This window comes from Condylostylus longicornis, unplaced genomic scaffold (genome assembly GCF_029603195.1).
Source record: "Condylostylus longicornis isolate FDR11 unplaced genomic scaffold, ASM2960319v2 ptg000040l, whole genome shotgun sequence".
Lineage (NCBI taxonomy): Eukaryota > Metazoa > Arthropoda > Insecta > Diptera > Dolichopodidae > Condylostylus > Condylostylus longicornis.
Window position 1 is genome coordinate 3,484,534 of NW_026578009.1, and position 144,179 is coordinate 3,628,712.

General features: G+C 26.3%; 1 protein-coding gene across 3 annotated transcripts; it reads left to right on the plus strand.

The window, feature by feature from the left end:
• Positions 1–60,105: 60,105 nt before the first annotated feature.
• Positions 60,106–119,509, plus strand: LOC129609634 (uncharacterized). 3 transcript variants are annotated; one of them, XM_055521688.1, is made up of 10 exons: positions 91,093–91,160; positions 91,713–91,907; positions 94,529–94,989; positions 97,403–97,589; positions 112,050–112,154; positions 113,274–113,408; positions 113,504–113,632; positions 116,850–117,018; positions 117,831–117,973; positions 118,660–119,509. In XM_055521688.1, the coding sequence occupies exons 3-10, from the start codon at positions 94,565–94,567 to the stop codon at positions 118,780–118,782; spliced, it is 1,416 nt and encodes a 471-aa protein (XP_055377663.1). In that variant the 5' UTR covers positions 91,093–91,160; positions 91,713–91,907; positions 94,529–94,564; the 3' UTR covers positions 118,783–119,509. The 3 variants fall into 3 exon arrangements, with proteins under 3 accessions (XP_055377661.1, XP_055377662.1, XP_055377663.1); XM_055521686.1 differs by lacking the exons at positions 91,093–91,160; positions 91,713–91,907 and adding an exon at positions 60,106–60,302; XM_055521687.1 differs by lacking the exon at positions 91,713–91,907 and having other exon boundaries at positions 91,083–91,160.
• The last annotated feature ends 24,670 nt before the right edge of the window (positions 119,510–144,179 follow it).

Sequence of the window (144,179 nt, forward strand, 5' to 3'; positions counted from 1 at the left end):
GTTGAAGTGAGAAATGAACTCATGACAAGTTATTTTGAAAAAATAAACAAACAAACAAATAAAAAAAAATGAGTATTAAAAATAATTTGTTTATTGTTTCGTTTTTTTATTAGGAAGACGCTTGATTCATTTGGGATTCAAAATAAGAATTTTATGAATTTTAGATGGAAACAATTATATAAGCTGATTTTTAATTAAATATAGACACGAGAGTTTAATTTAGAAATAAAATCAATTATATTCATATGGCATATCTAGTCAAATTGAAAAAAAAACACAAATAAAAAGCATCTCTTTATTGGACGACAGCTAATGTAGATTCTTATTTATATAAAGAGCAAATGATTAATAATTTTTCGAAGAAAATTTAAGTTCTAATATATGAGATGAATATTTAGGAGTCTATATAGGAATGTGATATTATTAGATGTGTAAAATAATTGCTTAATTTAAGTACTACTATAGTTAGAGGCGAAAATTAAATTTGCTAATACTTTTCTAAAAAAAACAAAAACCCATTGAAGCACGGTCTTTGTTACGACAACATTTTTATAATTATAATTGAGTAGTACATTATTCTTGAGTAAATTATATTGTTATATTTAATTTACTGAAAATAATTTGATAAAATGATAAGATTCAAGTGAGTATTTTAGGAGCTTATTAAAATTTCGGCAGTAAATTTTTGTTTTAATTAATTTTTTTGTGATGAAATTTAATGAAACTTGTGTTCTGAGAGTGACCCGCTCCGATGCGGAGGAGGAGACGTATTTTGGGCATTTCGAAGAAATGAGAAACTCTCAGAGGCGAAATTAAGTTATCTACTTAAGTTTTTCAAGGGAATTCAATGGATTTAACGGGAAGAGATGTGTAGTGGAAGGATACTGATGGGCCTTCTATTGGCATAGTACTGGGTGCCGCCACGTATCTTTAGCTAAGTAAATAATGCAACTGGGCTCCTTTGTTCTCTAAATAATTTATTTTATACATTAGATTTTTAACAATGAATTTAAAATCAATTTCGCCTTTTTCTATTTTAAAAAAAAATGTAGAGAAATAATGAAAAAATGTAATTACTTTAAATGTAGCGGACCGATTTTAATCACATGAAATAGTTATGTTTGTAAAAAGTAAATGAAATAATTTGTAGATTTCAAATATTTTAAATACCAAATACGTCACGACCATGTTTTTACTTATAAAATGGTAATGATTTGGTTACAAAAAAAAATTTCTATAAAATAAATTCTTTGTTCCAGTTGTTATTTCCCAAATTATCTATATATTTCTGCAAATTTGAATACCAAAATTTAATTAGTTCCGAATTTACGGATAAAAATATATAAAATAATTTTAATATAATTTTAATAGAATAATTAAAGCACTTTTGTTTCTTATTCGTTCGGGTAAACACTCTATTGTTATTGTACATTCAATCTCTAATCTTTCAGGCCTTTGAAAAAGTAATTTATTTGAAGATCCAAAGCCTTAGTTTATCTAAGACATATTTCAATTCTTTGATTTGTATAAAATTTTATTGTGAAAATTGAGCCAGAAAGCCCCAAAACATTTGAAAAAGAATTTTTAAAAATCTTCCACTCTTCCGTTCTAAGGTAAAAATATTGGAACGAAAAAAGTTTCAGGGTAATCGTTGAACTCTTCTTTATTATTCTCCTTTACTGAAATTATGAGATGTATAGTGCGTCAAGTACATTAAATTAGGGAAAAAAATCCGAAAAGGAGGAACTTCCATATAATTAAAATTTTTTTCATTATTCATTCCTCCTCTCCTTTTATTTTTAGTTGTTGATCTCAATATACCGTCATAATAATGCCATTATTCGGTTTCAACATTATTAGAACAATTCACAATATTGTTTTAAATATAAATAGAAAATTTCTTCCTTCTTATTTATGTTATGAACTTGACATCCATGTCAATACTTAGGTACTTTATTCAAGTAAAATGAAATTCTTTTGTTTGGAAAACAAAAAAAAAAAATTTTCCACATAAAGAAAATCTTTTTTGAAAACTTTTATATAAACCTCTTAATATTATGTGATACAAATTGATAAAGAAACTTTTTTAACCTCATATATGTAAGGAAACGAGTTTAATCTAAAATCTTAACCATAAAATGTCTAAGTATTCCATACATTTTATAGTTCGCAATTTATTAATGTTATAGTTTTGTAAGTTTTTCTAACAGTTAACTATGAATGCACTCTTAATAAATGAAAATAAATAAAATTGCATTCAAGACCACAAAATTAAAGTAAAATTTCAAATTACCAATATTAAATGCAACAATTCTAATTAAATATTTGCCATAATTTTAAATTTATAAAGCAAGAATATTTCAAACGTAACCCATAATTATTTATTTAAAAAAGAGAAAAGTTATAAGTAAAATAAAATAACAAAGAAAAAGCTTTTCTTTTCTTTGAAAAAGAAAATTTCCCAAAAACAAGAAAAGATTAGATTTATTGCGGTATATTGTAGAAAATTTTCAACTTTATAAAGAAAATTTATTATTTTTAAAAAAATTTTTCCTTTAAATACAGAGAATACAGTAAAATCTCTTTATTTGATCATCTTGGAATGATTTATTGGAAATCGAAATTATAAGGTAAATTAGACTGTTACTTAATAAAAGAATAATAAATTTAAAAGAAAAATTTAAGTTGATCAGATAGTTGATCAGATAGAACATTGTGTTTATTTAAATAGAATAATGTTAAATTAAAATTACGCCTGCCGATATGCAATTTTATTGTGAATGTAAATTTTTTTTGCCTAATAAATAATATGAATGTTTTTTTAATAAAAATTTAAAGAATATAAAAGAGGCAGAGCGAATTCGAAAAATTTCGACCATGAAATCTTTTATATCCAGAATTATTCGAATCTTCAAATCTCATCGAATGAGACAAAATAATTTTTTGAATTTTAGACTAAATTTTCTAATAAAATTAAAAATAACATATTCTGGCCATTTTATTATCATCTCGATGTGCACGAAATTGCAATATAAATTACGGTGATTGTATATACAAGTTTTTGCCATCTCAGATTTCTATTTCAATTCAGAAAATTCACACAATAACTATTTACATTTGTTTTATTGCTATTAACAGTCAACAATAAGATGCAATACATACTTTATCAGATAAAATTCAGATAGCTTATAATATTATTTCTATCGCAAATCATCGCTTTTTATTTCAACTTACAATTTATATATAGGGTACTGGATTTATTAATTTGAAACTAAACCAAAAAATCTTTTAAAACCATAATGCAAAATTTCGGATTATAAATAGATCATAATTAGAAAAGAAATGTATAAGTACGTTAAACACTGAAAAAAAAATAATCAAATATAAAATGAGTGCTCCTAAAATTTATTGCTTACGCAGAACTAACTGTTAAAATTGGAGAAAAGAAAAATAAATTTATCAGTACTTAAGATTCTATACAATATATAGAAAATTTTAAATAAAAGTTACACCTACAATCATGCAATGTAGCTGCTGGTGCCTCTCTTTAAGAAATTCAAAAAAAAAAATGGAAGTAAAAACCCAATGCATTGTTTCTTTTCGAGGTTTTTTCTCTCTTTTATTATTATTTTTATAATTTTTCTTAAGAAAATCCTTTTTACTCTTGAAAATTTCCTTTTTTTATTTTTGCAATTCTATGGTAGATTTTTGTATTTGTTTTTCTTTTGTAAATTTTACTTATAAAAAGTGTATAATATTGTGAAATTTTAAAATTTTATTTAAGCATAGGAAAAATTCATTTTATTATTTTCAGAAAAAGTAATGGCAACAACAACAGAAAAAAAAAACGATAAAATTCCTTTTATTTTTCAATTTCATTCCCGAATAGTTTATAAAATATTTTCATTTTTTTTTTTATTTATTTTAATTCTTAAGTACATAAGTATGGCACGTTTAGTAGCGAAACTTTCATAATGTGGCGGAAAATTTTATAAATGGAAAAACTTAAATATAAAAAATAGTAACTTATTTTCTTTATACAATAAGTAAATGGCATTTTATACAATATTTTATACTCTAATGCGAAAATTTATTTTATATTTACTATGGCGGGGCGGCAAAATAATGTTAAGTAAAAATTACTGAGTAGAAAGAGAAAAAAAAAAACCTTTAAAAAATGAGTATAATTTTTATTATTTACATGATGTGAATACTTTTACTTACTTACTCACTTACTTACTTGCACATCAATTATAAATTTCAAAATAAATTTGAACAGTTTAAGTACGAAAAAAAGTAAATAGAATAATGTTAAATTAAAATTACGCCGGCGGATATGCAATTTTATTATAAATATAAAACTTTTTGCTTAATGAATAATATTAAGAGGAGTTCTGTTTGAACTTTGATTGGAGAAGGTTGACCTAGTCAGAGTAATTAAAATTTAAAAAACAAAAATTCAAATATTTTATTTTATAATAAATATTTTAAAATAAAATTATTTTAAAATACAAAATATCTATTTAAAAACAACACGGTAGTTGGGTTGATTGCATCGTGCAAGGATTGCGGTCATGGGTGATGAAGAGGAGTCATCTATAGATCCTAATCTAAAACAAAATATAAACTCAATTATTGCTGGCCTCACCAATAATAAAAACATTACCTGCACTGAATTGAAACGAAGTGTAATGACGAAATCCAGAAATAATGATGAAATTACGGCATTAAAAAGACAACTAGCCAAGCTCACAAAAGATAACCAAAAGTTGAGGGCTCAAATTGAAAAACAAAACACGTCATCAAATAAACCACGTGTCTCAGAAAATTTTTATAGTGCCTTAATGGATATAACGGAAGAATCTGATGATCCACAGGTAGATAGTGCACAGCCAAATCGTTCCGAGAATAATGATCTTCAAAATGATGATCTTGAATTGGAAATCAAAATACAGGAACTTGCTAAAAAAACAAAAGAAAAAAAAGCAAAAGAAATAAAAAAAAAAATGAAATTACCAACAAAAAAACTAACGCTGAAGATGAAATACTTATGAAGAAAACTCCCAGCGGTACCAGAAACTCCAGCAGCAGCAAAAGAATGCCTCCTATCAATTTCGGTAAGACAGATGTTAAATTATTGAAACAACTTCTTAGCAGTGACCTAAAAATAAAAGACTTTCTGATCAAACAAATCAACGAAAATAATAACGTGCTATTTACATATAATATAGATGACTTCAAAAAAGCTCGTGGTGTTTTAGAAAAATCTGGTATAAATTACTATACATTCACACCAAAAGCAGAAAAAAGGTTGTCGCTGGTTCTGAAAGGACTGAACAGCTCTTATTCCTGTGATGAGGTGCTAGAGAGTCTAAAAAAGCATCAAAATGAAAATATAAAATTTGAAAAAGTTACAAGACTTACCACAAAGCATTCAACATCACAAGGTAGAATATTACCATTTTTCATTGTTCAAGCCGCACCACGAAGTTCACTAAGCGATATTATGAAAATAAAAGCAATTGACCATCTGATAATCCACTGGGAACGTATTAATAAGCCCAATATTATGCAGTGCACACGTTGCCAGCGATTTGGTCATCATTCGTCAAACTGCAATATGGATTATAGATGCGTAAAATGTGGCGAAAATCACTTACCTGGAAATTGTAATATTAAGCCGGAGGACCCAAAGGAAAAACTATTTTGCACACTTTGTAAAAATCATGGTCACCCAGCCTCATATCGGAACTGCCCAGAGTTCAAGGCAAAACTCTCTAAACGTTTGGAAGCAGCGGAAGTGACGAAACAAAAAATCCAAAACAAACACATTGCCTTTAGCATTACTCGACCTAATACGTATGCTAGTATTGTAAGTAATAATAATATTAATAAAATTAATACCGATAATAGTATTAGTAACAATACTAACAATATCTTGATTGAAATAAGAAATTGCATCCAAGAAATGCAAAAAAAATTTATTAACATTGAAAAAAATATAAATACTAACACTGATAGAATAAACATACTATTTGACTGTATGAGTATTGAAACTAACCACCAATATGATTAGATTTGACAATGACATACGATATAATCTGATTTCGATTAATGTCAACTCATTAATCTCGTATAATAAAAAATTCTCTTTTATGCATTTTCTGGAGAACTATAAGCCTGACATTGTTTGTATGTGTGAGACAAAACTTAAATCAACTGACCACCTCGTGGTAAATAATTACAAAATAATCAGGCGAGATCGTAAAAATGGTCTCGAAGGCGGAGGTGTTGCCATAGGAATTAAAAGACATTTCCAGTTTAGCATTGTAAATAATGACATTTTTAATGACTTTCAATGCATTGAACCGATCATTATAGCACTACAATTAAAACAAGGAAAACAATTATATATAGTTTCTATGTATGCAACAAATAGAAACTCACATATGTTTTTAACAGAAATGGAAAAAATATTCGAAGTATTGAATCTGAGCGGCCTGAACAATTACTACATTTTAGCAGGTGATTTTAACGCTAAACACACTTCATGGCTAAATTTGACAAATAATGCTAGGGGAACGCAATTACATAAATGGTTACAAGAAAATAATATAAAATACAGGTGCAATTTACTGCTAACAGACGCGCCAACTTTACCTCGTGCCAATTCCTACATTGACCTGGCGATAGTGGATGTCAGACTCAAAATAACTTTTTCACAGACTTATAACAAAATTTCCACGCTTCCTTATGACAGTGACCACAACGCTATACTCGTACCGTTCACAATTAATAACAACGACCTTCAAATCCAACACGAAGTGCTGGCTGATAATAATAATTTCAACTTTCTAAAAGCAAACTGGAAAACATTTCAAACTAAACTCGACCGTAACTATACTAACAAATACATAGCTGACAGTAACAAGATAGTGGATAGTAGTAACATTTCGACTGAAAATATAGACTACCACCTTAGACAACTGAATGAAATAATATTAGAAACGATGCACGAAACCATACCAAAAAATAAAAGAAATCATAATAATTTACAAAAATTTTATTCCTCAAAATTGAAGATACTTCTAAAAAAAAAAAGTAGTTTATTAAAAGACATTCACAAAATCAACAGACAAAGGTACAACCTTCCTACTTACAACTTACGACTGCTTAAAAGCCTGTTAAATAATATCAAGACTTTGATTAAGCAACAAATCGCCGTTGAAATTGACAAATACTGGCAACGACGTCTGCAAAAAATCGAACAAAATAACAATATGTTCCCACAGCTAAACAAGTTATTCAAAAAAAATAAACTTAACAAAATACAAAGCATACACATTGAACCGAATGACGTACAATTACTTATACATAATAATATTGACATCACAACATTAAAGCAAACAAACACAAATAAATACATATTAGAAGATGAAAAACAAATTCCTAATGTGCTTGGTACTTACTTACAAAATACACATAAAATTCGGCTACCCACCACCAGTAGAATACATAACAAAATAACAGAGAAAATAAATCAATTCAGACACAACTTAAACCAAATACACACTAACAACAAGACACTTTGTAACTTCACTAACTCAAACAAATCAACGGAACAGTATGGTGAAAATAGCCAATTCACGAACCAAACTGAACTTGAAACTAAATTTAGGACATTAACCAACAAGACATCTTCTGGTATAGATGGGATCCCAAACCTGGTGTTGAAAAACTTAACTAGGCTAGTGATTTCGAAATATGTTATACTTTTTAATAATGCAATTAACAATTTGTATTTTCCTAAAATATGGAAGATATCTAAAACAGTATTGCTAAAAAAACCAGGCAAAGACCCGTATAATCCAAATAATTATAGACCAATAAGTTTGATGCCTAACATCAGCAAGGTTTTCGAAACACTTATAAATGACCGAATTACTAAATATACAATAGCAAAAGACATAATACCACAAAATCAATTTGGTTTTAAATTCAGACATAGTACTGTTCATGCTGTAACTAAACTGACTTCTGACATCTGCTGGTTTGTCAACAAGGACTTTGGTGTGGGTGCCTGTTTAATAGACCTTGAAAAGGCCTTTAATTCGGTCTGGTTGGATGGACTAGTTTATAAGCTATTGCATGAATACAAATTTCCTCGTCATTTAACTGCACTGATATGTAGTATGTTGTATGGGAATGAATTTATGATACAGATGTCGCAGGATTGCCAAAGTGGAAATTTCGTAATTGAGAATGGATTGCAACAGGGAACGGTTAATGCGCCGATCCTTTTTTCAATCTACGTTTCTGAATTGCTGAAATTGTTGGATCGTGTAAAAGGTAATTCATACTGCCTCGCCTTTGCAGATGATCTGATAGTATATGCCGCAGATAATACTGTATCCAGCATACAGCACAAAGTTCAAAAAATGTTTAATATCATTTTGGACTACTGCAAAGTATGGATATTGAAAGTGAACTACAATAAATGTGAGACCGTGCTATTTCGTAACACGGTTGACAAAGTAAGTTCTGACATAAAAAAAAACTGGAAAAGCTTCATTATAAAGACTCCTGAAAACACACCTCTTGCCAACAAAAAACTTGTTAAATATCTTGGAATATTTTTACATCGCAACTTAAACTATTCCGAGCATATCAAATATACAATATCTAAAGGTAACAAACTCTTTATGATGGCAAAAAAAATTTTTTACAATAAAAACATTAGTAACAGAGTGAAAATAATTTGCTACCAATCATTAATAAGGCCTACACTTGCATATGGTGCACCAATATGGTACAACATAAGTGCAAGTTTAATGGAAAAACTACGAAAGTTTGAGAGAAAATGCATAAGAGTCTGCACCGGAATATATAGAAAATCAGAAACCGGTTATAAACATTACTATTCTAACAAACACTTGTACAAAGAAGCAAACATAATCAGAATCGACAATTTTCTAGTAAAATTGATTCGAAATCATTATGATAAAGCACAAAACACCCCCGAAAATGGTCTGATATCACATATATTCTACCACAATGGGGAGTACATTAGAAAGACGTTGCTCACAGGATTCATAGCCCCTGAGCATTTTGTCTTTTTAGATCAACATGGTTATATTCAGGGCCAAGGGCACGTCCCCCTGTTATATCACTATAATAGACGGGCTACGTGCAAGGCCATTGAATATAACCCAGATGACATAAACAGGGAAAATTTAAAATATGAAATGTCAACTTCAGATAGGGACAAATGTATACATAAAAAATATTGGTGGTTGGACAATAGTTAGTGATAAGCAAGTACTGTGTAGTAGTACAAATAGTTTTAATTAGGATGTAAGTTAGGTTAGGGTAGGTTAAGTTTTATTTTTCTTTACGAAATAATTATTGGTTTTTTATTCCCGGATTTTCCAATAAAGTCATTTGAACAAAAAAAAAATAAAAAATTAATACCAAAATAGCGTAATAAAAATAGGATTACCATAAGTACATCAACATAAAAATTTAGTTTTCAATTTAGATGTTGTTAAAAAAAAATACAAGCTATAGAGCCGTTTTTGTAAACTTTTCTAGGCTAAGTCAAGTATAATTGTTTTAAGGATAAAATAAAGTTTAAAATAAAAAAAAAAAAAAAAAAAAAAAAAAAATGAATAATATTAATTTTCCCTTTGAGAGAGCATTAATATTATTCATTAATATTACAAGAGTGTGAATAACGTAAAACTTTAAATTATTAAATTTTTAAATAAGAGAAAAATAAATTAAGTTACGAATGTTCATTTTATTTATTCCACAAATTTAGTTCTTTTATAGAATCTCCAAATGCTACCTCGCTTTCTAGACTCAAGATATACATAAAATTTCTAACCAAATTCTTATTGTACCCTCCTGAAAAAATTATTCGCTTAGAAAACAGTGCAATTATCGTCTTCTTTTCTAAAGCTCACTACGACCAATCATTTCCGGTTATATGAAATTTTTAAAAAATGCTTAACAATCATAATACATAATGCTTTCAATACAAATTATAAGAAATGAAATTTTAAATTCAATTAAATTCTATTCATATTCACACAAACACATACAATACAACATTATTCAATAATAATTAATTTTGTTTAAATATTTCTATGCAAGTACTTGTTTAAGATCTAACAGGGAAGAACTAGGATTACATTAATTAACTTTTTAACTAATAATAATTCTACATAAAACCTAGATTTTCTATACAATAATAATTTTTCTAATTGTTTCAATTTTCTGTAGTTATGTTATGAAAATGCCAAATTATAATCCTAAATGAGATAATTACATAATCTTTAAGAAACATTGTTAATATATACATTGAAGAATATGCAATTATAATGAAAATTTAAGTTTTTCCACAATGTTAAGCAATTTTTTATTGAATGAAAAGTTCTACATTTGTTGCACACAATTATAACAAGTAACAATGTAAAAATTATTTTATAAAAGAATGTAATTATAGGTATAAGAGATTTACAATGAAATTTATGTGTGATTCCTTTAAACATTCTCACATTAATATATTATTTATGTATATATGTATGTTGCTAAGGCATAGAATTGACACATAATAATAGAATTTTATCCAAAAATATCTTAATTGGAGAAAATTTTACAAATTTTAGGAAATTATGTACATATACACGTACATTTTTGCAAATAGATAAATTTTACATGTATAGGGTATGTAAATATATGTTTATAGACCCAAATACGAAATATATACTTATCTATACACATAAATATTTTACAATGTAAACACAAAGTTTGTTCCCTGATTTTACTAGGAAATTATTTTTGTATGAATACAAAGATTTTTTAATTAGAGCCCTTAATTGTAGCTTTTATTATATATAATTGCTGTTATCTGAATTAATATACTTAAGAAGAAATAGTAAAATGAAATATTAATTATTTTATGAATACATAGATATTTTTGATACCATGTTTAATAGAAAGAAACCAGGTTTAATAGAAAAAAAACCAGGTTCAGTTATTCAAAATTAAAGTCATAAATTATAAAAGTAAAATTTCGAAAGCTGTTTATGTTGCAATATATACAAAATTAGTAAACTTTTCCCTTATTAGTCACCTACTTGAATGAAAAGTAGACATTTTTCTTTGAAAAAAAAGTACAAGTGCACGTACATTTGTATTTTTTTTAATATTGCTTAAATAATTTTGCTAATAACCCCTGCACTATTACCAACCGCATTGCAATAAGAGAACTTTTGTGATGGCATCAAATTCCTCATGTCGTGTTTTCAGCGGAAATTCACTTCTCCCTGGTAAAGCGTAAATAATTTATTTGTCTGCCTGGTAGGGAAGCGTAAAGAGATGTCTGTCGGTCTTTCTGTAAGTCAGTCTATCTGTGTGTCAGTATGTCTGTGCATATCAGTGTCTCAAGGTCGGTGGGCCGATTTTTACGAAAATTATATCTGAGTTTTTATCGAGAATGGAACAATTTGATCAACATTATTGTTATATCAGGTCTTTGGAACTAAATATTTATTACGGGCCGATTTAACGTTTTTGACTGTATCTAAGGAAATTATCAGCATATTTTCCCGAAATTTTATATATAAGCTTCGCCTGACAGTATGAAAAACCAATTAACTTTTACAAGAAATCAGATGCCAGCAACTGGACGTTTACTACCAACCAAATTTCCATTTTGGCGTATATAAATGTAAGTAATAAACCGATTTTTTTTTTAAATTTTACGTATGAAGTAAAGGTTTTGAAACAATGAGAGTGTAAAATTAATGGGAAAAGCAGGGGCCGATTTTACATTTATCATATCTAAAGATTTGATTGACGCAATTTCTTAAATTTTAATATTTGAGTTCAGTTTGCTACCGGAAACAAATGACATACTTCAGAAATTTCGAATGATATAAAGTGAAACTCTTCTAAGAGCCAAATCCACATTTTTATAAATATGTAAACTAAAAATTCTTTGGGATTTATTTATACATCACTGTCCTGATTGGGAATTTATTTTATACATCACTGTCCTAATTTTATTGATATCTTTTTAAAAAATCCGAATTATATGCAGGCAATCTTGAAAAAATATTGAAAAAAAATTATGCCAATGTAAATTATATCTTAACTTCAAGAATACAAGACAGCATCGGCCAATTATCGAATTATTAAATCACAGTATATCCGTTTTTACATATTATGCCTACTATGCAAAATAAAAATTTTTGAGAAAATCAATAGGAATATGAAAATATTGCAAATTTTCAATAAATTAATAAAACCAAATTCAATTGCATATTAATATTTTTTTATAAGAAAATATAAATTTTTAAATAAAATTAAAATATTTTCCAAGAAACTGACAAGCACCTAAACTAAAATCAATTCTTTTCTATATAATCGCATTCAATATTTATGTTACAATGTATTACAAACCTACACACATTATTATAACGTCTGATTACATATAATATTTATTTATAAAAAAATTTGAAACAGTAATGTGTCTGAAATAATTTTCGTATAAGAATGTGTTGAATATCAAACAGAGGCGTTATCTAGCTATACTCGTGTACACTATACACAAATACACATTTATTTTTATAAAAAATATTTTCGGTTTTGAATGAAAATAATTTAAAATATTACAAAACCATCCTAGCTCAATCATATTATACTTAATAGTAAAAATCATAATGAAAGCAATCAGATACACCTAATTAAATAATATTAATATTAAATTACAAAGAATATATTATTGGGGAGCTTAGAACTCAATTTACACCCACAAATTACATAAAAAATAAGGTAGGAGAAAATTCTTAAAAATATTTTGCTAAAATATTAAATAAGGATGGGCACAAATAATTTTTCCATGAAAAACCAAAGATTTTATGAAATTTTGTAACCAAAATTTTTAAGAAATTATAAGAATTTTCTTGTATGTATTTATAAGGATGAAAGTTGTTTCAATGAAATTTTCATTAATGAAACTATACAAATATTAATTTTACTCAAAAAAAAATTTGTTTCAGCCAATAAATGTACCTGTTATCATCATAAATGAAGATACGATTTTCTCTATTAGCCCTTCTCGCATTTACAGATTAAATTAATATACCTTGGTACACAATTGAAATCTCTGTAGTCAAGTCAAAAAATAAATTAAATTAATGCAGTAAGATTTCGAATAGAACTTACTATGTTTCAAATAATACTTAAAATAAACTTATAACTATCATCAAATATACTTATAAAACTGTATGAGCATTTACTTGAAATCGACAAGAATTTGTAAATATACTGAAATTTTAATACTAGTTACCGTAAATTTTAACCCTCCTTACGTTATATCGTATATCACAAAACCATTTTATTTTCATGATACGTTCTTAAAATTTTTCTTAAATTACTCATTATATTAATTAATTAATTAATAGGAAATAAAAGAAAATTAAATTGTATCCTAATATTTCCCAAAAATTGATCAATTCGTGCCATAGTCGAAGTGCGTTCCCACTAAAAACTTGATACGCAAATTTTATTGCCATCACATCATCTCCCTTATTGTATGCAATTGCGGTTGGTAAAAACAAGATACACGATTAAGCTGTAAATTTCTAATATTACTCAACAGCAAAAGAAAGACAATTCTACCCTTTATATAGCTTTTCTCCTATAGACACATTTACCGAATGATGTTCAGGATTTACCGATTTAATGAATGATGTACAGGGACTTTTATTATGTTGAAAATTTGTGAATGTTGCCAGCACTATTTAAATTATATTAAATACAAATTTGCAAACTGTTATTGCCAGATTCCTCATTTGATTGTTGAATTCACAAATACAAATATATAATTTTATACTTTCTTATTTTGTTGTTCATATAAGTATTGTACTATAAGTAAAGAAAATATAAATCAAATTTTGACAGAACCTCCGATAAAATAAAATACCCTATAACAAATCGAAAAGTAAGTTAAAATAAAGAACTATCAAAAACAAATTTAAGTATACAAAGTACCTGTCACAGAATTTGTGCTTTCTTAACCGATTTCATCTACATTAATACTATTTACAATACTTATACGTAAAACCTATTTCACGGTTATGAACTCTTGTAGTGGAAGTCATCATAAATTTGGAACATTTCCATAATTTACAACGTTTTTTATATTTGATAAGCGTGGGTAATTAATCTACACTTGCCTGCCTAATTCTAATTAAATTTTAATTAATTAAAAATTTCCTAATATTAAAACTTATAATTTCAATATAATTTGAAAGACAAATCAATTTATTAAAGAAGACAAAATAACAAAAAAAAGAATCTTCTATATCTAAAAAGAAAATATTACAAAAACATAAAAATTTACTTAATTTTTAAAACAAGAAATTAAAAGTTATTGAGGAACGGATTTTTTATTAATCAGACACTGAAAATAGCAGAGCTTTGCGGTAAACAAACATTGTAGTACCATTTATGCTCTGTACTACAACCATCTGTTTTCAATTAACAAAAACATTTTCGTGACGTAAATAATTATCACAATCACAATATCAGCTATGCTTACATAATTCTATTTTCACATTTTTGAAAAGACGTTCTATTTATCTATTTGATTTTTTGTTTATATTTATTACTGGAACTTCATGGCAGGAAGTCAAAAACACTTTAAGAATTTTAATTTTATTTTTCTTATTAAAGCAAAAAAAAAAATATCAAAAGTTTTTTATTTCATTACTTAAAATGCAATTTACAAAGAATTTGAAAAAAAAAATAAAAATATTTTTAATACCATATCAATTTTCCATAGAACAATTATTAGAATCAACAAATTACAAGTTCCAAAAATTTTCCTTACAACATTATTAGTTTTTTGCGCTCTGTCTAATAAAAATATATTCAATTTTTGCTTGCAATATTCGACTTGAAAAGTTAGTAAAATTCTAAAGCCTATCAAAATCATGAACTCATCTTTCTTATAAAATTCATTTTCACTTAATCTTTTCCAATTCGGAAATCTAGGTGAGAAACCTTTTTTTTTTTGAGAATGTCGTCTGCGGTACTATTTACAAAACTCCTACACCCTTTAAAATAGACAGATGAACTAGATCTTTGCTAGAAACTTTTATTCGTAGAAGGAAATTTTTCCCTATCTCCACTCTCTAAAAGCTATAGCTAACCAGAGTCTTTTAAATGTAATTTTTCGGATATTTGATTATTTATTTAAAACTAGCGGTTTGCTTCTTCTACCGCGAAATTGGAAGCTTTTCCAAATTTCTATAAATTTGAATGGCTAATTCGAATTGTTATCAGGTCCATCATTAGTGGCAGCTTTAAAACCAACCTCAAACGCATCTGGGTGAATAGCTTCGTGAAACTAGTCAAATTGAGTAATCAGTTTTGTTTTATCGTTCTTTTGGGTCTACACTATGTGAAGAAATGCGAGGAAGCGCTGTTAGTTCAGCAGTTTTAGCTCAAACAAAATAACTCATTTGGTTTAATCTTTTTACTCTAACCCTATCTTCTATAATTTGAAATTCATTTTTTTTTTTTTCACAATTACATTGCCTATTCCTAGCAAATAATATACGTATAATATGAGCTAATTCAACCTAGTAGTAACTTACCATTTTCTAGGCAGCCCCACTAACAGGACTGCAGAAAAATGAAGAAATCATCAGCAAATTATTTTTATCTTCATTAATGTAAGTGCAACTTACAGTGTGGTCACAATGTAATTGCCTAATTTTTAAATATTGCTTTTAAATTAAAATATTATTTTTTAGTATTCCGAAATCACAACATTTTTAAGGTATTTAAATTTAAAATATTTCAGGTATTATTGTAAATATATGTACAGAAAAAACATTAAATTTAAAAAAAAATTTTAAAACACATTTGCAAAAATTTGTTTTTTGTTATTTTCAAAAAAATTTCAACACGTAAATTTTATTTAAAATACCAGAAATAAACGTTAAAAACATAGGTAACAGTAGTCTTTATACATATAAAAATTACATTTAGATACATGGGTAGATAGTCAATAAATAGCTATAGTCTTCTTTAAATAACATAAAGTGATTTTTCTCAAAAAAATTTTATAAAATATCTAAACCAAATATTTGTGCTTGTAGTGCTAGAAATATGTGCATTAAGTATATTTTAGTAGACGTATGCATGAATATTGAATAATATTTGTGAATAACAACTATACCAAAGCCAAAAATAATTTGTTTATAAATCTGTTATATTTTTTTTGGAAGTAAATCTTGTTATTTTTTACTTCTTAGCTTATAACTTCAGTCAACTGTATAAACCATTTTCCAACCATATTTTCTTAAATTCTATTAAATATGCTTGGTGTATTCAATAAAAATATTATGCTAAAGGGATTTGATATGTTGTTTTTGAACATAAATAAAGTTGGATCAAACCAATTGTTTATAAAGAAGCACTTTTGACTTAAAAAAGTGAAAATAGTACTTTTAAAAACAGTCTACTACGACATTATTTAATTAAATTTTATTCATATACTAAAATATATTAATTTATTGCATACATGTAGGATGAACAAAAGATAAAATTTGAAAGAAGTGTTAATTCAACCATCATGAGTTAGAAGTTAAGTTAGTGAGTTAAGATAAAGAACTATGGTTTTTATTGCGGAAACATTTTCTTTCAAAATAAAAAAAAAATTCATTAGTTAGAGAGCGTTGCACGACAAGTAGTACAACATTTGGCCCTTAAAAGAGTTCGTTGGAGATGGTTTGTTCCCTATGCTCCCAAGGGGAGTACAGCAGCAATAAAACAAAAATTTTATAAATTTAAATTTTTATAAAAAGTTTTACAAACTGGCAGACAGAGTGAAATTAATAAGCATTTTCTTTTCAATTTTTTTTTGAAAAAATGATAAAAAAAAAAACTATAAATCTTATTTAGGACTATTTATCTACTACTAACTTATTGAAATATTGGGAAAACAATAATATTCTTTACTGAATCTCTTCAATAATCAAAGAATTTAAGTTTTAACTCACACATATTTTTATAGTTATTATTTATGTTAAATTTATCGTCATAATTGAGACTGATATTTTTGTAATAAATTTTTATGGACGATTTATTCTTTTTATTATGCAATAAACTAAGTGATTCATAAATAATAAACGATTAAGAAAGAAAAAACAAAAACAAAAACATCTTATTTATACCATCAAAAATTTTCATACTCATGAAATATGATTGCTACCTATGGGTAATTTTTGAATATTCAATATACTTTAGTTCAATACTCTTTCAATTTAATTAAGTCAAATTAGTTAAGTATACACTAAGTCGTCGGTTAAGTCAAATTAATTAAGTATACACTAGAGCGAACTCAATTATTATTGGCTTTGATCATAATTTTTGTCTATTCCGGAAATTTTATTAATTTGTACAGTAAATCAGATTGCGGGCATAAATAAATAACATTCGCTTCAAAAAGCTTGCTCAAGATTCTTTAATATGTGCATTATAATACGTGTATATGTAGACAAAACTTATGATATATACTATCTGAGTCGGATAATAGCAAAACTGAAATACAAAAAAATTATTGCAGCTAAACAGTTTTTCCAATGCAATTCGGACGCGAATAAATTTAAAATTTTTGGATAGAAAGTAGTTATAAAAAAAAAATAGAAAATGTTCTAATTTGAGGCAACTCCTCATCTACTATTAGGATCAGTTCAGCTCACAATTAATCATAGTAGCACACTTGTTAATAAATTGAATACTTTAAAATATATTAGTACATACTTTGAACTAAAGTTGGAGAAATGAGAAAGAATATCAAATAATTTTAAAGAAAAATCTAATTCCAAAAATCCAGATCACATAATTTGATTGCTTTACTCCCATTTTCTTCTGCTTCAAACTAAGAAAATTTTTCTTTTTCAATGCTTTAAATTTCAATATTAACATTTTATTTATAAAGGTATAAAATTTGCGACTCAATTGCCTAAATTTTGAATTATTATCCTTACTTACAAAGAAAAAAAATCCAAATTTAAAAATGAATAAAAAAAGAAAATATGTGTGTTTGTGTGTTACCACCCACATTTGCAAATGTATAAATAGAGTTTTTTTTTTGCTAAAATCATCAAATAAATCTTTACGGAGAAAATAACAAAAATGCGAAAAAAAAACAAAAATCATTTAAACGGTGGTTTGAAAAAAAAAGGATTTTTATAAGGATTTGTAAATTATTATTGTAAAAAAAAATTCCCTAAATGTTTTCCGTCGTGAAGGATATGCTTAAGCAACCAGAAAAAATGATCATATAATAACGAACATAATATTATCGAAAATGGATATCATATTGTGTGTACACACACATATATATATACTATACAAACTTACACATTATATGAGGCAAAAAATTATGTAGGTGCACAAGCTGTGATAATAGAGATATTTGTTATAATTTATGTATATATCTTCATATAGATGAGTATGTAAATATACGTGTACATTTGAAATTTTAAATGTTGTACATAAAAATTTGTTTCTCACTTTGTACCGCATATGTAAAATAAATAAAGCTGGGTCAAACCAATGGTTTGTATTGTAGCACTTTTCCCTTTAACAAGTTAAAATACTGCTTTTAAAAACAATCTGTGTATATCACTACACTACTAAATTTATTTTCTTTCATATACGAAACTATTTCTAGGATTGCATATATTTAGGATGATGCATATATGCAGTCTTTGAAATAAAGCGATTTTAAGGGTTAATTGCGTGAGTTAAGGAAAATAATTATTTTTTTTAATGTTATGGAATGTACCGTTAGCTTTTTGCGTTTATAGAAATTAAAAAAAGCTTGCGGTTTTAGAAGTATAAGGTACCAAATATTCAATTTTCACAAATTCGAGAGGCGATAACTGGAGAGGGGGCGGAAGTGGAAAAAAATTTTCTTCTAACGAAATAAACTATTTATTAATGTCTGAAAGCTGTTGTAAAAGTCTGAAAATTTCAGACTTTTACAACCTGGGGTTTAGGAGAAAAACAACATCAAAAATTTGGAAAAAACGTATTTTAGATAATGTTAAATTATATCAGCCATTTTGCTTTTTTATAGTTCAATTGTTGTATGCCACAATAAAAGAACCAACCCACTGTTTTTCTATGTTTGCAAAATTTGAAAAATGCATATGGTTCAACTACAGTAAACAGTTAATAAATGGCATTTTTAGGGTTTTTAGGGGGTATAACTTTTAGAGAGACGGAGGTAGGTAAAAATTATGTTCCACGAAAATTAGTTTTTAGTAAAGACTTATGTACATACAAAATTTCAGCTTTCTATCTTCAAGGTTATAGGAGTTTTGTAAACATGTCCGTGGACAGACGAACAGACGGACAGACAGAATAAAACTAATAAGCACTTTTTTCAAAAATTTTTTTGAAAAGTGCTAATAAAAACTCATTATATGTCATTTAACATTTACATATAAGAACAAATGTTAAACTAACCCCAACTATAACTAAATTTATTATAAGTATGTATAATAATAACAATAATAGGGTCCTAGCAAAAACCATTTTGTCAAAATCATGTTTATTTTAAATTTTACAAAAACTTTTTATAAAAACATTTTTGAATAACAAAAATTTTTTTAAATTTTGTTTTAGTTTCTGATTTGAAAGGGTTTTCATAACTAAATTCCACAACATATTATTTTGGATAAGTTTTAACTAAAATATTTATTTTCTACAAATACTTACTTATTGGGTATGGTTTTTGGGTAATATTATTAAAAAAATTTTACTGTAGTTATCGAAATTTTTCCTCATAATTTTTGTATTTTAAAGTAATTGAATAAAATCCATATAATATGACGTATTGCAAAAATACAAGTACAACAATAATATTGTATATGGACCAGCCATGTTAAACCCTAATAGGATTATGGGCCAGAAAGATGGTGGGAGCCGAAGCACATAAATGCGTTTTAAATAATTTTGAAAGAATTTAGAAAAATATAAGTGTGAGATTTTAAATTTGAAATTTCATAAATAATGTAATTACAATACTGTTTTTTTTTATGAAAGTTTGAAATTGATTCAAAATAAATTTGAGTACCCCATTGTAGCTTCAAGATTACTTCTATTCAACATTGGAAATTATATTCGGTTTACAGAAGACTGTACATAGATTGAATGTTGTTTTAAAAATCAAATAACAACTAAACGTATGTTGCACATACATACGTGAAATAAATAATTATCATTATTTACTGGATAATGCAATGAGTTGAATTTTATTAAAAAAAAATCTGACGTAATCAGCACATTAATCAACGTTAAATGTGACAATGCATCCTGTCATATTTAACAAAAAAATTTCAAACGATTACAAAAATGTCTTTTAAACACTTCCTTTAAATTTTAAAGACCCTAGTAAACTTTTAATTGCCTGGAAAAATGTAAATTTGGCTCATAGTAGAGTTTCTGTTTCTTACCTCCGATTTTCCTGAAAAGCTTGTCATTTAGTTTCGGTGACAATCAGAACTTAAATATTAAATTTCAACTTTCATCAATTAGTTCCTCAACCATGGTACAAAATGTAAAATCGGCCCTTAATTTGATTTGCGAACCCTGAACTTCTTATGAAATTAACAAGTTCATTGTTTTAACAATTTGAATTTATATATTAGATTGAAATAATAGAAAAAAATTGATTGACTAAGTCATATTCCTTTGACATTAACATTTGATAGCCAAAATAAGCTAATCATAATAAAATTTCATGAAAATCGTTTCAGTCGTACATGAGATACGTGAGTTTGCATATAGATCGACAGACCGACATGTCTCTAAAATAATTTGTTTACGCTTCTCTCTTTGAAACTTGATATCCAAAATTTGTTGCCATCACATAACCTTGCTTATTGCATTCAATGCGGTCGGTAAAAGTGATGAAAACTTACGATAGAATGTAATATGGTAATAACCATGTTTATATTATATACAAATGCATATTTAATTTCATGAAATTGTTTAACTAAAAGTGAATGATTGGATGACATATTTTATAACATGATTTTTTTAAGGATAAACGATTTGAATGCTTAGACATCGTAATCTTAATAATGTAATAAAATAATATAGTAATTTAATTTTAAATATTAAATGTAATATTTAATATATTTCAATTTCCTGTTATATACAGGTAATTCAGTGCAAAATTTTTATACGATTAATGACGGTGCTAAATTTTATAAAAATTTAATCATGATGCTGCTGCAAAGTAAGTTATCAATAATTAATCAAATATAAATAGGGTTTCGATATTTTACTAAATCATTTTTGCTAAATTTGGTAAGCTTAGCTCAATTATTTTTTGAGTTATCGTTGGACGGACGGGCAGACAGACAGACGGAGAGACATGGATAGAATGACTAAAAATTCGACGCTGATCAAAAACATACGCTTATATGTTTACATCCCAGACTAATTATTTCTTAGCGTCACAAACGATTACGTTAATTTAGTATACCGTTTAGTATATACGTACGTACGTATTAAACTGCATTAGCTCATTCTATTATTGTAGTTTCACGAAGAAATTATACGTTTTGAAAGAACGATATATTTTAAATTTCCGGTATTTTTGAAATTTCATAATTTCATGATCGCCCGTATCGGTCGATTTAAGGCTCCTCCACGATAAGGTTATGCATAAGATTTCAAGATTGACTTAATAGCTTTCTGCCTCCGGATCTCGCTACCTACTGGTATATGTGAACATTATTTCTACAGCGAAATTATTTCACTCATTTTGAAGTAGTAGTGCAGTTAGAAAGCTAACATCCTATATATATTTTGAAGTTATTGGGGCTTAAAATCAATTTCGACTGATTTTACTTTTTGAAATTTTAAGTATAACTACGTGTCTCTGCAAGACTTGTGCATTATTAAATAAGACTTGGAAATTTCAGAATAAAGGCTTTCTTGTGAATATCCACATTAGTTATAATGTTTTCGGGTTTCAGAATCGGATGACTTTAAATTTCGAAAAATTTTAAATTTGAACTTTTAATTTTTAAAAACGTTAATTTTCTAGGTGACGTATCAAAGCGGCGTCTCTCCAATTTTAGCATAGATGGCAACCTTATCAACTGAAGTTCAATTTGGTTCATGAGTTATTATGCTACCTGATCTACTTCAGGAGTTATTGAGAAAAATAGGGTGATTCAAAATGTTGTCTCTAGTTCGTATCGTATGCAAATGTTCAACTTTATTTTTTCATTAACATTTGGTAAAATAAATGGCCCCGAAGAATATTATATGGTTTTGCCCGTTGATACAGCCCTGTAAGCCAGTTTTGATTTCAATAATCTTTTGTATAAGATTTTATCAATACCATTCGGAAAAAAAAATATTTATAGAATAACCCGAAAATAAGCAGAAAATATTTATTTTTATTATTAAAACTGTTATTAAATTTATTTTTAAATAATTATTTTAATATGTTTCCGAACGTATAATAATAAAATAAAATATATAGTTATATAAGCGCACATAATAATATTATACATTTCAGGTTCTTAAATATAACTAAAACTCACCAGGTTCCATATTTTTTTCAGCTATTAACATTCTTAATACAAATACGAGAGCATAACAATAATCAAAAGAAAATCTTAACAACGTGATATTAAACGTTTTCTCCTTTTATTTTCTCTGTTTATTTTTAACAACCCCCCCTCCCCCACCCAGCCCGTCAAAACACTCTTTCCATCCCGCCAATCCAGAAACCAAACGTGAAATACTAAAGGCATCAAGTTTATTTCCAACCCCATTCTTAGCAAAAAAAAAAGAAAAAAAAAACAACAACAATAAGATAAGAAGAAAAATCAAGAAAATGTTTAAGAAAAGACAACCCGTTGTGTTGTACTCACATGAGAATAAATTCTTAAATGTGATTAATTTGGAAACATAATTAAGACAATATTTCAAGAGCTAAAAATGTTTATGGCATCATCGCAGTTTCTAAAATTCGATAGGCATATATGCTAATATATATATATATATATAGTTGTATATAAAAAGTATATGAATTAAAAGAATTAATGTAAGTATAAATGGTGTGAATAATTTTTTTAAAATGCCACAATAATTCAAATTAAAAATTAAGTTAATTTTTGAATAATTTATGCGTGTGTGTATTTGGCAGAATTTGGTGTGTGTATAAAATGTGTGACTTGTTCAAAAAATAAAAAATTTAGAGACCATATTAATCAAAATATTGGAAAAATTCTGGCAAGGACAATGAAATTTTTGGAATAGAAAATTAAACAAATATTTTTCTTTACAAATACACTAAAAATGTAAAATCAAGATTCTAGACATATTAAAATCCTTATTCTCCTCCTTTTGCATCCAATCTGAACTGTTATATAATAAGTATAAAGTACATTCAGTACATAAGTATAAATTTTAATTACAACTAATTAAAATTCTTTTCATTTTTTGAACTCACGATGCTTTTTTCTCCGTTTTTCTATTATTCGTTGTTTTTCGCAAAAGGCAATATTTTATTCGAATTAGTTTCTTTAAGTATAAAAAATTAGTATGCAATTTAAGTTCTACTTATAAAAACAGAACTATAATTAGAAAATGTATTTTAATAATTTATGGGTACACTCACACATCATCTCTATGTATGTACGTACATATATGCAATGAGAATTTTTTTGCTTTCCAAAAGGATGTAGATTCTTAAAAAAAATTACAGAAATCTTAAATTTAAAAATCTTAAAATAAATGAGTTTGAAATAAGATATGTTTAATTATTAGAAATTTATAAAATTATTGGAAAATTATTTTTTTTTTAAATAGTATACACCAGACTTTAAAAATGGTAATTAATATTGGGAACATTCGAACACTTGAAGAATTTATCTGATACTTTGATTCTCGAAAGTATTAAGTACCTATTTTATACCTTGCTACCTTCGTAATGGGTAACCTTCGTAAAGGTGTCGCCTACGGTATGGACATGTATATATATTCTTGTTCAGCGTAAAATGCTAAATGTTGATTTAGACATGTCCGTCCGTCCGTCCGATCGCAAGATAACTCAAAAATTAATAAGGCAAATACCACAAAGCTTTCACAAGTTGTTTCTTTTCTGCCTAGGACGGCAGAATTCGGAAAGGACGGCTTTTGCAATTGGAATTATTCGGACAACGGATTCGGGTAGCTGCCATACAACTCAAAAGAGGTTATTTTAAATATTTCAAAAACTAATTAAGTCAGATTCATGAAACTTGACAGTTATATGTCCTATTATAGTTCAAATATTTATGCCTGAAGTTTTGGGTGAAATGGCTTTACAGCGTCGGACACGTCGGTCTAAAAGCTAATCATAATAAAAATTCTCTTCCTCATAACAAAAATTCACTTCTTTGTTTTTAATTTCCAAAAAAAGAGAGTCATTTACCTGTTCTGATAAAACTAAAAATATAACCGGTAATGTCAGAAATATTCGTTCGAAAGGCTGAATATGATATTTTTAATCAGACTAAAAAATTAAGTTAAAAATGAATTTATGAAGTTTCCTATAAAACTAAAAAAGGTTTTTTTGTTCGAATTCAGCAGTAGATTTTCCATCAAGGACGCAAAATCGTGGCAAAAAAGTCAATGACTTCAGATACACATATTTATGGCATGTTAAAGAATTGTGATATGCCAGTTTTTGGTTGCTAATTACATTTGGGGCTTGTAGTTCGAGAAAATTAAGTTTCATAGATTTTGATACGAAAAAGGTGAAATTCTATATATTTTCAAAATTTGGCAATCTTATAGTACTGATCTTAATCAAAAAAACCAAAATAGAAATTTGTTTAAAATAGATTTTTGCAAAATGTTACTTGTCATCGCTTGCTATTTGAGCTTAAGAACGGAAATTATACAAGTAATCTTTGATTAGTACTATTCCGATTTTATCAAACTAGTTAATATTCTATAACCTTTAATCTATAGAATGAAAATTAAATTTTTTATATAGATTTTTGTTAAAATTCTTCAACATATGAAATTATTTTTTACTATACTAAGATCCAAATGTAAATTTTAGCAACAAATATGAACATACAAGCTTAAAGCAGCACTTTATCAAGTTTTTATTAATTACACTTTAATTTTTTTTTAGTTATTGTTCTTTTTATTAATTATTTTTCAATTTTATTATTTTGTATAGGTAATTCTACTACGAAATTCAATTCATTAATGTTAAAAAATGAAAAAAAAATAAAATCATTTCAATAACTATTAAGTTTTATGCATACAGCTGGCCATTTATTTGTTTTGTATTGAATTATTATTTATAAATATTATGAGTGTAGATACTTTAATATTTACGACTGAAAATTTCAATAACAAATACTTAAATTAAGTTATACGAGGGAAGTGAAATAAAATGAAGAAAATGAAATTCAAGTTTTTAATATTTTGAAGTTGACAAATATCTCAGCTAGTGTTCCCATATTGCAAGGAAAGGAAATCTGATTTCTCAGATTTTTTCCCAAAATGTTAGATTTTTTTAAATTTTCTATATTTTTCATTAAAATCAATTTAAATTTCCTATTTTGTGAATTCAAAAATCAATATATAAAAAAATTTATTTGAAATGAATTATATTGACACCTAGGTGACGCTGAAGCTGGATACTTCATTACATTCCTTAATTATAATTATTGAAGCTGGATAATCATTAAAATATATATAAAAGCTGGCTTTTTTACCAGATTTTATGCCAGTTTTTATTTCTATGTTGCTAGATTTTTCAGATTTTTTAGCAAATTTTTCCAGATTTTTTATCAAATCAATATGGTAACCCTGACCGCAATCTCTTTATCTGAAATTAAGCTTTTCTACCTTATACGAGTATAGAAAAATTAAAGAATAATGAATTAAAAATACACCATTTCTCAAGTTAAAATTTTTTTTTATATTTTACAAGAATTTCATTTTAAAGTTGATCTCATTTTAACTATTACTGTAAAGAAATTCTTCTCCTACCACAAGTAAAAATTTAGACACGCTATACCATTTTACACAAAAATAATGAATATGATTATTTATTATTTTTATTTACTTATTAAATAAAATCTATTAAGTTTGTTTAATAATATTACCGAAAAGAACAGAATACACACCGTTCTTAAAATATTAAAATTTATTTATGTGAAATTTCAATAAATTTTTTTTTTTTGATTTCAGTATTAATGTACATATACTTAGTACTTATAGTTGAATAAAACTACGTTTAAAAGATTAAAGAGAAATATTTAAGAGTAATTATATAAGTAAAAAGCTTTTACAAAATTTTAATGATAAATGTTCCATTACAGTTTCATAACTCGAACCTTTATATTTATAAAATAATACACAAATTTGCTTGAATTTCAATAAAGAATTCAGTGACAAAACTGTAAAATCATAATATTCTTAATATGGATTATTATAATGAAAAAAAATTTAAGTTTTTAAATATTGAAAAAATCATTAGAATACTGTCTCTTCGGAATTTTGTCCACTCGAAAACAAAAACACTAAATTCTCCTTAAAATTCTAAGCAAAAACTGCTAATTCATTTACAAATTCTCTATAATACCATCTATTTTCTATTCAATTTTGATCAGTATTCCGGAATTACAATAAATCTTTGCCAGCAACCCTATATTCTTCTATAAGAAAATTTTTATCTACCTCCTTCCGCATCGTAGAAATTAAATTGTGATATTCAGCCGGGTTTTTTTCGGTTAAATTTTTGCATAATTTTTCTCGAAAACGTTAAACTTGTTTCGCCACAATATCGCCTTTCTTTCTAACCAAAATTTTGATTTTCGGCTCCCTATTTTTTAGAAACTTTTAGTTTACCAAAACTTTTATAAAAGCTAATAAACCATTTATCGTAATTAACTAAAACACTGGTCGTATTCAATCTTTATGTTGTTTTTGTTCTTTCCCCAAAAAGTATGCAATATAGAATTTTGAATAATATTAAACTTTTGGTACAATAGTGTGGAAAACATTTAAATAGAAATAGACTACTGTTTTTAGGGATAAAAGTATTTTCATCTGTTTAACAGGAAACGTGCTACTTTACAAACCATTTTTAAACTGAGTTAATTGTAATTGAAATGATCAATGAAAACAAAAAGTTTTACCATGCTTATGCCAGCAACCAAAAGTATAATACACTTTTTTGCTTTCGCATTCGTTTCAGTAAAGTAAAACTACGTGTAAAACTGCGATTATTTCAATCCTCTTTAAAAATATTAAAAACTTCTTATTGCTTTTATTGAAAAAAAATTTGTATTTTTTTTTTTTTAATTTATTTTCAATGTATTTTTGTTGAATTTTACAATCCAATATAAAAATAGCGAAATTAATTAAGTATGCCATTTTAATACTTTCATGTGAGATTTTATTAAAAAGGATTTAATTTTAATTTCGGAAATTACTGTAATAAAAAGTTAATAAATTTCAGAATTTATTTAAGAGTGTGTATGTTCCTTTTAATTTTGCCCGTTAGTAATTTTTCATTAAAATTATATTCAATCGAAAAGAGGAGCTTATAATTTATTTTGTGATTGATTGATTTATCCAATAATTTATCGGATTATAAATCGACAAAAAAGAGTACTTATATCAATGTTCTGGATAATCAGCTTTAAGGTTTCTAAGTGTCTAACTAACGTATGGCAGCAACTCGTTTCTGTCGTTCATATTACTTTAAGATTAATGGGGCAAAGTAATGTACGCAGTTTACAACTAGGAATTTCGTAGCCATTTCGAGTATATAAAATATTATTTATAGTGCAACTAGTTTCTTTCATAACGAATAATTTTATCACAATGCAATACTAAAAAATCTAAAAAAGTCGTTAATTTTGAGATTTTTCAGTATTGCATTTGATTAAATTAAGATTTTCACATTTTTATCAATTCACCCCTAATCGACGGTTGTTTGAAACATATTGCAAATATCCGCTATTTTGTTTGTATTGCTCAGAAATGACAACTTAAGATATAAGATTTAAATTTATGTTTTTTGGTAAGATTGAATTTTGAGACGATTTATTGTCTGTCTTTCCACTCATTCATCCTAGTGATACCTTATAAAATAATAGAACAAAGTTCATCAAATTTCCATAAATGGTTTGCTATAACACATACCAGAACCGTTGTTATATTGGATGTGATAATTGAATCGAGGTAATAATTTGGACACTTCCCTTATGACCGTTAAATACCATGAGATACCATGAGATGGTATGAATTTATTGCAGCTGCCATAAAAGATTCGTGATTAAAGATTCAAATTTACATAATCATATAATATATAAGTAAATATCCAAACTACACACTCCAAAATTGATCACTAATATGAAAACAGTATGTTAATAAAGGCCACTATAATATAATATTATACAATTGCTAAAATCATTGATTGTTACCGGTTATTATTAACAGAGTTAACAAGTGAGTATTAACACAGCTCTAACTATTTTCATTTTTAATGCCAAACGAATCCGAATCAAATTTTTTTTCTAATTATGCTAGATATTATATTCTATGAATAACAAAAATATAAAAAAAAAATTCTTTTGAATCTCTAAATAAATTTCTTAAACAATTTTTCAATTTATTTTAGCAAATCAAAATGGAATTTTGTGAAAATTTCAGCGAAAAGAAAAACAACCAACTGAATTGTTAAAATATTTATTTAGTAGTAATTGCAATAATAAATTAAAAATTGTTCTGCAAATGGAATTTTTAACATTTAATTTCTACTTAACCACATTTTTTTTCCAAATCTACTTTAATAAATCTGGTTTTGAAATTCATGTAGGTCAGAGACCAAAAATTATTTAGTTTTTACTTTATAGTACAGGAAGCTCAATTTTACTTAAAAATTAATTTTTAATTTTATGAAAAGAAAAATTTCCTACATTTTATCCTTTTCTTTTTTTTGCAACTACATGTAGTTAAATAAAATTCTATTTTTACAACTAACAATCCCCATAAGTACTCGAAAATAATTGAATATGTTATTATGATAGCAAGTACTTATAAAGTTTCCTGTCGGAATTCTCAAACAATAGAACTATGTAAAATTTTCAAGTCTCCTCGGTGGCTGATACAAAAAAAAAAATTTTTTTTTTTGAAAAATATTAGTAAATGTAACGCTGCGTTTATAAAAATTTTAATGTACTTTAAAACCCACAATCATAATAATAATAATTATTATCCGGTAATTAATCTTACCTTTAATAACTGTCAGCTGCAAAGATTATGTTATTGTACCTATGGGCATTTTAAAAGAGATTTTAATATTTAACATCTGCCATTAATAATTCATTCTTCAGAAAACAATACTGAACGTGTAATTTTGGGGGTCAAAATATCACAGAAATCAAAATGAATTTTAAAATAAATCGCATAAAATGTATATAGTCGCCATCTATATTTGCATAAAATTGAATTTAAAAACTAAATGGTAACCATTAATTTATTGGTGTAAATCAAAATATGTGAAAAAAACTCATATTTTCATCTAGTAATTAATAAAATCTAGAATTTTTTTTTAATACATACGCGTATAGCTTTAGAGACAAAAATAATAAAAAATCTTCTTCGTAAAATCATGTGTTTTATAACTACATGCAATTTTGCATAAGTTTAGGAGAATTTAAAAAAAAAACAACTGGTTTTACGCTATTGTATTTTGGAACTGTATCTCGAGTTAACAAATTTAGTTAATGCACAAGTTTATACTTTAACACAATAGTACAAATGCAATGAGAATAAGAATTCAATGATTTTTAAATTGTCCTTAGTTTAAAATTTTTCATTTCGAAAAACTTTAAGGAGTAACTTTAAGATTTAAGAAAGAAATGAGTTTCAACATTATATGTGCGTTTTTTAAAATCAATTTGTAATAATTGATGTTATAAACCATCATGTCATCGATGCGATAATAATTAAAATTTTATTTTCTCCAGTCAAATTTCTTTTCAGTTTGTTATACACAATAGTATTTGTATTTTATGTAATGTATGAACTTAGTGTTATTTTAAAGGAACTGTTAAAACAGAATAGGGTTATACACATTATGTTTTAGAATATATTATATGCATTATAAATTATTTGTTATTATTGAAGTGACGCCAATAATATTGCACAGCATTATTTTTATAGCGAATCAAATGATATACGAATACACTTAACTTTATAAATCCTTATACTAAATTACTTAATATAAAAATTAGATTTTTATATTATTCCCAAACCATTCTATCGAAATTGAATTTTTAAAAAATACTTATATGTAGTAAGTAATTCTAATAAATTATTCGAGAGAAAGTCGAAATTATTTGAGTAATAAAACTTGCACATGCATTTTTATTGTTTCCTCTCTTTCTATTCATCTCTCTTCTGTATACAAACATGTGTATAATATAATAATGAAAATTAGAGAAATATAAAAAATTTTATAAGAATTATGTAGAGTTGCAACATAAAAAGTAGTAAAAGTATTAATTTTTTTTTTTTTGTAAAAGGAGGACTGTACAAAAACAGAACTTCTTAAAACACTATTTTCAAAAACTCAAGCTCAATTGAGCTGTGATTCGCAATGATAATTCAGAATGACAATTAAAGTTTTTTGTATTTTGCAGCGCTGCCATCCCTCTTACCATAAACATACGTACTAAAAAGAAATCCCAAAGAAATAAATGTCTACGCAAAATAATGCGAGTCGCATTTGTAAAAGCATTTTTCTCCAAATTATAAGAAAACCTAATTTAAATTGTTTAAAATAAAAACAAATTCACCCGAATAACCCCGAGCAACCACAAAAATTAAGTAGCACTTTAAAGTTAAACGAAAACCCTAGCACTTTCATGACACACTGTTTATACTTTCATATTGCGGCAACACTGATAAAAACGAAGAAAGACACACACTAAAAACACTAACTTAGAAAAGTGATAACCTTTAAAAAGAAAAAAAAAGTAGCAAACTTTAAAACGAGAACACAAAAACAAAAAAAAAAACTGCAATTTCAGTAGATGACAGCATCAAAATGATTAATTTATGTTGAAGATGGTGATGAAGAAGAAGAAGGAAAAGAGAAGAAAGAAGTGGATTGTTTTGTTTATTATTCTCTTTTAACTGTTGTTGTCGTTTCTAGTGATATTGTACCGTTAATATTATTCTTATTATTGTTTTTATTGCTTTCCATATCCCGTTCTTGTATAAAAATTAACTATCTTTAACATTTCACATTTTTAATATTTTCTTTTTTAACTTTATTGTAAAAAGTAAAATAAAAGTTAAAAAAAATTCAGGCGCGGTCCTGGTGTATTCGTCGCCCTAAGCGGTTCCTAAAAAGTGCGCCCCCCCCCCCCCCTTCAACCGTTTCACCTATTTTATTACTGTGAACAAAATTTAATGGGCATTGCACATTGTGCATCATAAAGCACTTTCTTGTAACCTTATTATGCTGAATTATAGAATTAAAGTCTGGAACTAAACTTTCAATTTTTTGTTTTATAAATTCAAAAACAAGGTAATTTATTTAACTGTACGTTTTTTTATGAAGTTATGATCAGATTTATATCAATCATTTAAACTTGATTTTTTGATTTTAACAACCAAAAAATTTACTTTTTGACGTACAAGTGAAACTTATTGTAAAAGGTTCTATGAAAATTATATCAAATGAACTTTTTCAAAGCTTATTTGAATATGATTAAAAGTAAAAATTTATTTTTATTTTTATTCGTAATTTTAAATTTACGAATAAAATTTGGCTTTTTATTTCACAAATCGCCTGAGAAATGAAGCAGCGTATAAAATAAGTTTCGACTTGCATTCAAAAATTTAAGGAAAATCAAAGTTTCGTTCTAAAATTTATGACTTGAAAACTAAGCTTTTTATGAACATTGGTACAAGCTTTTATACTGTTCATTAAATTTTTTAGACTTTATTAAAATAAATGCATTTACTAGTATTTATAGGCTTGTTTTTTTGAAATTTCAGAATGTCGTTTTGCTTAACTGTTTTAATTTTGGAGATAAATGTGTGAAGCAAATTATGCGCCATTTCATTTTACTCTTATTTTTTGGATGACTTATACTACATCAATTCAGCATAAAAATTCTTAACATTCGCTTGATTATTAAACAACATTTTTTCAATTCAATATAAGTAGTAGATTTTATCAATTAAAATTTAATTCTGTGATTGATAACAGTTTTTTCAAAAACGAAAGCAGAACATAGTAGTAGAAATTCATAACGATGAAATTCATTCAAAATTGTTTGTTGTTAAACAAAAACAAAATATTGGTATACACAATCTCAATATCAAGCTATGCTTTCCATCATTTAAGAATATTGCTCTCATTCTCTTTTTCTAATTTCTTTCTATTCTCATTCTTAATTTGTGTTTTTTTGTTTTGTTCTTGTTGTTTACTAATGCAATAGTATACAGAAAACGTAATACATTATAATAATGTGTTTGTTTGTTTGGTGAGTGGGCGCCAACTAAGCAAAAATAAAATTTTGCATGTATGAAACAATTTAAATATAATGTGTACGAACGAGTGTAGCCACTAAGCATAATAAAAACCTTGCTTTGTGATATAATTATATGTGTACGAGCGAGTGCTGATAGGGAGCAATCTCAGCAAAATAAAAATTTTGCTTTATGAGATAATTATATGTGTACGCATGAGTGTTGATCTTATTCATATTAGACAATATAAATTATGTGTACATGTGCATTTTTGAATATTTTTATTTTTTGCGTACATTGCTTCTATATATGTATGTATATTATATGAGACGATTTCACTTATATAATATATGAACGATTGAATGTATACAACTGTGTGGAATAATATTCTGTGTTTATAGGCATATACAAATTCATTTAATAATGTATATAAAAGTAATAATATTAATAATTGTAATCTGATGATTCATATCATTCAAAAAAATATGTTCTGCATTCGTATAAAAAATAAGAATGAAAGAGTAGTGTAGAGTAAAGAAATGTATGAGTAATTTTAATTCTATGAACATTTTTTGTTATATGGTGCGTGTGTAGGAACTATGTGTAGAACAAAATATTATGTTTGCATGTAGGTAGATTTTATTAAGTTAATTTCGCTATAAATTGATGTGTAAAAAAAAACTTGGAATCCTTTTTTTGGGTGAAAATTTTTTTTTTTAAATTTAGGGGTTTTTTAAGTTTTCAATGGCGCCCCTATTTTTTATCGCCCATTGCAAATGCATACTTTGCATGTATGATAAATCCGGGGCTGAAAAAATTTTAATTTTTTTTAATGCTTTCATAAGACTTTGTATTATTTTTTAACAAAAATTTCTAAATTTTATATAAGTAAAAATGTATAACAGATAAAATATAACAAATAGAATGTTTTAAGTATAAATACTTTTAGATGAGAAAAAACAGTAAATTCAACGGAAATTAGTTACGATATGAAATTCTAAGTACATATGTATATAACGTATATACAAAAATCGTGAAAATTTAGAAGAAAAATCAGTTTAATTTTTTGAAAACACTTCCTGCTTTCAACTGTTCTGCATTTGATTTCTATAAAAGAAAAATCTTTATAATAATATTTGTTGACATGTACGCGCACAAACACACCCGCAGATTATTAAATTATTTATTTAGAATTTTATTTTCAAATTTCAAATTGAAATTCGTATATAAGTAATATAAATATCATTTAAAAAGGAAATCCTCCAACAAATATGGTTACCCACAAATGATAGTGATTTACTTACAGAGTCAATAACGTTAATCAATGTATAGAGACTTCTATGCCAGAAACTTGTAATTTTTTTCATTATTACATTATTGAAAATAGTAATTGAAAGAGTAACACCTTGGAATTCAATTTTTAGTTTTATGTACTACCAATTCAATCAAAAATTTCCGGCTTCCTTAATATCTAATTTGTGGAGGTTTATTAAGAAACTTAAAAAGTTATTGATTTATGAAATAAAGTTAGTACTAAAATATCGTTTACATTCATAATTACTAAAACATTAAATTTATGTGAAAAAAGTGTTCAATCCATATTATTGTAGAATTTCATGGGGGAAATGGTAAAACTGAATTTACGTTATAGAATCACATTAAATTTTAATCATTAATTTTGCATTCTGATTTCAATTTGAGACGATTTGGTGACCTTAGTATAGGTAGTAAGTAGTCTAATCGACAGTTTCACTTGATTATTAATTGCTTACTTAATTAAATTTTTATGTAAACGTTATTAACACAGAAATCGTTTAAAAAAAGTCGAAATATTTATTTAAGATATTTTGAAACTTTCTGATCGGTTACGGTTAAATAAAAAATAAGTACTTACTTAATGAAATTTTACTATTTTAGACCGTAAACTCAATGTGTGCAGCATATAGTTAAAATTTGTACAGCGACAGAAAGGCGCTTTTTAGAACTTTTCCAAAAAAAAAAAAAAAAATTTGAAAAGAAGTACTTATTAGTTTCGCACTGTCCGTCAATCATTTTGCCCGTCTGTCCTTGTGCCTATTTACAAAATTTCAACATCCTTTAAAATGTAATCCTTTAAGATAAATTGAAATTTTGTACTTTAATACATTGTGACCCAAAACTTAATTTCGTAGAAGGAAAATCTTTACCTCTCTCACTCGCTCCTTCTAACTATATCCTCTTAAAGTGCTAAAAATGTAATTTTTTGACTACTTTTTGCTGCTTATTGTAGCGAAACATCATACATTTTTTAATTCTGCAAACACAGAAAGGTAGTGGCCAGTTTCTTCTGCCGCTACAAAGCATAGTTAAACTTTAGAAAAACAAAATGGCTGTTAGAATTAACCGTTATCTGAAATCGTTTTTTTTTGTTATCTTTTCGTTTTTCTTCTAGGCGATCACTTGTAGGAGTCTGAAATTTTAGGAGCTGTTAGATACTAACAAATAGTTCATTTCGTTAGAAGAATTTTTTTTTTTAACTTCAATCCACTCAAATTTGAACTGTCGATACCTTATATTCCTAAAAAAACTTGTTACAGAAAAAAGTACTTACAAGCCTTTGCTTTGCCCCAACTTTATGAATTATTGTTCTTTAAAAAATGAAAATATTGTTCTTGATAGTGATCTTGATGTACTAATTATTTCCTTATACATAGATATATGGCAAAATATGTAAAAAAAGATTTAAAGAAAGTTCTGTTCCCGAGCCTTTCCGAAATTTTTATTTATTTATATATTTATTTCATTAAATTTCTCGAAAAATTCTTGAATAGAAATATTTACTGGTTTATTTTTTTTTTTAATAACATTTAGAGTTATACATATCGCAGAAGTTGGTTGATTATTTCTCTGTATAAGAGCCAAAATGTGAATTCGGCCATTTTTTGTGATCTAATATCCTCGAAAGTTGCCGTATTCTCAAACAAACACAACATAGTTATGTAAAATTTTAAGAAAATCTATTTAATATTTTTTAAATATAATTTCACAAAATTTAATGCACTTATAGAGGAATTCCACTTGAAGAGAAATATTTTGTAAGAAAATTCAAGGAGTTGGAAAAATAATTTCATTTAAAGAGGCTTTCCTGTTATACAGGTGCCCCTTATCCAGATTCTACTGTAGTTATTTTACGAAACTTACTAATAATATTGTCAGTCATATTTGTGACAATGTTGTTTGTACACAAATCATGAATTGAGTTTTCTTTTTCTTTCACATTTTTATATTGGATTTTACTGTGTCCTGTTTAAAATATTATATACATAATATAGATTTATACAGAAACAAAATTTAAGGTAAATATTTTAAGAAAAACTATGAAAAGGAAAAGACAAGAAAAATACAATTTTTTATTTTATTTCTTATAAGTACATTTTTATGATAATGTAGGTGAGTATAAGTATATAAAAAAAAATTTTGATTATGAAAGATTTGTTACACATAATTATATACATAAAAACGAGGTAAAATAGAGTTGACCTTGTCAACCCTGTGATACCCGTACAAATTGGTTATCCTATGTGTGAATAAATATGCCATAACTGACTATGGGACAGACTATCAACTTAAGGTGCCTTATTACCATATTAATTTATGCAAAATTTCAGTACTATGTTTTTCTAAATACTGTGTGTGCCAAACTACTATGGAAGTTGTATGGCAGCTCCCAGAAAAAGCAAAACAATTTTAACGAATTTAATCAAACACATCGGCCCTACTAATATATTCGCTTATGTGAACTTTCAATACCATAGCTTTTATGGTTTCTGAGATATAGCCAAATAACTTTTGAAGTTGTATGGCAGCTACCCGAACCAGTACCTCGATAATACCCAATTTAAACAGGATTCTGGCACTTACTACAATAAATCATTTGTGAAAATTTGATGAACTTAGCTCAATTAGTTTTTTTTTTAGTTATCGCTGGGATGGACGGACATATAAAGCTAAATCAACTCAAAATTCGACGCTGATCAAAAACATACACTTGAGTCTATATCTCAAAGCATTATTTCTTAGTGTTACAAACGGTAAGGCAAATTTAGTATACCCTTCGAACGTACGTTCATACGGGTATAAAAAATACTTTCTATATAGTTATACATAAATTATATGTAAGTATATCAATCAAAATCAAAGTTCTACTTAAAAGGACTCATCATAGTCAGGTACATAAGTATATACATAATGTATGTTTGCATTTATTAATGTATGTAGGTATGAACTGGTAAAAAATTTAAAATATATATGTGTATGTAACGTATATTATAGCGGTATTTAAGGATGTAAGTAATTGTCTTAATATTTATATCAAGTTATTTTTTTTTTAAAGCACCCTGTGTACCTTTAGCGCATGATCTTCCTTTTATCTATATGTATATATAATAATATAGAAAAAGCATTGGGAAAAACTCCCGAGGAAAAAATACAAAAGTTTTCCCTTTTTTCTTTTTTTGTTTTCATTTTCACATTTTCTTTATTGTTATTTTATCATTATTTGTTGCTTGCTTTTGATTTTTTGATAAAAAGAAAACAGGAGAAATGATTAACGTACTACATGTACGTTTTAAGAACATTATGTTATACATATAATATCAGTATGTATGTGTATGTATTTATGTTGCGAAATTATATATGAATAATACGATATTAACATCTTATATTATATAATGTTTTATTATATATCTAAATTTAGATATTATAAAGAGTATAAATTATATACCTGTATAAAAATATTTATATACAATCTACATGGGTATATATATAGGGGCTCAGTTAAAATAAATGACTTATGCTAACCATAAAACTCATGTCCATACAAACAAATAATTTTTAATTTTCATTTAATTATAAAAATATCTCAATTATATTTTTTTTCCTTTATGTTTTTTTTTGAACAAATCGTCAAAAACATGTAAAAATATAATACATACAATATATATGTACAATAATAGCGATATTATAAATTAACTCATCCTTTTTTGAATGTATAATAAAATAAATTTAATATAAAATGGTAGGTATACGATAATATACTTGTATAATTATTTCATGATTTTATAAGTGAAAGACTAAATGTTATACCCTTAATATATCAAATTAAAAATTAAAAATTATATTGTTATATTTGTACTTAATTATAATCATCTGTTGATATACAACAGATACTGATGCTTTTATTATAAGTATGTAAAGTATATTATGTAATAATATAATTATAAAACATAATATATTCAGTTGTATAATGAATAAATTTATTATAATATCGTATAATTATTATAAATAATTATAATAATTAATTATACGATATTATAATTAATTATAAAGTTAAACAAGGTATAATTTGTTAATATTAAGTCTTTGTCTAGCGATTACGTTTTAGAACTACTTAGAGGTCAAATTTTTCTTTTTTTTTTACAGTTTAACTACCTAATTAGTCTGACTGCCATGGTATAACTTGATGGTTATTTTCGGAATCACGCAACTTGTTAAATATACGAATTAATTTTTTTCTATTTTTTTTTTTCTAGAATATATTTAGGCTGATAATTTCATAGCTGAAAAATTTCTAATTTAATTTTTCTAATGTTCTTTAAACTTTAAATTAAGTATAGGACTAAAAAAAAAATTTTTATAGCTCTAGATGATACCTAAAATGTGGAAGAGATATGATGAAACAATAATTTGTATATTTACAACTATAAATTCAAACATTTTTAGTATTACTTTAGTTCTTTACAAAAAATTTAAGATCAAAAATTGTAAATTTTTAAGTAAATGTAAATTATATATTTGTTTAAATAAATGTAATTTCTAAGCCAAGTGTGAATAATTTAAAACTTGGTGAAATTTTCTGAAAACATCTTGTTTCTCGGGCTTCCGATTTTATATCTTATTCTTAATCATCTTTAAAGTCTAAATAATTTAGTATAAATACATTTGAACATACGTATACATATATGTATAAATGCATAAGTTTGCAAATTATAAAATTATTTTGAAGTAATAAAAGCCTTAACAACTAAGTATATCCTAATAATGAATAGCATGTCAGCACATAAACGAATATCGGATGGAAGGGGAATAACTAAATACTGTTTTAAGCTTTTTATATACTATTATATTAAATTGTCAGTTACTATGGTTACATGTACATATAAGAATATCATTCTGTCATCACTTAATTTTGAATATTTCACTTTTTTAGAAGATTAGGGCCATAGATTTAAAACAAAAATTAATTGTAACAGTTGAATGGGCACCATATGAAGTAAGGTATCATTCGGACGTATCGGATTCGAAATTTGCCTTGCAAATGAACATGTTAGAACACAAATAATCTTATTTTGATTTACTTACAAAATTTTTAAAACAATTCCCAACATTCACGAGTATTATTTAGAAATTTTTTGGGGGCATAAGTAAAAGCATTTAATTTGAAAAATTTTTTAACTATTTTATGGTTAGGTTATTTTGGTTATTAACCTGGTTTTGATATTTGAATAAACATTTTGGTTTTTAATTATTTTTATAATAAATAAATTCTTTTATATATGTATATGTATGTATGCCTTTGCCACATATGTATACAAAAGTGCTACTAATTGTTACGTACACTTATTTTGTGCCTGTAGCACAAAATGGCAATATTATTAAGCAAAAAACTAGAAGGCTGAAATATTTTAACCACCTGTTTCCAATTGAAATTACATACAGATTTTGTTATACATATATACATACATACATATTTCTCATGTGAAGTGAAAAAAAATCAAAAATCTAAATATAAATTTTTTTTTTGTTGTTCTTCTCTTGTATGCTCGACGAGGAAATGAATTTATTAAATAAAATTAACATTATGCAGTAAGTGCGTGTGTGTATAAAAAAAATTAAAGATATCTGTACGAGCATTTTATGTAATATTCTTAACGAAAATTCAAATAAATATTTAGAGAAAACACTGAATATTTCATATGAAATTTAAAATTACTATAAAAGATAAAAGACAAATTATTTATTATTATTGGTGATTAATGAGCGAAAATAGCTCACAAAACTACTCATGACACGTTTCACCGCAAAGACAGGAAGAAAAAAGAGTGACCGTCGTGTTGATAGCTGCAATAGACATAATCTCTAGCCACTGAAAATACAAAAAAAAATTATTCAAGAAATTGAAACAGAGCCTCCGATATTGACTGATCGACACGGTGAAGAGGAGTCAAAGGGAGTGAAGTATAAAAAAAAAAAATGGGCAAAATTATATTTAATAATTATTTTATAAACAATATGACTAATTTTGAATAGTCTGCTAGTACACATCTTTATTTCTATGTACCTATATATATACTTATTATAGAAAATTTTAAGAATTTAATGTTCCTGATGTTTAATTGTTATACTTCAACAACTTTAATTGAAATTTGCGACAGCTTATTTACAAATAGTTGTCCGAAATTTAATAAGAAGAAAATAAACCGGATTGTAGTTTTTGAACGGAACGCAATTTACATATATACTGGAATATTCTTCAAATTTTTAATTATTAAACCGAGCAATTACCACAGCTTTATCTACAAAAAGAAGCTGATTAAAATTTGATTTATCTATATAATCAGAACTTAGTTAACTACTTTCTATTTTCAGTTTCAATTTAGGCAGACGTATGAAGTCTTTATTACGACAGAATTATAAATTACATTAGTAAACGATATAGTAATAGCAATCATAAGATCATGTTTATTACAAAGTTCAATTAAATAGCACAAATTACAGAATCTATTTTTATTCAACTCATTTATTTAGTAAATTATGACTAATCGGTTACACATAATTATGGTTACACTTCATGATTCTATTAAGTATTTCTTAAATATTTATTTATTCATATATATGTATGTGTATTAGTGGTCACTAAATTGCTGTGAAGAATCTATATACTTACTATCATTTTAATTATCTAAAATATTTAATAAATTTCTTAAAAGACCTATTACTTAGTAATTAATATTAAAAATTAAGGCTCGTAATTATCTAAATAATGGTTTGACTGTTCCGGTAACATATACAAATAATAACATTAATATAATATGTTTGCGTATATATACTTATATGAAATCACAGTATACAGTGTACAGTATATAGAACAATAAATAAAAAGCAATGATTTTTTTATAATAAAAGCTTTCAAGTCAACAATTTAAGGGGCACACTATACTTTGTTTCTACAAGTATGTAATAATTTTGATGTAATACCTACATATATATATATATATATATACATATATATAAGATATAAATAGGTAAATATGCATAGCAACACATTTACTTATTTATGTATATACTGATTGAGTACACTCATTGTATCTGACAGCTAGTTGAAATTTTTATATTAAGTATTATTTTCTATACATACATATAAATTATGTTACATATGTATATGTATATGTAATTTAAGGTATAAAATGGGTAAATGAAATTACTGATTATAAATTTTTGTTTTTTTATACTTACTTACCTTTTTTTAGCTTTTTTCTCCTTTTTTTAACATTTTTGCTTTCTTGTTATAATTTTAATTTTTATTTTTCTTTTATTTTCTTTATTGCAAACTGTCTCCAGCAACGCGATTTGAAAACGAAAAAAAAAAAACAATAATACAAAAAATTATTTACAAAGCAAAACAAAAATAAAGGACGAAAAGAATTTTTGTTTTAAAAAATAACAAAGAAACAAACAATTTTCAATGAAAACAACAACAAAATCTCTTGAAATACAAGGAAACAATCCTTTTTACTCTTTTAATATTGATCTAAATTTTTTTGCGCTCTTTTTCACTCTCAATATTGAAATTTTGAACTCTTTTTGATTTTTTACATAAACATTTTTTTTTTTTTTATTTTCAGAGATTTTTTTCTTTTTTTTTTTTAAATTGATTTCTTATCAGAGTTATCTTTTGTTTTTGTAGTTCCTTAATGCGTATTTACATACATAGAAATTGTTAGAATGTTATTCTACTACTGTTATATTCACACAGCGCAACACTGTTATTATTTCTCTTCTATTTTTCTCTTTTCACAATATACTCAAATTTTCATTCTTTTTCTTTTTTCAATTAAACTTTATTCTTTTTTTTATTATGAAGTTCAGGTGGATAAAAGTTAAATATTACTGTAATTATTAAAAAGACCAAATTTTGTTAATTGCTATATTTCTAGTTTATAAGTAATTACGTTTATCTACTGAACTGAAATTAAGATTAAGTTGTAGTGTAAGCTCATACAGTAATTAAATTGTCTAAAATAGAATGATATTTTCTACACTTTTAATGGGCAAATTTAGCATAAGAAACTGCGGTATCTAAATAAACCTATTGTAAAAGTATTTAGTATTACAGTAGACTAAATCCAAAATATTACATTGACATAGTAAAATATTTATACAAATATAATTGCAGGTCGGAAGTCCTATGAAATTATTTATACCAAAATCTATTGATTTAGAATTCTAAGCTAGTAATTCAATTATATTCGAATCAATTGAATTAGTTTAAAATTAAATTAAAAGCACATGTAAATGTAATTTTTGTAAAAAATTTAAAGACCCTTATTTAACAATTATAATATAGAAAATGCTTGTTACTTCAATTTGACCTCTTTCAAGTGAATTATACGAATTTCAATTTTGATAATTTTAATTTAAGAATTTAATATTGAGAATTGAAACCAACAAGAGTAGCTTAAACAGTTTTACCTTTTTGTTACAGACTTTTTTTTTTTTTTTCAATTTCATTGAAATTTAAGTAACATTTTCTCGTAAATTGAATATTTTGTACACAATTTCAGAAAAGAAATGTCCCGTTTATAAGACAAAATTACTATAATTACAAATCTTAATTCAGCTCTATTTTATTAAATTATTAGAAATGTTTTATGGCAAAATTATATTTTTAATTCGTACCAGTTAAATCATTACAATAGTTATAATAATTTTAACAAATATTCTGATTATTATTTATAGATACAGTATAATAGTTTATTATTAGTAGTATTTCCGAACTAGTTATATAATTTTCAAATTTCTATAACAATAAAATAAAGTAATATCTTATGTTAATGTAATTAATTTTAATAAATTCCAAAATTGATTAGACTATATTTAATAAGGCAAATTTAAATTAATAACATGTCATCTAATTTTAATTCTTCATACCTTAAGTATATCAAATGAAAAATTCATAATTTTATCAAATTTATTTAAAGTATAAAAGTTAGCTCAAACTGCTCATCAAGTTCCATAAGTAAATAATAAAATTCAATATAAATTTTATATATATATATACTTAAGTATACAATGGTAAATATTTATATAATAAATCAAAAACATTCAATTTTGTATATAAGTATACTTCGTTAGGTTTTCATTCTTAAATTAATTTCATAATTATTACTTAATTATCAAAATTTTTTCATAAAAGAATGATTTATTATCAACATTTTTTTTATTACTTAACGAACTTATATACATATAGGTAGGTATACCTATATAATATATTATTTTATTATATAAGTATACACAGAGTTGTATAATTACTTTTTCTAATTTGATTATCTGTACGAAAAATAAAAATACTTATTTAAAATTTATATACGTTTGTATTTTGTATATATATTATTGTATATGTATGCAATGGTATATAAGTAATCCGATCGGTATAATTTATTTTTAAACTTTTAAAGTAATTACATTTTGTATTATAGATATACTATATATTATAAAATATTGTTTTATGATAATAAGTATAAGTAAGTATAAGTACGTGAATAAGTCAAAAATCACTTAGTAATGTGAAAGTAATTTAGTTTGAAATAAGTCAAAGAATACAAATGTTTGTATATGTAGTATATAAGATTCTATTAATATTAGTATAACATATTTGATCTTGATAGCAAAAAATATTATATTTTTCTATATATACACATACATGAACTCGCATATAGAACAGTATGAAGATATTTTCAAATTTTACGAGATCAAAGACAATAATATTATGTTTGTGCGTATATCTATGTGCATATATGTACAATTTACATTTCATTATTTATAACATTTATTTTTTGAGATGATAATTCTGATAATTGTAGCGAATTTCTCTTAATAATTTCTTTTTTAAGAATACATCATTGCTATGTCATACATTTAAATAAAGACCATTACTTACTATAATATTGTTTCATAGGTAATTATTTTGTTTTTATACGAAAATATAAGATTGTTATACTTATTCATTACATTTCGAAAAAAAAAAAAAGAAAATTGTTTAATTTTAAACAAAGCTTTAGTAATGAGTTTAATGAAAATTAAATAGAACATAAAATTTGAATACTGAAATTTGAAAATTTTAATTAAAAAAGTACGAGGAAAATACGGTCAAATTGCTTATGGTTTTAGAGAAGAAATTGGAAATGTGCTTTAAATAAAAATATTAAAAATTTTAATTTAATTTCTCAAAAATTATTTTATTATTATTACACATATAATTTTGTTATTATTATAAAATAATTTTGGTTTCTAATTCGCAGAATATAAGTATATGGACATAGAAAAACTACAAAATTACATTCCCTTTATATAATTAACTAAGTCTATACCTTGTATTTATTTATATAGTTTATGGTCTAAACTAGTGATTTCCAAAGTTGTCTATATTGACCCCCAGGGCTCTATGAAGACCTGCTAGAGTTCTATGAAAAACTATGAATAAGTATAATTAAATTAGCTTTTTATTTAATTTTCTCACATCATCAGTATATCTTGCTATTTTGAGAAATTTACATAATCTATCAAAGAAAAAAGCAGGGGGTCTATTATGAATTGAAGAATACGACAAGGAGTCTACGAGAGAAAAAAGTTTGGGAACCTTTGGTTTAAATTACCCTTAACTGTAGAAATTTGACTAGGAGGTTACTATACAAAAATACTATACCAAATATAAAACCTGAACTTTGTTTATAATTATAGTTCAATAAGTTGGTAACATAATTTATATTTTTGAATAAAAAAACGATATTAAAGTTAAATTTTTGATTCCATAGAATTTTGATTGTCAATGAAATTTTCTTCTACCAAAATTGATAATTCATTGATGCCAACGTGAACTATTGAAACACATCTACAAACTATGTATTGTAATTTTTAAGAACTTGCCGTATACATATAAGAAAAAAATTGCCCTTAAAAAATTATTAAAATCCAGTTTTATATAAAAGTTTATTTGATGGATCGGCAGACAAACGTTTGCTCCCATAGTTTATTTACAAAATTAGTAATTTCTTGACCTTTTTGCGTTTTAAGAATTTAAAAATTGCGTATGGTCTGGAAAAATTTAGTAATTTCCTAAATAAAAAAAAAATTTATAACTTTGAAAACCTAAAATTTAAGTAGAGTTAATACGAAAAAATTTCATTATTGACAATAATAATATACTCTCACTGAAATTAAATTGTTTAGAAAATTTCATCTTACTGCCTCGAACAGTGTACAGCCAGAGAAAGAGAGAGAGAAATAAATTTTTTTAAAATTTTTTTCGAAATGTGCTACAGAAATAAATATGAAACTTTTATTAATGTTTGCATTAAGAACTAATTTTCTACTTAATCTTTTATACATATACATACATACATACCTACGTATTATAATAAAAGCACGTGTATTTCCGTTTTATTACTCTGCCATCATTTCTCTCATATATTCAATATAATGTGTAATATGTAGGTTTTTCAAATAATTTAAATTGTTAATAAATTTTTATAGTAATAATAATGTTCAAACATACAGACATGTGAGAAAATCAAAGAAATTCAAAATACTCTTATATACATATGTACATAATAATGTACTTAGTAAAAATTGTGTTATCATTTTAACAACAATAAAAGTTTAACATGATAAATATATTCAGAAGTTATTTTTATTAACAAATAATAGAAAAAGTATAGCTTTAGATAACTAATCAATCATATTCGAACACACAGTTATATACATACCTATGATATGATGTATGAATGTAAATAATAAATATTTATAGCATTCATAATAGTCATATCTTAGCACTTTATAATAAATTGAAATTTATAAGCAAAATTCATAATATATGCTATGCATGTTTGTATGTTTACCTATATGTATATTAATTATTAAATATATTTTTTAAGATTTGAAACTATAATTTACAAATTATTTTTATTTACTATATTAAATTGAAAAAAATTTTACAAAATACTCAGGTATGTGCCTAGATTATTTGTAATTTTTGAATAGCCATACATATTTTATGAAAAGTTTATAATTTACAATATTTTCATTTTGAATACAAAATTTTAAATTAAAAATAATAAATATACATACTAGATTAATAAATATTATTTATTCAAAAATTTTTAGTTTAAAAACCAATAAATCTATATGTACATACTTATATCGTAAATTCCATTGCCTACTAAGTGAATTTTTATTAAAAATTTTGTAAAAAAAAAATAAAAACCTACATCCGTATTCTATTAGTCACACCACATGATGGTTTGTTATTTAAAAATCTTGAAATTTTTCTTAATAAAATCAATTCCGAAATTCGAAATTCTAAAATATTATAAGCCCAACTGATGCGATTAACAGAATATGACATGGGGAATAATGTTATTCTATTATTTTATACGAGTAGCATTAATACATTTCCAAAATTGCTATTTGCCTCTTTGATTTTTAATATTAAAACTGTATTTGATGCAAATAAGTACATATGTATGTAAGTATACATATATGTTTTCTTTTTGCAAAATTATTAACAAATTGGAATGTAAAATTCAAGAACTTACGTTATTACTATTTCAAATATGAAGATTATATACCGCGTAGTTGTATGAATTAATTTTTTTGTAAATCTCATAATTTTTAAATGACTATAGTTAAAATAAGTATAAATGTTTAATATTAATTAATTATTGTTGATGGCTCTAACTGTTATCTGCATATATGTACATATATAAAGAATTCGTTTATTCACTTATAACAAAAAATTAAACATTTACATAGGTGTGTATTCATATGTGCACAGTACATGGAAAATACATGGAAAGCTTATTAAATGAATGTTTTTCATAAATTGAAAATTTAACAGATTTATGAGAGGAATATATGTAAATGCATACATAACGTATGCATATTTCTTGATATTAATTAATATTTTGTAGAAAAGAATATTAAAAAATTTTCACAATTTTCACCGATTTAATTTTTAAATTGCAATAAATTAATTTTTACATATAAAAACTATAATTTCAGATTTTACCACCTTTTAAATTCACAATAAAATAAAAAATTTTTTTTTTAATATTAAATAAAATATTGAGAAATTCACAAAAACAAAAAATCGAAATTACTTAAATTTTCTGATCTATAATTAAGCACTGAACACAATTTTTAAGTATTTGTGCACATTAAGTTATACAAAATAATATTTACGCACAAATACGAGTCCCAAATTCATAAAATCTAAAAATTTGAACTAAAATGGAATTAATTTTTAAAAATATAAATTAACATATGTAGATATTATACAATTTGGAGTGCATATATTCTATGTAAATTTTCGCAAGTTTTCATTTATTCACGACTTCCTTTTTTTAATTTAAACGAATTAATTTCACTAATTACGTTCAATTTTTAAATTTAAAATATTAATTAAGAAATTTCAATGAAATTTTATTTAAGAGTTGTGAACCGTACCGCACCGCACACGCGATCTATATATGACGATTATTAAAGCATAATACGATAACAGAATATTCTAATTTTTCATTAAATTTTCCGTTTACGAATAATGAATTTTTTTTTTAAATTTATTAAAAATATTTAATTGACATTTGAAATGAAGACTTGATTGAAAATTTTACAAATAATTTTTAAGTTAAAAAATACAAAAAAAAATTTAAGATTTTTTTTTAAGAAAGAAAAAAATTTATAAAAAACATTGCATACGATAATAAATACGCTAATGAATACATACATACAAGTAAGTCTCATAACCATTCTTCGGTTATGAGACTTACTTGCATGTACCTTCGGTTGCATTCTATAGCAAATTGTAATTATTTTCAAAAATCCTTAAATTTGAACATTTGGGAATATTTTACTTATATTTGGCTGCGCTTTAACCAAAATTAATTTGCCTAAACCTACAAAAGTCCAAAGGAATTTGGCATTTGTGGCCTGTATTTATCGCTATATTAGAATAGTTATGGGTGCTCGAATTGCAAGCCTTGCAAGTATTATGTCTGTAGTTTTGAAATTGTGTTCCATTCTGTTTGAGATATTTTTTTTCTTCAAAAACACACTTGTAATATGCATATATGTAGATAAGTTTCTTTTACTATCATAATAAATAATAAGATAAAACTTAAAATAAGTAAAATTCTTAAAAATAATTACAAAGAAGTACATAATTAAACAAATAATTAGTTCCTTTGAGATCTAATATCTTTTAAGTAATTTATTTTAGAACCTCGCATTGATTTATGTCGCATAAAACCGTTAATTACCTTTGGCAATAAGTACTTTAAGCGATTAATTAATATATACGCATAAAATAATTCAATAGCATCAGCAAATTTTCAAATTCTCAAAACTAATTAATCTTGTTTAAGGGAATTATAAATATCTTGTTTGATAACCCCGCTTTCAACCAATTCTGCTTAGACCGATATAAATTTTCTACTACCCAATTTAAATTTTTTTTATATTTATACTCTTAATCTCAGTGAAGGGCATATCTTAATGACACTCGTACAAGTCATCTTTGGTATTGTTTATTATTTGATGTTTATATAAGGCTTACTTAACACAAAATCATGAGTTGATTTAGACATGTCCAACCGTTTCAAAAACACAATCAAACCTTATAAGAAAATTTCATTTTCAGTCAAAGATGACTACAAAATTGTAATTGACTTTGAAAACTATTTATAAAAGTATGGAACAACTCTGGTTCTAAAAGCTGTTGGTCGTACATTGAAAACCTAATATCGTAATATCTTTAAAAATTTTGTGACCATGTATGTATGTATATCAACATCATACAATTATATTATAATTTGCCGCTTGTTTATTTAAGTTATGTCACTGTTACAACAAAAAGACCGAAAATAAATACATTATAATATTATATCTGTATATACAAGTCTAAATTGCATCCTATAGCAATTTTCTAAAATTTTTAATAGCTGGAATAGCTGTTTTGTTGTTAGCTATACCTAACAACTTTAAAAGATAATTTTTAATAGTATTTGAGAGAATAATACAAGTAACTGAATAAAATTTGACATCCTTATAATTTGTAATAATTAAAAATCTTAAAATCTAATTGTAAATATTTCAAAAACTATTTATGGTGACTTTATAGAAACATTTTCATTTCAGGAATTCTTTTAGTTGGATCACTATAAATTCTAGTGGTGTCTACATACATTTACTATAAAGTAAATTTAGAATATAATTTATATACGAGCACTAATAAAAATTTTAATAATAAAAATTTCTTAAAACTTTTTACAAATTACATCAAATTATATTTTTATAATCAGATTGTTTTGTTATACTTAGTGTATGGTACAAATTTTAGTTACTCATATTTGGAACTAATTCAGTTTTTACTCATTTCATTCCCATTACAATAAGTACACTGAAAAAAAATTAAACGTATATAAATTACAATATTTTTTTTTTTAATTTTACTTTCACTCAATCTTCAAGTCAGATTCAAATTTTTTGAATATCTAGGAAAAAAATTTTAATATTTAAATACACAGTTATACATATAGGTAATTAAAATAAAAAATTTTTTTTACATTTTTGTATTTTTGTAAGTATTTGTTGGGCCCTTTAAGATTTTACCTTTATTATTTATGTATTTTTTTTTTCACTTTTTTTCCACTTGAATTTAAAATATTTGATTCGAAATTATAAAAACTTTTTTGTTTTTTTGTAATCACTCAATAAATTTTTAATTATAAATAAGAAACGTTGTTGATAACACAAAATAACTTAAAGATTAGGAAATTTTTTAGCAATAAATTTTTTTCTTATTTTACAAATTATTTGATTTTTTTTTGTATCTTGCGTTTTTTATTTTATTTTTGTTTTCTTATTCTTATTATTATTTTTATTGCTAAGTGGTTGTTATTCCATTCTGAAATATTTTTGTCTTTTTTACTCTGATTTGTTTTTTTTGTATTCCTTATTTTTTTTTTTGTTTTTGTTGTAATCAATGAAATTTTTTTTTTTCAAAAAAATTTCGTGCCTTTTTTTTTCTAAAATTTTTTTCTAAATTTTCACTTATATTTCAAATATTGCACTTGAGAGTCAATCACTTATATTTCTCGAGCAAAAGGTGCATAAATGATAAAAGAAAAGAAAATGAGATAAAAAATTACAATTTTGGCCCGCTTCACTTTTTAATTTTTCCTTTAATTTTCTTATTGATGAATTTTAAAATTTTAGATAAAAGCGGAAATAATTAAAGGTAATAAAATAAAAGATTATTTTTTTTTCTGTATTTGCTACTGATTTTTTTTTTCTGTTTTACACGGTTTAATGTCAACTTTACACTCACTTTACACCTCAACTACAAATATTTTTAGTTACAAAGTTAGTCAAAAAAAAAAAAATAAAAAATTAAAGAAAACTTTGTATTTTGTGTAAATTTTTTTTTTATTATTTTTTTTCTTTTTTAATAAAAAAATTTTTCCCGAAGTCTATGTCTAGTCTTATCAAAAAGATTCTTGTAAGTTGATGTATGTGAAAGCTTTTTCGTACATATTAACTTCAACAATTTTTTTTTTGAAAACGAAAACTTTTCAGAACGAAAAGTATAACAGAGAAATTCACAACACAAACAATACAAACATTGTCGAAAAAAAAAGCAGAATAAGAGAAAAAAAAATTGTTGATAGAAGAGCTTTAAAGTTTAGGTTTGTATAGCGCAGCGCATGCCATTGTAAAGGCACTAAATAATTTCAAACAAATACACACGATACAAAAACAACAATGAGAATAAAATATCAAAAGTAAGTGAATAACAAAAACAAAATCTTATAGGAGAAAAATTGCAAAAAAAAAACAAAAATAGCAAAAAAAAAACAAAAATTTTTTGTTGATTTTTTTTTTCTTTTGCTTTTCTTTTTTTTTCTTTTCTGATAAAACAAAATTTTGTTTTTATTTTGTATTGTTGTTGTTTTCTTTTTAATATTTTTTGCTGTGTGGTCGGTGAGATTCGAAAAACTCATTGAAATAAGAGAGAAAGCTTATGTTTAAAAATTTTTTTTCTCTCGAATCGAATATTTTGCGCATATTAATGTACACATATATTTTATTATAGATAACATAATACTTATATACAAACAATATACATACTTAAAAATTAATATATTTTAGCACCTATTTATGTATATAAATAGTACACATGTATACGTACATAAATAGTATAGAGAATGTTTTTGTTTGATTTTTTGATATACTGTTGATTTTCGGTATTTTGTGTAGTATGCAAATAAAATGAAATTTCACTCAAATTATTATTATTATATTTCACTCAAAATATATACATATAAATTCTACAATATTAATTCATAATAAATATTATGTATGTATGTAGGTATGTTTATTTATTTATATATAAGAAGTATTTGTGAATAAAATAAATTATGTATATGTAAGTATGAATGGGTATGTTGCAAAACTTTATGATATTATAATTAGATACACATTAATATATACATACAATATGTGTGTGTATACATCATATACTTTTATGATTGATGTAAATAATAGAAACAAATATAAATATTATGGAGGTATAAATATTATTATAGTACATTATGTATATGTACTATATTCAAAAATTCCTTTAAAAAATAAATTCGTAAAATAAATTGTCGAATTTCAATTATTTTTGAACAATTCTAATATTAATACCATCAAAAGTAAAAAAACACACCCAGTATCAGATACCAAAAGTTCATTTATTTTTTTTTTTTTTGTAAATGGTTTACCGTTATTTACTCAAAAGTTTTAATCGATAGGCAAAATTTTGTATGGGTACGAAATACCCAATTATTCCCACATTATTTCTTGTAAATTTTTTTGAAGTGACAATTTTTTATAGTTTTTAATATTTGTGGGAAGACAATTTTTCGAGAAGAGGCTGCAGAAAAATAATTCTTACAAAATATTAAGCATTTGCTGATTATACCTTGAATGCAAGAAATTTACTTGAATTTTTGGCAGCATATTTAGATAAAAATATAGATATTATGAAAGTCGGAGAAAATTGTGGTGACAAACTAGAACAAATGTATAAGACGGTATGTTGTCCGTCTTGCACCCGACGGAAAGACTATATGAGAAATCGATCATGTAATGCTAGTAAAAACCAATAAGTCTGGAACGCAGAACTCTATAATTTGCAGAGCTTGTTCTGAAAAATTATACAACACTAAGAAGCCCAAATTTATAGTCTTCGTACAAACTATAGTCATTGATAGTTTGATGGAAGTTTTTGTTTTTTTTTTCTGTTTAATAAAGCCCCATAAAATATTTTTTGAGGATAGAATTTTGCTTTTTGTTTATTCTCATAGTAGGTACATTCTTAATTAAAACATTGTTACATGCCTCTTAGGCAATATTTTTTTTTTTTCAAAATTCTTAAAAAAATTTTTTTTGTATGGGATTTTTCATCATATCCTTGCTTATATTTTTATTAAGTATTGAGTAAAATATTAAGAAAACAATACGGAAACTAATAGAAAATCATAATTTAATTCATAAAATTTCTGTTTGCATTCTAAACTAAGCATAAGCTTTAAAAATTTTATAATAAAACCTTAAAAATATGATATTGAATATGAATATAATTTTTTTAATTTGGAAATCTAAAATTTTTGTATATTACTATAGTTAAGATTTTTGAGAATATTGATAGATTTTTGACCTATTTATAGCACGTGTTAATTTAAAGATAAATTAGATCGAATACAGTTACTATTCGTTCTGTACCATAATTATAATTACATTGTACCCATGTATGACTATTATAGAATATTGTACAACAACAAATATGTCCACTTAATTCTAGCTGTATATAGTTATTAAAAAAGACTGTGCTATAGTTACAACATTGGGAAAAACGGTATTGCATTAGTTTCCCATAAGCGCATAATAAAAACTTTTTTCATTTTCAATATACTCTATATACATATAGTATATAGAGAATATACTATATATGTATATAGAGTATAAAATGTATCAATTTCAAATATACCTATATTTAGATGTTTGAACTGATTGAAAATATATTAATAGAATAGAACGTATTTTCGATAAATTTCGGGAAAATCATAAATTTTAAAACCAAAACTAGATACCTCCATGTCCATACGAATTACAACAATTCTTTTTAACAACTAAGCAACTATTGTGTACGTACAAATAAAGGAACTGCAATTTTTGTAGTTCTTTCTCTACAACTGTAACGTATACATGATTTTCTTATACATATATTAATATCAAATACATATTAAATTTACGATAATAATTATTAAAGAAAGGATAGAAACACATTCATATAAGTATATACACATAAGAAAATAGTAAATATATAAAATTTGCCTTGCAATATGCAATTGAAATTACAATATAAAATACTATTAATGACATTTTTATAAAATTTTATTATATTTTTATTAAATACTACCTACATACTTATATATTTTTAGTCATAATTTCATACTTTCATCACTTTGAATAATATGATATAAACTTATTATATATGAATGAAATATTATTAAATATTTTATAAATATTTTGCCTATAATTAAACTTTAAACTTTTTTTTTAATAAGCACACACTACTTTATTTCAAAATCTAATTGAACCGACAAAAGGACAATAAATATACAATTATATTACAAAAGGTTATATGTATAAGAATTTAAAATTTATGTATATACGAGTACATATGTAAGTAATTGTATAGTAATTCTCATATAATGTATATCTAAAAAAAAATTTTTGTATATTTTCTACATACCGTCCCATAACACCGTTTTCTACTTACTAAACTGATGTTACATTATTGAATATTTCTCTGTTTATGTAAATGAGCAAAACCATTAAGTTTAAAAATGCAAAATAATAAAAACAAAAAATTTTCTTAGCTCTATAAAATATACCGGTTTAGAGAGTTCTATATTTTTATATAATTATGCAATATTACCGTAAATATATACACATACTATATTATATAAAATAAATAGTAGTATTAAATGTATAGTGATTGTACACGCTATAGATGTTAGTGGTTTTTAGTGAGCTCACTTATATCAGTAGGTTTATCTTATCATTATTTTTGTATTAGTATTTTAATCGGAAGTTAATTTCAATAGCGAAACAAAAAAAAAAACAGAACAGAATAAAACAAAAAATAGATTAAGCGAGAGAAAAGCAAAAAAAAACCGTTGGCGTAAATTTGATGATGATTTTTAGTGGAAATTTTTTTTGTTTGTTTTTCTTGCCTCTTGTTTTGTTTTGATAGTTGTCAGTCATTTTGTCACTTTTTAAACATTAAAATTTAATTTTTAATAAGTTTGAAATTTTATTTTTACAATTTTTTTTTATTTCCCTCATCAAATTATTGTGTTTGTTTTTTTTTCTTTTTTTTTTTTACTATTTTTGTAAATATTTTGTAAAAATATCAGAATTTAATGAATTTTAATTAAGCATTAAAAAATAAAATAATCAGCATGGGGCTTGAAATTATTATTTTTAGCTTTCAAATTTTAATTTTAGGTAAAAGAGAATGTTGCTTTTTTTAAAATGAATTTCTTTAAAATGAAGTTTTAAATAAATTTTTTGGGTTTTTGTTTTTAACCAAGCAAATTAGAGAGCACGAAAATGCCACTAAAACAACATTAAATTTAGAATTATGGTAATAGCACAAATATTTTTTAAAATTTTATTCGACTTTCTATACACATCATTCTAGTAGTATTCGGTGACGTTAAAATAATCATAACATTTTATAATTTATTATTTGACAATCAAAATAATCATCCACGATTAATTCCTGTAACAGGGTCGTCCTCGTTTGGTATGATCTAAAATTTATGGTGGTAAGAAGCTTTACTAAATACTCGTACTATATAAAAATGGTATAATGGATTAAAATTCTCAAAGTTTTGCTGATTTTTTTTAAACGAGATACTTATAGTTGTGTTAAAAATTATTTGATCTTAGAAATAATTTCATATGATTTTAATTTTTCGGATTCCATGGTTTTTATTAACGAATTTAATATTAAATCAGTCTGTTTTTTTTTTTTAAATTATTGCTAGAAATAAATGCACATTTGAGCAGTTTTTATATTGCAAAGCAAAAAAAATCAAAAAATAAAAAAGGTTATAATATTCTTCAACTCAAAAATACTTCACTCAATATAGTGTTTAACAAAAATGTTAATTTTTATTTTAATTCTTCATAGTCTAACTTTAAAGAACCCAGTAGATAAAGTTCATACGTACATACATTTGAAGTTTGAACAATCATTCAAACTTATACTAATATCAAGTAATATTATAAAATATTTTAAAATTGCAAATTATAAAAATATTGTATAGCAAAAATGAAATTATTTTTTTGACGTACATTAAATAAATTTTTTTTTTCAAACACAACATCTTTAATTCCAAACTTTAAACAATAGGAATGAATGCAACAAGTGACAGAAGGTTATAATTAAATTTTAATGTTAGTTCTGTAAGGAACACTTAATCGTAATAGATTTATAGGACGATCACACGTTTAATGGATTAAGAAACTGAAATTAATTGTTCAGACAATTTGCAATTTATTCATCTATTAAAATTTTCATAAATTTTAATTTTAAATATTTTTGCATTTGCAAAGATTCTTTGGCATATTTCATCGAATAAACTAAAAAAATTAAAAGCTCCATACGTGCAACCAATAATTTCAAAGCAATTCTTATTCCTGTTAGGTATAACTTCTTGATAATTTGACACTTCTCTTTGTTGCCTTCAAATTCGTTATACGAAGTCGAAAATTTCACATAAAAGTCTTGAGTACATAGGTTGCATATGTATCTATGTATTAAACTAAAAATTTTTTATGATTATCAGTCCTTTAAAGTTTAATAAACGGGAAAACAAAAGAAAAGGAAATGAAAGAGACCGTAAATTATTAAACAAAGTCATTAAAGTCTAAAGTGTAATTTTATGTCCTTTATAACTTTCAAAAATTACTTTAAATTTTTTTTTAATGATGCTCTTTTTTATCCACAGCTTTCGTTTTTTTTTCTTGGTTCTCTCATTTTTTTTAAAATTCACTTTCGTTTTCATTTTTTTTTTGTTTTTATTTTCTTTACTCTGTTGATTAGTTCTCGATTCTACCATTGCCTCTGATGTCCTACTTTTATTATTATTTATTTTACTGGTAAGTTTTATCTAAAAATATAGAGTAAAAAATTTTTGGTATACTATATAATTTTAATATTTATTAAAATATTTATGTAGGTATAAGTATTTAAAAGTGTTTAATACGAATTATGCACACGCAGGCCTAAACAATTTTATTCAATATATACAAGCATAATATAGCTTTTGAATCCTCAGGTAGTTTTATGTAAAAATTATAAAGTGAGTGAAGAAATGAGATTTGAAACAAAAAAATAAAATTGAGTAAAATTTTTTATGAGTTGTAAAATTGACATTTCACTTGTAAAAAAAAATACTATTTTACACTGCATAAAATGTGTGCATTTAAAATGTATTATATTATTAATTAACATGTGTAACAGAGTTATAACTTTAGACAAGACTGCAATATGGATTTGTTAGCTGTACGGAGCTATAATTTAGCTTTCTATATCCAAACATAAAACATTCCTTCTAGTTATTTTCTGTATATTCTCTCTTTTATCGTATTCGATATTGAATTGCTTTTATACAAAATTTTCTGTGACATTTTTACGAGTATATGAGGTCAGGAAATAGGGTAATCATGAATCAACTATTATTCTGAAAGAATTTTCTGAATCACCTAATACTAATTGATTTAATTTAAAAATTTTATTTTTAAAAGTCTTACGTTTTTTCATACCCTCAATAAGAATAATTTTTATTCATTTCTTGGTAGCTTCCAGAACAAATATATGGTCTCTATGAATCCAATATTCATTTGTTTCATTCATTCTCAGTATTTTCATATTTATTCTGACTCCTTTATTGAAAATTTAAATAATCCTTGTAATTTTATTAATTTAAATAAATATTTATTTTTTAAATTTCAAGTAAAATTCTTAAACTAAATACACATTCAAAAAACATAACACGCATAGAATTTTCTAAAGATTTTGTTTAAATTAATTTAAGTTTAGTCTACTATGTTTTATGAACTTTATACGGTACGATATACATTGAAACTATTAAACTAACGTATCAGTTATTTTTCTGCACTATTATCGTACATTGAAAGAACTTTGTACTAAAATAACTAAAATTTTTTTATTAAACAAAAAATATCCAGGATTTGAACCTGAAACTATATACACAACAGCTTTTTAATTTTAAAATTTAATTAAAAAAAATTTTTATTGAATTGGTTTTTGTTCTCAATATGAAAACAAATTTATATCATTTACACAAACGTTTTTCGTACTATATGTTATCGTAATTGTACCATAAAATTTTATTAAATTGCAGAGATTAGAGAGTGTTCATGATAAAAGTTTTTTCGACTTACAAAATATGTATTTAGTACAATGATCGCAATTACGTGGCACGCGTGCCAAAATTGGCTCGCTTCGAAACTTTGCTAGCACGCGTGATTAGTTGATATTTAAGAATACATCTGATATTTTTGTTTTTATTTTTGTTGATTGAATATATTTAAGTTTTTTTTTATATAAATTTATGTTTAAATATAAATAAAAATAAAATAATAAATGAAATAAATAAAAATTATAAAAACGAATATAAGTATTCTGATTTTCAATACTACTTATTTATTGGTTTGAAAAAACACATCTTTTTTGGCACGATACATAAAATCTTATTGCGATCACTGATTGCGATTGTTTATTTTAATAAAAATGGAAATTTACCCATTCCTACTATAATACACAATTTTTACGATAAATAATTAACGTGATCGTAATTTAAATACAGTCAAAACCTGAATTTTAGTGTTTTGTAAAATAACTTTTGGAACAAAACGCTTTTGTTCCACTCAGTAAAGTAAAGTCACTTGACGTGAAGGATTCTTATTAAAAAAAGGTTGTAACCTTCTAAATAAAAACCATTTCGCTATTTGAAATTCTTTGCTGAAAATTAAAATACTCTTTAATAACATTCTTTCATTGCAAGTTATGCGACAAATAGAATACGGAAGATTATCATTGTCATGTCATCATCATACTCGAATTTGAGGTGTAACGGTGTTCCCATTAATATTAGAAATTATTAATTGTATGGGTAGCTTGTCCTGACATAAATGTACTGATGAAAATCTTCCATAAAAAAAAACTTTTTCTCTTTTCCATAAAACTTTTGTAGGTATATTAGGTATGTTAAAATTTAAATTACGTCGAAATCTCAGAATTCATATAGAATGCAAATATTTAAATGGGACTGCTCAAAATAAAATGAAATTACCGCCACCAATTTCACCGTCAGCGCTAAAATGACATTATTTCCTATTTTACCGCTGGTGATTTTTTTTTCACCATCATTTGATTCGATGTGTGTGTGACATTCTATGCAAAATACTGTACAATTTATTTTGCTGTTTCGCTGCTCTTGTTCTGGGTTAAGAACGGAAATCATTTGCCATTGCTGTTCACCGCTTCAGTTTCATTTTTACAATTTCTATGCATTTAAACATTTTTTGTTTTTACGATATTTTTATTTTATGTTTATGTTTACGAATATCTTATATATTTATATACAGATATTTTCTAATTTAAAGAAAATATTGAGTTACCATATGCATTGTTTTTTCTATCTCGTATTCAGTACATTTGTTACTGGGTTAAAAATATCTCAACAATTTTAATTACTTTTTTATTTTTAATTTGAAAATTCTCTTTTTTCTGTTTGGATGTATGTATGTACGTACTATGTACATTCATACATTCTAATGTTCAAACTTGAATGCTTTACTCATTTTCACAGCAATTTCCTAATATAAGCTAATTAAATAAATCAAAATTAAAATATATAAAAAAAAAAATTCTTAAATTTGTTCTAAAGTGTTTCCCAATCTTGATCATAAAATTTGAAAAGGAAATTTTACTACTGTGTACCTAACCTTTTATTCAAGAATATCACAAAAAGGCATCTGATTATTTTATTGAAAATTGATTTCATTAATTTTTTCTTTTAATTTATTTAAATTTTTTCAAAATATAATTCCTTTACACTTTGAATAAAAATTGATCAAAGAACCAACCATTGATCATTGTTCTTTTTTGTTCTTCTTTATTGTTCTTTCATAAGGGACATCTGGTCTCTCTTTAATATGGAATCTCATTAAAAATTTTTTTATTTTACCGGTATTTTTTTTTCTATTTGATTTCTTCAGTATTTAAGCAACAATCAATTTGTTAAGTGTTCTTTTTTTTTTTGCAAATTGTTACGAAGATTTTTGGGTTTTTTGGCATAAAAATCAATTTCTTTTATATTTTTACATGGAATTTTAATTAAAGTGTTAAATAATTTTCAATTATAAAGGTGTTTATACATTTCACTTACAAATTACTTTTGAATAACTAAACTTGGGTGTATAAGTATGTATGTACATACATATGTGCATAGAGATACGTCATAAATGCTACATACATATGTTTACTCATACACACATTTTTTTAATAAGTTTGTTTTTGTAAACAATATGAAATTTTTGTATTGGAAAATCGATTTGTAGTGCAAAAAAATTTTTAACTTGTTTTTGATATTGGGAAAGCCCCATTTTTTGTAATTTTTTTAAAATTTATGAATTATTAAGAACCAATAATAATATGATATAATTGTACAGGCGATGTAATACACATTTTATAGTCACCGATTTATAAAAAAATACTGCAACTCATGTATAATTTGTAATTCAAATAATTGTAAAAAATGTTCAATTTATTGGTGAATTTTAAGTGACAAATTAAGTAAACAATAATATCAATTTCATAATATAAATAAATACTAACCCTGCCAATAGCATTGTTTTTCTTTATGCATAAAAATATTAAACCACCGTTTTTGCCTTACGAATTATAAGTAAATAAAATTACATACATTTGTACATACATACTAATAACTTAATAAATATACTTACATACCAACATACAATAATATACTTTAATAAATCTTGTAAGTTAAAAGTAAAAATAAAGAAGAATGCAAGAAAACGATAACAGCGCTACATTACGTCGTTCTGAAGCAAAACCAAAATATGAAAATTGTGCAACAACAACAACTAATAGTAATGTCAGAAATGATGATGAAGAATTTTGTAATAAAATGGTGAGTACTTAATGTTTACAAAAAATATTCACCTTATTTTTTTTTTTAAAATTCTTCCAAATTCCAATTTATTTTTGCTGTCAAAATTGTTAAGTGAAAGGTGAAAAGTTTTAATATGAAAATTTTTAAAAATTGAAGCTCCATATGATTTTGATTTTTTGAAAAGTTTTCATTTTAATTTTGTTTATAATTTGACCTATAGATGTCTACTTGAGCAAAAGGTTTGAGAACAAGGTGATTATTTTTTGTTAAGATTTTCACCTCATATTTTCACATAATAATATTTTTGGTGGTGAAATAAAATATAGTTGAATTTTAAAAAGAAGAAAAAAAATACAATATTAATGGGAGACAAAAAATTAATTGTGATTCTTTAATATTATGTATGTACTTATTTTCTAGTAAGTAGTAAATTTTACATTTAATAAAAATGTTAAATTAATTCGAGTGCTTAAGAGCCTGACCCGTGTTTCTCGTTATTTTATGCTCATCAAGTGAAAAGGAATTGAGTACCTGTATAATGCAAGTTTCGAGTGAGACGAATTATCCTGTATAGCGAACTTATCCCACTTTTTTTAAAAACGTATTTATTATATAAAATATATTAACTTTATTTTTGAAATTGTCTGACGTTCAGTAGATAATATGAGAAAAAATGCAAAAATTCAATTGGAAGAAGAGTCATTTTTTTAAAAGAAAGAAATGTCAATTAGAAAAACAGGAAATTCTGATTTGAAACGGAATAAAAAGTGAGCTACACGATTAGACTGTAAGTAGTGCGTACATACATACATAAGTGTGTGGGTATTGCCAATGTTAAGTAATTACATAACTGACTTCAAATTCAAAAATGAGCTCAAAATCTTCTGCTTCATCTCTCTTTTTTTAAGTATACATAGACGTTAAAATTTTTCTTATATATTTTAAAAATTTATAAGTAGTTATTATAGTTTTAAAGTTTACATATTTGGTTCATTTAGAAAAGTTTTAATTTATTTATCAACTACATTATCTTATAGTATACAATTATGTAACCGTGAAACAAAAAGTTTTATTTATTGTATATCAGTGTTCTCTTTTGTATTCACATATTTAAAAAAAAAAATTTTTAACAGTTTCACCAACATGAATTCATTAGAGCGATAACTAACATTATTGTTTATGTTTTTGTGAGTTGAGTTACTTCCTTTGTTTTGTATTATGTATTTTATTTCCCGATACAACCAGAGAATATTGCAAACGGGTTAAAAATAATTTGTCGTATATTGCTAGAATTTACAATTTCATTCCTTACAATAAGAAATGATTGTCTGGTGCATAAACTTTTACATAACATAACATATTGGTATTCCTACCCAGGATTTAATTCTTAGTCAGTTTATATAATTAATGTATGAGAATTTGGAATGGTTGAATTATTGAAAAAATTTTTAAAATAGTTACCACCTAATTTTACAAATACATTACACGTAAAAGAGTATAAATAATTCATATAAGAAAGTACTTCTATCTAGCTTATATTTTTTAGAATGTTACAATGCTTTGAATGTTGTCTGTGCATTCTTGTGTTTCAAGTTCACCTAAACCGATTTTGATGGAAATTTATATCTGGGTTTATTTTTGCGACGTGATAGGTTGATTAACTTTTAGTCATGTTAGACCCAAGCAACTAGGTGTTTGATACGAGCCAATTCGTTGCAGAACATTATCTACGAAGTTTTTGTGAATTTCAAGAATCTTTATTTGGGAGCCGATTTTGTACATTTTTTATATATTTATACATTATTATTTATCCCCACCGGAGAGACATTTGATCTGTGATAGGGGTCATAAGAGGCCATTGCCTATTGGCGAACTCGCCAGAAGGATGCGAACGTTCTCTGTAGGATCTGCCGTGATGAGGAGGAGGAGGAGACTGTGGCCCACCTCTTTTGCTCATGTCCGGTTTTGCCTAGGAGGAGGCGGTGATTCCTGTGGTAATTTTTCTTTGGAAGCTAAATGCTAGGGGGCTTAGTCAGTTTCTGAAAAGCTCGGGCTAGTTCTCGTGAGGGCCAGAGATTTTGTGAATCCGGCGGTATTATTACGGGCCTTACTTGGAGTAGCCGCGTCGACCTAACCTAACCTAGAGCGAAGTAAATTGAAGAATTAATAAGAATACGTCCAATTAATAAGAAAAAATCAATCAGAATTTCTTAATATTATTCAGAAAACAAACTTTGCGTACTGTTTAATATATTCATATCAGATTTTTTTCGTTATTTTGATTTTATAAATTAAATTAAGAAGATGGATGTTTAAATGTTAAACAAAAATTTTAGGGTCAACACACATAGATGCTCTGGAAATGTTAAATAGTTCTCTATAAGGTCACGATTTCAAGTGATCGAAACTACTTCCTCTATGCAGTATTTACCCGGGAAAATTATATGTATACATATATTGGAAAACAAAAAGTGCATATTCTGAAAATATTTTGTACTAGAATTTCGTAAAGGATTGATTTGTTTTTAACTTTTTTATACTTAAATAATTTTTTATTTTAAAACTACAACATTAAGGCGTTTTGCCAGTATGTATACATAATGTATAAAATAACACCTACATATAGGTACTGGTTTTAAATTCGTGTGAGCATTAAAAAAAAGTTTTGTCGAAATTTTTTTTGTTTTTTAATATGCTTAGTTAAAAAATGAAAAGCCAAACTATATGACCTTCTAATCTGATGATAATAAAATAACATTTTCGTTTTATAATGTTATGATTGAACTGAACTCTACACTTATACTGTTTTCTTTTATAAAAGGCAATCCATAAATTTCATTTAGCATTGAAAAATTTTATCAAAATTTTTGATATGTGAAAACTTTTATATGTTATGCATGTTAACATACATGAGTTAAAGTATACAGAAAATTTACTATAAATTTAGCGGTCTAAGTTAAGGGAAAGGATATTTAGATTTAATTTTAATAATAAAACACAAACTAACAGAAAACTATATACATATGTATAATAGAGTTAGTAAAGATCTTTTCTAATAAAGTTCCTTATACGAGTATTATTTGAATGATATAAAATTCAATTAAACTTTATTTATAGTGTTATTTTACCTACATTATAGCAAAAAAAAGGTAGAAATTTAAAAGGTAAAGTTTAAAAGTGCATAAATGCATATACATATACATTTGTCTGTTTATGTATATATATATATATATGAATGAGTTGCATAATATAATTTTTATTTATACCTTTTATAACTTTTTCCAAACTTAAATTACTTTATTTTATATAGTCATGGTTTCATTGTTTTTAAGTTGTCATATCAACTTCACTCAGTTGAAGAAAAACTTATAAAATAGTTTTTTATTTAAAAATTCTCTCTATATAGGAAATAATTAATTTTTAACATTAACAATGTGCATAGCTAGTTTGAATTAAATTTATTAAATTTTATATAAAAAGAAAATTTTTTTTGTTAAAAAATTATACAATTATTTAAAATGTCAACCAAAAATTTCTTTTACAATTTTCCGATATAAATAATGGCATAAGATATTAGAGCTATTTCCTTTATTATAAAACTGTATAGGGAACTTGATAAAGTTGTACAGTATTTTATAAAATTAAACTTTAATACTATTTATTACAGAACTCTAAAAATTTATTTTAAGAAATGTCTGTCAAAGAAATTTAAAGTTCTTTAATACATTTATTATATCGTCATCAATAAACACGATATAAAATCAAAGATTTTCAAGCGATTGACTGAAGCACTTGAACACGAAAGTGAAAAATAATATCATTAAAATTTTTAATATAAAATTTTTATAAACTGGGCAGAGCCTTATGATTGTGTTACATTTTGCAAAATAACATAATTTTTAGTTGATTTTCAGATTGCTGCATTTATTGCCTTCTTTTTTCAAAAAAATTATTTTTGGAAAATGAGTAAAATCATTACTAGCGTAGAATAATGTTTGCTACTGACAAAATTATTTTTTTAGCCAAATCGCATAAAATAATGTTAAATTTAGAAATATTATAAAGATTTGCATAAGTGATAATAATACTTTGTACGACACCATAATATACCTGATTTGTCTTTTCTTTTCTTACGCATACAATATTACATAGAAGAAAAACGTTTGTCTGCTACTATTTTGCCTGCCATTGAAATTTTATACGACACTTTTTCTCATTATCACCACAAATCTATTACTTATGTTTTTCCTTTATCACCATTATCAGTACATGTGTATTGCTTGTATATTTGCACTAATGTTTATTTCGTTCTGAAGTATATTGCCAATGATACAAATGTAACGTATTTATTGCGTATCTTATGATTAAGGGAAAATTTAAGAACGTATTGATTATTTTTTAGCATAACACAATTCCTTGTGTTATTTATTTATTTGTCTTTTTACAAGATTTTTGATAACCTTTAGAACGTTTTTGGGTTTTATTGGGCCTTGTTAATTGTTTTATGCTTGTAGATTTGATTTGACAATGTAAAATACCAATTTGCGTTATATTATTTGAGTTATTTTGTGCAATTTCAAAATTTCTATAATACTTGAATTCCGATTTTAAAATTTTTTTCTATTAAAATATTGAATTTTTTAAAATTTTGACTCTTACTTCGACTCTAACAAACAGAATAAATTTAAAAATTAAGACTCTAACTCATTTTTGTGATTCTGAGTCCGTAAAACCTTGTTTAAACTATCATTTTAAGTAGCCTTGATTTCCATATATAATAATAAAAGAAATATTTAATATAATTTCGAAATCAAGCTTTTAATATTATCTCAGTACAAAGTCTAATTTCATAGTTATTATAAATTTATATTGTAATTTTCAACTTTAAAATTCACTCTATATAATTATTATAGCATTCGGTAAGAATTGTTTCTAAGTACTATTTGTTATTTTTAAAAAATGTTTGAAAAAAAAGTGCTTATTAGTTTTATTTTATCCGTTCGTCCGTCCGTCTGTCCGTTTTTCTGTTTACAAAACTTCTACACCCTTGAAGATTGAAAGCTGAAATTTAATACATGCATAGATCTTTACTAGAAACTAAATTTCGTAGAACAAAATTTTTACCTATCCCCCTCTAAAAGTTGTACCCTCAAAACCCTAAAAAGGTCATTTTTCACCTATTTATTGCAGTAGAACCATATGCATATTTCAAATTTTGCAAATGTAGAAAAGCCGTGGGTTGCTTCTTCTATCGTGGCATGCTATTCTTTAAATTAAAAAAAAAAACAAAATGGTCGTTAAAATTTACCGTTATCTAAAATCCGTTTTCTAAAATTTGCGATGTCGTTTTTTTCCTAAATCCCAGGTGGTAATAGTCTGAAATTTTAACAGCTTTCAGACATTATTAAATAATTGATTTCATTACAAGAAATTTTTTTTCCACCACCACCACCTTATTTGCCACCTTATATTTGCGAGACCGGAAGCTTTTTCAAATTTCTATAAACTCAGAAAGCTAACGGCAAATTCCATCTTATTAAAAAATATAATAATTTTTCTTAACTCACACAATTATAACACTTAAGATCGAGCATTATGTTAACCCCTGTTTAAATTAATGTGGTAGGTATATTTAGTTTGCTTTTGAAAGTAGTATTTTCACTTGTTTATGGGAAAGGTGCTACAATACAAACCATTGGTTTGACCCAACTTTATTTTTTATTTATTTACCGTTTTATTTTTATATATACATAAATAAAATACTATAAAAGTGAAGTTTGCTATAAAATTTTAAAGTAAACTATACTTGTGCATTTTTGTTAAGTAAATATTTTGTTAGTTATTTTTATTTTTCACTTTAAATTAAATAAAATAAAAAAAAGGAATTGAGAAAAGCCATTTTATAAATATATACAATAAACCTTAGTATATAATATATATAAGTACATATACATACATAAAAATGCATCCTACTTTAACTTGGTAACATTTTGTACCATGATTGAAAGCTTCAGAGGAAAAAGGATAAGAAAAAAGTATGAAAAAACGAGAAGTAAAAGAGTTGACCGTGTCAACTCTGTGATATACGTACGAATTTGTTATTCTGTGTGCGAGTAAATATACCATAGCTGACTATGGAACAGTCTATGACTTTAAGTTGCCGTATTAACGTATTATTTTAAGCAAAATTTCAGTACTGTGTTTTCAATATTTTCTAAGATATTGCCAAACTATTATTGAAGTTGTATGGCAGCTACCACAATGAGTCAAACACTTTCTATTTCGATTTTTATTTTCACGAAATTTCTATATTATCTCTAATAATTTCTGAAATCATGATAAATAACTTTTGGAATTGCATGGCAACTACTCCAAATACTTATAACATTTCAACAACTTTTAATGAATATAGCCGCCATTTTACTATATTTTGCCATAATAAAATTTCAGTATTGTAGGCTGACCAATTTTTAAAATATAGTCAAATAACTTTTCAAATTGTATGGCAGCTACCACGAGAAATCATTAAATTACAATGACTTTTATTAAACACATTGGCGCTATTAATATATGTGCTTGTGCGAAAATTCAATACTATAGCTTTTATAATTTCTTAGGATATAGTCAAATAAAATAAGTTTTGAAGTTGTATAGCAGCTAGCTAAACCAGCACCTTGATCATATCCAATTTAAATAAGGTTCTGCCACTTACTATAATGAATCATTTGTGAAAATTTTGTAAACTTAGTTTATAATATTAGTTTTTGAGTTATAGTTGGGACGGATGGACGGACAGACCGACGAATAGGCAAAACTAAATCGACTCAGAATTCGACGCTGATCAAAAACATATACTTGAGGCTATATCTCAGACCATTATTTCTTGACGTTAAAAACGGTAAGACAAATTTAGTATATCTTTCGAACATACATACATTCGTACGAGTATAAAAAATATCAAATATAAGGAAAAGTTTTCACTTTTTTTTAAAAAAAAAGTATGAAAGCAAGGAAATGAATGCTAAAAATGATGTTAAAGGCGTGCATTTCTATGTAGAATGCTGCGTGCAAAATATATAACATAAATACAACCATACTATTTAATACATGCTTATGTGTACGAGTTTAAATAGCTATGTATGTATATACATAGTACAACATAATTTCAAAAAAGAGAAATTTATTTTATAATAAAAAAAAAAATTAAATTGTATGGCAAATGGCAAATTGTTCTCTAATTTATAAAGCTATCAGGATCAATAAATTTTCTATATTTTTTTTTTTGCAGAAAATTTTAGAAAAAAACTTTTTTTTTTTAACTTTTTTGTTCCACAACCTTCCCACTCCTCAATAAGTTTTTCTTCCCATAGTTTTAATAACTGTATATGATAAAATTTCAGCTTTATAGAAAAAAAATTAAAAGTTTTTATTATATTTGCAAATTTAAATTTTTTTCTTTATAATTCTAAAAAAAAAAAAATTAAATTTGTATTAGAAAGGACCTTTCATATTTTTAGAGTATAGATAAAATAATAAAAACAAAATTGATTGTATTTTAATTGCAATTTAAAAATATTAAATTAAATAAAATGAATTAAAAAAAAAAAATTGGAAAATAATTGCTTATTGAAATATTTTATATGCCCCTGCAAAGAGAAAAATGGAATTTTAAAAATTTAATTATTGAAATATGTATTTGTTTTATGAAAGAAACCGAATTATTCTTTAATATAACGACGAATCACCAGGAACCTAACCATGAAATGATTAATTTTAGAAGATCTTATACATTGTAATTATAGGGGTTCACTCACAGGCTGGTGCAATTCAATTTTAAATGTCCCCTATTAAAAATATTGATCTTTAGTACATAAATATTCATTTTGATTTTCGTCTCTATTTACAAATATATGCATTAGAAAATATTTTAGAATAAAGGTTCCGTTAAATTAAGCATTCATCTAAACAAAATATCTCTGAATTTTTCATTATGCGTAATACTTAAACGGTATTATAATAGCCATTTCCGAGTTTGTTGTCGAAATACATCGTGGAATATTGATGGAGAGAAAAAAATTGCATTGGACGATTTTCAAAAACCAAAAAAGAATTAGTTCAATTTATTTAAATGCACTCTACCGAAAATGTCGCGCAGCAATCGTAGTGAATTCGAATTTCCAATAGCAAGTGTTTATATATTTCAGTGTAATTTTAATTATCGTGTACCGTATCCATTCAAGGCAAGAACTTATTCCATTTGCGAGATAATCCATTCTCTAAACTATTGATAGAATTAAGCGACTGTTTGACCGCGATTACCTAGAAAGTGATATACACTTGTTTAAACCAGATATTAGTAAAAAAATCAATATCATTCGGTTACAGTTGTTTAGAATTGCATACCGACACATTATATGACGCTTCATTATTTGCATTTCATGAGAGCGCTTCTGATAGCTGCCATAAAACTGTAAAAGTTATTTGGCCATATCTTAGAAATTATTCAGTTTTTAAACTGTTTATTCACAGCTCAAAAACAGCTCAAAAACTCTTGAAATTACAAAAACACTGTATGTCAATAATCTCCGACTTCTAAAATCATTTATTCGCTCGGGTATCAAATAGTTGACATGGTCAACTATATCTATTCTCGTTGAATAATAAATTTTTTTCCAGTTCCAAAATGTTAAAATAATTTTCTCTTTTCTTTGAAATTTAAGGATATTAATGCTTTTCAATTTCAATTAGAAATTAAAACTTCTGAAAAAAAAATCATTAAAAAAATTTCAAATAGGTGTGAAACTTTCCAAAGTAAATTGGGAAAATTTGTTTGAAAATTAAAAATTAATTTCGAATTTTATAGTAAAATTTCTTGATAAAATTTAAATAATAAGTTATGCAATAGTTCGCCTCATAAAAATAAAATAAAGTGGAAAAATTAAGAAAACCTTCTCTAACAGTTACGAAAATGCTTAATTTTTTATCTTTATTTTTAGTTTTTTTATACGCTTAAGGACGTATTATTAAAAATAAACTCATATTATGTAAGAATTTCAGTTTGGCTTTTACGTTTTATAAAATCTTATGCTAGCACATATATATAACAGTTTTATGTGTAACACGCAAAGGTAAGCAGCTCAAATTTAACACACGATTAAGAATTTTCGAATTTCGTATTTTATTTAGTACATAGTTATAATTGGTAGATGTATCTGTGATTCTTACAACAGAACTACGTACTCGTATAAGTTTTCTTGTTCACAGAATATTTTTTAAATAGCTTTTTGATTTAGTCTTTTTAAAGTAACTTCCGTTATACCAGCTCTGTTATCTTGTCACCTCGAGCAAAAAATTTGGAGTACTATTCGATACTATTGACTTCATTTTAACAAAATCGTGTGAAAGCTCAACGTTAACTTGGTGTGGTAGACCGATCATATTGGAGGCATAGAAAACTTAGGAGGGTCGACGAGCTTGCAATTCGTTTCTTTAAGCATTCACAAGTTATTGCCACGTAATACGACAATGGTTTAATTGCAATTACAAGCAGTTGCGATATCATGCAGCACGACTAGAATATTCTGGAAAAGGTTAAAATTTAGTTGCACAATCCTATGATAACTATTTGGCATGGCGGGCATACTAAGAAGATAGTGCACTTGTGATATTTATATCTTCTTTCTTTTGTGTAGCGCTCAAGAGAAAGAGAATTTAAGACCAAGCTTTTTTTTTGTGTGTTACGAACATAGCAATGTTAGGATTTCAATTGATTTTGATCTAGTCCACCCGGGAGGTCAAGAAGTATATACACGGTTAATAGACGCTATTTCTTTTAATTTTAAATTGTATTTTTTTCTCAGATATTCAAAGCATATTCTTTCTTGAGCGCTGCCTTATCATTGCTTCTCTCATTCATTCTACTTAATCGATTCGTTTTTTAAGATTGAGATTCTAATTAGAATATCCCTATAGTTAACAAGTAGTATTACTATTACATAAAATTTTAACAGTATCTTTTTATACCCGTACGAACGTATGTTCGAAGGGCATACAAAATTTTCCTTACCGTTTGTAACGCTAAGAAATAATGCTCTGAGTTATAGACTCAAGTGTATGTTTTTGATTAGTGTCGAATTCTGAGTTGATTTAGCTTTGTCTGTCCGTCCCAGCGATTTACTCAAAAACTAATTGAGCTAAGTTCACCAAATTTTCACAAATGATTTATTGTAGTAAGTGCCAGAACCTTATTTAAATTGGACATGATCGGGGTGCTGGTTTGGGTAGCTGCCAAACAACTTCAAAATTTATTTGCCTATATCTCAAAAATTATAAAAGCTGTGGTATTGAAATTTAACACAAGCGAATATATTAGCAGGGCCGATGTGTTTAATGAAATTCGTTAAAATTGTTTTGCTCTTTCTGATAGGTGCCTTAAAACTTCAATAGTAGTTTGGCACACACAGTATTTTGAAAAACACAGTACTGAAATTTTGCATAAATTAACATGGTAATACGGCAACTTGAAGTCATAGTCTGCCCCATAGTCAGTTATTGCATATTTATTCGCACACAGGATAACAAATTCGTACGGGTATCTCAGAGTTGACAAGGTCAATTCTATTTTCTCTCGTTTATCTTTTTTTTTTATTTCCGGCACTCAATTGATGATGTTTGTATAAGTAAGCGAAAAAAATCTATCGTAATTTTCTTTTTTCCGATTTTGTTCATTATAAAATAAATTATTTAACGGTATTTTGTTTGTTGTTTTTCTTGCAAATAAAAGCAACAACTATGTTTATAGTAGATAAATAACGGTAATTGATAGTATTGAATGTTTTTTTTCTATATTCTATGTATATTGTTCTACATGTGGTAAGCACTTATACATATGTATAAAATTATTTTGATTGTATAATGAGTTACTAAAAATTTTAGCAGCAAAATGGGATAGAAACACGTTTTTACAGACAAGTTTATCACATTTTATTGTTTAAAATTGAAAATAGCAAAAGGACGAACAAAATAGAAAAAAAAGAAAACCTTTTTAAGTTTTTTGTTTAAATGGTTTTTAAAGACGGCGCAGGGCTTTGGTATTTTATTGATTAATCTTGATTTCTACGTTAATTGTGCGAAAAATACAAAAGCTACGAAAAACTTTTTTTAAAAGAAGAGGTAAGATATTTACAAGACGATAGAATCGGATTCAAGAAATTGAAATTAAGGATTCGGAATCATATTTTTGATATTTTTGCAAATAAAAAAGTTGATTTCAGCTTACTCGGATTAAATGGTGTTTGTAATGGATTGACTTCAGCTATTGCCAAGTTCAAAATTGAAATTTTTCATAAAAGACTATAAAAAAATAATTTGGCACAGCTGTTATTATGGGTTCCCACTCATGAAAAAATTAATGGATCTAATTTAAAAAAAAAGTGCTAAATTTAAGTAGTCTAGTTTAAAATTTAATATAAGTTTATTACATAAAATTTGAAGAGAAATTTTTAGTAACAAGTTGTAACAGGTATATGGTAATTTATTGCTGACGTAAAAATTTTTTTCTATGTAACAATATGAAAACCGCAACGTTTTTCATCTTTTTTTGCCTATATTTTTACTAAGTCATCAGTTAAAAGTTATGTATTTTTTGACTCATAAAAGTGGATGAGAAAATTATTGAAACGTTTCAGTTTGAAATGTTATTTAAGTTAAAAATTTTATCCAGATATTCGAACATTGATTAGTAATTCACCTTTGGTGTTGAATGGTTTAAATAGTAATATCAAGAAGCCCCACATTGACTATTTTCATTCAATAATATTGCAACTTTATATTAAAAGGATGACCAACCTACGGCTCACGTCACATGTACATTTTCCAGAAATTATTTGCCTTTTGATAAATGTTTTTCTCTTTTAATTTTCTCTTATTATTCAAAAAAAAAAATGACTGACAATCAAAAATATGGAAATCTAAAAAATTACGGTTCGCAAAAATATTTTAAATTTTAAAAAAGAAGCTTGGTCACCACTGTTATGCTATATATTTAAATGCCTTATTTATTGTAAACGCTATACGCTGTTCAGTGCTGTTCTGTATGCAAAATTCGCTTTAAAATGTTTTTCTGTTTTTCCTTTATACCTACAAAATCAAACATTTAAGACAATAATAAAAAATGTTGGCTGAGAGGCGGGAGAGGAGGGAATTAAAAGAAAAAGTCAATTTAATTTTTAACTATTTGGTATACAAAATTCATTGCATTTTTATTATTTATGTTTTTTTCTCTGAGCTTGATATCTTACTATTACTATTATAATATAGTTTTTCATTTGGTTATACAAGTGATATACATATTTTATATACATTAATAATATGCAGTGGAAATTTTACATAATGCAAATATAAAGATCTATTCATACTATTATACATATAGGTATGTATAATGTGTCTATATATTTCATACATATAATATATGTATGTGTATATTATGTGCCCATTTAAAATTACTATATTGCCTATTTTAATGTTATTTAAATAAGTATGTTTGTATATTTGTTTGGTTATTATATGGAAAAAAAGAAATCATATTATAAAGTGTGTATACGATGAAAAATGATGAAAATTTTTGAGGGAAACACAGGAAATGAAATTTAATAAATCCTCAAAAATTGACGTCATGGAAATGATATTTTTATTTTCATTTATTTTATACTTTTGTTTGTTTGTTTTTCAGCCCTATGGAACGACAATTTTTTTTTTAAGTTATTTTTACGTAATATAATGTCTATTTTGGTTGCTTTTCATAATGCGCGCCGCGTTCTGTAATGTTCCAATTTTTCTATTTTTTTTTTTGCTTTTCATTTTTACTTTTTAAATTAGTTTAAAATTTCAATGGAAATTGAGACTAAATTGGATTGTGAATGATTTTGTTAGTAATGATATTGATTGTGTTAATAATAATGATGATAATGATAATAATTTAAATTGTCGACGATATAAAAATTTTTACTGTATAAATGAGAGAATGGCAAAAAATGAGGGAGAAAAATTTAAAAAGGAAAAAAATGGATGTCAAGTGCGTCATATTGATTGGAAATTTTTTTTTTGTCATGCAAATTAAAATAAAAAAAAATTAAAGGAAAAACAAACACCAAACAAGGGATAAATTGTGTGTTTGTTTGTTTTGTTTTTCAATGATTTTCCAATTTTTTTCTTTTTCGTTTTCTTTTTTTTAAATATTTCGACTTAAATAATGTCATTAAAATCGATTGTAATTAAAATAGAGTAGAATTTATTTTGTTTATCATTCAAAGTGAGAAAATTTATGGTAAAGGTGTTAAAAATTTTCACAAAAAAAGAAAATACATAGATACTTTTTTTTTTATTGACTGACACTTGTTGGTATGATGGTAAAATTAAAAATTAGTTGAATGTATGTAGGTGTCGAAAAGAATTTTTTTTGAAAACGAATGAGCTTAATTATTTTTCTGTAGCTTTTATTGTTTATAATTTGAGAGAAACTTTTTTCATAATGATGTTAAGTTTTTCATAGTTGGGTCCGTTTAGCAGACTCAAAGAAGTATGGGAACGGTAATTATATGAGTATCATATTGCTTATGTTCAGCATAACAAGCAAACAATTGTCACAGTAACTGTTGATTGCATTAAGCTCCTTGATTCAATAGTATATCGTAGATCATTGTTTGGAGTCGTTGAAATATTTTTGAAAATGTAGAATTATATGTATATCAGTTTGACAGTTTCCTCTTTAATGTATAAAAACAAAAAAATGGAGTTGATTTGATAATATATTTTCTGACGCACCTATCTACCTATTTTATTTTTATGCCTGAATTATTATTTAAAAACAATATTGTTAGTCTATTGTCGCGTTTGAGGGATTATGTTTCGTATAAAATTCTAGCTTGTTGCAGAAAGGGCATAACCGAAACTACATATGTAGACGAATTTTTATAAAATGTAGTTATAAATGATCGTATAAAACCTCGTAGCAGATGCCATGCAATGTCAAAAATACGTAACATAGGCAAACGTTGCATAAACTGTTGATAACTCCGTATGACAATCTCAAAAAAGCCGCTCAGCGCATTAGTGGCCCCCTAGCAAAAGTGAAATTTCGATTGAATTTCGATTAACATATTTAAATATTTATTTTTTAAGAAAATTTTTAAAAGCAAAAACAAACTTATGTCAAGATAGAGTGAAAAGAGGGACAAACTAAGTATTTTGAAAATAAAAAATAGCTCTTTAGGTCATTACAGCTCTATTGAACATAATAAGTCATTTGCATAATAATAAATAATGGATAGGCGATTAATGCGCTGAGCGCCTCAAATGGCACAAAAATTTCCAAAGATATACCAAAGCCAAATTTCAAATGTTAGCTATAACATAATAGGAGTTTTGAACAAGTTTCAGTAAAAAAAAAAAAAAAAAAACTGAATTAATTAATCATTAACCTTTATTTGTTTCAATAAATTAAATTCATTTTTTAAGAGGTCCTTGTATAACACCTACACAATAATTTAAAAGTTTCATTGTTTGAATGTATAGTTTCTTTTATTGATTTATGCATTTCAAAAGGTATAAACTTCATATATGCTCTTTATATTTTATTAAGGATACGTGAGAAATTCAAATGAAATTTTCAATTTTTATTTTCTAACGCGATTTTGTGCATTATACAAATTCTTTATTGACACATAAGCGATATTTTATCACAAGCATTGGTATGTATGAATGAATGTACATGTAAATGAGGAAAAAGGATGGATAAACGGTATGCATATCATTGATATTGTTTAAATTATAATATGTATATCCTTGTGTTTGCTTCATTGTAAATCAAGTCTTCATTAATTCGATATACATATATACATAAGCATGTATATGCATGCAGTCTTATTCTTATAGAATACCTTACCAGTTCTTACAGATAAAGTTTTTGAATACAGCAAAAAATTTCAAACTCATTGAATTCATATGAAAAAGAAAAATAATGAATGAGGTGTAATTATAAAAATACAGAACGAGAGATATCTATCTTTTCTTGTATACATTTACATGTGCCTATATATATACATACATATATATTAAAATGTATGTATGGTTGCATGCACATTTAAAAGTTTATTTTGAAATATTATGCATTACTTTGAAACTATATGATGTAAGAGCTCGCAATCCTTATTATTTTAGAAATTCATTTTGCAATAGAACTATATATACACGTATTTAAGTATATTTCAGTTTTAATAATAGTTGATAGCTTTATATTACGTAATGGTATAATGTACATCAATCCTATGTATATACTATATTGGAAAAATTCTTGAAATTCTAATGATTGGGATTGAACAGAGAAAAATAATATTCTCTAATAGAAGTAGGTATAGTAATTTCATTTGGTTATTTTAATTTTTTGGAAGAGAAATTTCTGAAATATTTAAAATATGCAATTTTCGAAATCTTGTATTCTAATTCTGGTTACACCAGAAGAAATTATGTTATAATTAATATATATAATAGTTGTATATAGGCTATATTAAGCCTAGCTCTTGTTTAAACAAATGTTTGTCTACTAAACGCAAAATTAATTTTAGTTAATAAACGTGAAATCGAATTCTCCACCCACGATACTAAAATTTCCATTGACAGTCAAAGCTATGCGTTGCAAATGAATTTCTAAGGTCCTTAAAATCTTAAAATTCAAATTGTTTTTTTACTTTGTCTTCAAAACCATTAAATCTGTTTTTTACGTTTAATAGCTCAAATTAAAACTAAAGCCGCTTAGCAAAATTTTTGGTCCCCCGAAGGGTAAACATAGGCCACCTAGGTCCGTTGTGGTACAGCCGGATCTCTCATTCTCACCCCTCTTGCAAATCAGTCTGAGCCCTTCACATACCGGCTAAGATCTTTAATATTTACATCCGCATCACAACCGAAAAGTAAAACCCAAGAAATTCCTGCCTGGAGTTCGCACCATTACAACATTGATATTCTCTCGTCGACAGCTTTTTCATTGCGTTACACGTTATTGCATTCTTTTGGTGGAGAGCACCAAAATCAGATGAGTTTGGTGCGCTCCACAGCTGCGTTGCGTGGCAGCAGCCTATGGGTGCTCTTTTCTATGAAGAATCCCATGGGTTGTTTCGAAAAGTTCTATAGAAATTATTTTTTCAAAAAATTTCCATGTGAAATTGTTGAGGCTAAGAAATTGATATTTTTCTAAATTTCAAATGCATGTATTTACGAAAAAACATGTAAAACCAAATAACGCATTACATTTTTTTTTAAAGCCCTCTAATATCCCTTCTAAAAATGGTTTATTTGAAGGTCTTATCTTTTTTGGAACGTATTACGCAAAAAACTTTAGTTATTTCAAAATTTCTCCACATTCTGTTAAAATCCATGTAGTTCCGACACAAAAAGTTTAACTCATTTTTGATTGTCTACCCGATGGTATATGGTTTCTAACTTGTTACTTAATCACCTTTTATAATGGCGCAAGCAGTTTAACGAACTTTCATATTGCTGTGAGGTTCTCGTCAACTTTTTTTAAAGTTTTTTTTTAAAAGATTGAGAATATTTTTGAAATTGGGAAGATTATTAAAGTCTTTGTTTTATAAAAAAATTTTAAAAATTTTTTCATTTAAAACTATTGGTGACCACATCTTATCTAAAAATCATGCCAATAACATAATTATTTACCTTATAAAATTAATGCTAGAATGCATAATATCACAACATTCACAATTAAGGGATTACTGAACTGCATGCGAAACTGTCATTAGAAAATTATATGAAAAATCTGCAGCAGTATTTATTTTTGTTTTGTATATTTGTGTGTATATTTATAGATAATTATGAGCATAGATATACACAGATACGTACATTGTTATTGTCGCATATTGTTATCATTGATGGAAGTTTGGTTTTTTTTTTTAAATTAGAAACGCTTTTAGAAATCCTATAATGGTAATTTAATGAATGACAATGAAGAATAATAAATATAGTGCTATAGATTGAAGATTGTAATGATCTATTTCTGTTATTGCAATGATCTATTACTAATAATAGATTAAAGTTAAATTTATAGTTGAATATCGTAGTTTGTTAAAGTTTCAAGGTTTCAAGGCTTAAAATTACATTTTCCGTTTTATTTATTGAATTATTAAAGTTTTCTTTTCAATTACATTTGATTTTTTTATGCATATATATAAGTAAATTGAAGTTTCTAATTTAATGTTATTTTTAAAATCTAATTAAAAATTGTGGTTTTAATTTTGCGTGATTAAAACATGTAATAACAATATGCAATTTATAAAGAAATATTGAGTGTAACATAGTTATTTTGTAACAAAGCTTTATAATTAATAATTAAAATTGCATATTGCAGGGCGTATTTTTAAACTCTCAAATTATACAAAACGCACATTTACAACTAAAAATGGAAATTATAGTCTTGTATAAGAAATCTTTTATAAGTGTGTAGAAATTTGACTTGAATATGGAATTCAAATGTGGTTAAGTTAGTAAGAAAATTATGATAATTAGAAATTCAATTTAAAATGCAAACTTATACGTAAATAACTAGAAAATAACAATTGAAATTTGAATGATACTTTAAAAGCATTTATAAAATTTATTAGCAGGTTCATGGAAAATTTTATTTTCCCTTTACTGTTGCTTTATTTGCCACCCTGTGTATGCATGTGTGAAATATAATTTTCAATTTATGATTTTAAATCGAATTAGAATACGTTAATTGGATTTATTAAAATAACACAAAAATGGAATTATTATTATGGTAATGAAATATTCATGAATGGAACAGCTTTAACACCACCGGAATCTATAATTTTACTAAATAATGAAAAATAGAAATGTATATGTGCTCTGTTTACAAACTAAAATTCAATATAAGTAATACAGAACTTCAGTTTTCCTTTAAATAATAATTAGTATTATTTGCCTTGTTATGCTGCAGGAAATTTATTTTAACCGCCATAGAAATTCGAAATTTATTTTCTTTCTTTAATATTTTGAGTGAATTTCAATATATTGAGTCCGAACCTTTACACATATCATATATTTAAAGCTTTCAAAGTTTGAAAGACAATGGTTTGAAAACATTTTCAAAAATGCATAAATTACAATTACTTTTCAACCAATAAAATTTGGCATACTGTTGCATTTGGGTTGTCATTTTCGATTTATTAAATTTATGTTATACTTAACTTCTTAGAATGGATAATTTTTAATAAAAAATTTTAGCGAAATTCATCACTCACAGATTTTGCATATACTTCGATAGCTGCGCTCCCATAAATATTATGATGATGCTAATCTCGTTGCAATTTTTATAATATGCAAAAAAAAAAAATGCCTACATAATAATGTTATACTGCCTTATTAACTAAAAATAAGAAATAATGAATTCTGGTTAAAATTTATTTTTAAATAATATGCTTTTATTATTTACGATAATCTTGCAAATATTATTCTTCATAATGAAAACGTCCAAATAATTTAAATTAAATTTTTTTTTGCATTTAATACATTTTTTGAAAATTTGTACAATGGAAAACTCTTATATACAAAATTATTATTATACTTAATATAAAAGTAGTAAATTGAATAATAATTAATAGACTCTATTCATAAAATTAATTAAAAATTCCTTGTTTTCATAATGAAATATTTAATAATAATAAGTTCAAAAGATTATATAATAATGGCCAATGTGTGTTGGAAGTAAAATAAAGATAATAAACACTTACTGTAATTTTATTTCCTAAAATTTTATAAACACGTCAAGGATATGAACTTTTTCATTTTAAATCAAGAGCGTCTATAATTAAGAAGGAATATAATTTTTAAATTTTTATTGCGTTATTAGAAGAGATCAATTAGGGACTTAAGTCATACAGGACGTATTAAAAAGAATGTTAAGATTTACTGAAATTTATAATTTTTAGGCTAATAGGGTAATTTATTAATTTCAAGAATGATAGGGTATAAAAAACAAACTTACAAGAGCGATTAATTACACTACATAATTTTCAGATTGAAATTTAGAAATGGCAATACTACCATTCATAAGAAGAAGGTGAGGCTCACAAAACATTATAAGCGTCACAGTCTGTTCCGGTGTGTAAGAGCAATAGTTTATAAGTAGAACTCTATATATGTAAAGTTTTGCAAATAATATTAATAATTTTCAATTCATCTCATTATCTAAGAGCTTATTAAATTTATGTTATTGTTGAAAATTTTAAAATTTTCTCCATTCTGAAAATACAGCTATGCATAAATTTTTACATATAAAAGACGCATTAAAATGGATGCAAATACTTGTAACTTGCGTATACATTATTATTATTTGAATATGCATGTGTGCATGTTGACTTAAATCAGTACAATATATATTATTATCTATATGGAATTATCTATCAATTGGATTTCTATGACCACATATTCATTCAAATACAAATAATAAAAGTATACATTTAGTAATATTTTATATAGTCATCATATTGAAATTAAATTCCTCTTTTTAATTTTCTCGTACGGTCAACCGTATCGCTATTATAAAATGAATTCAAAAATTTTATTATGAACTTGAATAACAAAAGGGTATATAGAAATTTAGGTGTACATATAATATGAGAAGGTGCGTAGATATTGTAGGTTTTTAATTTAAATGTCAAGAGGTAATAAAATCAATTTCTTATTTTATGTTTTTTTGCATTTTTTAAAATCTACGGGTGGTCAACATAAAGTGTAAATATTAATTTAAAAATTGCGTATCTTAATTTAATTTTTAATTATAAAGTGAGATGCTTAAATATTTTGGATGCAAATATGTTTGTTTTTTTTTTGGAATTCAATTATAGATTATTTTTGTTGAACGAACTTTAATTATTTCTGTTAAAGAATAATGGTGTTTTAAAATAGAAAGACCCACAAAGAAAATTTTCATTTTATTTTAAGGAAGTTTTTAATAAATGAATAATGACAGTGTATATTTTCTGCACTTGTAGAACCGTGACCATTTCTAAAACGTTTTCACTATTCAGCTTGGGATCAAAGACAATGTAGGCCCATTTCTTAAAAAAGTTTTATATCAAACAATATTTGCAAAACTTTTCAATATATTTTATTCAATATTTTTTCCCTTTTCCGATTCTATTCTGCGTCTGAACTCTAAAAGAATCGATTTTGTGAAGTGTCTTAAAACAAAAATTGTAGAAATTCTCTGAGTCCTTTTAAACTATCTGGAAAACAGTCTGGAATGGCTATTTGATATTTTGAACTAAAAAACTGTGGTAACATTAATTTTTATCCACTAGAAATTCAACAAAATTTATTTGATTAGATGAACAGAAAAAAGACCAAAATAAATTCAATAAATTCTTTTTTCAGTATAAAAGTTGCATTTAATTGGCGAAATAAAAATTTAGAATATGAAATATTTTCGATTGTGTTTGAAATATTTAAGAACAAGAGGCATTAATTACGGTTCATAGTTTTTAAGAGAACAATTTAATTGTCTAAACTAAATTTTAAAAAGGAATTCCGCAGTTTTCCTAAACTAAAGCAAATTTATTAGAACTAACGTACATTAGAAAATTTAGAGAGTTCGAACGAACGTTTTAAAAAGATGCTGCGGTACTGAATTTGCCTGTTTTATATTTTGTATTTAGCAATTAAAATCCCAAATCATACAATGAGTCAATTACTTAGTGAATGTTTACAGTTAACTAGGCTGGATTACAATTCGTCATTAAATTCGCTGGGTTTCTATTTCCCTTCTACTTAACAGAAATATTGAAAATGTCAAAATGTTTTTAAAATTAAATTTTAATAAATATTTTCATTTGTTGCATAGTCAATTAGAAAGGAAAATACAAAGGTAAAAAAATAACTTACATTGAATATTTGAACTTTAATATGAAAATTTTATGCTCTTTTTATCTTCATTTAACTTTAATTTTAACCAATGTGAACCGAATTTATGCATATATACATTTTATCCTTGTGTATACATACATACATATCTTTCACATATTGTGTATATGAAATACCTTTTATTTGCATATGTATAAAACAGAAATGATTTTATTTTAGATTGCAAATGTTATAAAATTCTGTATGTGATCTGATATTATAAATGGTTGCCTTTTCCTCCTTGAAACATCTCTATAAAGGTTTCGTAAGTTGAACACTGCGAATATCAGGAGAAAAATCAATTTAACAAGAATTACTTGGGGCTTAAATTTTTGTATTGAACATACGTTCAAGTTAAGAGTATATCAATGTGTACGAATTCGTAATATTAAGTGCATTATAGATGCTACAAACGCTTATGCTACATATAATATGTATTTACTATAATTTGCATCATCTAGACACTTAAATAAATAAATTTTAATAAAATTTTAATTTATATCCTATATGGTTTTGGGGTAAATAAAGAAGTTTTTATTAAGAATGTTTTTTAATTTCGAAAAATATTTAATCGGAAATTGATTTTAAGAATTTTATTAAATATTAAAAATTAATTCTCATTATTTTAGGTCTCTCGTTTGTCATCGCATTTTACCTGTATGTGTGTGAAATACTCTAAAAGTTTTTATAAAAATATTTATTAATTTATTTTTCATATAGAGGAACAACGAATTTCCTACAAAAATTCATTTCCTTTTCATCAAATTGCATAATTTTTAAATATTTATATATGTATATCTATTTATTAATAACTACGAAATACACACATATCTATATATGAGTAAATGAATGGATGCAGTAAAAATTTACGTAAAATATTTTACGTCAAATGCAATATCCTTTGGGCTAAGAATTTTCCGAATAAGTAATAAATTTATCTTGCAAATTAATAATATTTATATTTACTTTTAATGTCACTTTGTATATATGCATATATACACATATACATATATATATATATATTTAACTTATGTAAAATCAAAGGTGAAAAGGACATTAAATAATAATAAACCAAATAAGAAAATTTTATGTAACATCAGAAAGCACGGAAGTTGTTGCACTTATTTTGTAAAATTTTGTAACAAAAGAGAACTATAGTGAAATTTTCTATTTTTTATATAGAAAATTTCACACTAAATCACGAATAATTTTATCTTATATTTGGAATGAATTTTTCTAGTTTCCATGCAAGCATTACATTATTACTCACAAACTAGTGTAGAAGAAAATTTTTGCTTGGCTTTATCCAAATTTCGAAATCCATTTTTTTTATTTCTTTACCCAGCAAATTGTACTTAAAATTAATTTTAAATTTTATAATAAAAAAACTTACGTTCTGAAAGTTTTGTGAAGGTTGCGATTACTAATGGTTTTGGAGTTGCATGTGAATAAAATGACTAGAGAAAACTACGCAACTTAACTACTTGAACATTAAAATAATCAAAAATTATTGTTGATGGTCAAAAAATTCTTCTTTATAATAAAAACAAATGTGCGTTTCCGATCTCCAATTTTTTTATTTTTAAATTTTAAACTTGACTCCGGTTCTCACGTTCCATATATTTGTAAAACTTTGTTTTTTTAAGTTTTTGAGTCCGAAATACATCTCTATAAATTCCAGAAATATTTTGGTTATACTGTTAGATTTTTTTTTTTAGATTAAAGTTTCAATTTGACAATAAAACCACAATCAATTAAAATTTAATTTGTAGATGTTATAAGAAATGACTTATAAGTTGAAAGAGGGCCATTTTGTATTATGTAATAATATGCAGTAGAATATTTTTGTGATTTGTAAATTGTTATAAAATGAAAATGTTATAAAGTTCATTATGATTTTTTTTATTCCTTTTACCGTTTACAAACCTTGTACTTTGGTTTTAGTTTTATATTTAAATTTTAAATTTTTCACAAGAAATTTTCTTAAAAATCCTTAGAAACTTTTATTAAAAACAAAAAAAAAAAAATGTAGGAATTAATAGTTACGACTAAATGCAAAGTAACCAGTTCTAACTTGTTCGGCGTTCCACGCGGTAAAATATTTTTTAAAAAAACACGTAATGAAAATTAGTAAAATTTTTTATTTTTTAAAATTTACCATTTTTTTTTTAAGTTCTCAAGGGGGCCTCCGTTTTTCGGCGCTCATTATATCCTCATATAAAACTATGGTGGTCCAGTTTATAAGCCTAAACATTATATTGATGAATTTGGAAAAAAATTTTACATAAGAACAAATTGTATGTATGAGAGTTTACATATGCTTGCTTACATTACTTGTAGTGAATTTTTGTGAATTTTTCATAAATTAAATTTGTATTTAAAAATGTTTTTTATAATATTGAAAAAGTTTTTCTTTTCTTTGAATTTGAGTCAATAATTTTTTTAAAGTTAAATATAAAAATTTCATGTTTGGAGATGAGAGAAAAATATTTTATAATTAAATTTAAATAAAATTTACATGTGTACGCACTGATATCTTTAGTGCAGATACTCGTACATGCAGTTTAAGTGCAAATACTTATACGTTTGACTCTACAATGTAGATATAAGACTACAATATGAGCTGAATTTATTGGTATTGCTTATAATGTTCGTAAAATGCAAACACAACAGCAATAAGGTATTACATTCAAAAAAGCTAATGATTTTGGTTCTTTGATTGAAATGCGAAATTATAGTTATAATATAATCATCATTCCCACAGTAATTCCGGTTAGTAATATGAAACAAAGCAATAATAAAGGCAAAATTAAAAAACAATCCACAATTAATCATTTTGGAACTAGATTCAAATAAAGAAAAATAGAACTAGATTCAAATAAAAAGGAAGAACACCTTTATGATTGAAAAGCAAACGATGGCTCATAATTTTTACCCACATACGTAATAAATTTTAAGTAAAGATAAAATAATTATAAAAAAATTACTTACTTTTTAAATTATTACTTTTTTGTCACAGTAGATTAAAATTTTTACATTAGCTTATACGAAACAGTAGTTAAGAAAAAAATAGTTCAGGAATTGTGAGTTTTTACACTATATAACATAATTTATGTTAAGCATGATATAGCAGTGTTACTACAAACTGTTGCATATTAAAAGAGTTTTTTATTTATAAACTAAGACTAATATTCTTAAGACCGTTTAATTGTATAATTCAATTGTGAGATATAACAATGTTGTGCATTCATTTAATAAGACGGTGTATAAGACTTTAAATTTACAATCCTCTCTATGTTAGATTTTCCAATGGCGCTAGCCTATATAAATGAACAATGAAGAGCGAAGTGCGGTAATTTTTTTTAATAAAAAACAAAATGAAAATTATTAATTTCAATCACTAAAATTTATAGGTTAGTTTTAATATGTGACAAGTATTCCATCAAAAACAACGTTAAATTTTTTAGAACTGAATTTTCCGTCAAAAACAACATTAAATTTGTTTCTGAATTGTTCGGCCGGCCTCCTACGCGGTTTCCGATATGTGCGCCTCTTCTCATCCAAAGTAATGAACAATATGCAATAAATATTGCGCATTACGCAAAATAAATTGCTTTCTTTTAACTTTATCATGCTGAATACAAGATCAGGCAAAAAATTAAAGCCTTGAATTAAATTTTTAGCTTTTTGTTTCGCAATGTTTGTGTATATGTAGGTTTATTTGGTAAAATTTACATTTCGTTTTTAAATTTTTAATGGTGTCCCAGTTTTTCGGCTCCCATTGCAAATGCATAGTTTGCATGTATGGTAGATCCGGCGGTGAAATGTTATTTTTATAGACTCATAAACAGTACTGCGTTTATTATAATTTATCAATATCGTAAATAATAATCAGTGAAGTAGTTGTGTAGTGAAAAGAAATATCTAAATAAATTAAATAAAACCTATTCAGGCGCTAAAATTAAATTACGTACACAATTACTAAAATAATTAAGATATAATTGAATGGTGCTAATATAAAACTTATTTAAAACGTCAAACTATTTTGTTTTCCCCTCTTGTTTTTTTAATTGTAATTTTAATTCATTTTATTTTTATAACAATACTTAATAACAATAAGAAAATATTTTTAGAAATTGTTTTTAGGAAATTTTCTATTTGAGATTCATTCAACTAATCAATTGAATCAATATTGTTTCAGAGCAGATCACCATTTTCTACTTTTGATTTTAATTTCGAAAGTCAGTAACATTGTTTTATACTCTCAATCAAGCGTGTAACTTTTATTTTTCAAATTAGACTATATTGAATATTGATGTTGTCTCTTTCAATTTGTAAAGAATTCAAATAAATTTTAATTTATTATTATAAAAATGTGGAATGGGACAAATTTACTAAAAGTTTTGTAAATATTTTTATGTGTTAAATTGTGTGTCATAATATGATTTAGTTGAATCTTAAATTTTACTATTATACGGAATTCAAGAATCTACACATCAGTTAAATCTTCATTGTTAACACAGTTTGGAAGCAGATCACGCGTAAATAAATAACGCATCGTCGAACGATTTCTATCGGTTGTGTGGAAAAATTTTTGTATTTATGAACTTTATAGTGGAAAGTGAAAAGAGAAAAAAATTTACAGAATTATGAAAAATAACAATTCTTTTTTTAATATAATTATTTTTATTTTCATTTGTCGTGGATTCTTTTTAACTGTTGCAATGTCAAAGAGAGAAATACACGTAAAACAGGTATTTTCATATTATTATAAATATTAATTTAAGAAACAAATCTTGTATTTGAATTCATTGAAAGTATAACAATTAATTATTTTCATAATATTATACACATTTCTATTATTCTATCTCAAATTTACACGCTTTTAAACACATAGGTCTCAAGCCAAGACATTTTTTGTGCTTAGAAGCGAATTTTCTGCTTATACCTGACCTCGTTTGTATGAAAACGAATATGAGCAAAGAAACTCTTCTGTTATAAAAAATTTCCAGTAAAACGGAGAAAAATCGTTTAAATTGCTAATAATAAAGTTAAATTGCTGCTAATAAATAGCAGAAGACTGTGGTTTTGTTTTTTACATTTTCTTTTGAAAATACACCTGATCCAAATTTTATTTCGAAATCTTGTTTTCAAGATAAAATCATAGAATCAAAATTAAAAAAGCGTGGATTCTGTTTATTTTTGATGTGATACAAATCCTAAAAGATGTTTATCAAGCGCTTATAATTGTAGTATATGCGCATATATCGAATTTTAATTGAATTATAAATTCTGTCTTTTATTTCTCTTTGTTTTTAAAGCTATGCCAAACCGAGTTTTTAACCATTTATAAAAAATTCATCTTAAATTCAAATCAACATTCGAAGTTTTTAATAAAATTTTATATAAAAAAAAAAAGTAAAATTTAATATTCAGGAATTCAGTAAAAAAAAAATCTGATGTGGTCAGCACATAACCGACCACAATGTCTATTATCTAGTTCAGGGAAAACATTTCATAAGATTAACAAAAGGTTTTCAAATTTTAAGAATCCTACTAAACTGTTAGTTAACATGACTAGAAAAATATCAATTTGGTTCTTATTTTATGCACTTTATCCGAAGCCCCGGAAAGGTCGTCAATTTATTATTTTACTAAATAGTAAACTGAATTCAAATATTAAATTTCAACAAATTCTTCCAATTAGTTAATTACATGAAAAAATGAAAAATCGGATCCTAATTAAGTTTTCGAGCTCTGATGTTCCCTAAAATTTTATAAGTCCACTCTTTCTAAAATGAATATAAAATATCAAGGCAAGTGACTTCGTCCAAATATTAGATCAAACGAAGCTTACATATAAATTTTCAAGTTAATTTGTTGGATATTTTTTTAAAAATTAAAAAAAAATAAAATCGGTCAGTAGTAAAGATCCAGTTCCCGAGACCTGACATATCCCAAAATTTAGTCAATTCGTTACATAACCAAAGTAGAACTAAAAATTTTATCTGGACAGACAGAGTGACAGATGTATAGACATTTTTCTAAAAACAGTTCACTTACGCTCCCCTACCACGGAACAGTGCATTTCCTTGCGAAATTTGTTGCCACGGAGAAGTCCAGTCGATATGCGAAATTTGGTGCCATCACATAACTCCACTTATTTTATACAATATGGTCGGTAAAAAAATAAAAATATAAAAACAAAAATTTTTTACGCTATTTTTTAATTTTTTTTTTTTTTTTTTTTGGTTTTTAAAAATTACATTTGAATATTTTATTACCAATAGACAAAATAAGATTACCTAAGTTATGTAATAAAGCTGTTTAAGCACTTTATATTTACAAAATAATAGAGAATTACCATAATACAATTCCAAAAGCTTTATAGAATTAAAATGAAAAAAACAAAATGCTCAAATTAAATTTAATTCACTTTAAGTTAATTGGTCATGAAATTAAATAATAATTATTACTAAAATATAATTATGTGGGGGTACATGAAATTAAAGGTGTTATTTCCTAAGATAGAACTAACGAAACGGTTTATTCCCAAACGAGATGTCCTACTGCACTCAATATTTCATGTTCAATTTACTTTGTCAATGATTTGTCACCATAAATGAAATTAATTTTCGCTTTAAACGGCTTATTAATAAGCCGACTATGAAACATTTAATATAATTTACATATTGCTGGCATTGCCAGAACTTATTTATCTAAAAATATGGACAACAGTTCCCATTACAGTAAATAGTAAGCGCTACCGTAACATGGTCAATGACTCATAACTATTATACAATATATAGTGATCTTTCGATAAATAATAAAACTTTCAAATTTTAGGACCTTAAAAACTTCATTTTATAAATTATGTTCAAATAAACAAAAATTATGGTATTGTCATAAATATGAACAGACATAATTATATAACATAATATATACAATGCATACACATGTAATATATACAATGATTTTTTTTAAATATACTGATAAAAAGTTACACAATTTCTGTTTTTCAAACAGTATGCCACATATTCATTGATTGATTGTCGATATTATATGACAATTTGTTTTTTCAAGTCCATTAACTACATTTGATTATTAATGCATTTGATAACCCACTTAGATGTAGTACGATAAACTTTAAAATTATTTTAAGTTTAATAAACGTAAACTTCAGAAACGGATTAAATATTTTCAGCGTCATCATTATTTCTTTCAATAAACCATAGAAGTAAAAAATTTCTCAAAGCTTTTTTTTAGCTTAAAATTTTTAAAAAAGTTTTCAAAAAAAAGCTTATTTCCATTCTGTTCGCCCGGCCGTTTTTCCCAGCTCCACCCGCTCTCAAGTTATTGCCCTTCGAAATTTGTAAAATTTGAATTTTTGGGATCTTATATTTCCGAAACCGCAGGCTTTATCAAATTTCTATAAAGGTAGAAAGCTAACGGTAGATTCCATGGCATTAAAAAATATAATTATTTTTCTTAACTCACGCAATTAACCCTTAAAATCGGCCATTATGTTTAAATTTATTTTTGCTTTATTTCAAAGACTGCATAAATCGCTCATCCTAAATATATGCAATCTTTAATGAAATACTTTACGTATATGCATAAAAGTAATTTTAATAGTGTAGTAGTAAGTAGTTTAGTGGTGGTTTACCTAGATTTTAGAAGCAGTATTTACACGACTTGCTGAAGAGAAAAGTGCTACAATACAAACCATTGGTTTGACCTAACTTTATTAAAATTATGTTTTCTTTTTTCTTTTTATTACAAATGAAGCATTGTTTGTTTACTTATACAATAGACATACATATGTTGTATATAAATTGATATTTTAGAATTTCAGTGAGGTGATAAGCGAATGAATGTATATTTTATGTGTGTATGCTTGTACGTATATTTTAATTTGCAATAATTTTATGTATACTTTCTATTTTTAATTCAGATAAGCAATATTATTGCGTTAGTATAATGAAAAGATATTGCCTCATTCCTTCTGTTTATTAATTACTCGATTTCCTTTTCACGGTGGCATGTTAAAGTAGTCGTTTCCAAATCGCTTTGTGATTTTATAGACATATGGATAAAAATTTTGATATTTAGATGCAAAAATATATAGTCAGCTCTCGGAATTAATATTATTATCAGTTTTTCAATCTTCAAGAGGTATGGGAAAAAAAAACATGTACAATAAGTGTTCTAACTCATCTCCTGACGAAGAATATATTGCCGATTCAAGGCACACTCTGACAAAATTTTAATAGCATATTTAAAATGAATTTTGAAGTGTGAATTTACAAACGAAATGGAGAGAACCGGTGAGTAAGTTAATTTTAGTTATTGCATTGACCTGAATAAAAAAAACTATTCACAATTAAAAATGTTTTCAATACAATAAACACTAAAGAATGAAGAATTACCGCAAAAACAAAATATCGTAAAATGCAAAGACAGTATTATTTGTCTTTTATTTTTCGAGTACTTCCCGGTATTATCTGGCAGCTCTAACTATTACACATAATAATAGTTTTATTGTTAATTGTTCTGGAACTCCCCGAACTTTAAATAATCTGCAAAAGCTTTTTTGTTTTTATACAAAAAATCAATTTTTACCGATCGTATTGTGTAAACAATAGGTAGGTTATGTGATGGCAACAAATTTTGCATATCGAGTTTTCGGTGGGAACGTACTTCTCCATAGTAGGGAAGTGTAAATAAACTATTTTTAGCAACCTGTCGGTCTGTCGGTCTGTCGGTCTGTCGGTCTGTCGGTCTGTCGGTCTGTCGGTCTGTCGGTCTGTGTGTGCACGCGTGTATCTCAAGTTCGGCTGAACCGATTTTGATGAAATTTTATATGTAAGTTTGTTTCCACCATGGCACGGATCGATCAACTTTTGGTATATATCAGGCCTCGGGAACTGCACTTTTTAGCGGGCCTGTTTTACATTTTTGAACATTTTGAAGAAAATATTCAACCGATTTACTTGAAATTTTATATATAAGCTCAGCTCGACTGTCCGCAAAAATTAGTATGTTTTGGAAGAAATCAGGCATCGGCAACTAGACGTTTACTACGGGCCAAATATACATTTTTGTGTATATAAAGAGAAATAATCAACCGATTTTATTGAAATTTAATATATGAACTCCTCGTATTAAAACAATGAACATATAAATTTTTTGGAAAGATCAGGGCTCGAAAACGGATTTGCGGGCCGATTTTACATTTTTCACCATTTTGAAGAAAGTATTCAACCGATTTACTTGAAATTTCATATATAAGCTTTGCTCGATCATACGCAAAAATTCCTACCTTTGGGAAGAAATCAGGCATCGGCAACTAGACGTTTACTACGGGCCAAATATACATTTTTGTGTATATAAAGAGAAATAATCAACCGATTTTATTGAAATTTAATATATGAACTCCTCATATTAAAGCAATGAACATATAACTTTTTTGGAAAGATCAGGGCTCGAGAACTGATTTGCGGGCCGATTTTACATTTTTCACCATATCCACAGAACAAATTGATGAAATTTCTTGAAATTTGATATTTGAGTTCTGGTTGTTACCGAAACTAACTGGCGAGCATTTCAGGGAATTCGGGTAGCACAAAGCGAAACTCTAATAAGAGCCAAATTTACATTTTTCTAAGTATGTTAACTATAAGCTTACTAATGTCCTAAAAATTGGAAAGAAGTATTTAACAGACATTTTTATTATATTATGTAACACTTTCACTTAACTAGACAATACACATTGCGGTCGGTTATGTGCTGACCACATCAGATTTTTTTTTTTAGTTGATGTTCGAACTTGAGTGTTGATCGTTGATATATTTATTTCTCAACATAATTTTAGTATTTGTTTTTAATTTTTAAATAATATTTAAGGTAAGTGTTTTCTAATCATTTTGATTGCATTGATCGCTTAACAATAATTTATTTGTGTAATTGAGAATTGCATTTTGTGCAAAAATGTCAATTTTCAAAATAGCGACAAAATAATAAAAATTCCAAATAGATATAGGAAAGTTTCACAAATATAAATAGTTCTTTCTAACAGAAGTTATAGAAATTAAGACTTTAAGTGTACGAAATTTCGAAAGTGCTAAATAATTTTGAATGTTTTCGAAGGTATGATCATTTTGAGAACGGTTTTAGCGTACATCAGCGGAAATATGTTCATTTTAATATTTTATTGAATACACCAAATTATATTAATATTAACATGCTTACATACTTGTATAATTTTAAATAATTTTATTTCAAAATATACAAGAAACTTATACGATAAGAATCCTAAAGAAATATGCCAAGTAAAATTTAACATGAAATATCAAAGTTTATGCCATTTCCAAAAACTTTATTTTTTTTTATAAAAATTTATTTTTTATTTTTTAATTAGTTAATTTTATATACTTTTTTAATTTTTATTTAAATTAGCTGACGTCAAACTTTCAAATTTTATAAACGTATAACAAAACATAATAAAACTATAATAAATAAAAGGAAAAGTGAAATTTTTCAAAAAAGGCGCTTATCATTTCGTGATTTCTGAAGGGTTTTCATAACTTTTTAATTTTATATACAATATAAAGAGTTTATTAGCTGTCAGTGTAAAGGAGCATAACAAAAAGTGTAAGTTTTGTATAACAGTTTTTTGATTTTAATCAAAAGGTTGTGTGGTTAGATAAAAAAATAAACAGCAAAAACAAAAAAAGCATAAAAAAAAATAATAATGAAAGGAAATTGAACTACTCGCAGTCTGGTACACAAATCAAGATTTTATTATTTTATATGCCGACAGGCGATTTTGGCTTACTGAACTTAATTTGATAAAATTAAAGTATTCTATTATGTGAACTATTTTTTTTTTTAAAGTTGTATAAGTCCACTTTTTAAAAAGTGGACTTATACAACTTTACTACTAATGGTTTACTACAACTACTAATTAATGGTAATTTTGATGAGCTGTAGGCACCTTCTCTGCGCAGTTACAATTACAATTTCGATAGTGCTCTATTTAGACATAAAATAAACAAAAGCGATTTTGCTGTAGAATGCCATCGCATATTGATTCAAACGGAAACCCTTAAATAGCTTAATATATGAAAAATTGACTTATACCACTTTCAAAAAAAATTAGCTCATATATGCTTTAAAAGTAATGTATGAACATATAACAAAATCTTATATTGTTCGAATGGTATTTTTTTTTGCTGTACGATACAGAGCAACAGAGAGGCGTTTAAATATGAGATCCTATGCGACCTACCATATATTGCTATATTATCATACTGAAGATAAATATAAAAAATGTTGAATGAATCCAAGTTTCTTGATAATAGTTATTGACCACGACATACAGTACATAAATTTCAAATGAAAATCAACTGGAGCTAGATAATTATAGCATCAAGAATTTAACTAGAGCTTTATATATTTAGTTAAAGCGCTCAATTTTCATATTGAATGTTGTTGTTGGAATGAAATGAAAAAAACCGCCCAAATCTTTGTTTATAATACCAAGATTATTTAGTATAATAAAGAGTCAACAAGAATAACGAAGAAATAGTGATTAAATAAGTAATTTCTAATATTGTCTAAATTATGCTGTAACTAAATTCATGACTATCATTTTTATTTAACGGATATAAATGTGTAAGTTTGTACGTATACATATACATAAAAACTGTGCGAATTGGATATAAGAAAAAATTCTTAAAAAACAAAATCTTAACTAAAAAAATCATTTTAAATATAAATAATATAAAAAATAAGAAAAAATAGAGTATGTCAACTCTGTGATACCCGTACGAGTTTGATATCCTATGTGCGAGTAAATGCCATAACTGACTGTGGAATAGACTATGACTTTCAGTTGCCGTATTACTATATTAATTCTCACTTTCTCAGTACTCTGCTCAGTATGGCAGCTACCACAAGGAGTCGAGAAATTTTAACGATTTTTATCAAACATATTGGTCCTATTAATACATTCGTTTGAGTAATATTTCAATACTACAGCTTTTTTTATAGTTTCTGAGATATAGCCAAATAAATTTTGAAGTTGTACGGCAACTACCCGAACCACTACTTCGATAATATCCAATTTAAATAAGGTTCTGGCAGTTACTATAGTAAATCATTTTGTGAAAATTTTGTGAACTTAGTTCAATTAGTTTTTGATTTATCGTTGGGACGGGCAGATGGATAGACAAAGCTAAATCGACTCAGAATTTGACGCTAATTAAAAACATATACTTGAGTCTATATCTCAGACCGTTATTTCTTAGCGTTACAAATGGTAAGGCAAATTTAGTATACCTTCTAACATACGTTCGTACGGGTATAAAAAGAGACTGGCGAAAATTTCGAATTATTTTCAACAAATGCATAAAAGTAATAATTGATTTATTGAATAATCTTATTTAATGGGTTGAGAGTATGTACACTATTTACTTTGTGCTTCTTAGACTTCTCTCCACCTACTACTGTGGAAATCATAAAAGACGGCCTATTCTTACATTCAAAGCCTACATGTTATGTAAATATGTTCAATTTTAAGAGACAACAATATTATTAGTATTTAGCACAAAATTAATTCAAATTAATTACTTTCATGGGCATCAACCGAGTAAAATTCGGAAATTTTTTCTTTCTTTTAATTTTTAAGACATTGTGCTCGAACCCTTTTTTTGTTAACTAAATTTTCCCACTAAACCATTCAGATATAATATGAAAAAAAATATTCATATCATGGTACATGTATGTGTATATATTATATATTATGTATATAAAAATATGATTGTAAATGTGAAATGAGTAACCATGGTACTTCGTCGTTATTGAAACTCAATAAAAAATTAATAGAAGTTTGTTATTTCGATAAAAAAAAAATACATACTGTTTTTCTCTTCATTATAATTTCGAAAAAAAAATATAATATATATATATATAATTTAGTCCCGCAAAAGTGCAAAAAATATAAAAATTTAAAAAAAAAAAACAAACCTACATAACTATATAAAATAAAATTTAATATATATAAGAGAACATTATCCTTTTTTTTTACTATTTTTATTATTATTACATTTTTTTTTAAATTTTACAATAAAGATTGCAAGTGTGTGCTATTTTAACTAACGATAACTTCATATATATTTTTTTTTTTAATTTTTTTTTTATGATTGCGATTACTCCATCACCGTAATTGTGAAAAAATAAAAAACAAAATCGGATAAAATATAAATGTGCAGTCATCTCCCGCAGTTAAAATTCGGCGTACACTGGTAATGGACAATAATAATACGAAAATTTTGCCGTCGAATAATTATGGATTAAAAAATAATTCAACAATTATTAATGATTATTGTGTAACAATTAATAATACTGGTGTGAGTGATGATAATTCTAATAAAAATAATAAATTGAAATTATTGTATAATACAAATGTAGAAGAAGATCAAATTGAAAAAAACCAAAAAGAATTAATAGAAGAAAATTTATTAAATTATTTTTATAAATTATTACGTAAAAAAAATCAATTTGGTAGAGAAGAGAAAAAAGAAGATCATAAAAAGGAAAATCATTTATTGTCGAAACAAAATTCTCAAATAGAAAATCAAAGAGCTGACAACGGCGACGACAACGACGACGACGACAACAAAAATTTTAATGCAGAAATGGATGCATGCTTTACTGCTTTCGATAAAGATGGGTAAGTTTCATAAAATATTGTTATTCTCTCAATTTTTATATTATTTTCTCTTTTATAACACAAAAATAATAAAATGTCAATGATACTTTTTAATGACATATTTTTTTTTCTTCCCACTTTTTATCACATATTTATATTTTTATGTTATAATTGGTTGTATTAATTTGCCGTGAATCCTTCAAATGAAATCCTTAAGAAGGCGTATTTTTTTTTGCTTTTATTTATGTATGTATGTTTATACTATAATAATAGCCTATTATTTTATATATAAAAATAAATTTTAATATTAAAATCTAAATAAAGATTCTATACTCATACATTTTGCTATGTGCTATACTACATACATACATTCTATATTAAATTATATTTATATACCTATATATATGTATAAATATATGTGCATATGAACCAACTTTGCGATAAGTATATTTAATAAGTAAGATACTAATTGAATGTTTATCCTTTATTTCCTAATTTCTAGAAATTAATATAGCATATTTATTCTCGTATATAGAATTATTTTTAGACTGAAATAACTTGAGGAATAAACAATTTTTGAACATATATGTTAAAATATAAATGAAAATTGTATAAACATACATATATGAAGATAACACTGTTAAAAGAAATTATATTATAATTATAATAATTGAGAATTTCAAGGATTTTCTAATTCCCGACTTATACTTTGTTATAATTCTTATAATATGTTTCCATATACAAATTATTTTTCATAAATTCGTTCGAATATTCTATATACCTTCTAAAGGTAATGTAAGAAAAAAAAGAAGTTAATTGACATGTAAACTTTTAAGTGTCAAAAATGTGATGTCGGTGTGATCTTGTGATATCCTTAAAAAAGATTTTCAGTTTTATCAGATCCATATTAGACTTTTCTTTTAAAATATTTCTTGAGAAAACTCCTTTGTGTGGTACTTTGGACCTCCTTGCTCATTAATTATCTTTAGTATTGAGGTAAGAAATCTGTCGTTGACATTTCTACCAACCAAGAAAGTATATTATAGTTTACATTTTACAACATATTTTTCTTTGACAAAATGGTAATATTGCAAAATATTAGAAATTTCCTATATTAATTAATTGAAACACAAAATATTATTAAATTTGATGTCACATTTTTACCACAAAAGCATAATTTTTCCGTATTTAAATATTGCTATGCTGATATTCTTGTAAATTTTCAATAATGTTATCTTTTATAAATTTAAGTTAATAAGAAACTTAAGCTAAGTAATATAAGCTACCGATCAGTTTTGAGTGCTTTGACACTAATTCTGGTCTCCGGACCAAGTGTATAAAAATAAATAAATGTGTAGCTGTGTGTTTATGTCCATTATAGTGCCCTATCATCCTGTATTTATATAGCCCGGATATTGTACGAGAATTCTTGGCAACATCAATCGGGGGATATCGGGAAATCAGCCCTGAGTAAAAGTATAATTCTGATAATTTATCTTTTTACATCGACATAATTTTACATCGGTCATGCATGTTTGTCATGCATATTGCTCATGCAAGTTTATTATGCAAGTACATAGGTTATTTTGCATATTGCTCATGCAAGTTTATCATGCATATATTGGTTGTGTCGGTTATTCATTTAAGTACATAGGGTACATGCAAGTTAGTTATGCAACCACATAGGTTATGCAATTTTGTCATTTTTAACGGTCATGCAAGGTGATCATACAATTACCTAATCCAAGTTGGTCATGCATGTTCGTTATGTTGATTTGTCATTTAAGTGTGCAAGATGGTTATACATTTTGGCATTGCATATTGGTCTTGCAAGTTGATCATGAAATGAGGTAATGCAAGCCGATGGTCATACAAGTGACTTATGTCCCTTGCTAGTTGTTCGAGCTCATTTTCGTCCATATTTAAATTGCTTTGCATGTGAAAATTAATTCTTTTATTCGTGCTGATTACTTACTCTTGGGGTATACGGTTGATATTATGTAATGTACATGTATGTACATATACGATAACAAAATTCGTTTTCATGAAGCATTTGGTCTTTAGATGATGTCTAATTTCATTTCTTCATGAAATCTCTTTCAAAATGGTTTAAAATATTTATTCAAGAGATTTATTTTAAATTGGCATGGCAAAATGAACTGTTGGTCAAAAAATTGGAAAAACTAGAAACTGTAAGAATCTTCAAGAGTGCTGTACTGAGAATCTTCAAGAGTAAATTTGACCATACGGATTTTATTTATTTATTAAACGGTTTTTATTGGTTTTGCTCTGTCAAAGAGTCTAAATTTGTACATTCCATTAAAACCGGTATAATCAGTGGGTAGGCAATAATATCCAAAACAAAAAAATAAATTTTAAATAAAATTTTTAATTAGTACAATTTTTAAATGCTTTTTTGTTATTTTTTAAACAGTGATGATCGTCTATCAATATGTGAATTTGCATTAATATGTCGGGCTTTATTCCGTAATGATCGCGGTCATATTTATGAAGTATCTAAAGAATGGCTTGATCAAATGTTTGCAGTATTCGATCAAAACGGTGACGGACATATTGATAGAGAAGAATTTCAATTTTGTTGGAATAATTGGATTAAAGCGGTAAGTCCTTGTTAAATATTTTATTTAATTTTCAAAAATATTATTTTTCTTAAAAAAAATCAATAATATTTTAAATTTTTTTCCTCCTTTTCTTTCCAAATCATTTCGATATTAAATTTTGTTTTATCATTCAAAATCAAATAATTTCTATTTTAAATTTAATTTATTTGTGTATTCTAGTATATGTGCGCGTGTGTGCATATGTAAATACACAAAATATGTGAAAATATAAAATTCAAATATAAGATAAAGAGTATTAGAAAGTGCAAATAAAGGTTTTAAATTAAAACACTTCCTTAGTGAATTCTATAAAAAAAAAAATACATAAAAAGGAAGCAAAAGAAAAATTTTTTGGAAATTGTTTTATTTTAGGCAAATCATTTTCCTTGATCATTCTATATATGTATGTATGTATTTAGGATTTGATGAAAAAAACATAAAAAAAATCAAAGTCTTTAAATTTATTTCATGGTTTTTTATACAAAAAAAAATAAAAAAAGTAGCAAGAAGTTAGCGGAAAAATCAGTTAGACTGAAATTAAATAGGTGTAAAAGTAGAAAAACAATAAAAAAAAATAAATTCTCTTTATGATATTCCAAATTTGTTTGAGACTCAAATGAGGTACTTAAACACTATATTTATATTCTAAAATGTTATACTTGTAGATTGCTTATTATATACATTTTTACATATAACATGTCATACTTATTCAAATTCATAGAATTTATTCCTATGTACATCCAAACAAATAATAATGTGTATATATATTTAAATGCATATGTTTATGAATAAAATACCAAGAAATAATGCGAGTACACGCGAATACATGCGAATATATTCAAAAAAAAAAGAAATCCCTTTGAAGTCGATAAAATGGAAAATTGTATATAATTTGTGTATGATTTTTTGTTTCTTTTTAGGAAATGACATTGGATATTTTTGATATGAGACATTTCCATTTTTAACATTTTGTAATCATTAATGTTAAAGCATGCATAATATACTTGTATATAAAAAAGTATACATCAAAAATAATTTTCCGCCTCTAAAATTAATCCTGAAAATAAAAAAAATAATAAAGGGTAAATCATGGGTTAGAAAAATTTTATAATTCAGAATATTAATTGGCATTCAGTTTATTAATAATGTTTCTCGCTTTTAACATTTGGCAGGATGAGTTATAAAAATAGTTCCTAGAAAATATTTTTTTGATGAATTAATTGCAATTAAATTTTTGTCTTTAATAAAAATATTGAATTTATCACGAGATAATTAAACTTTTGCTTATAATATTAATTATAATTAATTAATTTTATTTGAATACTAAATTAATTTTTATATTGTATTTTTATTACTGTCTATCACTCGTGCTTATAAATTCGCAAGTATGTTGAAGAACTTAATTCAATCAGGCGACATTTTACAAATTGTTGTAAGAGTAAAAGTCAGTGAAAAAAGAAAACAAAAAGTAAGAAAGTTCACTAATTTTTCAGATAGGTATCTGGACTATATTATAAGAAAAACCGGGAAACTGTAGCCTAAAAATTTGAAAGTGTTGAAAAAATAAGAATTTTCTGAGTTTGAAATATAATTAAATGAAAAATATTGAAATATTGAAATACTAAATCTCATTTTAATTATATTGAAATATAATTAAAATGAGATTTAGTTTAACTTATGTAACTTAGGTTTTATTCTGCGATGAGTTGCGTTTACATAACTTTAACATAACAATATGGTGTCTTACAAGTGCATCATCATCATTTCGCGCATTAAATAAATTCGCTATTCCGCAATAAAGAGATTTTAAAATAATTCTTTAAAATTTCTATTTATCCAAATTTTTGTATATATATGTATATATTATGTAACTTTAATTCTGAAAAAGCTTTATCTTAAAAAATTGTTCAGTTTTCAAGATAGTTGGTTATAAACTCAGACTATATTGTTTGTTAAAAAAAACACTGTTTTGACAATTTTTGATTTAATGAATTCTATTTTCTCGTTGTACTTCTCAATATATCTATATTGATATTTCGAAAAAAGAAACAAGATATTTTTCGGTTTAAAAATTTTAACAAAGGTGTTAAAATTTCTTTTGATATTTTATTTCAAATATCCTCCTTTTTTCTGTTATTCCCGTATGCGAAACCCTTTATATTGATTTTAAAAAAAAAAAAAAAATACTTTATTTTTCTTAAATTTTGTTTTCGTAGAATTTTTGTTCGATTCAACAAGAGCTCGTATATTTAATACTAAATTCTATTTTTCGATTAAATCAATATGGAGTGCTAGGATTTGATGATTTTCAATGAAAATTTGACTTAAAATACTTTGAATAAAATATGCTTGTTTTCCTATAATTTGAACCATAAATGATAATTTTACATTTTATATCTGAAAATATCTGAAAGTTTATATAACTGCTAAACAAATTTCATAAATAAACTTTTGGAAATTTCTAAAAATTGTATAAAAATGCAAAATTTCTTATTATTTTTATCGTTATGATAAAGCAGATCGTAAAATAATATTTAAATTTCAAACCTATTATTGGCTGTTCCGAAAAATTTTTTGTACACGAAATTACCGTCTTTCTTAGAATAAAATTGATAATAAAAAAAAAACATTGAAAATTCGAAAAATTGGAAATTTTGTAAAATTTTCCTAAAATTGCTCTACCTTGGCTGAAATTAAAATTTAACATTTTAATAAAATTTTAATTCATTTTAAAGGTTGCAAATGATGGTACAATAAGTATGGATGGCAAATCACTTATTAATAATTAATCACCTTGTATAATTACTGTATAAAATTTTCGTTTCAACAAAACTACTGGCCCATGAAAGAAACTGAGATAATTTGTCCACTTCAAATAATTTTTATTGGTTTTTAAGCATTTTAATAATTTTTTTTCCATATTATTCGAATTTTTTATTTTTAAAACTAATGTTTTAATTTTTCGTGGTTAAAATACTCACGATTATCTCTAAATACCTCTAAATGAATTCTTGGTTCCACTTGTACATAAATATAAAAATATTTATGTATCTGCTTAATTCCATTAAATTTTAAGAAAATTATGATTCTATATTTCGAGAACAACCTTCCCAAATCATCTTCCTATAACGTTCTTCTTATAACATTCAATGTTACCCTGTATACATTTCGTTATTACTAAAAATAATTTAATTTGTTTATAGTTTTATTTTTGAATTAAATTTTTTGAATAATTTATGAGTTAACATTTAATATATGAAATAATTATTATTATATTATGGTTTTCCTTTTCTTATTATGTTTTTGACAATTTCATTTCATTCATTATAATATGAAAAAATAATATTATTATGGTATTTGAGCCCTTAATATTCGCACACTATTTAAAATGTTCATTCAATTTATAAGTCTTAAAAATTTCTTTGTTGTAAATGCATGCAGAAGAAAATTATATTTTTGTTGTCGAGCGAAAAGAAGAAATGAAATAAAATAAAAACCTTCATGGTTCATAATTAGAAAGAAAAAAATAAATATAATGTTGAAATTTTCACCTGTTTTGGTTAGAAAATTTTCCCAAAAGAAAAAAAAATGAAATATTATATTAAATTGAAAATAAAAATGTAGAACACAATCTTATCGGAATTAAAATAAAGAGTATATGAATATAGAAAGCGGTTTCAGTCAGAAATCCTTTGCAAAAAAGCACATTTCCTTTTAAAAATTTAAATCTGGGACACTTATATAGTTTTAGGTGTAAATGATTAAAACGATGTTCTATAGAAATAATTTTCTTATTATTATAATAAAATTTTGAATAAATTTAGAATTAATTTTACGGTAATCATTTCAAATAAGGCTGATTCAATCAATGGTTTTGTTGAATAAGTGAATAATTTATCTGGAATAAGTGAAAATACACTGCTGTTAATAACATTCTACATTATTTAAATTAATTTTATTCATACACCAAAAAATATTATTGCATAGATTTAGGATGATAAAAAAAATAATTGAAAGAAACATTAAGATAATAGCTGAAATTCGACGGTTTTAAGTAAGTTAAAAAAAATGTTATAGAAAGATAAAAAAAGCAAAAAATCGAAAAGTCAAATTTTACGAATATCAGTGATACTACTTGGAAGGTGGCGGAGGTTGAAAATTTTTATGTAATGAAATAAATCATTTATTAGCGTCTAGAAGCTGCTTTATATTTTAAAAACTGTTGTAAAAGTTTTGTAAACAGACACATTTGTTTCACAAAGACCAGGTGAAACAAATAAGCACATTTTTGGAATTTATTTTGAAAGAGTCCTAAAAAAGATGTTATCATAAAAAAAGATACTATAGCGTTTCAATAACCGGATGATTTCCGCTACATTTTTTGCTTTATTATATCGAAATTGGGAGATCTTCTATAAATTGTGTTGTAGAAATAGTAGTCTGAGAATTGTGATTTTGCAAAATTCGAGTGCCATAACAGATTGAATTATAAACATATTTTTAATAAAAATACCTAAGTAGTGAAAAGCTCAACTGCTGATAATACAGACATTTTTATTATAATTAACACGAATCAATTCTAATAAATATTTTTCCATGTATGTTAATGGCACATTTTGCCAAGCTTTTTGCAACATTACTTTTATTGGCCAAATTATGATTCTTATAAGATTCCATAGAAGTTTAATTTTAACAAACCACTACATTGGCAAATCATAAAGAAAATATTTTAACTTGAAATCATTAATATTGTTAAGAAAGATCTTAAAAAAATTATTTTATATTTGTATGACAATTAATGAAATGGAAATAAGAGGACTGAAAATTTGAATGGGCACTGTCCGTGGTAGTACCGTTAAGGGAAATAATTTTTCTAAGCCTACTATTTAATCAAACCCAAATATTATTTAATTAATTAATAAAATTAAATTTCATTTAATTTCAAATTCAATGAAAACGATTAAAAAATAAATCCGAAAAACAAATTTTGACGGCGTCATTCAAAAACTAAAAATTTGAATTTTATGCGCAAAAAGGTATGGTTATAAAATTTCAAAAAGCGTCAATTAAATTTCATCACTTAAAATTCTTTTCTTTTTATACTATCCAATTTTTATTTAATAAAATCTTAACGTTTAATAAATTTATGGTCACATAATTATCGCCTATTTTGCTAACCAAAAATTTTTATATTTTAATTTTCAAAAAATTTATTCATTACTCAAAGGAATGTATTAAGTCTCCGTGTATACAATATTTATGATTGTAATAAAAACAATTTTTTTTTCTTTGAATTCTGAATCCTTTATATAATATAATTATACTGCTAACTGTATATGAATACATACTCGTAAATATATATAAGAGTATTATTATGAAGCATAAGGCGAGTGCTAATTAAATTCATGCTGAGTACAAAAGACTATCAAATTTCTACATAATTTCTTATTATTACTACTACTACTAAAGAAAGCTCTTTTTTACGATAGAATATTATAATAATAACTGTATTAGGTTGATGCAAAAATGAAAGTGAGATTCTGGTTGCATTGAACTCAAAAACTAAAATTGCTCGATGGTATTTTAAAATTTTTGCCAGATTAATTATTCTGAAGTACGCTATGTACTTTCTACATTGGCATTATACATTAGTCAAATTAGGGATGTGCAATCTAGTTACTTTGTGATAATTATGAGTACTCGTTACTAGGTACTCCTAAAAAATTTTTTAAAACTCTGTAATGAAGTTTTGTATTTTGGGAACCAGAAGTTGGACAGACATGATTTAAAGAACGTATTGTTGAATTTTGAAAAAAAAAAATTAAAGAGTAAAGCCATTAGACTTTGCCCAGAAAATGGGGTCCAAAAAAAGCTGTTCCTTTTTTGGGACTTTTTTAATTTTTTTGCTGTTTCTTAAGCTTCTATTAGAGGATCGGGAAATACATTTTTTGAATTAAGCCGTTATTAGCTATGATTTCTAAGATATCAGAACGTCTCCATTCATAAATTCTTTCCACTTATATATAAGTACTATATTTTTAATGCAATTAATGTTAGAATGTAATAACGCATGAATTAATTCTAATACGAATCTGATTATCCCATTAACTAAATATAAAACCAAAATAATACTAGGTAAATGATGAGACAAAATGGAAGATTATGTGCGAGTATTGAGTGAGAAGTACTCTTGATCTGCGAGGATACTTCGTTTCGTATCTACAAAGTAACGAGTATTGAAATAACGAAAAATTAATATTCGCACATCACTATTGTCAAATTGATCAGTGTTTTTTGAACATTGTAATAAAATTGGTTATTTTTAGCACTAGTATAGCTCCCTTAAGTTTTCACTAAACAAAGTACCTATGTTATAAAGTTTACTAAAACATTTTTGAAACTTGTTATATTTCACGCAGTATCAAATGAATTAAAAACTTTTAGAATTAAAATAATAACAAATGAATCATTAGGACCGGGTTATGTGCATGTTATTCTATCTGATATAAAAATAAAAAATCACTATTTTATAGTTGAACAAACAATACTACTAATTTGAGATTTTGTTCGTCTAAACTTATGATTTTTTTTTTATAATTTTGCATCAACCTAATATGGTAGAAATAGTGTGTAACAGAAAAATTGAAGAAACTTAGCGATAAATTTACCATTAATTCTATTCCACCTTAGAAATTTATTTGCGCGCATTCCTCTCTTTTACTCGATTTTATTATTATTTCTCTTTTTCTATTCCATTTTCATGTACAATATTTTATAATAATGAAAGAGAGGCATTAAAAATCAATCTATAACGAGTAAATATTAAATATAGTTTTGTGGAAAAAAAACGCGATAGTATAGTAATAATGTTTCCTTTGTTGTATAGACCCTATTTTAATATATTATAAAAGAAATTAAATTGATATACCAATAAAATGTAGAAAAAAACCCTCCCTCTACCTTCTCTATTTTCTACTGTTTTGTTATATTTTTTCATTCTTAATGACTGTGTCTTTTGATGGTATAATTCATATAGAGTAGATTTACAATAAATGGAAATGTAAGGAGAAATTTATGGAATGACTGTTGTAATACGCTTTAATATAGAAAATTTAGAAAAAAAAAGAGGAAATCAAAGTCTAGAGGTAGGTTGATTTTTGTTTTATGACAAGCCTGTGCAGTTTTTATTTGCCATTTTGTGATTTCGTACTGTTTTTTCAGTGTTTTTGTTTTGAGTTTTTATTTTTTTGTTTTTTTACAGTAATTGCATATACTTTTATTTTTATATCATAGATGGCGGGTGGTAGAATGATTTAATCTATATTTTGTTTTTATATTTTTTGACATTTTCTTTTATTTCAATTTAAAACGTTGGAGGGAGGGGTGGGGGGCGACACTGAAAGGTCTCATTTCTTTTCTTTTGTTTCCATTTGTTTTTCTGTTTTTCTTTATTTTAATGTTGTAAATTTTTGGACATATAGTTAAGTTAAAACATAATGTTGTTTATGTTGAATAAAATAAGCAACTATAGGAAAAAAAATGTAAGCACTACAGGAGAAGAGAAAACAGTAATTTTTTAGTGGGCCATATTGTTAAGTTTATGACATTTTCATGATTTATTATTATTATTTTTTAAATGTCCTTTAAATCTTTTCACGTAAATATAATTTAAAAGAAAACAAACAAAAATAAAAAGAAAAGAAAAAGAAAGGGGAAGTAAAAAGGATTTTTATTTTTATAGATATTGTAATTTTAGGTTTATATGAACCTAACTGTACTAAAATTAACTGTTCATTAAGAAAATTGAATTTGTCTTATAACAAAGGAATTCCATGTTTTTGATATAATTTTAAATTTTGGTAACTGTTGTTCTTTTTTTTTGCCTATAAATTTTTGGTATTGCGGTTTTGAAACGAAAATTTAAGATATTGATTTTATTGCTTGTATACTGAAAGGGATAAAATAATTCATTTTTATTTTTTAAATTAAAAGAATCGTTTCTTGAATTTTAAAAAATTATGTAATGATGGTTCTATACTTAATAAATGGTTTTTTATTTTGTAACTAACGTCGGTTAATGGTTTTTTTGATTCTGAATTCAAATTCTGTTTTGGTTCTAACTGTATTGTTGTCGGCGCACTTATAGATAATAGATAATATTGTTATTCGTTACAAAATAATTTTGTCAGTTTCATTTGGTTCAAAAGCATGAGCCACCCATATATACCTAATTATAACAACAACCTGAATGACACGGTTTGCAGACGTGATGAATTGGTTTATAATCTTAGAATATCGCTGAACTCAAAGTTTGATTCAAATTTTTTTAAATTTATTGATTATTGGATTCATTGCAACAATCGTCATCAAGAGACAAAAGATCTGTTGATTTCTATATTATAAATCATATGTACACATCATTTAATAAGTTAATTTTGAAAGATATGCTTGTTAGGGCTAGCAAATTAATTTTGACTGGCAACTGGCTGGAAATTAACTGACCATCTAAATCCATGTAATCAATTTTAGTAGATGTGATGTTTATGAGTTTAATCACTGCCGGAGTAAGTTTTTATTGATCAACTGATTTTTATTGATTATTTGTGCTCTAGTACTATAATTGCGGCTATTAACTAATTATTTTCGTATTTTTACGACGTTCTTTATTTAATGTAAGACTTTTGTTTTAAGAATAAGTGTAAGACCTTTGATCTTACATCGATAATAATTATTGGAAAAGCAAGCAATTTGGTTAATTTCAGTATTGAATCACTTTTTAATTTAATCGTAAGTTAGAATATTCTTAAAGTTGCTCATTTTACAGAAACAAGCAGCTTTTCTTTATGTATAGGTATTCAAACAATATAATCCAATCTTTTCCTTCGACATAACAGATGGTGTTATTGTTTATAATTATCTTGATTTTGGTATATATTAATCCTAATATTGCTATGCCGTACATTTAAAAATTTATACAAGTGCTCACCTGATTATAAATTTTCTCAATTGGTTGATGAATTGAGTGTGTATTTGATTGATGGTTGATTGATAATTAGTTGATGAATTGAGTGAAATGTTAATGATAATTTAAGCTATTAAAATTGTTTAAACATTTTATTTTCTGAATTTTTCTGAATTAGAATTTAATTTTATTACTTTAATATTTGAAAAATTTTTTATAACACTTTGGTACTAAAATTATTAAATAAATTTATTTCTAAAAATACTTTAATAACTAATTGAACTATAATGAAATTTACAGTAATTATGTCAGAATATTATAATTGACATAAATAATTGACACAAATATACCAATAATAGGTACAAGAAAATCATACACAATGGATACATACATATATGCACATAATTTTTAGTGCCATCCTCAATAATACAGGAAAGTATAAAAGAAAGGAAGTAAAATGATAATTTTAAAATTTTTATTCAATTTTTTCTCTTTTAAATTGCTTTTGAAAATTTTAAAATATTTCTTTTTTGTTTCCCACTTGTATATTTTCTAACTATTAACAATCTTTGGAAATTCACCCTCTTTCAGTCGAATCGAAATTGAATTTATTTTTTCAATTATTTTTTGTATAACAATTTTCTTATTTTTAATGTTCTTAACTTCAATTTAAATTGTAGAGGTTCAAGTAAATTAAAAAGTTCTTATATAAAATAAAATTAGAAAAAAAAAATTTCGTTCGCTTTGGGACCTCAATTTGAAAAAGCAAATACATAAAATTTATTAGTTGTTGTGTCAGTTAATAAATTCTATGCAAATTCTATATAAATGATTAAAGAGACTGGAAGCTCAATTTAGTGATATTAAACACAAACAATGATAGTGGTGGATTGTGATACAAAAGTCAGCCAAAATTGACTTGTTAAAAATGGAGTCATTTGTGAACCTTTGGCTTAGAAATTGCCAAATTGTTTGTTTCATTTTCTTTTTTATTTTTTAATTCGATTCGAAATTTATACTTTCATTTTATATTCTATTTAAATATGATTTATGTGGTTAATTTTAAAAATGATCTAAATTAATTTTAAATACAATTAAATGCTGTACAGTTTTGGCCTAATATAAATAAAGGCTATATTCTTTGAAATATATTTATTTTCGTATCCAACTATAAGCAAAGTTTCAATTGCAATAATATGAACATTACAATTGCTTTATCGGCAATAAAAGAATTTCGAAATTTCCAAACAAACTTAGATCATTTTCAAAATTTAGATCATCCTTAATTTTCTTAATTTTGAATTTGTATCAAATAAGTAGATGGTGTATTCATACTGGTGCATTTTTACATGAATGCTTACTAGTATAATATTCTTGTAGATATTATTTTTTAGATTCCACATGTTAATATTTTTACCATATAATATTCCTTTTTCGTATAAACATTTCATGGCACTTTCGTTGTATAAAATCATCTAAAATTTATTATACCTTTCAAATTTAATTTGTGTGATAAAAAGGGGTCATCGTCGTCTTTTTATCATCATTATCACAATCATTATCATTTTATCATTATCATCTTTGTCATCATCATTCTATTATCCTTTCTTATATTCGTACATACTCATGTAATAAGAATGCAAGTAAGCTTTTCGTTAGACTTCAATTGCTTATTCTATTATCTACTTTCTGTCATCATTTTCATTTTTTATTCCACTTGGCAATAATAATAAATTGCGTTCAAGAATCTCTTTTTTTTTTTTCTTTATCTAAAACTACAAATGAAATTGGATTTATTAGAAAATAATTCAATTAGGACACTTTATTATTTTCCTATGGAATTCTTTTTCAAACAAAATTTATAATAGAAGAGAATTTCGTAATATTTTGCTTTCATATTATTATTTTCTCTATTTTTTTTCACTTATTTTTTCTCTACTTAAAATTATTCTTTCATTTTAAATATAATGAATAGTATATACTTGAAATTATTTTTTCCTTCACTTAAAATTAATACATAGGGTTTATTACAATGTTAAAAAGAATGCATATTGTGTACACTATGAAAAATGAGAACATAAAACCAACCAAAGAACAAGAAAAACCCAATTAACATGCGATTTTCAAGAACAATTCCAATAAATTCAAATATATCGGACTGAAAAAATTAATGCAACTAAATAATATAACTATTTAGAAAACAACAACAATTTACGATATTCATAAACAATATTTAATTTTCAAAATTTTGTAAGGTTTGTATTAAAGTGCTGGCTACTTGATAAATTGCTTTTTTTAAGCATGAAGTATTTTAGCTTTTTTGTGTAAAATGCTCTTTTCGACAAACCATTAAATTGATTCAAATATATTTAAGTTATAATATTTTTAGAATATTCAGTAAATCTATAATAATAATATTATTTATTATTTATTCTATATGAAAATTACATTAGTGAATTTTAAAAGTGTTAAATTTAAAGTTCAAAAGAAAAATAAAGTTTTACATAATTTTTTCAATTTTTTTTCTCAGTGTCAAATTTACGATATAAATTTTACTTTATGAATATTGATGGTTATTTTGTTACAAAACTCAATGAAAATTTTTTATGATTTTCTCTTGAGTGGCTGTAATTCGAATGGCGTTGACCGAATGTTTTGCCAATAATTTAAGAATTTAATCCAAATCACCTTATAAAAATGCGGTATTTATTATTATTATATAATTTTACGTTCATATTTGAAAAACCAAACGTTCTGACTTGTCAATGTTTCAGTTCAATTTATCATTCAATTGTTCATTTGTGCTAACTAAAAATATGTATAATAAAAAAGAAATATTTTGTAAAAAAAAAAAGTAAAAATATTTTGTAAAAATAAATTTGGATGCAATCAATAGTTTGTAAAGCAGCATATTTCCTATGAACAATGGAAAATATTTTTTTTGTTTAAATACATTTTTTACACTAACATTATTCTCAGCAATATAAAAATATCGAAAAAAATTATATATTAATCAATAAAAGACTATTGCATACTTTTAGGGTTATAATGAAAATTAAAAGAAACTTCCACATAAAGATTGAATGACTGATATTTAAATCGCTTAAAGTAAACAACGTTATTTTTAGTTTTTTATTTTCAATGAAGTTTGGAGGGATTACAGTTTAGATATAATAATGGGCCTTAAATTAAAATTACTTCAATTTTGCGAGCTTGGAGAGTGGAGACTTGGGGTAAAAAAGACACTTTTTCACCTAACCGTTTCAGAGAAAAATGATGTGAAAAATTAAAAAAAAAAAAAAACGCGAGTTTAATATAACAATTAGAATCAAAGTTTATTTTTTGGAAAGGAGAAAATAGCTATTTCGCTGCAAACACTGAAAAACTAAAAAATATTTGTAATTACAGAAGAATAAGTCATCAAAAAATTTATGTGATTTATTGAAGCCATAATTCTAAGGAAAAAGAGACTGGTTGCTACAATTTACGGACAAAATAAAACTAACTAGCCACATGTGTTTCTGATTTTGTTGGAAATGTGCTAAAAATTGAAAAAATTCTTTTTCTTAGTTTCCAGTCTCACATTTAAATATTATTTTGTTACCTATATTAACTATTCTTACCCTTCCTTTTCTAAGTTGTTAAACAATAAAAACTAATCGCTTACTTATTACAGAATTTTTGCATGTTGGGTTGCTATTGCATTTGGAAAAATATTAAAAATTAGATGAAATTCTTATACAATTTTTTACTTTTTCTTTTGACATAATCATTGATTTAATAAATTTATAGTGATGAATGAAAAAATAGTGACGGGATGGAGGAAAATAAATAAAATTCAGTGAATTTTCTTTGTCATTTTTGTTTTCCTAATTTCATTAATATTGTCGTATTGAATTGAAAAATTATGGAATAAATTTAATTAATTCAAATTATAGACTTGAACTTGAAAATAATATACTAAAAAGACAGTAATAAGTAATAAACGAGAATTCACTGATTTAAAATCAAATTTTAAAAATTTCAAAAATTTTAATATTTAATTTTAATTTATTGTCCTTATGACAACAAAATTGGTCATTTGGAAAGATATACTTGCGTGGTTTGTCTATATAGCATTGAAATTATTTGTTGTGGTTATCATTTGTATATTCAAAGTGTACATACGATTAAAATACAATATTTTGTGTTTAATGAAGGCGTAATTTGACTTTAAATTAATAAATATGCATATACGTATCATATATATTTGAATGACCATAGTAAAATTTAATAATTAAAATTGAGTTATTAAAATAAATACCATTACAGCGATGGTATTATTACAGCGATAATATATATATTATTGTTTATTGTACCGAAAGTATAGGCGTTCAAGGACTTCTATATACACTATTAAATTAAAACCAGACCACATTAATTTTATAATGTGTACACTGTTTACATGGTTGAATTGTAATTACATCATATTACCCAGTGCATAGTTATATTTAACATTTTAATAATCTTATTGAAAATTTTTATCTTCGAGCACAGAAATAAATTAAAATATCATGATACCTAGTAATTATGCATAATTATTTTAAGTTTATATGTTGAATAAACATAGGACATAAATAATATGAAATATGCCTTTACCAAAGGTTTAATGGTAAATTTATCTACACTATGAAAATATACGGAAATCAAATAGTTCAATTTTTATTCAATGATATTAGATAGGAAATTTTTCGGTTTTAAGTGTTATTGGACATGTTATACTACAGTTAGAGTGAGAAACAACGTTGCAATTAGTACCATCGTCTCGTTTTATTACCACTATCTTACAAAATCCTGTTCTTTAATGCCGAATTAGGATCAATATTGAGAATCATATTGTCGTCTTAGTGATATTGATGTGATACTTTCATGTCTATCACATATTTTTGTAATTCAAAATATTTTCTAATACAATACCGTCGGCGATCCCAAATGGCAGTTACCGAATTCACTGTATAAAATGTCGGGCATTTACAGAAATAGTACATAGCTGTTTGTTGTGGCCTATGTATTCCGATATTGCGACAAGGTACATTAAAGAGTAATCCTAATCTAGCGGTGCAATTCTTCACATGTAATTGTCCCGCCGGTAATCAAACATCTTTATTCGCGATCAGTATGCGATACTATACATCAGTTAATAGCTGTTTTAAGAATCTTTTATAAGCCTTTTGGGAATATTTTAAGAGAGTTTTCTGTTCACAAATGCGATATTTTGAACAGCACCCAGTTTGTTACCCGGAATTCCGACTCTAACATATTTAACATCTCAGTTCAAACTAGAGGGACGATACCATATATCTATTTTTCAAACTATTATTCATTTAGTGGGCGTAATTATTGTAAAATTTGATAATTTCGTAAAATTTACTTATTGCCTCTTTTCTTTTATGTATATTTTATATTTAATTTCAAGAATGACCTATAAAATTTTTAATTTTATATTATTTTCATTAAAGATTGTGCGACCGGTGAATGCTTTCTTAGTTGTTGATGTACAAAATGATTTCATAAGTGGTTCTCTTGATATAAGCAATTGTAGTGCACAACAAAATGGTGTTGAGGTAAGTGATTTTTTTTAAATAAAATTAATGCGATAATTGGTATAAATCTACCACACTTTTTAATAGCAAGAAAAATATCTCATATTTTTAATAATTTAAAAAAAGAAAAGCTTTTTTGAATTAAAATTTATTTGAAGTTTTGCATTTCTTTAACCTGTTAGCCAAGAAAAGCTCTGTTAGATCGGTTAATTTAAATTAATTTCCGATTTATAATTTTTATTCGATTATATACCTACTTCTATTAGAATCTAAAATCTAGATTTACTATACTTGTAAGTAGTAAGGCTAAATAACAAAATGTTTATAACTTATTTTTGTTAGCGTATACAGGGTGGACCTGTAATGTCGTATAATCTCTCGCGGGCTAAAAGATTTTGAAAAAAAATCATTCCTGGGTGGCCCAAATGAAACTAATTTTTTCAGCATTCAATTGCATATTAATTTTTTTAGATGATTTAATAATATTATGGAAGTTATATGGTCATTTAAATTGAAATCCCTTTTGGTCGAAACCAAATATTTTTAACTGGGATTTTTGAGGATTAAATATTCATTTGCGGCCACCACCCCTCCCCCCCTCCATCCATAGTTTTTTTTCATAAAATTGTCCCACCTTCCAGCCCCCGAAAGGTCATATAACGTTGAGATCATATAACGTTTTCTCTGTAGAATAGTAATTGGTAGTGGATTTTTGAATTGTTGAAATATTTAAATAAAATAAGTTGAATATAAAAAAATAAGAAAACCTCTAAAAAATTTCAAATTTATTAGATGAATCCGTTACAAGATAAAGATAAAAGATATACACTTAACAAAATTTAAGATAAATAAGTTATTGAATAAATCAAATTTTTGTAAGTTTCAAGGGGATTTTCTAGTTCAGTTCAATGGAACCTTTAATTTCTTTTGAATTTCAAATCGATTAGAGATTAAGCCCTTCATCGCTAAAATGTTGATTTATTAAATTTTTTAAATTATTTTCGATTTAACGAAAATTTTTCTTTAAATATTTTTAAATCAACAATTTTGGTATTTGAGTGAAATGGTTTTCCATTTAGAATAATAATTACTTTTTAATTCTATTGTAAATTTAAATAAAATTTTTATCTTAATTTTAAGATTGTTGAACCAATTAATAATCTATTGGATACAGTGGATTTTGATGCAGTATTTTATTCATTAGATTGGCATCCTAGTGATCATGTCTCTTTCATTGATAACGTTAAAAAGAGGCCATTAGATGAAACATCACCGGTAAAAATTTAATTTGTTTCTACAATATAAAATCTAATTTCATATTTAATTTGGACATTATTATAATAAAAAAATATTGTTGTTTTATATTTTAGATTGATGCAGATTCTGCCCAAGTGTATGATACAGTAATATTTGCTGGTCCACCACCAATGAAACAAAGATTGTGGCCAAGACATTGTGTACAAGATTCATGGGGTGCAGAATTACATAAAGATCTTAAGGTATAATAATTAATATATGAGTTGACATTGTGTACTAGTATAAATTTGATTTATTGTAATTGCAACTTTAGAAACTCTAACCATCTCAAATAAATCTATTAAACAGATTATTATTGATCGCTGATCACTGTATGAAACTTGAAACTTGAAACTTGAAACTTGAAGTTGAAGTTGTATGGCAGCTACTTGAGTCATTCTATTACATCCAAATTAAATAGAATATTTTGAGATTACCTAGCGTGCATTTTCTTTAAAATTTTTTTGTGAACTGAACTAAAAAGAGCTTTTAACTTCTATAATTCAGAGCACAATTTCTTCATGTTACAAACAGATTGGTGAATTTAGCATAGCATGCCATTCGGGAACATTTCAAACGGATATAAAAAAGGAGTATTATAAAAAGCATTTATGCACATAAAAATTTTGCGTTTTTGGTAATCGGATTAAAATTAAAACTTCTGTACTCATTTAAATCCTGTTATCAGGAAACAGTTAAAATATGCAGTCATTTTTGTTATATTTAAAATACCCTGAAGGAATTTCCTATTTAGTATAACAGTTTCATTTTTAGCACTTTTCCAAAAAATTTTTGAAAAAAAAGTGCTTATTAGTTTCACTCTGTCCGTCCGTCCGTCCGTCCGTCCGTCCGTCCGTCCGTCCGTCCGTCCGTCCGTCCGTGTGTCTGTTTACAAAACTTCTACACCCTTGAAGATAGAAAGCTGAAATTTTGTACGTACATAGATTTTTACTAGAAACTTATTTTCGTGGAACAAAATTTTTACCTATCTCCCCCCCTTTAGAAGTTATACCCCCCCAAAACCCTAAAAATGCCATTCTTTAACTATTTAGTGCAATGAAACTATAAGGATTTTTCAAATTTTGCAAACGCAGAAAGGCAGTGGCTTACTTCCCCTAGCGGGGTATACTAAAGGTTAACTTTAGAAAAACAAAATGGCCGCTCAAATTTACCGTTATCTGAAGTCCGTTTTTTCCAAATTTTTGATGTCGTTTATTTTCTAGACCCCAGCCTGTAGAAGCTTGAAATTTTATGGGCTTTTAGACATTAACAAATAGTTCATTTCGTTAGAAGAAAATTTTTTTCCATCTCCTTCCCCTCTCAAGTTATGGCCTCTTGAAATTTGTAAAATTTGAATTTTTGACACCTTATATTTCCGAAACCGCAAGCTTTTTCAAATTTCTATAAACATAAAAAGCTAACGGTAAATTCCATGAAATTAAAAAATATAATTATTTTTCTTAACTCACATAATTAAACCTTAAAATCGAGCATTATGTTAACCCCTTTTTATATTAATTTTTGCTTTATTTCAAACACTGCATATATGCGTCATCCTAAATATATGCAATTCTAGAAATAGTTTTGTATATGAATGAAAATAATTTTAATAGTTTGATAGGTATACATAGACTGTATTTAAAAGCAGAATTTTCACTTGCTGAAGGGAAAAGTGCTACAATACAAACCATTGGTTTGACCCAACTTTATTGTTTTTATACCCGTACGAACCATATGTTCGAAGGGTATACTAAATTTGCCTTACCGTTTGTAACGCTAAGAAATAACGGTCTTAGATTTAGACTCAAGTGTATGTTTTTGATCAAATTCTGAGTTGATTTACCTTTGTCTGTCCGTCCGTCCGTCCGTCCCAACGATAACTCAAAAACTAATTGAACTAAGTGCACCAAATTTTCACAAATGATTGATTATAGTAAGTGCCAGAACCCTATTTAAATTGGGCATGATCAGGGTACCGGTTCGGGTAGCTGCCGTACAACTTCAAAATTTATTTGGCTATATCTAAGAAACTATAAAAGCTGTAATATTGAAATTTCACACAAGCGAATATATTAGTGGGGCCGATGTGCTTGATAAAATTCGTTAAAATTTCTTGGCTCTTTCTGATAGCTGCCATACAACTTCAATAGTAGTTTAGCATACACAGTATTTTGAAAAACAGAGTACTGAAATTTTGCATAAATTAATATGGTAATACGGCAACTTAAAGTCATAGTCTGTCTCATAGTCAGTTACGGCATCTTTATTTGCACATAGGATAATAAATTCGTACGGGTATCACAGAGTTGATAAGGTCAACTCTATTCTTTCTCGTTTTTTTTTTATAATTTCACTTAATATCATGATTTGTACGTGTATCTTCTTTCGAAAATTTTACTTCGAGAGAACGCTATAAACATTTAAATATTCGGAAAATTCAATCACAATAATTTCCGCTGATTTATTGAGGCGTTGACAATAAGACTTATATATAGTACAATTTAATATAATGTTACCTACTGTATTTTATAAAATAAGGAAGGATGTGTAGTCGAATCAATTTTAGTGTTTTTGGTGTTGCGTCAACGTAAATGCATCACTAAACAAGAGTTTTAGAAAGAAATCTGTTTGTCTTTTTATACACTCGTATGTATCCTAAATTTAATGAGACAATTTTGATTGAATATTAATATCAGAGTTCATTTTGGACAGGTCGACGGTGAATTGACTTATTCAGTAACAGAATCTCTACTACGGTACAATTTATATTTTACAAAATATTTTTTAAGAAAATAATTTTCATGAAATTTTGTAAATATATTAGCTCGGCCTCACAATTTGACAAGCTCACAGCATTTCCATCGAAATCAGGTGCAGGACACTATAGATTTTTATTGTCGGCCATATTTATATTTTTGTTTATAAGAAAATATCCGAAGAATGTCATTAAAATCTGTTATTTTAATTCTTATATTCAATATTTAAATTCAGTTTATCAACGACAACAACTAACAAAGTCTTTTTTTTCTCAAAAAAAGGGGACCTAAAAGTAAACTTCCACTAAAAGCCGAATTAACATTTTTGAATTCTTTGAATATTTTCATGACTTTGCGTAACACATCTGTAAAATTATTAAGAATAGATTTTATGATTTTGCACTATTCTGAAAATACACCATGCGGTCGATTATGAGCTGACCAAATGAGTTTTTTTTTTTGAATATTTCTTGAATAGGAATTCAGAATAATAAATTTTTCTTTCTGTACGTCATGCATGCAGAAATTTCAATATAAAATACTTTTGCATTTTTTGTAGTAAAATGCATTATATTTTTATGTTTCAAAATATATATATATATAAATATGTATATTTATATTTTTTTAATGAAATACATACATTTTGTTTAACGTTATATGACAGGTTGTAGAGGATGGTATTAAAGTTTACAAAGGAACAAATCCAGAAGTCGATTCATACTCAGTATTTTGGGATAACAAAAAACTATCAGAAACCACATTAAATGACCAGCTTAAAATGAAAGGAACAACAGATATATATGTATGCGGATTAGCTTATGATGTTTGCGTTGGTAAGAAAATATTTTTTCATATTTTATTGGGAAAAAGAAAAAAATTATTATTTTTTTTTTATTTTCATATAAAATGGAAAGTAAAAGCATAATATCCTTTTCATTAACAAAATGCATTTATGCACCGCATGTAGAACTTAAAAGTAAATGCACATATTCATTTTTATTTCCGGAATATTTAAGAAAAAAAAAACATATAAAATAAAAATATTATTATTGTTTTTAAGCCATTTAAAAATAGCATCAACACAAATATGGTTGAAGAGCAAAAATGGACAACAGACCCTATTTTTTTTGTATAGTTTAATAAGAAAAGGAAGATGAAAATGAGGTTTTATTTTTCTACTGTTATCAAATTTTTTATTCGATGCAACATATTAAATATGTTTGCATTAAAAGTTTTTATTATTTAAGGAAACTTTTAATTTTTATTTTATACAGAGTGCTTGAAACACGATTCAGTTGTATTTTATAGCCTGACTTATTGTTTTTGCTTCATAAACATGTTATTTTTATAATTTTTGTTATTAACGTGTTCCAATTCGTAGTGAAGTAGCAATTAAGTTTTCTATATAAAATTGTAAATTTCTAAGTTAAATCGAAAAATACATTTTGAGGTTCGCGCCAATATTGGTGCATTATGGAAAATAATTAAATAATTAAGAAAAAATTTTAAAGGGTAAAACTAAAATTTAAAACTTTTTAAGTTTGTTTTGTTTTTTCTTTCCCATATAAGTTCACTTAAATTTTTAGAATTCACATTCAGAATAGTTAAAATAATTATTTTAATTAAATTTAATTTATATTAACAGGTGCAACAGCAGTTGATGCTTTATCTGCTGGTTATCGTACAATTTTAATAGATGATTGTTGCCGTGGTGTTGATTTAAATGACATTGAAAATACAAAAGAAAAAGTTAATAGCAGTCATGGTGTAATCGCCCATTCGAATGAAGTAAGTATATTTTATACTACAATAGCAAAACAAAAATCTAAGTTTAGTTCAGCAATTGTCCAAAGGATAGCCATAAGCAATTAGAAACGAACCTTTTCCAGATCTTTTTCACTGCTTAAAATCGGATTTTAGAAAAGTTTTAAAAAATAAATTTTCTGTCTAAATTCTGGCTATAATTTTTGCCAGACTACTACGTTGTGCTGTGGGACTACTACGTTTCAATTGAATATTTCAATTACAAGCAGCGATTAAATGAAATTCATAAAAAAACTCACGTTTAACAAAGCAATTAACGATTAGTGAATTTAACAGTTTGCTGTCGCACTTGATTCCGACTTGATAAAAATGAATTTAAATTGTTCTGAAAATAATAATGAAAATGCTTGAATACAACATCTTCAATTTAATTTTTTTAAATAAGATCAATTTTTTCTTTAAAACATTTCACATTTATATTATTAACAATGGAGTTAAGTCGATGCGATTTTATAAGAATAAGAAAAACAACAATCCAACAAAATAATAAAAAACTCATCTATTCTATGGATCCGAAGCAAAATATAAATTTAACAAAAGGACAATGCATTTTGTATTTTATAATAATAAAGCATTGTGCAACTAGCTATCAAAAATTTTTTATAAAAAGGAAAACATTCAATATTTTTTATCTCTTTTAAATATTCTAGGTTAAAGCAATGGTTGAAGGACGTGATCGTCGTCCAGAACTCGGATATAAATTAGCAATGGAATTAAAGAATCCAGATTCGGTATTAGCAACACGAAATAATGGTGTTCGGCGATCAATTTAAGGAAACAAAAAAAAAAAGTAAAATAAAACAGGCTATTAATAAAAATTTGTTAATTTTTTTTGTGAAAACATAAAGGATAAATACTTAATAATTATAAATATTTAAAAATTAATTTTAAACAAACAAAAAAATTTATGAAATAGAAGTCTAGAATTTTCATAATGTTTGCAAAATAATATTCTTAATTTAGTTTTTTCCATATTTGTGGGTAGTTTATAAAAAGTATGGTTGAATTCCGGTTTGCAGTTCTAACAAAGATCTAACAGCAGATTTTTGTAGTTTTCTTAGTAGAACTGCAAAAAATCTTCTGTCAAATCGAAAGCATAAAAAATTTTTCAGCTTTTATATTTTTAAAATCTCTATTCGTAGACAGCTTATTAATTAAAGAGCAGACAAACATCATTGGGATTATACCAGTGAATTTTGTTGGCAGGCATTGCTTTCGTAGTTCTATTGCAGTGCAGCTATAACTAATAAGATCTCTCACCATCAAAACTGTAAATGCGAATTTAACCTATGCTCAATTGTTAAATGAAACAAAAATAAACGATATTTCAATGTAAAATTAATTTTGTAATTTCATAAATGAAATTAAAATATTTTTTAGAAATTTAAATAACAGTACAATTTTAGGTACTTAAATTATACAGAAAGTATCTACATAACAAGTTCTGCATGGAACTTCTATAAAATGCAAAACTGTAAATGTGATTGTACTCTTATCAAAAACTTTTTGACTACGATACGTTCGCCGTAAATTGTGCCTTTTAAACATATTAAAAGATTTTTTGCATATTATATTTACAAATCTAGGGAAGCTGAATATTTCAGTGGCCTCAAACACAAACCGCCTAACTCGAGTTAAGACAAAAATGAGATATGTTTACCAGCGAATTCTCCGTTTTGAGTTTCATATGCTCACAAAATTTGGTGGTTCTACGACTGTTGTAGCAGAAGTTATTGTCGAATTCACACATGACCTAACTCGAAATGGTAACTAAGTGCACTTGCACTAATCGCCTAAATCGAGTTAAGATCAGAAAACATCTTTTTTATGTTTTTGACAAACCACTTATTTCGAGATAGGCTGTTGTTGCAAATCAAAATTAGTGACATTTTTTTTTATTTGTATGAATTTTTACAACCGCTTATCTCGAGTTAGGCTTTTGTTGCAAAATTAATTTTGAATTTTTTTAAATACTAACTCGACATAAGCGATTTGTGTAAAATAATAATTGGTGGTTTTTTAAACTCATCTCGAGTTAGGCGATTATTGCAAATGCAATTATATTCCAAAAGGCTTCTTATGTCGAGTTAGGTTTTTATAACGCGTGCAAATAAGAACCAAAAACCAAAGTTAAGCGTTTAGTGTTCGAAATAATACATGATCAGTATAGAATATTTTTTAGTTTTTTATAATAAAAAATATTTTATAACGCTTAACATATTATTTTATGTGATATATAGTGTAGGTACTTTATGTCCATGGTTTAAAACTTGTTCACTATAGTTAAAATTAAATCTTACATTCAGCGACAAGTAAGATAGTTGTATTTTTTAACCCAAAATATAAAACATCTGCACAAGTTACCTGCATTATTAATGCTCTAATTACCCAAATATCCCATGTTTAAGATTTGAATTTTTTTATTTAACAAATAATCTTGTAGGTCATTTCGTGATTTACCTGCGACAAATGTTTTTTTCAATTGACGGAGTTCCCATGTTAAAATGACACGTGGCTAGCTACCTGATGGTAGATTGTTTTGCCTTTGTGGTCTAATTGTATTATTAAACAAAGTGTTGTTTTATTATGCCCTTGTAAAACAAATGTTATTAGGAAGAACAAATTTTTGTGTTTGACAAGAGGTTTTATTCTAATTATTGTACTACAAAGCAATATTTTTATTATACACTAGTAAAACACATTTTGTTAGGAAATTCAAATTATTATAATTTGCAAGGGTTTTTTTTTCAATAAATAAAACTGGTACATCTGGGAATAACAATATTTTGTTATACTTTTTATTACTCATTTCCGTGAGTTCAAATTTCTTCGATTTTCAAATATTTATGATATTTTTGTTATTTCGAAGGAAGTATTTTTTACAAAGACAGTTATTTATTATTGTTTTTAAATGTGCTTATGTTGGAAATTGTTAAATAATATAAAAATTATCCAATATAAACTTTATCCACGCTTAATCAATGTACGTTAAAAATTTTGGAACTTGCTAGGCGAGCTGAAATGATTGTGGTGGATGTTAGATGTATTGCAATATATTTGAAATTAACATAACGGATTCAAAGTGTTTTGAAGCATAGAAATTAGCGAAACTGGTTCTATAGTAAATAAACAAGTATCAACAGATCTTACTTTGAAAACCGAAGTTAATACAGTTTTGAAAACCGCAATTGACTTTGATCGTGGTGACTGTATTAATGATCCTGATTTTAAAATTGACAACATTCAAAAGCAAGTTTTCGGGTCCTATTGGGCATGTGGACATATCTGTAGAGATAAAAAAATATGAAAGGCTTTCTACTTTTATTCTTTTAAGAAAAATCCTTTTACAATTTGCCGAACGGTTAGAAAAATTCGCTTAATCTTTCGCGACCGGGCTTCCTGAATGCACTCAAGTACATGAACGCTCGAAACTGACTCGTGGTCAATTTGTATGGAGTCTTAATTGAAAAGTAAATGCTGACAGCTAAAATAAAAATGTCGAGCAAACTTACAATATTCTTTGTTTATTTGATAATCAAATATTATATACTCTATGATAGGAGAGCAAATTCCGAACCAATTTACTTTGCCAAAACTTTTTACGGAGATCTATATACTTTTTACGGAAGAACTTAGAGAAAAACTGACGCACAAACCATTCTCTATATGTAATTAATAATACGTCTCCTAGATTTAATTTTCACAAGTATCGAATTATTATTTTCTATACGAGTTCGAGTTCAGTATCAAATTTGACTTTTCATTACAGTAGTTGTAATGACTCACACTCGATTTCATTTTGTTTTTAATTTAAAAATTTTAATTAATTCGGATTTAGTATCATTATGAACAAGTAAGAAAGTCATATGGACTATAGTACATAAATAAAATAACAAACACAAAACTCATAAACTCATTTTAGAGATTACTTTATGTGCTCATTTTTACAATAATGTAACAACTTTGTCAGATCCGTTGCACAATGAAGCCTTTTTGTAATTGAATTACTTTTTGAAATTCTCTTAAGTGGAAAGAGTCGCACCACAGATTTCAAAAAATTGACTTCCAAAAATATTTTACAAGAACAGATACAAAGATTTTTTATATTTTAAGACGAGGTGTTAACTAGTTAGATTTTCGAGACATGCTCCAAATTGAAGAAGAAGAGAAAATTAGTACCAAAAAAGAAAAACTTAGAGTACTTGATGCAATTTTTTAATCTGTTGGTTTACAAATTTTACAAAACGATTAAGACTGGATATTTAGCAGATACTCATCCATATTTAGTTGGAGAATCCGAGAGAGAATAAAAGATACTGCCACCTTTCTTAAATTTAATGAAAAAATTATTTTTAAACTTTTAGAAATAATTTTTACTTAAAGTTTATTCATTTTTTACCTCAATTTATGTTTTTTATGACAATGATTTGAAAAAAAAGTGATAAATCAAATATTTTAGAAATAATACACATATTTCTTCCCTTTTAAATATAACTTAAGTCACCTAAAACCATATTTTCAGTTTTGCAACAACAGCTTAAGTCGACTTAAGTTTGACGAAAATGCAAAAGTAATTTTTCACAAATCGCCTAAGTCGAGTTATGCTTTGCAAAGTACTTTTTATAAATTTTGTATAACCGCCTATCTCTCTTTTTTCATAATTAAGAGAATACTATTAGTTGTTTTACTTCAGATTATGAGTTAATCGCTTCCTTTTTTAATTATCTTTCAATCAAAAAAAAAATTGGTTCAAAAAACTTCATAACTTTTTTCAAAATTTAATTTAAAGTTTAAAATGCATTTATCTCGAAATCACTAAAACAGACTTAAGTCGTTTGTGCTTGAAGCCACTGATTTTACTTTTTGCATAAACATGGTCCAGTAATAATTCATCAATATTCGACATTTTTGTATATTATGCTCCTGTTACTATTTATAATATTTTTGCAATAGTTATAAAAAGAGCATAAAAATTTCTTTGAGAATTTTAGAACTTTGAGCACAATTGTCATTTTCAAACATTCTATGTTAAAACGTAAATCAATTAGAACTGAATTATCAAAATTCCCTATTTGTTTAAGCTGTATATCTAAATCCAACAAAAGGTTCTAGATTTAAATTGCGATAAAAATAAATGTACTATTTTACAAAAGATGGATGTGATTGACTAGGCGCGCCACTGACATAGTAAAAAGTTTATTAAGCCACATCACCTTAAAAATATCTTATACCTTAAATATGTTAATACTGGCTTGAGTCTCCCGAAAAGTCTTTGGTTATGTCATTATTTTCTACCATTAATTTCAATTACCAATATGAAAATTCATAAAATAATTTTTGTAACTACTAATTTCATCGATTTTTCTATTTTATCCATACATTAGATCTAGAAAACTTTAGCGTAATGCGAGTGAAAATAATGAAGAATATCGCAGAATGATCGCACAAAATGTTTTTGACATCTGCCATTCGTAATTATTGATTGTATTTTGTCAATTTTGGCAATTATTAATGTCAAAATTCGTAACACTTTTAATATTATTACGGATATTAGAATAATAAATAGACGTGATAGCATCACTCCATGTGATATTTGCATGCAAAATGATCCCCAGAATAAGGGTGAACAAGTTGCTTTTTGAAGAAATTAAAAATAAAATCTCATTATGCTTTTTGTTATACAGCCTGTGCTACATTAACACGTTCAATAACAAGACGCCCTCTATAAGGGGATTTTTTCTTTCAATCGTGAATGTTTAAATAATATACAATTCCTATAGGACTATACTGAATATAATGAGTAATTAAATTAAACAGAGTAAATACACATTAATATTTAATAAGTTTTACATTACGTGCATTTTAATGTTAAATAAATTTTTTCTCTTTACTTCTTTATTCATTCTTGTAATATTGAGTCCCAGCAGTCTTTAAAATCTACTTTAATTGATAATAAAAAAAAACAAGAAAACGTGCATGAAGGTTATAGTTATAATTTTGTAATTAAAATGTTCCTTTGATATTTTTATAAAAGAATTAAAATTAAAATGGAAAAAACCAAATATGAAAAATTGTTAAAAGTATGGGATTAATTTTTATATTTTATTTGAATTTAATAATGTATAAAAATTTTCAAATTAAGTAAATAATTTAAAGAGAAACGCGATACTTTAAAAAAAATATTTTATATAAAGTAAATGCAATTCAGGTGAGAAGGTTACTTTACTTATTCGAAAACAGCTAATTTCAATGTAAGGTGCTCTTTATATTATAATTGAAATATTTTCTTTCAATTCCCGTCATAATTAGATAGATCATTTAAATATTTTAGTGCTCGTATATAAAAATGTTCTACGTAATTTGCAATAAGAGCTTGATCGTGGATTTTGCTATTTTACTCGTCAAGTGAGAAGAAAGTGAGTAACTATATCATGTATTTGTATAATGTAATTTTCGAGTGAGAATAAATTTGCCGTATTGCGTATATTTCTTGTTATACCGGTACGAACGTATATTTGAAGGGTATACTAAATTTGCTTTACCAATTGTAACGCTAAGAAATAATGGTCTGAGATATATACTCAAGTGTATTTTTTGGATTAGTGTCGAACTCTGAATTGATTTAGCTTCGTCTGTCTGTCCATCCGTCCCAGCGATAGCTCAAAATTACTGTAGAAATTAAAACTAACCTATATTTAATCTACTGCGAATTAAATGTGACTAACTATAATTTCTCATAATAAGCGCTTGTATAGTTAGATCTTTTATACACCAGCTGTGGAATACTCTTAAAAGTAGTACTATGAAAAAAACGCAAACATAATGAAAATTCATTCGCTTAAAATTCTATCGTATTATTTATAATTTGTGTTTTTCTTTTTAACCATTTGATTTAATTTTAATATTTTAAAAAATTTTAATAATTAAAATATTAACAAAATAAATTATTCAAACAGCTTAAAAAATTTCAATAAAAAAAAAAATATTAAAAATTAAAATACATGAATGATTTTTATTTAAAATGAATAATTTGGTGAAAATAATAATAAAAATTATATTATATTCATAAAACATAATATAATATACATACATACATACATAAATAAATTTACATAATATAACATAGAACTGATTGCACTTGTTAGCTTCAAAAATGCAGATAATAAAAAAAATTTAGATTAAAAGAAAATTAAAGCCTTCATTTGAAAAATTTTCGTTCTTGAAATGTAAGAAAATAAGAGAAAAAAAAAAAAAACAAAAATATGAAAATAAAATTCTTAGTTTTTTAATTCGGAATTTTTATTAATGAAAAACTTAAAGAAAAATTAACAAAAAGAAAAAAAAACAATAACAACAACAACTAAAACAGAAATAATGTACAAAATAATTTAATTATTTATTTCTAAGAGCAGTTAATTTGTAGCTTAAAATTAACAAAATAAAAGAAAAATTTAAAAAAACAAATAAAGAACTTTAAAAATTCGAGAGAGAGAGAGAGAAAGAGAAAAAATCAAAATAAAAATTTTAATAAAGTTTTTTTGTTTTTTGTGCTTGTCATTTAATTATTCGCCATTTTTTAATGTTATATATACAAAAATATTATATTTTATACTTACAGATTTACAATTTTACTCATTGAAATAGAATAAAGAGAAGGCCGCTCTACTATACCATTATATCGCATGGCGGCAACACTAATTTATGTGCTACAGAAAATTAGTATAATTATGAGTTACCAGTTGAGCCAGTTGAGTAATTGAAAGTTTTAACCTCTTCTCTCTAAGACTTTAATATTTCTAGTTAAAATTAATAAATCGTTATTAGTTTAACAAAAATTATAACAAAACTCGAACTTTTACCATTCTGGTTTTTTTGGAAATTATGGTTGAGTTCAAGTTTGTAGATTTTAAAAAATAGTTCTTATGTTTTTAGCGCAATTCTGAAACAGAAAATTTTAAAACTGGAAAAAAACAGTTCCGAAAACAAAAAAAAATTCTGTTCCAACCATCTGTTTTTGATATATTAACTTTTTAAAATTATTGAAAAGTTGGGGATTTTCGATGATTCGGACATGCACTGAAACCTCTAAATTAAATCTAATTTTTTTTTTTTTCACGCATACTTACAAATTTGCAATGAAATTGAATGTATTATTCTTTTATTTGTATTTATACATAAATACCTAATTTTCGGCAGTAGTGTTATAAAAAAACTTAAAAATTTCTTTAGAACTTTCAAGAACAAATTGTAATTTTCGAACATGCTATTGGATTTATTGAACGTGATTTAAATCAAGTCCTAAGTTAGATATAAATTATCGAAAATCCTTAATTGTCAATCCAATTAATGTTTTGGTATCACAAAGGTATTTACATTAACTCATCTAGATTCGTAGATTCGTAGATTCTAAGGGAACCGAGTGGGACAGGAGCATCCCCCCAAGCCACCGCAGCCATTTTTGACTTATTGTAGCCACCCCACTCTCCCGTCTATAATATCCCCGTCCCAATCACAAAGCCGGCGATATCCCTAAGGGAGTTGGACAATAGTTCCCGAACACTTAGGGACCCATGTCCAAGACAATTGCGGCGCCGAACAGCCAGTGCCGGACAGTCGCAGAGAATGTGCACGGCGGTCTCATCGCCACCCCCACAAAATCTGCACAGGGGGGAGCCCGACTTCCCCAGCCTGTGCAGGTGGTATTTCACCGGGCAGTGCCCCGTGAAGAAATTCGCAATAGTGCGAACCCGGCTCCTGCTCATCCCCAGCAACTCCGCAGCGAATCCGCCGGAGCACGCCGGAACAAACACCTTCGCATGACGGCACCCCTTCGTGTCCCGCCAGTGACGACTGCATTCCGCCGCGAGTAGGCAGGCAAGCCTGGCCCCCACGGCGGAAGAAGGCAGACCACAGAAAGGCAGCGGCTGCACAAAGGCAGCCCCAGATCCCCTCCGCGCCAACTCATCGGCAACTTCGTTGCCCGCATGGCCACTATGGCCCGGCACCCAAATGAGCATCACTCTGTTTTCCGATGCCAATTCCATAAGTGCAGCAAGGCAGCTCCAGACCAGCTTGGATGTAACCTGAGCTGAACGGAGCGCCAGCAGTGCAGCCCTGCTGTCTGAGAACACATAGATGGTGCGGTTTCTATACCCCCTTTCCAAATTGATTCTCAGACAGATTTCTATTGCATGTATTTCGGCCTGGAACACTGTGCAATACGGATCAAGGGTTGCATATACACGCGTGTCCGGGCGGACACCGTATACGCCCGAGCCCACCCCCGACTCCGTTTTGGACCCGTCCGCATACCACACGCTCGAACCCGACCTAAGTACCGGACCACCCCGATCCCACGTCCATCGATCAGGAAACAGAACCCTGTACTTGTGGTCGAAGTTGTACCGCGGCAGACAGGTATCTGACATGGTTATCCTTAGAATCGGATCGCCCTCAATGAAGTCTCTGTGAGTTCTGTGGGCCAACTTTAGCCCTGCCCCGTCCTCGCCAGAGAGAAGTCGGTAAGTCACCAGCCGAGCTTCCTTCAATATATGGAGGTGCAGTGGCGGCAATCCGATCATCACCTCCAATGCAGCGGTGGGAGCCGTCCGCATCGCCCCGGTCACTCCCAGGCAGGCCAGCCTCTGTAGCTTTTCCAGCTTGGCCCGCACACCCGCCTGCTGAGCCTTACGGCACCATACAATCGACGCATAGGTGACGATGGGCCTAGCAAGGGCCGTATATAGCCACAGTGCTATTCTGGGACTAATTCCCCAGGTCCCCCCGATGAAACTCCTACACGTCCACAAGGCCGCCGTAGCTCTCCCGATAACTCTATCGATATGGGTATTCCAAGAGAGACGATCATCCAGGGTTACCCCCAGATACTTCACCTCCCTCGAGTAACTAATACGTTCACCAAACAAAATTGGGCTCGTTAACCTGTCCCTGCTTCTGCGTCTGGTGAAGGCGACCAAAGTGCTCTTGCTTGGATTTATATTTAACTCAACGCCTTTGCACCACCTTTCCACAACACGTAAATTTTGCTGTAGAAGATCAGAAATAGTGCTCTCAAATTTTCCCCGCACGACGAAGGCCATATCGTCAGCGTATCCCCAGACACGCGCCCCGGAGCCCCTGAGAGCAGCTATTAGATCATCCACTACAATGGACCACAGGAGGGGCGAAAGAACCCCGCCCTGCGGACATCCTTTTGCAGCGGAGATGAAGAGTATATCGTCAGCTATGGTGGACTTAATAATCCTATCCTGTAGCATCCGATTGACCCATCTGCTAGTCGTCGCATCAATCCCTCGTTTGTGCAACGACTCACAGATGACATGATATGGGGTGTTGTCAAAAGCTCCCTCTATATCAAGGAAGCAGCCAACTGCTACCTCCCGCACCTCCAGTGAGTTTTCAAGGACCCCGACCAGACTCTGCAGAGCGAGTACAGTAGACCTTCCCGACTGATAGGCGTATTGAGATTCATGCAAGGGATTGCTTCCCAGTGCACCGTCCCGTATAAATCTATCAATCACTTTTTCCATTGCTTTCAATAGAAAAGAAGTAAGGCTGATTGGACGGAAAGACCTTGGGTGGTTGCTTGGTCGCTTACCCACCTTCGGAATATACGTCACTTTAGCCACCCTCCATGCCTGAGGGATGTAACCCCACGCATAGCTGGCGCGAAAAATTCCCAACAGTGCTCTAGCGATATGTTGGAAACCCCTCTGCAAAAATGCAGGATATATCCCGTCATCACCTGGAGATTTGAAGGGCCTGAAAGAGAAAACAGCCCATCTAATCCTGCCCATCGTGAAGACTAGACGGGATCGTTGCCAGTCATCCCTAATGGGCCAGGGTGCCCCCGGTTCGATGACTGCATTTGAGTGATTCCGAAGAATCTCCGAGTCAGGAAAGTGCGTTGACGCCATAAGCTCCAACGTCTGCCTTCCGTTCTCAGTCATGGAGCCATCAGGACGTTCCATTAGGCCCAACCTGCTAGCATACTTTTTGGAAAGCACCCTGTGAAGACGCGCACTGCTGGGGAGTTCATCAATGCCCTTGCAGAACGCCCTCCACGAGATTCTCTTCGCTTTCCTAATTTCCTTATTGTATTTTGTGAGTGAGTCCTTATACTCTTCCCACGAACCTGACGCTTTGGCCTTATTGAATAGCTTCCTGGTCTTTAGTCTAAGCCTTGAAAGCTCCTCATTCCACCACGGGCACTTCCTATTGCTCCGCCTCGGCTTAGCACGGCAGCTCCCGTGATAGGCATTAGTAATAGCCGCCGTCAGGGCCTCGCTGGCCAGTTCGATATCCATCACCGTTCTGACAGAAGCAGGAACGGATCTAATCCCATCCATGAGGAGCGTTTCGAATTGACTCCAATCTGTGGATTGGGGCACCCGATAAATTTCTTCTGCCAGGCCTCCGGAGACCATGATATCAAACCTAATCTGCCTATGATCGGACATGGATGTCTCATTTGAGACATGCCATCCACCAACCCTACTGCCGATAAATTCAGTGCAAAGGGTGATGTCAAGGACCTCTTCCCTAATTGCATTTATGAATGTCGGCCTATTGCCTTCATTCATAATCATTAATTTATTGCTATATATAAATTCAAGTAGGCACTCACCTCTTTTGTTTATATTGCTGCTTCCCCAGACGGTGTGGTGGGCATTGGCATCACTTCCTATTATAAGTTGGAAGTTCCTCCTTCCACAAAAGTCCACTAGATCCTTCAGTTGCTCGTCCGGGTGGGCACAGTCCCCCGGGAGGTAGGATGAGCACACAATGAACTCTGTCCAGCCCCCGCAGGACTTCACCTTCACCAACGCAGCTACCTGATCCTTAGAACAGTAATCTGGAATGGGAAAATACGTTAGCTTTTTACTAAACAAGATGCAAGCCCTAGGCCTGCCCCCAATTGTATTATCATACAATAGCTCACCTGTTAGGCCCTTAACCTGATCCTTCACTATGTAAGGCTCTTGGATAAGGGCGATATCGAGGTGATCCTTCATAAATCTATGAGCCAGAACATCAGTAGATGCCCTAGCATGCTGTAGATTTATTTGGATGCACCTCACAGCCATATTATTTCCTCCGGCTCTTGTCTATGGGCTTTGGCCCTTTAGACAAAGGCTTTACATGAGCCTTACCTCCCATTGTCGCCTTTTTACCCATCTTGGTGGGCGCCTGCCCTGCCACAGCCTCTTTTGCCGCCCCAGGTGCCACGCTAGCCCCTCCAGCAGCAAATACCGAAGCATTTCCGGGCTTCCCAATGGGCTTGAGCCCTTTTGGTTCCCCCGGGACGCTTGTATTTGGCGTGCTGGTCGATGGTCCTTCCGTTTCCCTTGCCGCCATTTTCGGAGCGACTTCAGACTTTCCAATGAGTTTTGGCTCTTTTGGTTGGCCTGAAGTGCTCGTCGTTGTTGCGGTGGGCACTGGTTTTTTATTTTGTCCTGCCCTGCCGCCAGCACCTTGAGAGGATTTTCTTCCTTTAACCCGAACGGTAACACGGAAGAAATTCAGGAAAAGTCGGAACTCCGCTTTCCGTAGATCTTCCAATCCGGAATCATCCACGGAAAAGGTGATGGAGCAGCCCCCGTCCTTTTCCTTATCCATCCTCAGCACCCTCCAGGAACCTATCTTGAGGCTGGGATTTTGCTTCCCTATCCTACTTAGAAATTTGTCCCTGGAGAGACTGACGGTTGTCTCGTCCTTTGGTACGTAGGTGACGCAGACATGCTGTTTGGGCATGCTGTCGCCATCCAGTACCACGACATCGCAACCGTCCCAAGGCTTTATTTTCCTGCAGACACTGGTTATCCACTCCCTGGTGTTTTGATTGTTGCATGTTACGGATATCCATCCGTCCCTTTGCAACGCTGCAGTGAATTGTGGATGAGAGTCCACAACCCTATCCATTTCATCCATGATGGCTACTTTGATTTTCCCCATCTGGACTTCGGATAGCCTTTCCTCTGGATGCAGTCTATGAGTGATGGCCACCTTGACCTGTGCTACTGCATCCCGATAAGAAGTCATTTTCGGGTTTTGTTGAGGAATGTTCCCAGGGACCTTTTCCTCAACATTGCCCTTCATCGACCTCTTCTTTGAGGGCCCTGCATCAGGGGTGTTGCTTTCCGACCTTTCCCTCTTTTGGGGATGGTCGGCCACAACAACCGATCCGCAGGCCTTCAGCTTTTCCATCTCATCTAATAAGAGCCGTATTCGATAATTCTAGGAACGTCTCTTTTAATCTTAGTTCTAATTTTAATTTTAAAATTAAATATTTTAAATAATCAACTTTAATTGATTTTGAATATCTGCACGAGTATAGGTTGAGGATAAAAAAAAAAAACATCAAAATAATTTTCTGTTTAAGCTAAAATAACGGTAATAAAAATGATTTATGTCAGACTTACTATTTTCATGTAATAGCTTCATTTGTCAATATTGCGCCAAAAAATTTATAATTTATATGCGTGAGTGTTGGGTTTTTTTTTGGTATTGCATGATGTACTGCATGTTCTTAATCAGAACTAATAAAGTTTTTTAGCAATATTTGAAATACTACAAAATTTGACGCTACAACTTTTGTTTGATGCACAAGTATGTCAGAATTAAAGTTAACTGTTTTTTTTTTAATTAATCAATTTCAAATAAAGAATTAAAAAGAAATGGAGCCCAAATTTATTTTAAATTTCTTGAAAGCGCAATTATTTTAAAGTAATAATTAAAAAAAAATTAATTTCAAATTAACTTAAAAATTTAAATAATTTACTTTAGTAAATCTTCAATGTCTGAAGATGTTAATGTTAAAAATCACTTAATTTTTAAACTGAACTATAGAACATGCTACCAAACATCTTACTTCAAAATTCAACACTACAAATTTGTAGTTCTTCAATAAAAAACATACTGCATGTCAAATCTGTACGTTAACTAAGAACTGAAATACCGAAAGAGCCCTTGTTCAAAGAATTGTTCTATCTACTGCATTCATAATTGTAAGGATGTCGTCATAAAACTAATATTTGTAAAAGATTTAACTTTAGAACTCAAAGGTCTAAAGTGCATACAAATAGTTATACTTTTATACGATCTTCTAAAATCTTATATTTATACAAAAAAAATTAATAATTCTGAAACCGTGTATAAATTAAGTGTAAATAGATCTATTCCATATGGGGATTAAAATTTACATTTGTGTTTTTCATTATTTATTTAATGAATGATTGTTAGCAATGCTATTTAATTATAAAAGTTTATTAAAAATTCAAACACTATGTACTTAAAGTGATAAATTCTTCATGAAAATTTGCAAAAAATTTTGAAAAATATCTCCGCATGATTTCATCTTAAATATCCAAACAAATATAAAAATTGCTCTTCAATTCTTTATAAAAACAGCAAAAAGAGAAAAAAATCCACGATTTATCCTTGAAATGCTTCAATTCACTTCACCATATTTTAATCCATTAAATAAAATAATACTGATGTATGCTGTATAAAATGTGTAAGTATTTATAGAGTATTGCCAGAATTTCTGCAATTGTCTTAAAAATATTACGTATGTATAAATATAGGAAATAATATGAATCGTTAACAAATTGAAATTGTTACCAAATGATCGCAAGGCCCGAACTGATTGATGGGCTGATTGCCACTGACTTGGTGGGCTATTCATAGAGAAAATTAAGTCTTTTAAAATACATTCCAAATGAAATATTATTCGGTTTGAAAATATAATAAATATGAAAAAATAATAAAGCTGAACTAAATTCAAATATTTTAGTTTTATTAAAATATTTAAATAAAATGTTAGAGTACTTTTTATATAATAGCATTCGGCGTGATCCACATACATATATTATCTTATTTATCTATTGTGCAGGCAGATCAACTCGAACAAATGAAGTGTTTACAAGAAGTATTCAAAAATATATGATTACGTCGATCCGTTTCGCCAACAAATAAACCGGTTTCTTTTTAAATTCAGTAAGCTGGCTTTGATATTCAAATAACTTTGAAAGTATTTGCACAGTCACTGAAAAAAATCAAAAATCTAGTGACAAGCGAGTAAACAGAAAACAGAAGTATAATGTAAATCTACCGAGACCTGGCGTCAATTAAGTATTAAATATCAGTTGGAATAATTGTCAAAAATATATTTTATAAAATATTCTATAACGGGACTTTTATTAAATTTAAAGTAAGTGACTCTCTATATATTACTCTATATAGTAGTATATAGTTTATGTATAGTGTTTCTCTTATATTCTGTAATCGCATATTATACTGTGCGGAGTCAGGCACAAAATTATATTGATTTTGATCAGTAGAGTACTGAAATTCTTTTCACGTATATTATAATTACTGCAGTTACTCCTAAAATCTTTAAAAATTCGACGACTTTTCAAATTTCACAATAAAATTTATTTGACATATTTTGGTAACATAAAATTCATTTTTATAGCGTGATTGTACAAGCAAGACAAAAGCAAACATATTCTCTTTTTCGTTAAACAAAACAGAAGAAAAATATTCCAAGGGAGAACGAAAAAAAAAAAAAACAAATTTTATAACGTTATCTTTTGCATTAAAACATGCACCATCAAGGTCGTTCATATTTATTTTTTTCTCTTTTTTCTCATTTTTTTTTTCTCTCTGTAAATTTTTTATTTACAAATTAACTTTATTGCACAGTAGTGATGGTAATATGTACAAAACACTTGTAAAACAGTTTGTACTTGACAGTTCAAAAAAAAAAAAAAACAAACCAAAAAAACAAAAAAAAGATGGAAGAAATGGAGAAGAGAATTGATATAAGGGAATAACATCAAATAAAAGAATTAAATAAAAAATGCTCCAGGTGCTCATAACTGTAATAATGTAAGTGATAAAATAAAACACTTTATGATTCCGATACGTACAAGTTTAGTTGCATTTACTTGTTAAAGTTGTTAAAGAATAGATCGGTTTGCAATATTAATGTTAAAGGTTGATATTGTTAAAAATATTTAACATAAATTTTGTAGCACAGTAAATTGACAATTGATATAGTCTGATTAATTCTCTTTACTTTTTGTTCTTCATTAGGTACTCCTATACTATTCGGGATATTCGGGATATTCCAAATGAATTAATTGAAATTATTATATTAAAAAGGGATTGATAATAATTATAATATGTTACGATCTCCAGGAACAGTTGTATGATTATTACTAGTATTTTACTTAAGGCAATTCACGTTTTTGTGTAAAGTTGATTATATTATAAAAATTTTTGTAAATTTTTGGGACCTGAATGAATTTTAAATGAATGTCCTTATATATATTATTATTACTTTAATATTGTCTACTAACAAGTTAAACAGTACACAAAAGAATATTGTCTAACTGAGTTTAAAATTATTTGAAAAATTAAAATTGAGTTTGTGATTTCAAAGCTCTGAAAACTGTTTTTTTGAGTAACTATAACAGACATCAATGGGGTACGGTAAACTTGGTACATGTTACATTGGAAATAATATTATATTTTATATATAAAATAAATTAAATAGTTCAAAAAATTTTGAAAATTTCAATAATTTTGTAACAAAATGAAGTGAAAGAAAAATATTCAATATTTCTCGAATAAGTGAAATCGAAAATTTGTCAACTCAATTTCTTAATAAAATAGTGTAAAGTGATCTATTATAGTGTAGTAATAATAACTGAGTACTAAATTAGAATTTTAAAAAATCAAGTATCTCTAGATAAAATACTGTCTTCACATGTATTATTTCCAAGCGACGGATCTACCAGGTATGCAAAGTAGTAAGCATATGCAATGAGCGTAGGAAAATAGGAGCGAAATTATTATATGCTGTGTATAATGTGTGTTACCTTTTTTTGTGGGGCGCAGAACAAACTAGAACTGGACCTGATTATTTTCATGTCAATCATATTGAATTTATATTGCAAACAGCTATGAATTTTCGACATTTTCTTTTTTTTTTAAATTTCTTTATAAATGTCAATCTTATTTGTAGATTTTTATTTGTCATTTCCCAAAATTTTATTTACATATACATGTATGAACGTCGTGTACAGAAATTTTTTTAATAAGAAAAAAGAAGAGAATGCTTTCAAAAGTAATACAAAGGCAAATTAATTTTTATTACTTACAGAAATAAGAAAAATGTACGTTAAAATATTTCTAAAAAACGAACATTTTATCATATTCAAATACGTTATTTTAAATTAAAAAAAATACTGAAGTGGTCAACACGTAACCGTTTAGCGAAAAATGTAAATTTGACTCTTAATAGAGCTTCATTTTGTGCCATCTGAATTCCCTGAAAAATTCGTCGGTAACAATTTTCGGTAGCAAATTGTTTTCTTTATATGCGTAAAACCGGCCCACGAAAAACTCCAGCTCCCAACACTATATTATCAAGTATCAATGTATCCCAAAAGTTGAACAATTTGAGAAATAGCCGAAATAAGCACACATGTAAAATTTAATCAAAGTCGGTTCGACCGAATTTGAGATAGACGTGGTGTGAAGACACATATCAAAAGACAGACAGGCAGATCCATATTTCTGTAAAAACCATCTTATTTAGCAAAATTTGTTGCCATCACATGATCTCCTTTATTGTATGCAATACGGTCGGTAAAAAAGCTATAACCCTATATAAAAAGTTATACATACCTCCATCAATTTGTTCCAAATAGCTGAATACAATACAATATAAATTTAATATAAGTCGAATAAAAAATTTAAATTACAAAAATTTATTCAGTTATCTTAGTCTCATTCATATTATAATTAAAATTCAACGACACAAGGAAGCTTAGTACAAGTTATTCTCATATGATTTCTTTAAATATCTACAAATATCTGTAGGTATGTGTGTCGAATGCGGATGCCTTTTAAAGAAACTTTATTGCGCTATAAATTACATTTTGTAAATTTAAATTTATAAATAATTTTTTCATTAAATTTACTCTTTATTTAAAGTAATAAAAGAAAAACTTTTATTAAAATTTGCTTTTATCCTTTGACAAAGAATTTAATTTTTTTAATATACAAAAGGAAATTTTTTCTTTGTCACACGTTCATTCTACCATAGCCAATTTTTGTTTATTAAAATTTAAAATAAAGGAACCGTAAGATACGTAATGCATATGCATATAAATTTCAACACAAAAAAAGGAGAAAACAAAAGGAAAATTCTTGTGTTTCAATAATATTTTGCAAACCATGCAACAAGAATTAGAAAAAGGACCTGAATGAAAAAAATACATAAATGGAAAAGGGTATACAAAAATTGAACTTACTGCGTGCAGCATTTCTATGAACACATGACTGTACAAACTGGATTTAATTTTAGTACATTTACGACAAGCCAGTACATAGTCCTGAACCTGAAAATATGCAAATAAATAGCAATATAAGGTTAAACGGGAACTAAAAAGAAATAGCTTCATGCATATTAATTATATAAGAGCAACTAAACTAACTAAAAATAAGGCAATTTTCAAAAATTTAATAGAAACTCTATGGGCTATGCATTCACAATAATTAGATTTTATATAATTTTCCCATATGTACATATGTATGTTAGAAGGAGAAGTCATGAAAATTTATTCTGGCAATGTTGTCTTCATATATTTTCTTAATTAAATCTTTATTACTTAAATTTGCAGATTATAGATTAAATTTGTTGTAGGTATGTGGTTTAAGCGTGATTTTAAAAAAAATGTTTTCTAGATAAAACCATCATGTAATATTATTAAAGTAATAATTTCATAAAAAAAAAATTTCCCTAAAAGTATGCAATATTATATGGTGTTAAGAAGCAGCGCTAATTAGATCTAATATGATGACATGAAATATGAAAGTAAGCTCGGTTTACTGGTGTGTCACGTCGGCGAAAATTGATTGTTCAGCTTAAGAGAGCAATGTTTTTAAATCAAATTCTAGGCTTATATTTTTTTAAAGGGAAATGATCCTTTCAGCAAACCATAGATTTAATCGACTCCTGTTTATTGTTTTATTTTCGTTTTTCTAATAAAATTAACCATAAACGACATACAATCAAATACAACTTCAAAATAAAGAGTTTCGCCACATATCTTATATAATTTTTTTTTTTTGGTTTTGATATGTTAAAGGTTAAAGTATGCCAACTTAATTTTTCCTATTTTATCATACATAATTCTAATGTATAAGTACAAAAAACAAATGAAAACTAGCCGGTCTTATTTGCATTCAAAATATAAAAGGAAGGAATAAGAAATACAAAAAAAATTTTTTTTAGCAGTTACAATATGCTAAGGGATTTTTTGTTAATCTCGTACGTGTTCAGTTTACTTTAACTAACATTATACTAAATAAAAAAAAAGAAACAAAAAATCAAGATTAAATTACCATATAACATTCGAAATGATTTATGATTTTAACTATATGCCAAGCACTACAAGTACACGCACATACACATGTAAGATATATGAAAAAATCCAAAAAAAAAAAACTACAAAAATAATAATATGATTTTTATAGCATGTCGACATGCTGTTATTATTGGTCATGTATGCTTAAATTATGAAAACAAAAAATATCATTAAACCATTCGTTTCCTCGCAAGAGCGCATTTAGCTACCCCACTCAAAAACAATTTCTCATTTAAAATATTAAATTTAAATTTCTTTACAATACAAATTAAAGTTATACCACATTTGTTAACAATATAATATGAATACGTACTGTGTAGGTACTCTTAACGCGTGTGGGTGTAGGGTGGGGTATACGATTAACATAAAAATAAGTAAAATAATGTAAAAAAAATTTTTCGTTTCATAAGATTAAATATGAAATTTTTCAATCATTTTTATAATAATAAAAACTTTTTAATCTGAATAATTTTGATTTGAACAATTTCGATTTGAGCGCAATTTATCCATGCAGTAAAACCCAGAAATCAAAATTATGATGATCACAAATTTGTTAGGAAATCAATAAATGGAAACGAATATTATATACAAGATTTCGCCAATATCAGTTCACGATACTAATTCAACAATTTGAAAATATTCAATAAAAATTACCATTAACCTATTAAGGAAAAATTATTGTAAAAATGACAATCGCAGTTACTATAAGATTAATAATAGAAATATAAAATTAGATTGTAAGTGAAAGTAAATATAAAGTTAGATTGAAAGAAAATTAACACCATATTACGTGAATTTCATCAAGTTAAAAAATTTCAATAACCCATAAAGTCATTTAAGCCTTAACAAAAATTTCACTCTTGACTGGAAATAAGGCTGCAAAAAATTTTGACTGAAACTATGAGTAAAATACAGTGTTGCCGTAACAGGGCAAAATTATATTTGAAAAGAACACAAATTTTGTAATCCATAACACTATAACACTGTTAAAAATTATTTAAAAAAAATAGTATAAAATTCAATTTATATAGGCTTCTAATGTATGTTGTTATGGGGTTCAAAATAATACCTGACGATATAATGTGACAAATCATATAATGTGACAAATTTTCAATCTAAAAAATAAAGGATTTTATTGCGATAGTTTACTTAATTAAGAAAGAAAATATTTTCATTCCGTAAGAAAAGCCACTAGAACAGAATTACCAAAAATTCTGATAAATATAACGACAAACACCGTCGGATCTACCAGATATTCAACGTAAGCATTTGCAATGGGCGCCGAAAAACAGGGGCACTATTAAAAAGCAAAAAAGGATTTAATTTTGAAAAAAATAAAAATCTCTTTCAATTTTTTCCAATTACGTGATTTAAAAAAAAATTTTTTTTTTTCTAATTACGGCGAAATTAACTTGATAACATTTACCAACGTAATTTGTTTGTAAATGTTGCAAATTAATTGCAAAAACATTGCAAAACAAAAACCTGAAATTTTAATTCTATGACTAATCTTGTATTATACAAAATGTGTAATGTTCATTAAACATTGTTCACTGCTTTCGGACGCACTTTTAGAAACCGAGTAGGGCAGTCAACAAATTTGAACCGCGTTTGAAGACAAAGCAATTAAAACGAGATTACTGTTGATCTACAACTTTCTGGGTGAATGCTGTAACTAACTGAGCTCCAGAGATATATGTGTTGTTTATATTACTTATTTTGATTACATTGAAAATCACAATATTATAAGAGAACCTATTATATATTTTTGTAATATAAATTCTACATGCACCCTTATTTCCCAATCTAATTCAATTATTTTATATTTAATATATGAGCTCAATTTAATCTTGAAACATTAATGTATATTTTATGTGAAACTATAAACCTTTAACATTTAAAGGCAAAACTAATATTTAATTAAAGAAAATATTATTGATTCATTTAGTTTTATTTAGCATTGTTAAAATTTGTAAGTTACCTCCATATTTTGTTAACTCATTCCCTTATTCCTGATAGAAATTTATCCAAATATAAGATTTTGATTTCGTTTTATTTTCATCTATGCATTTTACGTACTACAAGTCCCGATATCCTTTAGAAGATAATTTAGTAAATTTCTTTCTCTTTAGTATTGTGAATAAAATTCGGTCAGACATAAAATACAAGTTCTATAATAATATTCCAATACCAAATATTGTATTATTCCATATAAATATCGGTGTGTGTATCTAAATACAAACATAATATTAGCTGAAATCCTCAATTCCATTAAAATAACAGAAACCTTAATATAAAACAGAAAGCTTGTTGTTCAAAAATTTTTTGGTCCTGATAAACAAAATATTTATTTTTTTTTTTTTTAATATTTTAAAAATTTAATTATGAAAATTGAAAAATCATTGAATAAATTTTCTTATATACTATGGTCATTATGATGTTGCACTATGGTATTCGAATACACAAAATGTAAGAAAGATATTTTTTCTGTTCAAAATGGTTGTACGAATTCCAAAACCTTTTTCCACTATCATAAAACTCCTTTTAATTGGAAAACTGAATAATAATAAAGCCTGCATTTTATATTCACTTATGTACATAAAAAAATTTGAATCTTACCATTAAAATATTTCAAATAAAATAACATTGTTGACCTAATAAAGAACACCCGCACCTATGAACATAAAGTACATCATTCGTCACTAAGGTTTGTATATATGTAAGTATATGATGGTAATTTGTAATAAAAGAAAAGTTTATTTCAGAAATTTTTTTGGAGAACTAATTTTAATCTTATATTTCAGGTTTTATTATTGCCTTTAAAAAAAAAAAACATAAATTTTTAAATGAATGCAGTATGGTGCCTCATGACCTTTTCTATATATACATATGTATAAAATTTAAATAGAAAATAGAAAAAAAAAATTTACTATACAAAAATTCAAGCACAGAGTTCATGACCTAAATTTTTCTATTTTACAATATTATTTAAGAGTATATGTGATCTATAGTGTGCCAACTACCCATATTGTAATTTTTCATCTCATTCTATTGAAATTTTTAATCAATATATGGGCCAATTTACCTTGCCAATTTTTTTTTTTTATATTTTTAAAGAAAAAAACAGAAAAAAATTTTCTATATAATAAAATTAAAATAAAAACTTAGAAACAGGAAGAAAAATTTATTTTTATTTTTTTAAATAAAAGATTAAGAGAGAAAAATATTTAAAAAGAAAAAAATGAAATGCAAAAATCAAAAGTTTAATCCTTTTTAAACACATACTCGTAGAAGAGAGAACAACAAAATTGATGTGAATAACACTGTAAGAGATTATTGTATTTACATTTTCTCATTCGAAAATTACATTATAAAAATATATAACAGTTACGTACTTTTTTCTCACTTGCCGCCACAAAATAACGAGAAATATGATCAGGCTCTTAGGTAATGCTAGAACATCGATCTTAATTATAGACGGACGGCGAGTCAATAATATACAATCTTGGCTTATATTTGAGCCAAGAGTTTAAACATGATGAATGATATTGATCACAATAGTATCATGTAATTTTTAGAGACCATGCTCATTACTTTATCTAGTCCCGATTGAAAACTTTATTATACAAGGAACACTCTTAAATAAATTCAAATTATTTTGTTAGAAATTGAAGCTGAATAAATTAATAGTATAAGAGTGAAATAAAAAGTTTTATTTTTTAAGTCGTGGTTTTCTTTCTTTTTCATAATTGAATTGATTCGGTAGTTTCGTTTTGATTCAAATTTCCTTTTTATTTTCGTCATAACGTTACCTGAGTACAAAATTTCATCTATAGTTGAGTGTTATGATTTTTGACTTAAGAACACTTCAATTTGGGGTAGCAAAATTTGATTCATATCCAAAATCGTTGAATCATATACATGGAGCATTATAGCGCTACTCTAACCTACTGTAAAACGAAATTAAATAATTAAATTTTAGTTTTTACACAATGTGTATTTCTCGATTCAAAAAATATGACGTCTGGATCAAAATTGCACTGAGCCGGACGACATGGTTTAGCAAAAAATTACATTTTATGTCAGTTGAAAAAAAAAAAATAAACAGTTCGGATCTTAAAATTTATAATTTTTTTTCTCCTTATAAAGTCAAAATTTTATTATACTAGTATCAATTGCTTATATCCCAAGATTCAATCTTGAGCTTTCCTGAATTTAAGACTTAAATTTGACTCTTTTCGAATTTTATAATAATAGTTTCTAAATTTTACGTAATTGTAGTTGATTCATGTACAACATATAAATTTTCAGGAGCTAAAGGGTTAAAATAATTTTTCATTTCTATAGAATATAAAAATTGTTCTTCTTGTTTTTTTTTAATATATTATAAATGAATATTAGAATCTAAAGGATAAGGATAAGATAATCCTTATTTGTAGTATGTATATTTTTATATTTTTTATTCTTCATCTTCTTCTTCATCTATTTTAAATCTATTACTTTTGATGTATGTAGTTACATATAATACTTTGAACTAAAATAAAACTAAGGCGCTTTAATAAAATAATTCCAATATTGTTAAGGTGCACTTTGAACTCATTTTATCTATCAAATATTGTCGTAAACAAGAATAGAAAAAAAAAATAGAAGGAAAATCTTTGTTCTTTTGAAGCATTTAATATCCTGTAATCTATAGGAATCAATTAGGTTATTTAGATAGAAAAAATTTTTACCAATTTATTTATTTTAATATAAAAAAGTTAAAAAGTTGTAAAACAAAAGTAGCATATTAAGATTATTGTTAAAATAGAAAAAAAAAAACTAAATCTCTTCTTAAGTGGTTTAGAATTTTCATATAGGATTTTCTATTGTTCTTCTAATACAGTTAAAATTATTGAAATAAATTGCCTATTTGTAAATTAAAAAAATTTTTAAATTTTTATTTATTTTAAAGGTTCAAATCAATTATATTCAAATTAATTTTGAGACATATTAGTAATTTGACATCAAAATTACCAAGAATTCGGCAAAGATTAAGATCTGAAGCAGAACTCAAAATTGAGGTAAATATCAAATTCATTTCATTTGCTTTACACGATATTACTAAACTTGTTTTCATTGTTAAAAAATTTATTTACACAAAAGTTCTATTAATGAAATTTTGTATTAGCTATACAATTTATAATTTATATGTTAATTTTTAGGATTAAGAAGAAGAATTAAGATTATAATAAAAAGTAAGTAAATAAGTAAAATTACTATACTTTATTAAAAAATAATCATCTTTTTAAATTTTTTACATTAATAGCTAACTATACTAAAATTATAATATTATAAAAAAAATTGCATACTTTTAGGGCAATTAGAAAAATTCAGAAAATACGTTAACATAATAGTTGAATTCGAGAAATGATTAATTATAAGAGGGGAGAAAAATAATCATATTTTTTGCTGGCAAAATATTTACCGTTAGTTTTTTGCTTTTCATAGAAATTTGGAAAAACGTGATATTTCAAAAATATTGGAGATCGAAAATTCAAATTTTACTTATTTCGTGAAACGTTGACTTGGCCGGGTCGGAAGGTGGAAAACATTATTTTAGCAAATCTTGGAAATTGGAAAACTTTATGAATTTTCCTATTAAGTACCATCAAAAAGAAAAATTATGTTAAAAAACAGTTAATTTACCGGTAAATTAACGCTTATTCTGGCTGATGTTTCCATAGGTTGTTTTGTATGTTTCAATAGGTATCATGGTATGTTTTACTACTTTTCGCAAATAGCGCTTGTTGAGTTTTAAAAATCTAATTTTATAATTTTGATACAATAAGTTGTCAAAAATTATAGTATTTTGAGAATTTCTAAGGAGTTATAATATCCGAAGGGGGGCGAATGGTAGGTCATTGCAGAATAATAAGCTGCTTACATAGATTAATTTTTCGCGAACAAACATATGAATAAACGAACAGTTTGAATCGTGCTTAACATATGAAAAGTGATTGAAATTATTGAAAATTTCTCTTTATACAAACCTGTAATTAATACCATTAAAAAGTTTTTACAAATACCTTGAAAAAATTTTCCGGAAGACCGTCTTGTCTTCTCCCAGACGTAGAAAATATCTCCAATACATCGACCATACTCCACCCCCCCCCCCCCCTCTCCCCCTGAATTCTTTACACAATAAAGATAATTTGTACGAAATCTATTGAGTGGTTTCTCCAAAAAATTACAATTTAACTCGTTCGATAATGCAGCAGAAAACATTTTTAATAAAAATTATTTTTTAATTATGACAAAGTGAAAGATCAAATTTAGTAGTAAATTATTCACATTAAATAAATAAAAAAATATAATCTAGCTAGGCTAGAGGTATTAAGATTTTATAAAAATAATCTCAGTTCTCCTATAAATATGCAATTACCATAATTATAATTGAAATCTTCATAACGAAACCATAAAATCATAATTCACTTAAACTGTTTATACTTGAACTGATGCGACATTTCAACAACAGCAAACACAAGAACATCAAAACAATTAAATACACACACATACATACAAATATACAGACATGTTAATATATTATAAAATAAATATTTGATTGGAAAATAAAATTCATACCATCTTTAAATGTTCATCTAACCTTTAAGGATCCTAAAAGGACACTTAGATCATATTATTTTGTGTATTATAGTAAAAAACAA

What these genes read in the sequence shown, in the direction of transcription:
- LOC129609634 (XM_055521686.1), top strand. Translation starts at nt 60,177, where the DNA reads ATGCAAGAAAACGATAACAGCGCTACATTACGTCGTTCTGAAGCAAAA. An exon ending in CATTAGATGAAACATCACCG is followed by an intron (nt 113,409 to 113,503) that starts GTAAAAATTTAA and finishes TTTATATTTTAG; the next exon opens with ATTGATGCAGATTCTGCCCA. An exon ending in AATTACATAAAGATCTTAAG is followed by an intron (nt 113,633 to 116,849) that starts GTATAATAATTA and finishes GTTATATGACAG; the next exon opens with GTTGTAGAGGATGGTATTAA.